Source organism: Periplaneta americana, chromosome 8, assembly GCF_040183065.1.
Source record: "Periplaneta americana isolate PAMFEO1 chromosome 8, P.americana_PAMFEO1_priV1, whole genome shotgun sequence".
Lineage (NCBI taxonomy): Eukaryota > Metazoa > Arthropoda > Insecta > Blattodea > Blattidae > Periplaneta > Periplaneta americana.
The window spans coordinates 139,165,929-139,299,862 of NC_091124.1; the positions used below are offsets into that span (position 1 = coordinate 139,165,929).

At 36.5% G+C, this 133,934-nt stretch overlaps 1 protein-coding gene, 1 long non-coding RNA gene and 1 other non-coding gene across 3 annotated transcripts; all 3 read right to left on the reverse strand.

The window, feature by feature from the left end:
• Window positions 1-2,029: 2,029 nt before the first annotated feature.
• On the reverse strand, window positions 2,030-10,168 carry LOC138705092 (uncharacterized). The gene is made up of 3 exons (XR_011333611.1): window positions 9,691-10,168; window positions 5,922-6,047; window positions 2,030-4,778 (listed from the first exon to the last, which is right to left on the reverse strand). It is a non-coding gene; the product is annotated as an uncharacterized lncRNA (long non-coding RNA).
• A 15,958-nt stretch (window positions 10,169-26,126) lies between these two features.
• RpL13A (ribosomal protein L13A) lies at window positions 26,127-79,998 on the reverse strand. Its single transcript, XM_069833711.1, has 6 exons — window positions 79,841-79,998; window positions 72,499-72,629; window positions 71,809-71,918; window positions 49,334-49,479; window positions 30,446-30,568; window positions 26,127-26,269 (listed from the first exon to the last, which is right to left on the reverse strand). The coding sequence occupies exons 1-6, from the start codon at window positions 79,946-79,948 to the stop codon at window positions 26,186-26,188; spliced, it is 702 nt and encodes a 233-aa protein (XP_069689812.1). The 5' UTR covers window positions 79,949-79,998; the 3' UTR covers window positions 26,127-26,185.
• On the reverse strand, window positions 49,214-49,291 carry LOC138705296 (small nucleolar RNA SNORD34). Its single transcript, XR_011333687.1, has one exon. It is a non-coding gene; the product is annotated as a small nucleolar RNA SNORD34 (small nucleolar RNA).
• Window positions 79,999-133,934: the final 53,936 nt, after the last annotated feature.

The window sequence follows — 133,934 nt, forward strand, 5'->3', positions numbered from 1 at the left end:
ATCTTCCTTACTTGTAGGTAGAAATTTACCACAGTCCCTCCTATGAAATTAGTGTAGGTACGTACGGTTGTGTGTTACTTCATCTGGTAGGTTAGATAAATAGAATTCAATACGACCCAGTATAGTAGGGAACAAATAAATAATACAATTAAATTGTTATTCAATGTAATGTTTGCATAAGTTCCGCCTAGTTCCATTTATTTGTTGCATAATGTGGCAGGAATAATTATAAAACTGTGTTGTTTTTATGTGAAGAGAATTCACCATGTTAACATAACCTATTTGCGCCAACATTTTAAGTTGAGAACGAAAGCTATTGTGAGTTTAATAAAGAAAAATATATTTAGGATAAACTTCAGAACACGGTTATCTTCCTTACTTATAAGTAGAAAATTCACCACAGTCCCTCCTATGAAATGTACATACGGTTATATTACTTAACTGGGGTTAAACGAGCGCTGAGGTATAATTCCGGTAACTTCTGAACTGAAAACAGTTGAATTTATTTTTTGTGGAGATGCATTTCATCCTCTAAGCAAAGCATAATAAAAGCCTGAACTAACCGAACTAATTAATATATGCAAGGTGTATGAATACGAAGGGAACTACCTCAACGCTAGTTTAGCCCTGGTAATATATTAAACTAATCAGACTGGAGTAACGTATGAAATGAATAAATACAATTGAAGTGTAGACAAATTGCATTTACAAGCTATACGTAGCGTTATGCTTAATTATTATGCATAATTGCGAATACAGAAATAAGGCAAGTACTGATAGAGTAAACATAACCTATAATGTCAGTAAACATAACCTATAATGTCAACACATCAAAATATGCGTGCGATGCAACTGAAAATTGTTGAATCGTACTTAAATGAATGTGCAAGAATTTCGTAATGAAGCCAGCGTGCTTTATTTCAATTAATTACAATACTAGATACTGTAAAAGTAATGAAGACTATAAGGTATAATTTTTCATAATATACTATATGTATCTCGCTTTTAGTTCAAATTGTGTATATTATCAAACGTATTATTTATAATGTAGATTATTCACATATAAGAAGGGCGCAATAATTTAAATTTAACAAAACAAATATGGTAAACTAACAAAAATGGATTAGACAAGAGTAACATCAGTAACGCTGCACTTAGGCCTAATCATAATTTACTTTACATCCGAGTCAATGTTTCACTTTCATGTGTATATTATTACAAATATTTACTGTTTATAACACCAAAAATTCACTTAACCACATAAGGGCGCAACATTTAATCGAAATAAAGGCAGGTATTACACATAGGAACTTTGCCTGCAACAAAGTAATTTTCACACCAAAAATAATATTATACCTTACATTGCAAGTGAATTGTCTCTCACAGTCACTGTTTTAAATTTTACTGACGCGATTACACTGCATTTCAGAGAAATATATGTTATTTTTCATGTACTACAACTAATTGATATGGTTGAAAGACCGCCCTTCGCGATCAGCTGTTAAGCAAGTCACGTAGTCTGCCTTACGGCCTGTATTAGATCACGACGGCAGTGGTCTCAGCTATTGTGAAATGTACCTGCTAAAACGGTTTAAGTGCATGTTACTATTAGAGCACTAGCTTTATCCATAGACAAATGAATAGAAAGACCCCCAACTCAATGCATTACCTTCGACACGCTATTGACGCGACATCAAAACACTTGGCGGCAAAACATCGGAACTACATCTCGTTACAAATAGCGGCAGAATGCGGAACTACATCCCATGTTACACGGCCCGATCGGTATTACAGGTATCCGTTATGCCAACATTACAGCCCGATCGGTACTGCAGATACCTATTATACCAACACATACTAGTATTTTTCATATCGCCAAAGGAGTGTGTAATGGTTTATCAGTTTAAATAACATGTTTAACCACAATATTTATATCACATTTTTGTTTTAACATGTGAATATAAATATAATGATTGAACATGAAACTGAAAACCATTAACACACTCCCTCTATTAACACCGTCATTTAACCCTTTTATTAAATTAATTTATCAAATTTGACTAATAAAAGTTTTTGCATCTTCTAGATAAAATATGTAATTGAGATACAGGATGCGAATAGGATAGGATACTTCTCTCCAAAACACCTTAAGCACTAGTTTTAAATAATGTTATGTATTATGTATTGGAAGATAAAAACAAAGATTGACTTTGGAATATTGACTTCAAAGTTATTATTGGTCAGTTATATAATTATAATTCGCTCTTAATTTTTTTATGTCAAACATTAGCCTGAAAATAGTCATAAGATGTTTTGCTGTGACATAGTACAACGCACGTTCATAAACATTTATAAAACACCACTTTATTTGTTTTACACCGTCAGAGCTGAACATCTATTTTTAAAAGTAATTGCCATTAGTTTAATATATGGATATTAAAAATCTAAGTAATCAATAATCACCACTGATAAAGAATACAAAGAAAACTATTTATCTACAACAGACATAAAATTAACTTAGACTTTCAATAAAAACACCATTAAGAAATACAAATAAAAAATTATTTTTCATTCTCTGATGTATAGTTGATTCAAAACAATGAACATATTAGAAAAAGTGCAATACAATTTATTAGAGATAAATCTATACTTCGCAACATTTCCTAATTTTGAGCTTTGATACTGAGTGTGTTTGATTTGGTTGTGGCCCCATTGTTCAAAATATGTTGATGTTGTATTCTAATGCTAGGGGTTTGAAAATAAAGTCATTTGACCTCTTGCACTCCAATATTTTTCGAAGATATTATCATGGCCAGCCAGCCACTGAAGCACAGATTTTGAGGTGTTCCAAAGCCATTTCTTGGTTTGAGTTGCACAGTGGGTAGTTAGGGGACTAATATATTCCAATTCTATGCAGGTGTTTGGCCAGACAGTCATGGCCTGTTGCCAATCTAAATGCAGCTACAGACGATTTTCGTGGTAAATCGGGAATTAACTGTGGATTATGATGCAGAGAGTTCATTTTTTCCCTTGAGATTGTGTTATCACATTTTGTTTGTTGAAGTCTAAGTATGTAGATTTAATAAATCTTTTCACAGAATAATACGTAGATTTAGTAACAGATCTGTAAGTAGCAGTGCTGCCCTTCTTTGCTAAAGCATCCGCATTCTCGTTTCCGAGGATTCCATAATGGGATGGTATCCATTGAAATACAATTCTTTTATTGAGTGATATTAATTGAGAGAGCATTTTAGTTATTTCTGTTTTTGAGATGAAGGTGTGTGTTTAGAGACTATTGATAGAATAGCTGCTTTGGAGTCTGACAATATAACTGCATTCTTAAATTTATTGATGTGGCATAGAAGATTCCTGAGACTTTCACTTATTGCAATGATTTCTCCATCAAAACTTGTTGTTCCATATCCAAGAGATCTATAAAGTGAGAAGAGACAAAATATTGTACCATATTTACTCTTTTCTTAGCTGATGTTATACGACAAGCATTCCATTATAAGAAATTTAGTTGCTTCTGTACCATTAAAGTAGTCCCGCCCGGAAATCCGATTGGGGGACTATTTTACTGCATAGAATTGGAATATATCAATCTCCTAACTGTCCATTGTGCTACTCAAACAAAGAAATGGATTTGGAACACCTCAAAATCTGTGCTTCAGTGGCTGACCATGACAATAATTTTGAAAAATACTGGAGTGCAAGAGGTCAAATGACTTTATTGTCAAATGCCTGGCATTAGAAAACATCAACATATTTACTCTCTAAAAATTCTAAATAATGCACCCAAATCTCACCAGTTGCAGAAGCTGCAGATTCGTATCGCTGCCACTGGACTCCATCCTATGCCCTATAGCTGACACAACTGAAATGCTCATTGTACTAGTAATTATTATTTGTATTTATATTACTATGTAATGTTAACTTAGGGTCTTAAAGATCGTTAGATTTATCATTGCCCTATATATTACAAAAATTACATAGCTCATAATGTAGATGAATGAATTCCCCTTATTTTCCTTCAATTAACTGAAGAAATCAACACATTAAACGAAATGAGCTAAAAATAATAATAATAATAATAATAATAATAATAATAATGAATAAAGTCCATTACCATACACTTGTCAACAAAATTAAACACATTTTTGTTAAAAGATCAAGACAATGAATGAATCACTCACTGAAAGAGAATACAAAGAAAACAATTTATCTACAACAGACATACTGTAATAATTAATCTTAGGCGTTCAACAAAAGCACCATTAAGAAATACATACAAAGAAAAAAGTGGTACTTTTAAGGTTCTCATGCATACCTAATTGAAAAAGTACAATGTAATTTATTAGAGATAAGTCGATATTTCACATTTCCTTATTTTGAGCTTCGATACTGGCAGTGCTTGGACTGGTTATGCCCCCATTGCTGGAGTATTGTGCCACATTTATTCTCTAAAATTATGTAAATAGTGCACCCAAAACTCTCCAGTTGAGAAAGCTGCAGGTTCAAATTGATGCCACAGTGAAGTGCAATGAATGAAGCAATTATGTTAGCTGGTGAAAAAGGTTAATGTAAGTAGGCTGGTGATGAAGTGGATCGTAGTTCCTGAGTGGGACACCAAGCATCTCTTGATGGAATGGCCCCTCTTAGTAAGTTGTACCTGAAGTCACCGTTATACTGATTACTGCGAAAATGGCTTGCACATATATATATATGCCCTTCTGTAAGGATGAGGATTTTCTGCCACAGCTGCCCACATTTGGTACCTGTTACAATCAAAATTCTATTATTATCTTCGAAAAAAACACAAACCAGGGTTGGTAATAATTTAAATTAATGATTTAATCATGATGTAAATAAAATAATTTTCATTTTATTTACATCAGATAATTGTTACTACTTAAATCACAGATTAAAATTATATGCACCTAACATGGTTAAGATGAGAAATTAACTTCCTGAAGAAAAAAATATAAACGTTTTTACATATGACTGTTCTGCTGCTTCTTAAAACTATTAGCAATATATATGAGTAGCAAACTTACAAAACTTGACATGTCCATTTTTAGAAAATACACTTCAGATGCCAAAAACTTGCATCTCTGCAATGAATAAAATATTTTCTATGGTGAAATATATTTTTCTTCCTATAAATTCATATAACATTTCACCACAGAAAAATCTTTGTTTATTACAGACATATAATTCAAGCATTTTCTGAAGAAATGGATAGGTTTTGAAACTTTGCTTCTCATATGTCTTTTCCTAAATCCTAATTAAGGAGCAACAGAACACATGGTACAGGTAGTCAAGTAGAGCCTACTTTCGGAATCACCATCTAATTAAAGCATAGTATGATGCTGAGGATTGAAATGAATTACTGTAGCCCATAACAATATCAAAGTAAAAGTTGCACAATGCCAAATGGACTACGTATTTATTTTGAAAACACACAATGCTAAGCTCTTCTGATAAATTTATTTGTAAATATTAATCTCTCTAAATAGTTGAATTCTTTTCTAATGAATAACAAACTGAGCATAATATCTTGCCTAAGTCCAAGCTAATTATTATTATTATTATCATTAAGTGCAGGTTATTAGTGCTGTAACTCTTCATGTATTAATAATGAGGCCTATGTGTAAACATAGTAAATTATTTTTGAAGCGATGTTGTTAAGTACTTAAAACAACACATTAAAAAATACACAATTATGTAGGAACTAATGCACAAATTATGTTTAAATGAATTACAAAAGAAGGCAAAAACTCATTTTAATAAACAAATCTGATTTCGACAAAAAATTCTCACTTAAATTTTAAAATCACTACAGTTTACCAACCCTGACTATTTATTGAAAATATATAAGGATATCTTTGCATTGAGCTTATGCCAACGGCATCGCTTACCTTTTAAGCTGTGCTGCATTACTTGGCACAGGAAACAGGAATAACCAGGTCTTCTCATTACTATCCGATTTCTGTCAGTACACTGCAGCACATTCACAGTGTAAAACTCTGCCATTTGTCTATCAACTGAAACAAACCAGCAGTAGGCTAGTATCATATAATGCATTAATAACACTACATTTCATAGAACAATTGAAGGATTGCAGTATAATCGACGTTTGGGAAATATTCCTGGAAGAATTCTATCCACGACTCTATAAAATAATAAATATCTCCGGCAATTTAACTCTTTATATTTTATCAAAATTATTCGAGTAAAGGTACTCCTGGTAACTGTAAAGTCAAATTTTCTAAAATATGTCTTTTCGGGAACGACACTTCTTTACTATTGCGTTACCAAGCTAGGGTACGCCATCCTTTGGTAACGCAACTGTAAATCAATAAACCGGGAACAACATATTTAGTCATATCAGATTCTGTCCCACGAATTTTAAGATGTCTGACCAACTTAACTTAGCTATATACAAAAATAAGATGTTTGTTCATACCCAAAGTGTATTTTAACTCTGTTAGCTTACCTTTAAAGCTCTTGGCGTAATTGCAGTTAGGCCTAATACACTCTTGTAATTCAACACAGAAGCCAGTTCATCATGTGGTAGTGGTAGAAGGAAGGTAATCGCGTTCTGAAGTTTATCCCTTAACCTTTCATCACTCGCATGCCCAATTATTACACAATCACTCGCACATTGGATTTATCCAACCTACATTTAATTATTCAAGACATCAGTTTTTTTATCTAAATATGCGAATTCTTTGCTATATTATATATTAATATGTATATATTACATATTAATAAATACAGACTGTATATATATATATATATATATATATATAATATTTGAGCCCTGGTTTTTTCGAGACAAGAATAATGATGATGATAATAATAATAATAATTATTATTATTATTATTATTATACAATTTATATATATATATAGCTACAAGCAGTCACAAATGTAACAGCTGACATAGTTAAAAGTTTTGTGTGCCCTAATCTCAACACAAATCGATGTGACTTTCATATGCTTATTTTGTAATCATTCAACACTCCCTTGTGTACCTTGATCTTCCTCCAGATCTGATTCAGATTCATGTTCACTGTGTTCACAACCTGGAATTTCAACACTCCCCTGTATATCTTCATCTCCCTCGAGTTCCAAATTAGATTCATGTTCACTGTGTTCACAACCTGGAATTTCAACACTCCTCTGTGCATCTTCAAATTCCTCCAGTTATGATTCACATTCATGTTCACTGTATTAACAATCTGGAATTTCAACACTCCCCTTTGTACCTCCATCTCCCTCCAATTCTGATTGAGATTCATGTTCACTGTGTTCACAACCTGGAATTTCTACACTTCTCTGTGCACCTTCATCTTCCCCCCTGATTCAGATTCATTTTCACTGTGTTCACAACCTGGAATTTCAACAATGCTCTGTGCACCTCCAACTTCCTCCAGTTGTGATTTAGATTCATGTTCACTGTGTTCACAACCTGGAATTTCAACAATGCTCTGTGCACCTTCAACTTCCTCCAGTTCTGACTCAGATTCATGTTCACTGTGTTCACAACCTGGAATTTCAACAATGCTCTGTGCACCTTCAACTTCCTCCAGTTGTGATTTTGATTCATGTTCACTGTGTTCACAACCTGGAATTTCAACAATGCTCTGTGCACCTTCAACTTCCTCCAGTTCTGACTCAGATTCATGTTCACTGTGTTCACAACCTGGAATTTCAACAATGCTCTGTGCACCTTCAACTTCCTCCAGTTGTGATTTTGATTCATGTTCACTGTGTTCACAACCTGGAATTTCAACAATGCTCTGTGCACCTTCAACTTCCTCCAGTTGTGATTTAGATTCATGTTCACTGTGTTCACAACCTGGAATTTCAACAATGCTCTGTGCACCTTCAACTTCCTCCAGTTATGATTCAGATTCATGTTCACTGTGTTCACAACCTGGAATTTCAACAATGCTCTGTGCACCTTCAACTTCCTCCAGTTATGATTTAGATTCATGTTCACTGTGTTCACAACCTGGAATTTCAACAGTGCTCTGTGCATCTTCAACTTCCTCCAGTTGTGATTTAGATTCATGTTCACTGTGTTCACAACCTGGAATTTCAACAATGCTCTGTGCACCTTCAACTTCCTCCAGTTATGATTCAGATTCATGTTCACTGTGTTCACAACCTGGAATTTCAACAATGCTCTGTGCACCTTCAACTTCCTCCAGTTGTGATTTAGATTCATGTTCACTGTGTTCACAACCTGGAATTTCAACAGTGCTCTGTGCATCTTCAACTTCCTCCAGTTGTGATTTAGATTCATGTTCACTGTGTTCACAACCTGGAATTTCAACAATCCTCTGTGCACCTTCAACTTCCTCCAGTTATGATTCAGATTCATGTTCTCTGCGTTCACAACCTGGAATTTCAACACTCCACTGTGTACGTTCATCTCCCTCCAGTTCTGACCAGATTCATGTTCACTGTGTTCAAAACCTGGAATTTCAACACTCCTTTGTGCATCTTCATCTTCCCCCAGTTCTGATTCAGATTCATATTCACTGTGTTCACAACCTGAAATTTCAACACTACTCTGTATACTTCATCTACCTCCAGTTCTGATTCAGATTCATGCTCACTGTGTTCACATTCTTCGTCACTAAATTCGCTATCACGTTCATTGTTCTTAGTAGCTGCATTCTTTTTGTGCTCTTCTTCTTCTGCTTCGTCCATTTTTTGCAGAATTCCAGGGATGTCTTCAACTTTGACATAGCTAGAATATGTAAACGAGACTATTCTTATACATACATACACACATGCATTCATACATACATGCATGCATACATACATACAAACATACATACACACATACACAAATACACGCATAATGACATACATACATGCATACATATATACATACACACATTCAGACATTCATACATACACGCATACATGCTGGCATACATACACGCATACATGCTGGCATACATACATACATACATACATACATACATACATACATACATACATACATACATACATACATACATGCGTACAATATCTCTTTTTGGCAATGAAATTGCTAAGAAAAATAGAAATAGCAAGAGCACAAATTTGCTTACACGGCCGCTAGCGCGTTGGATATAGTCAAACGGTGCACACTCCAGTACCTTTCAAACCGTTGCTTACGAGATTATAATCTCGTAAGCAACGTTTCAAACAGTACTGACTGTTTTAAGCAATTAATATATATGAAATGTTTCGTAAACATATCGAGAAATGTCAATAATGGAATAGAATTGGGGTGTTAGTCAAAATATGACCTATGAGAGGAATAATAATCAAAGATAAAAATGTGTTGGATAAAGTCCAACAGTGCGAGTGACGAAAGGTTAAAACAATTACAGATCTCAGTTTAATAAACGTTTAAGATATGATGGAAGAATTCAGTTTAAATTAAAAAAACATGATGATGCAGTTAAGCTGCATCTACACGGTTCAATTTTTCATGCTCGTACGCACGCAGTCAGGGAAGAATATTGAAGGAATCAAGTTTAAAGCGCTTGTTGAATTAAGATACATTAAGATTTTTTATCTACAAGGTACGCCATATTGCTTGAATGTGTGAAGTTGAAAGAAAAGTTGAACCGTGTAGGTGACGTGAAGTCTTGTAATCTCAAACGTATTTCTTTCTTACCTTTAACGTTGCGAATTATTTCTTGTTGCAGGAAAGCACCAGTAACTTCTAAATTAACTTGATCTGTTCAAATTTCTTCCTTTAGCAGCCATGTTCGTCCATTCCATAATTTATACAAGATTTAAACAGTATAGGAATGCCAACACCCAACAATCGATCAACTGAACAAATGGGGTTAATAGGTCATACACAGTAGACTAATATGGCTACTTTGTCCTCGAATGAAAATGCAAATTGGCTATATAGTAATAGTAATAATAATCGGAATGTTATAAAACTGACACATTCTGTAAATAATGGATATTAATAATATATGTTTAAAACTGTCATATTGGCAAAACTTATAACCAAAGAACTTTCGAAACCAAAGAGTTTTGTACTGCTAATTTTACAAACTCTGTGATCGAAATCAGCCAGCGCTGTCCTGACCACATGCGGCAAACTAAGGAACATCTATGAGCATCCAACCACATCCAACATCTATCATTTGAGTTAAACCCCCCTGGCTTTGTCTATGGTGTGGTAGCTCCTTTACTTGTCTGTGTCTTGCGCATGCGCAGCAGTGTTGCCAACTGGACGGGAATTCCGTCAAAACTGACGGAATTTCAAAGTAGCGGACGGGAAAAAAATGGCTTTGACGGGTGACGGATTTCCTGGCGGAAATTACGATTTACGTCGGCGGTTTTTTACTTTTTTTAGCTGCTGTCATTTTCAATTTTTTAATTTTTGGGGAATCTTACTTTTTCTTTGAATAGCCCTGTCCGTACCGTACTATTATATTTTATGTAATTTCTAAGATATTTTCTTTTGTGTTGTTTTGTAATCAAATTTTGTATCTCATGTATATTATTGAAACCTGGTTGAGTGGAAGAGAAGGCCTCATGGCCTTAACTCTGCCAGGCAAAATAAACCTACTACTACTACTACTACTACTACTACCATGTTAAGGAATCTTCCGTTTCAAATTTCCTCGTAATCAAGTCAGAGGTTGACGGTTACGCCGAGTATGAACGCTAATGCAACTTTCCTCCGACTTGAAGACACGATTACTACCGTGTATTGGAATGTGAGGTGGAAGGTCGGCATAACAAAAGTGTATCCCAAATAAGACCTCGCTCCCAACAGAAGCTGTCTTTATCAGGCCTGCAGCAAGTGGACACATAGCTTGGCATTGGTTTAAAAAATTAAACAAACATATTCTATTAAAACGAATCGGTGACTCACGTGTCGAGAATCTTGAGATGGAGCTGATTGCATCACAAAGTGTAATTAATTATTCTGTGTTCGTACTGTGTAGTGTGCCCCGTAAGTGTACGTTTGTTTCTATATCGCGTTACCTATATTGCATTTTTTTTAAGTGAAACGATTATTAGTGTCTGTACTGCTTTGTGAATGTTTTATTGACAGATTTAACATGTCAGAAAAGAAAGATAAGAGCTATACTAGAAGATTTAGAAAAGAGTGGTTAAGTGATGAAAGAGTGAAGGATTGGCTGTTGGAGGTGCCTGGAGACCCTAGTATTGCGCGGTGCAAGTCTTGTCAGTGCAGTCTGAATGTGTGATTGTCAGATTTACTCGATCATGGAAGAACTAAGAAACATTTAAAAACATCAGAACCATTTTCAACTTCGCGCCAGTCAAAATTGCAATTTATACCAGTCAAATATACGTACGAATGTGCAGCTGCTGAGGCTGCTCTTTCACTTTTTGTGATTAACCATTGCTCAATAAGGTCTGTTGATCATCTTTCTGAGCTTACCAAGAGATTTTTTAAAGGTGCTGACCATGCTTCTCTTTTACGACTTCACCGCACAAAGTGTAGTGGTTTGATTAGGAATATTCTTTTCCAACATTTTAAATGAGAACTACAGAGCGATATTGATAGTGGCCACTTTAGTCTTCTTATTGACGTATCGACAGATATTTCGGTCATAAAACTACTGGCTGTGTGCATTGTATATTATTCGAAATAACAACATAAAATTGTATCCACTTTTCTTGGAATTGTTGAACTAGAACAGAAAAATGCAGATTGTATTGTGAGTGCAATAAAGTCATTACTTTCAGACTGCGGGTTAGACATTAAACAAATGAGAGGCGTGGGGACCGACAATGCGTCAGTAATGGTAGGCATTAACAATGGGATCTATCAGAAACTGAAGCAGGAAGTCAGTAATCTTGCATAATTGATTCCATGTGTTTGTCACTCAGTTCAGTTAGCTGTGTCTTCTGCTGCAGAAATGTTGCCAAAAAGTGTTGAATTTTTAATATCTGAAACTTATTCTTGGTTTTCAAAGTCATCTTCTCGACAGATTACATGTAGGTTTTTATTCCAAACAATAAATAATAGAGTCCACACCTGTGGAGTAACGGTCAGCGCTTCTGGCTGCGAAACCAGGTGGCCCGGGTTCGATTCCCGGTCGGGGCAAGTTACCTGGTTGAGGTTTTTTCCGGGGTTTTCCCTCAACCCAATATGAGCAAATGCTGGGTAACTTTCGGTGCTGGACCCCATGACTCATTTCACCGGCATTATCACCTCCATTTCATTCAGACGCTAAATAACCTAGATGTTGATAAAGCGTCGTAAAATAACCCAATAAAATAATAAAAAAATAAATAATAGAGCCGATCCCCTTAAAATTGTATAGCAGTCAAATACAAGGTGGCTATCGATTGAAGTTGCTGCCAATCGCATACTAAATCAGTGGTTTAAATTACAGACACATTTTGAGACATCTAGACTTCAAAATAAGTGCTACGCAGCTGAACTCTTATATGGTATGTACTGTGACGTCATCAAAAACTCTATCTTGTATTTCTTAAATCGTATCTAGAAGAATGTCAGAAAGTCAATAAGTCATTCCAGTCAAGTACAGCAGATCCTTCGAAGCTTCTTAAAGATTTAATTCTACTCATTGTAGGTATTACTAGACGAATTGTTGTGCCTGGTTATAGGGGAGATCTGCTAACCGTGGAAGTTAGAAAATACAAGTCCCCTAATATTTATCTTGGCCATGAAGTAGACATTTTATTAACTGATTTGAAAAAGGACAATAAAATCAGCCCTGTTAATGAAAAAGTGTTTCGCAATATTTGCGAAAATTTTCTGTTTTGCTTAGCAGACTGCCGAGGAATGTACAGGTTTTGCAAAAAGTGTCTTTAATTGCACCAGAACAGTGTTTGAGAGTAGTTAAAGAGAGTATAATCCCATTAGCCAAAGAATTAGGGTTAACTGGAAATGTAATAACAAAAATTGATTTTCAATGGTCTAAATTAACCACTGTTCAATGGCAAAATGTTACCAACACAATTGAATTTTGGCATGATATCGCGTCATATAAGGATGCAAGTTCTCAAAATGCATTTCAAGAACTCTCAGACTTTGCCATGATGATTTTGGTTTTACTGTGGTCGAATGCTGACGTGGAGAGAGCATTTAGTATGCTCAACAATGTGAAAACATCCCTTAGAAATAGACTTAAAACCAATATGGTGAATTCGATCCTAACTGTGCGTGCTGGACTTAAGCGTGTAAAATATGCTGTCATGACTGTACCCTACCAGACGATGTTCTCAACCAAACTGGCACAATGGCAGCGTAGACCAACCCAGCACATCAACTGCAGTACTAGAGGCAGATGATGTGGATGAATTATTACTTTAATCAAGATTGGTAAGTTGTGTTAAAATTTGATTTTTTATTTATATATAAGTAGGTATATTGAGTGGGTCCTTTTTTTAATTTTGACGGATTCTGACGGATTTCCAGGTGTTTTACTGACGGGAATATAATTTATGTGTTGGCAACACTGATGCGCAGTGTCCCATCATTGGACTTTGAAAAATTTCTTGCGGGACACTAAGTGCAGTTTCTCCGAAAAATGTTTAAAAAACAGATTAGTAAATTACTTAGATAAAAATGAAATTTTGTCCAAACATCAGTATGGTTTCAGAAATAAATTATTTACAGATGATGCAATTATTGAAGTCACTGGTAAATTTATGCAGGAGTTAGATAACGGTTCTAAATGTTTAGGGATTTTCTTAGATTCAAGGAAAGCTTTTGACACGATTAACCATGTTTACTTCTGGACAAATTATTTGATATAGGAGTCAGGAGGTATTGCGCATAAGTTATTTCAATCATACTTAAACAAAAGAAATCAGGTAACCAAAATTGATAATATCAGTGAAAATGTAAATATTGATGTAGGTGTCCCGCAGGGGACAATTTTAGGTTATATTCTATTTTTAATATATATTAATGATTTATTAAACACTGATTTGAAAGTACATAATGGCTCTTGTTAATCTTACACTAATGATACGGTGGTGATTTTCAGTGGTTTAACTTCCGAGGACACTTATAAATATGCCAATGTAGGTATAAATTTGATCAAAAATTGGCTTGATACAAATTTGCTATCTCTAAATATAACTAAAACTACTTTGGTGCCATTTCTTTAACAGTCTTTGGATTGAACAAATTGAAATCACTTTCTCATTTAGAATTAATAATCCACAACTCATTTTGTAAACTCCCTACAACCTGTAAATGCCCTTGCCTGAATGAATCTGTCGATGTGAAATACCTGGGAATTATTGATGATCAGCACTTGAAATGGGATAGACAAATCACCTTTCTATGTAACAGGATCCGTGAAACAATTTACAAATTTGTAAACCTTCGCCATTACTTGCCTATTCATGTATTACATTTGGTTTATTTGGCTATAGTTGAATCTGTTATCCAATATGGTCTAACTGGATAGGGAGGCATTACAAAAACTGCTCTTCTTCCTCTAATTATGTTGCAAAAACGTATAATCAAAATTTGTTTGAAAAGGGACTGGAATATCCAACAAATTTGATCCATTTCGAATTGAATGTTTTTAGAATTGACCAAATTTATAAATAATGAAATTCTATCATGAAAATAGAATGAAATTTGTAGCTCAGCCACATGATCATAATACAAGACGAAATGAAATTCTTAATTTAGTTGAACCTAAATGCTGCTGCTTTACTACACAGTACAAATTATGGTCCACGTCTATATAATTTGATAATAAAATTTCACCCAGAATTGACTACTTTAAGCACTGAAATTTTCAGATCCAGAATTAAAAAATTTATATGACAGACTTCCCTGTATTATATGTACCATGTATTGTAAAACAATTTTATTTCTATCCTAAGTTAATTTTTTCTATCGTATCTTGATTACTATATCAACATGACCTGTACTAATTACAATACTAATAATAAGTTAATATTAATCCACCAATCTCAACATCATCTCTTTTCTCACTCAGTTATTACTAGTATTAGTATTATTATTATTATTATTATTATTATTATTATTATTACTATTAACTTTATCATCATTTTATGTGACCTTTTTTTCTTAAGTATTTTGTCTACAAAATATGTATGTTTCTATCTACTCTTCTTAAGAATGTGATCTTAGTGCAAGAATTTTAAATTTTATTTTAGAAACAGTAGAGATTTCTATTTTTGTGAATTACCAGTATGTATAATCTGTTTAATCAGAATCTTACAGAAAAAATAGGTATGTTTAGTGAAAAATGTAAAATTGTATGTCATTTTCAAGTCTTTCTATCAAAACGGAACTATCCCCGAACACGAGCTTTGTTCTTTCAGGGTACTTTAATGTAACGTTTTTATGTATATGTTATTATTAAATAAATCTAAATCTAAACTTGTCATTAAATATATAAAATAATACAATAAAAAAATCAACCCTGCTGGGAAGCGAGCTTACCTCTGGTTTCGAAATCAGAAACTTTACCCTTCGATCGCTGTTAAAAAAAGAGAATGTTACAAAAGAACCTGTCAATTATTTTCATAAATATTTTATTAACAATAAGTTTGGTTATATTTGTATTATGTCTGACAGGCTGTTATATGAACAAGACTACACTACACCACCTCATAGCACTTGCTGCATTGTAGACAGATCACAATCAAAGAATCAACAGGAACAAATATCACAGCATTGCTTTCGAACACAATGAGTTTACTCGTGTGAACCTGACTTAAAAACTTTACATTTAAACTACCAAGTGTCGGCCCATTCTTTTTTAATCCAATGGTACAGTACTCACAGAAGAAAATCTTGATGACATTGGACAACACTGAAAAATTTCCCTAAGAAATCTCAGCCATCTTAATCAGCAAATGGAGATTTATTATGATTTTGTACAAAGGGCTACGAAGTTACTCAAGTTAAACCTTATGAATGTACTGTGATGCAAGATTTTAAACCAGGTGATCCTGCATTTTGGATTAGATTTTATACATGGACTTTGACTAAAGTGCATGACAGAGAAATTTTCTGAGATGCCAGAAATATGTGCTTTCATAGGCAGGTAATTCAAGCATCTCTTTGCACGTGAAATGGGTGAGTACATAACTTTAATGTGCATTAGAATTTATTAGGCAGTCACTCTAGCATAACAATTAACTGCTGAACCATGGACTCCTGTATTGCCAGGCCAGCAGTAAGTGATAGCTTATCGGCCGGCACAATTCCTGCCATAGCTCTGATCAGATGATAATTGGATGACCCAGTAGGTACAACAGGAGTTGTTTAGTCAACTGTCTGAAGACACGTCTAAACCTCACAAGTGGTACTAACATAGCACCATTTATTAGGCAACTAGGCTAGGAGATAATGGGGTAGGGTGGCCATTCTTTTCCCCCTCCATTGCATACATCGTCAACTAGCTACATAATACACTAGTCAGACTTTAGATATATACAAACAATTGTTCTTCCTCTGACATATCGTCAAGTGAAATGTACTTCTTGATAATAGATGTACATATCAGATAGAACCTCAATCAGACGTAAACAGGAGTCTTCATCGCAAATTACGTGAAAGAACATTTTCTGAAGATCCATGCGAAGCATTTATTGCAACAAATATTCCACTAACAAATAAAAGTACAAAGGGAGGAAAATTCCTACAGAATCAACACTGAGGAAGAATTATGTACAACATTCACATGACAAATATATAAGTGAAGTGTAAAATAAATGAAGAGATAAGAAAATTTGGGTGTCAATTAATAAAGTAGTTGTAGGTGCATTAAATGGAGAAGTGTCAATAGACTATCTTCTAACCACTGAAGTATTAGACAAGGTTAAGTATTCTACCATAGAACTTTTTAATAGTGCTGAGATTACTTGTAATGTATCAAAATGTCTATGTCACAAAAGTTGCAACCTACTATATGAAGAAACTAGCGAAGTTTCTTCAACAGCATTATTTGAGTATGATACATGTAACATGTCTTGCACACACTTGTGACAGATTTGCAAAAGAGGCGAGAGCGCAATTTCCTGACAATCAATTTACTAATGTTAAAAAAGTGTTAAGGTACCTATTCCAACAACTACAATCATTATCTGATGGGAAACATGGTTGAACATTATTATTATGACAATATCCAATCAGAAATCAAATGGTTCCGCCCGCCATTTGATTCAAGTGATGATATAGGAATCAAAATATCCCAAGTATTTGATGATGCAGACATCCAATATATTTGTTCGAATTTTGGGGTTTAAAAGCTGCAGTTGAAGCATTAGAAACATCTACTTTAAAACTCGCTACTCAAATAATACTGATGAGAAAAATATTGTTTATAATATAAATCATGTTAAAGGGGAAATTACGAAACGTGTAAGTACAAACACGAAAAAGATGTCAGACACAAATGATGGATACAACTCTCTTAGCAAAATTTCTGATGTTTTGCCGATGTTACCCAGATATTGCAAATATTGGCTGTGATATTATTTCAATTATGCTTCTGTTGCATCATTACATGTGAAGCATACTTTTTCTATGTATAGACTAAAAATCGTTGTGAGATATAATTTTTCTTCTACAAATTTGAGAATGGCTACGCTTGTTTACTGTAACTCATGAATGCATAAATAAATACGTAAATTGACAATAATTATGAATTCACCACTAGTGTAGGAATGATTTCAATTTATCATCCATAGCGCTACAATTCATCTCTGAAGCTGGGCCTCTTCAAGAACTCTCCTCCACCTGTCCCAATCCAACACAATCATTCTCCAGTTCCTCATTCTTAATGATACAGCATCCCCATTCACTCCATCTATCCACCGCATTCTTAGCCTTACTCTCCCCCTCTGACCACCCATTTGTAGTGTTATTATTTTCCTTGGAATTTCTTCATCTTTCATTCTCATTAGATGTCCTGCCCACCTCAATCTGGATATCTTGATATATTTACTGATATCAGGATTCTTAAAGAGTGTATACAGCTCTTGGTTGTACCTCTTCCTCCATATGCCATTCTCAAATACTGGTCCATATATCCTATTTAGTATCTTCCTCTCAAAACAGAAGAGGTCATACTCATTTGTTTTGCTAATAGTCCATGTTTCAGATGCGTATGTGAGAATTGGCCTTATCAGAGTTTTACAGATCAGTACCTTTATAGATCTCAGTAGAACATGGCTTTTCATGTGCTGTAGCAATCCAAAGTAGCACTTGTTCACCACTGTTATACAATGTTTTATTTCCTGTGTGATATCATTATTCATGTGTACTATGGATTCCAGGTAAGTAAAGGACTCCACTTTTTCAAAGACATAACTCTCTATGTGTATTTCAGGTGTATTAGCATATCTTCTGTCTGAGGTCATATATTTTGTCTTTTTTCCATTAATAGTTAATCCATTCTTTTTGCACTAAGGGCTAGAGCAAGAAAGGCATCCACCATTGCAGTACATGATCTGCCAATAATATCCACATCATCAGCATATGTTAACAATTAGATAGACTTTGTAGCAATATTTTTTTCTCTTTGTATGCCTCAATCTCTTATGGCTTTCTCCAGTGTGATGTTAAAGAGGAGACAAGATAAGCCATTCCCCTGTCACAATGCAATATTACTTTTAAATTCGTGGCTAACGTTCTTCTGAATTTTTACACTGCATTGTACCTTTTCCATGCTCATTCTTACTAGTGTTGTGGGATTTAATTGATTAATCGATCAATTTCTGTTGTAAGATTATCAATCAAAAATATTTAATCGAATAATCGAGTTGATTGATCTATCAATTAAATTCAAATAGTTAATCGATTAAATATTTTGATCAATCGACAGCACTAATTCTCACTAACTGTATAAACTTTAATGGTATGCTGAGTTCCAGCATTGTCAAGCAAAGTTGTTCTCTGTTGATACTATTATAAGCAGCTTTAATAGATGATGAGTGTATGTTGAACTCATTGACTTTCTCAAGGACCTGTCTCAAGGTAAATATCTGGTCTATAGTTTACATTCTCTCTCTAAAACTTTTTTGATAGAGACCAATTTCTTTTTCTACATAAAGTAACAATTTATTGTATATTATTCTTGGAAGTATTTTATATGTGACATTTAGCAGCGTGATTCCACAATAATTTGTACATTATAGGGGGGGGGGGGGTCCTCCTTTTTTTTTTTTTTTAAATATAGGACAAATTAGCCCTTTTTTCCATTCTTCAGGGATCATTTCCTTTTTCCAAATCAAGTTAATTCATGTAGCTTCATCTGTAATTCATTCCCTCCATGTTTAAATAGTTCTGCTTGTAAGCTATCACAACCTGGTGACATATTTTTCAATTTCTCTATTGCTAAAGATATCGTCGCTTCAGTTCTTAATGGTTCTATCTCTACTACTTGGACAACTGAAAAAATGTGAATTGAAGTTTGATGAGTTAATTATGGAATACTGTAATAGATTTTAATGAACTAAGTATTATAACTAAGTTGTATTTTGTAAAACACTTATAATCAATCAATAAAAACGAATAAATCTTGCAACATAGTAATTCGGGAGCATAATTTGTGTTGGAGATAAAACCCAAAAGTGAAAAGAAATAGAAACTTGTAACATGCATAAAGAGTGTACCTCCAATTTCTTTTTTACAAAACATGATTCAAAACAGTTTTCTTATAATAATCAACATTATTGCAGGCATGTATTGTAACATTGATTTTAGATCTTTTTTTTCTTTTCTTCTGATACTTTTAGTCTCTTTCATTCGATCTGCCACAGAAATATGTTCCACAATCTTTTTTATGTCTTTTACTAATATACAGGGTGTTTAAAAAATACGGGGCATAATTTCAGGTATGTATTTCCCACATGTAGACAATCAAAATAGTTCATTACAACATGTGTCTGGAAATGCTTCATTTCCGAGTTATGGCCTTCACAACATTGAAATTCACCGGAATGTTTTTCTTTCCGCAGGTCGTTGTCATTACAGAAGATGTTCAAAATGTCCACCTCCTGCTTGAATACAGACCTCACATCGATGTCTCATTGACCTGCGAACACGATCCCAAACTCCAGGAGTATTGAGTATGTCCTCAGAACATGCCACAATTTGATTCCGAAGGGATTCCAAATCAGGCACCGGAGACGAATAAACCAATGATTTTAAATGGCCCCACAAGTAGAAATCGAGAGGGTTCAGATCAGGTGAGCGTGGAGGACAAGCAATTGGGCCACCTCTACCTATCCATTGATCAGGAAACCTTCGATCCAAGTACCGGCGAGCCGTACGACTGAAGTGTGCAGGAGCGCCATCATGCAAGAAGTGAATGTGTTGATGATTGATCAGTGGAGTGTCTTCTAAAACATGAGGTATGGTGTTTTCCAGGAAGTTTGTGTACGCCTGCCCCGTAAGTCTATTTACAAGTACATGGGGTCCAACTAATCGATCACCAATGATACCGGCCCACATGTTGAGGGAGAACCGCACCTGGTGATGAGATGGAACAGTTGCACGTGGGTTTTCATACGCCCATACATGCTGATTGTGGAAATTTGTTATGCCATCTCGTGTGAACTGTGCTTCATATGTAAATAATACTAAGGCAGGAAGGTTCGGATTTACACCACACTGCTGCAAGAACCACTGACAGAACCTAACTCGTGCAGGGTAATCTGCTGGTGACAGGGCCTGTACACGTTGCAAATGATAAGGATACAATTGATATTCTTTCAACAGTCTCTAGACAGTCGTATGAGGAACATTGACTTGCAACGCTACCCTTCGTGTGCTGATAGGAGTCATGTTCACAGCCTCCAGAATCTCCTCCTGTACTTCTGGAGTTGTAGATCTTGGTCGTCCCCTTCCCAAACCAGGAGAGTTAAATTTTCCATACTCGCACAGACGGTAATGGAGACGTACAAATGTCTTCCGATCTGGACATTGTCGCTGTGGGTACCTCTCCTGGTACATACGACGAGCCAGCGCAGCATTGCTGTCCGCCTTACCATACATGAAGTGTATCTTTGCCAGCTCTTGATTTGAATACATGTTGCACAGTCTAACGCTTACACAACACTGAATGTAACCTTCGCCTCGGAATGAACTGTCAGAGTGCCCTCTTAATGTCTTCTTTGACGGCAACGACCTGCGGAAAGAAAAACGTTCCGGTGAATTTCAATGTTGTGAACGCCATAACTCTGAAATAAAGCATTTCCGGACACATGTTGTAATGAACTATTTTGATTGTCTACATGTGGGAAATACATACCTGAAATTATGCCCCGTATTTTTTAAACACCCTGTATAAAGTATGGTAGCACTTCTCTCCCACAGGCTTCTTGTAATGCCCTAAAGCAGGTCTTGCCAAACTATGGCCTGCGAGCTACTTTTGTTCAGCCCACTTACTAACTTGAAAAAAAAATTAAAAGTAAATAATAAAAAAAAAGAAACAGTATGCCTATATTAGGTTAATTTATTCACGAATTTCGAGCAATGAAATCGAATCAGAAGCTCAAATTCTTAAAAAATTAAATTGCTCATGTACTCTGATAACAATGATGTTGCTACTATATAGCCTACTGGTTGCAAGTGGTCAGCTACCAAGCAACCGTGGGTTGGTCAACCGAAGCGCAAAGTGTAGCAACAGAGCAACCAGAGATTGCACCACAGTAAGCTGACAACAGCGACTTGTTTTGGCACACTCACACATTATAGAGCAGTAAAACTCTGAAGTGATAAATATTATCCAGTTAACAGTAGTATTAGCACGCTGAGTTAATCCACAAGCATTTACTAGTAGTTCTCACAGTGTAACTTACTTTAATTATGGCAGGAAAACGTGTTTAAAGAATATAACATTCTTCAAAATTTTCTCAATTTACGGGGAAGTTACAGAATGATAAATTTGAAGCAATGTAACATGAACTATCATCTGAACAGAATATTTTCAAGAAACAGAGATCAGACAATGAAGCAGCAACAGTGGCTAGTTTACATGTGTCACATGAACTGGCGAAAAGAGGAAAATCTTATAGTGATGGTGAACTTATTAAATCGTGTATGATAATGGAGGTAAAGAAGGTTTGTCATGAGAAAGTAGATTTATTATTTAAGAACATTAGTCCTTTAGTACATGTAGTTGCTTGTAGATTGGAAGATATTGCCAAAAACATAACTTGCCAGTTGAATGAAAAAAAAAAGCAGTTTGAATATGTTTCACTTGTACTTGATGAGCCCTTAGATGTTTCAGACACTTCACAGTTATAGGCCCACCAACTTATTACCGATTGGAGATGAGGTCGCTGCTATCGCTACAAACAGGAAACATGCACGAGCTCAGTAGTTCAGACTCCTGCTGTCGGTAATCAGAATTTGGCTAGCCTATACTTGTGTTTATTAGGAACATAAACAGTGGCTTTGAAGTCATAGCACAGGCATCTGTATGCAGCATGCATGGAACAACTACAGTTCTCCTCCTCCTTATAATCTAAGTTGCAGTCATTCATATGGTTGGTTATATCTGCAAAGAAAGTCAAATTCCAAATCCAGTCGCAGTTAGAAAGTATGGACAGGGGCAGTTTCTTTTCGTTCAAGAAAATTTCAATCTCTTTCCTGAGCTCGAAGAATTCCAGTATACCTTTCCGCAGCTGAGCCACCAAACTGAAGTATGGTAGGGAATATTGGGACACCCTGCTTCTATTACCAGTAGAAACTCACGGAATTGGCAGTGGGTAAGTCCATGGGATCGAATAAAGTTCACTGTCGACACTACTCGCTCTATGACAACATGTACCTCCAAATATGTATTTTCCACATAATGCATCCTCATGGATAATACAGTGCAATATCATAGGCTTTGGGCACCCAGCTATAAGGCACCCTTCAAATAAACTCTTCCAACGAAATCTTTTTTCGTGTTACACATGTTTCTACTCCCATCTGTTGTGATGCACTTAAGTTTCTCCCACTGAAAGCAGAGCTGTATCGAGAAAGTGTTTTTTCAACTTCACAGAAAATGTCTTCACCAATAGCCCAACTTGGCCTGCGATTCTTTCTCAGATGGTTAATGTGGCCCTCACTATGAAAAGTTTGGCAAGGCCTGCCCTAAAGCACTGAGTTGCATGTTTTTCTCTTGCAACTTGGATTTTTATGAAGCATCTTTGTTCGTACCTTTAGGGCTCTAGTGTTTACTACAAATCAGAAACAGTCACTGTATTTACAAAATGTGACTTCTTCGAGACTTTCAATATTGCAAATTTATGGAACAATCGCTACTCTATTATATAGTACAAGATTTCAATGATCACTGCTAGAAGCACTGTTTTACAGTATAGTTGCTATTACTTATCGAATGCCCTGGCCTGATATTCAGAACTAGTACTATTCAGCATTATTCTTTGGTAACACGGACTTATGGCATGCCATCAAGTCACAATCAGCACAGACCTCAAAGAGGGCTATAAATATCAAATCGAAACAGTACACGACTATACCAGGTATGTAAGTAATGCTCTTACATAAAAATTAAACCATACATGCATGCCGCTAAGATTAATTTATATTCATTAACATATTTCAGTTTCAGTTGTGAAGTGACAAGACATTTACAGGCAGAAAAAAAAAACATCTGCCTCTACTACACAAGGTAAGTACTTCACTGTGATTTATGAAGGTCAATCAGAAATCAACCTCTGGTAAGATGATAAAAGAAAACAAGAGATAAGGGGAAAATTTATGCCTACATATATTTTTTACATGAAATTACTTTCATGCCACCTAACAACCCATTTCCTCTAGTGTTGTTCCTGTAGCAAGTGGACATGACAGTGTCCATCAAAGGTCCTGCAGACTACGAAATTTGCGCTATTAGGTTCTTGCAAGCTAACAGACACAGAGCAGCTGAATTTCATCAGAAGGATGTAAGGCGAGAGAATAGTCTCTAAAAGTTTCGAAATGAATGTGGTCAAGAGAGGACATCTGGGATGACTGAGGGTCTCACTGAAAGTTGACAAAAGCGATTCAAGTACCGCCAGTTCACAATACATGAGCTTTCTTGTCAGTTACCTCAAATTTCTCAGACAGTTCTTCATGAAATTGTAAATGACAGTGTGCACCCTCACATGGACTATTTGATCAATTCTAATTAAAGTTTATAGATTACCCAACTTACAGTCCAATTCAAGCACAATTTTCATCTGTTTACTAACATGAATGTGTGGGTTGAGAACACAGTGATACGAACCTTGGAAGCCCAAAAAACTGATGACTAGTGATACAGATTGACCTAACTCCCAGGCATGCATGCTGCATACACTTCAAACATTAGTTTGTGGATTCAGAAACATTAAATTCACAAGTGCACCTAAAAATAAAAAGTGAAAGTTCAGAGTCCATGTCTATTTAAGAAACCTTCTAGGTCACTGTATAATTCAGGTTTTCTCTTTCTGGAAAATGAACTATGTACTGCATCCTCGAAATGGAAAGATACTGGTTACCACTGAACAGTATATTTTGAAGCCTTATTCCAAGCTGTTGTTTAGTTACCTGTCTGAAGACAGGTCTGAACCCCACAAGTGATACCAAGGCGGCACCACTTATGAGGCAACTAGGCCAGGAGATAATGGGATAGGGTGGCAAGTTCCTTTCCCCCCTCCATTGCGCACATCGCCCACTACAGTACAGCCAGTCGTTCTCCGGCCCTGACGTTTCTCGTGACCGAAGGGGACAGTGTTGCCGATATGTATAGACAGAATGAAAACTGTCACGCGCACGCTGGTCGATTTTGTGAAGTGGAATAAAAACTAATTCGAACGCATAGGTATGCCTATAAATCATTTTACATAAAACTTGGAACACATCCTTCGTTAATGTACACAGCGTAGATCACAAAACAAAAGCTAATACGAACGCGTATGTAAATCATTTTACACAAATGTAGATCGCATCTTTCGTTAATGTACACAGCTAAATAATTATAACAGAATAAAAACTAATGCGAACACGAATGTAAATTATACATAGGCCTACAATATATCACTACATGACTATGGGAATATCATTATCATTATAATGAAAGTGTATCAAATGAAAAAGACTCTATTTTCCTTAGAATCTGTTAATACTCAAGTGGAAAGACGCCACACATTTAACAGTTGCTTTTCCCACCTTCATGGTGTCACAAACTCTATCTACCACTTTCGTAACAGGGAGAAGAGGTTCTCCATTGTCTCGCTCCTTCTCAAAATATTCACGCAATTTGCATATATTATATAAATTCATGACTTTGGCTCTTAAAAGAGCCATTTTTTTCTTTTTAGATTCTGACGAACCACTGGCCATATTACTATATCAATAATAAAGTTTACATTCACCGTAAATCGCTCAAGCACAAAACAACACAACTACTTCACCTGTACTATAACACAAAGAACTAACGACTCGTCTGCCACGTGCTTCGCATAAAAAAGAAGTGGCAACATCGCGCTAAATACATCAGACGCTCATAGCTGGTTGGTTCTAGCAAACAACTTTAACCTCTAGTGCCCGCCTCTCTCCCAGCATTGCAAACTGCGATTGAATTAATCTTCGCATATCAGAACTCAAGTCTTGTAACAGCAAATTACAATAGAATTAAAAACATTACTTTAAACTGAACCAGAGTGTTTTAAGAGTGGAATTTCGAGGTTCTTTTCACAACTTCAAAGCGCCACAGGTTGGCAATGCAGGTCACTATCTTTCTCTCTCGTTCTCTCTTCTCTTTCCAAGAGAAATGTCAGAGTCAGAGACTGGCCGGCTGTAGTTTAGCTACATATTACACTCGTCAAACTTCAGATGCATACAAATAATCGTTCTTCCTCTGACACATCATCAAGTGAGGTGTACTGCCTGATAATAGATGTGCATATCAGCCAGAACCTCAATCAGAGACATGGTTAACTTTAATATCTCATACTAACACAGAGGAAAACATTCAAGAGAAACAAGTCAACTGTAATAAAATCAAGATATCAAAAACATCAACACAAGTAACTACAACATTTGGTGGACAGGTTAAGGATGTTTTGCAAAAGGACAGTAGATGCAACAAGAAAAGATTATCGTAATTTTCAAGTCTGTATTTTGGACATAATTAACACAAACCACACAAAATTTCACATTTTCAGTTGTATCCATAAGACTTGATGACTTTAGTGTATGGTTCAACTTGTTTTGAGACCTTCTCACCTGCCTCAACTGTAAGTTTCTGAAATAAAAGAGAAACCAAATATGAGAAAACATAGTATAGGTATACGACTTCTCAGTGAAATAAATAGCATTATTGCAATTTATTTTTTAATTGATCTAATACACTTAGTTTAACAAATCATAGAGGATATTCGTATATTTTTAAATGATTTGGATTTCAAGGAGAACGAAAAAGATTTAATATGTAGTTTATCATTTATTTAATGGTAAAATACTTTCTACAGTAATATCACAAGCACTAAAAGTTTTCCAATAACAATTTAATTCAGCTTAATGAATGTTTGTCATGATAATTATTTCGAAGCTGCTGGTCGAGAAATAATTCTCATGACAAGAAACATGAGTTTAAAAGCAAAATTAAATTACCAGTGAAAACTATTTTACATGTGTGAAATTCAGCTAGTTAATTTCTATGTAAACAACAGGATCCTACACTGCCCTTGCCTCTCTTCCTTATTCTCGGGTCCAATACTCAAATAATACTGGTTGAAAATATTTATAATATAAATCGTGTTAAAGAGGAAATTACGAAACGCATATGTATAAAGATGAATGTCAGACACGAATGATGAGTATAATATTCTAACAAAATTTCTGATTTTCGAAGTCATTTTTCTGTTCAGATAAGTATTGTTGAAATAAAATTTCTTATTACAATATCTCAGTCTTACTTATCAGTACCTAGATGAATGCATTTTATTGCACCTTAATGTATTGCATATTTTTTTGAAAAAAAGTTTTCACTATATTTAGCATCATCAGGCCCATATTGTATTTATGATTAAACACATTACTGGTAAATAAATATAAAAGATATTAAAAGTTAAAATAAATTATCGTATATTATTTGTTGAAAAACTTCTTAGGAAAATATTATGAAGAAGTGATCTTGTGCAAAGCAAAGTCAGCTACTGAGTATACAAAGCATGGTATAGCGGAAACTCACAGGCGGAACTAGTCAATAAATTGCAATTCAGTTATTGATTTTGTATAAAGTATTGTTTGGGTTGGGGACTATTTCATTAATTAGTGGGACGTTATTATAAAATTTTGCTACGAAAAATTCTTCTGCTGTACTTATATTTATATTATTATTAATAACTAAGTATTTGTAGACATTCTTGCAATGTCAGCAGTAACACAGCTATTGAAACCTCCTTTATCGGATATGATGAAGGGAAGGATGTATGTATGTATCCAACACCTACCCACTTCACTTTACATGATTCAGGTTCCACATATTGCAGATATATGGCAGGACTGTGACCCATTTTCTAGCTGCACACCGGCAGGCCACGCTATGCATGTTATCTATGGACAGTTGTGTCATGTACTATGGTGAGAGTATGTGTAAGTTTTCATGTAAGTGTAATGTATGGAATGAGTGACAATGATGATCAGGAAGGGAGAAGGGGAAACCTGGTCAGTTTACCTCAATACTTGTATATTTTTATGTATAAATAAAAAATAACTTTGCATGTGAATACTGATAATTTTCGACAGAGAAATGAAATTCTGTACACATCAAATTGCTGATTACTGTACATTTCGCAGGCAGTGTATTAATATGGCGAGTTTGAGAAAGAAACGGTAGATGAAACATTTTATCCATATAGCATTCTTTTGGAAGAAAGTTATTAATAGGTCAGCCAGAACTCTACTTTCTTCAAATCAACATTTCACAGAAAAAATTTCATTAAAGATAGTTCTATGTTACATATTAATATTACACATTTTATTTTTCGTCTAAACATTAGTGTGTCGAATGCTTGATTTATATCATGTATTCACCTAATTGTGAAGTGCAAGTAAAAGCTTTGAGTAGCAAGATGATCCGAATTTGACTTCACTAGCCAGAAATTTTACTAGTGAACTATTTAAAGGTCAGTTGTCAGTCACATAGCAAGTTCTGTAACTGCTAGTACACCAATCAATCTTTTTCTTACAGAACATTAAATAGCAATATGAATTAATACTATCATACAGAAACTGAGTGAAATGCAAGATTATAATTCCTTCTGATTTGTAATTTTCATATCTTTAATTTGGACAGAAAGCTCATGAAGAGAGTTTTTGTTAATACATAATGTGACCACACATCCCTTTTGAAAGGGACAGTCCATTTTTGAACCTTCCACCTGACAATTCTTTGTTGGGATGCCCATTAGTTCAGTTTTGTTGAAAAATGGAAAAAAGGACACATTTTCGTTTTTTAGATGTGGACAATATAAAAATTCTTAGCTCTAAATTGTAATACCTTACACAATTATTTTAACACAATGAGGAGCACTCGTTTGCAAGATAATCAACTATGACCACTGCTAAGATGAACATTATCTATGATCAAGACATTTTCTCCTTTCAAAAGTAATTGCCATTCAGAAATATGGTAAAAATTGTTGAATTTGGCTTATCTTGTCTGGAACCAATAGTCCTGTAGGAAGAGTTTTTTCCCCCAAGTGAACAAAAGGACATTGCAAAAAAACACAATTGAAGGTCGACACATTGAAGGCATTGTTAATTACCAAAGTTAATTTCTTCTTCAGCTTATTGAATGAGAATAAAAAGAATAACTCTTCTCAGGTTCTCAGCCAGGTGAGTTGGAGATTTGCTTCCAAGCTCCAAGCTTTCAACGGGAAAGCCTCAAGTCAGAGAATAATAAGCTTCTTATGAAAATTCGTGCATCAGATAACAAAAAAAAGATATAGCCAAGAGTGGTATTAGTAGGCTGATCTAATTACAGTAAAACCTTGCTAAAAAGTACCTACCCTCTATAAAAAGGAAACCTGCAGAAACAAAAAAAAAATTTGGAAACAATGATTTCCTATGTAAAATAATACTTTAAAACGGGAAAACTAACGCAAAAACGGAATCATTTTTGGGCACCATTTAGGTAAAAATCTGACTAAAACGGATAATTTTAAGCGTAACTGTTGCTAAATTTTTTCAAACCATTTTTAATTTTGCAATAATACTGTACAAAGCTTGACACAATTTTTTTGTGTGACTGTATATGCGATGATCTGGAAGACTTTCACTATTCTTTGTCAGGCATTGGGGGTGAAGCTTCTCTAACCATGTCATTATTCTGTGCTTATTGTTAAGGACCCAGGCAGGTTACTGACCTCCTGTACTGTTACTTCTTCCAACCCTCTTGAATTTTCGTTCATTTTGTGCTAACAAGCCAATACAGTGATAAAAGGACAGTGGGGGTAGAATAAAACTGTGAATAATTGTAGTGTAGTGTCAATTTAGTTTCACATTTCCATTTATTTATTCTGAGTTTTGTGTTAATATGCCAATAGTGTTAAATAACAGTGGGAATAAAGTAAAACTGTGCGATTTAATAAAGAAAGCCTAGATGACCAGTTCTTTCATGGAAGAGTGGCTTCATAATTTTAATGGGGCAATAAAACGTCAAGGTCGTAAGGCCACACTGTTTTTAGACAATACTACCTGCCATCCAAGGATTAATTTTGTCTAATGTGAAGTTAATCTATTTTCCATCAAACACAACTTCAGTTACATAACCGATGGATCAGGGCGCAATTTACACTCTGAATTGATGTAGGACGCGAAGGAAATCCTACAACATTCCCTTCAAAAAAGTCGCGGCAATACTTTTAAAAGAAATGTGGGGTCAAGAAAGTAGGGTGCAAAGAGAGGCTGCAATTACGTAAGTTAATAATTATGAAAATAAAATTCACTTTGCATGTACTGTACTGTAGTAACTTTTATTTCAAATTATTTCTTCATTGTGTTCTTCCTACAGTGAGCATATTGCAGTAGTCTATTTTTAGTTTTGTCAAAACTCAATTCTTTGTAAAATGAAAACCTGTGAAAAAGGAAAAAATAATTCTGGAACAATCGCATTTCGTTTTAGGGAGGTTTTACTGTATTTCGTGTTAAGAGCAATATAATTTCGTAACTTCTTCGGTTTTCTTTTTTTAAATTTTGTTATTTACAGATCTATAACAAGGCTTGAAACTTAATGCTTACATTATTTTAAAAATAACAATTAAAATTTCTATTTCCAGAACTGAACATTATATGATTAGGATAGAAAGTTTTTCACAAAACTGTATTATTGTAAGTGTCCCATTTCAAGCTTCAGAAATTCTGGTCACATTATAATACAAGAATAACTGAACTATCATAAAAGACTGCTCCATACCTTTAAGTGCTTATGTCTGCGGATCTGCATGATGGTCTTCACCTTTCTCTTCAGTTCCAATGTGCGGACAACATGCTTGTACTTCCATCCCACTTCATGAGACAGACGACCCAGGTGGCAGTACTGTAACAAAATATTCATATTAGAATTTTAAAAAATTACTAACTTTAAATGAACTAATAACACATTTAATTCTTACTTTATTATGATCATGGCATAATTTCATTATAGGACATGGCAATACAATTCTGAATAGTAGCCATTATGTAAGACTGCAAAAATTTGTGTTTCGGTTTCCAATTCAATTATAATCTGCTTCTCTGTCCTTGATTCCTGGCCACCACGCAATGTAAAACAAGTAGTGAGAAGGACGAAGATGCTTACTAACCTGTCTATTATTCATACATCAAACAATGTTTTATTAACACAGTCAGATTCTTTTTTGATAAACTAAAAGTATAGAAGAGGTGGATTCCAAGACCAACTACGTCAATTTTTGGCGATTTTTAGCTAAGCTACTCAGTGTGTTCTCCTATACATGTTACACAATTCTAATAACAGACTATAAGTCAAATCCAACTAAGGCATATGATTTTAAATGTCAAAATTGACGGTGTTTTCCAAATCCAACTAAGTCAACTGTTGTTTTATTCCAAACTCAACTAAGTTGGTGTGCATGCGCATTGGCTATTGACACAGCTGACTTAGCAGTGTTTGACACATTTTATTTCAGTCAGTTGCACATTGCAGTTTGCTACTAATATTCCTGATGTAACATTAAAAAATACCATTAGTTTTGAAAAAAGGAATGACGTTCTTAAGCCGATGAAATACATACCTGAGGAAAATAGAAAAGCCAAACAATTTTATGAACAAGCGCTGAAGGAATCTGAGGGGATGAGAACACTGTTCATATGTATGACGAAGAAAAGTCATAAAAATTTCATGTTGAAACTAATATGTACAGTTGTCAAAAGAAAAAATGGCCGCTCTCTGGAAGCAAAGTTCCCTTCGGGTATCTTCACTACAATTCGGAGACAGACAATGTTACATGTTGTTGGACCACATTGCCTGATATCTACAATTATAATTAAAGTATTCCGTGTGTTACTTGATAGCAAAATGATAGCGTTCCGGCCTTGTATTTGTGAGGTCCTGTGTTCGAATACAACCTTGTGCTTTTTATGTTCTTTTTGTTTTGTTTTTAAGAGAGAGAGACAAAATATACAGAATTGCTCCTTTCTATTTTATGATTATTTTAGTAATTAACATCACGTTCATGAATGTATTATGCCATGACTATCATTATTTATTATGTCATTATGGCTGCAAATGGAAAGAAAAAAAAGATTTTATTCTCAACAAAAATATCTTTCGTAGCATAAACAAAACAAACTTACTGGTGTCTGCCTTAGAACATTCAAACAATTAAGCATTCAAAAAACAGAAAAAGACACGATTCAATATATAGTCTATCTTCCCCACATCTCGATCACATCTTGCAATCGAGTGGGCATGGAATCAACTAGTATTTTCAAATAGCGACTGTTCTCAGCCACCACATTCCAAGCATCCTGGACAATCATACACAAGTGATCTGCCCATGGGCAGGTCTTTCACTGCAAACCCAGCATCCTCAAATCTTTCCCATTTTCTGCCTTCCTCTTAGTCTCCGCATATGATCCACATATCTTAATGTCGTCTATTATTTGATATCTTCTTCTGCCTCGAGCTTTCCTCCCATTCACCATTCCTTGCGGTGCATCCTTCAGTAGGCAGTTTCATCTCAACCAGTGATCCAACCAATTCCTTTTCCTCTTTCTAATCAATTTCAGCAGCATTCTTTCTTCATAGACTTTTTCCAACACAACTTCATTTCTTATTCTGTCTGTTCACTTCAAACACTCCATTCTTCTCCACATCCACATTTCAAATGCTTCTATTCGTTTCTGTTCATTTCGTTATAATGTCCATGTTTCTTCCCTATATAATGCCACGCTCCACACAAAGCACTTCACTAGTCTCTTCCTTAGTTTTTTTCCCAGGGGTCCGCAGAAGATGCTCCTTTTTCTATTAAAAGCTTCCTTTGCTCATGTTTGCAGTTTTTCTTGGGAAGGATAAATGCGGTAAATTCCCATTGCTTTCCGCACACCCCTGTCTCTTTCGCATCTTAATAGATCCCAGGGGGTCCAATCATGGAGGTGAAGAAAGTGGATTTGACTAATTGGGCCCTCCGGACTTCACTGAAATTCACAGCAGAGGTTAAATATTACTTCTATCAGGATTTTTGACCAAATCAGATAACAGGAAATCCCAATTAGTTTTTATCCCCACCCCCCGCTTCCTGGACGAGCTTCTACAAATCATCAGATAATCTTGGGAGGGGAATTGGGCCAATTTTCCCGCAAATGTTTCTATACTTGTGCCCTCGTAGTTCAGTTGGAAGAACAACGGAATTTAGATGTCAACATCTCAGGTTCAAGACCTCGTCACTCCTTTTCATTTTATTGTGTTTCAAGATAGTATAATGTAATAATATAAAAAGAAAAAACTAACACCAGTATTATGCAACTGTATTGTTAAATTTATACTATTTATGTCGCTAAAGAACGATAACAGAATATAAATGATAACTTGAATATTATTTATATCGCTAAAGAATGATAACAGAATATAAATAACTTTAATATTATTTATACTTACTTCCTGGTTTTTAAGGAACCCGGAGGTTCATTGGCGTCCTCACATAAGCCCAACATTGGTCCCTATCCTGAGCAAGATTAATCCAGTCTCTATCATCACATGCCACCTCCCTCAAATCCATTTTAATATCTTCCCATCTACGTCTCGGCCTTCCCAAAGGTCTTTATCCCTCCGGCCTCCCAACTAACACTCTATATGCATTTCTGGATTCGCCCATACGTGCTACATGCCCTTCCCATCTCAAATGTCTGGATTTAATGTTCCTAATTATGTCAGGCGAAGAATACAATGAGTGCAGTTCTGTGTTGTGTAACTTTCTCCATTCTCCTATAACTTCATCCCTCTTAGCCCCAAATATTTTCCTAAGCACCTTATTCTTAAACACCCTTAACCTATGTTCCTCTCTCAAAGTGAGAGTCCAAGTTTCACAACCATAAGGAACAACCGGTAATTCTAACTTTCAGATTTTTTGACAGCAGACTGGATGATAAAAGCTTCTCAACTGAATAATAACAAGCATTTGACATATTTATTCTGTGTTTAATTTCCTCCCGAGTATCATTTATATTTGTTACTGTTACTCCAAGGTATTTGAATTTTTCCATCTCTTCAAAAGATAAATTTCCAATTTTTTTATTTCCATTTCGTACAATATTTTCGTCACGAGACATAATCATATACTTTGTCTTTTCGGGATTTACTTCCAAACCTATCGCTTTACTTGCTGCAAGTAAAATTTCCGTGTTTTCCCTAATCGTTTGTGGATTTTCTCCTAACATATTCACGTCATCCACATAGACAAGCAGCTGATGTAACCCATTCAATTCCAAACCCCCTCCGTTATCCTGGACTTTCCTAATGGCATACTCTAGAGCAAAGTTAAAAAGTAAAGGTGATAGTGCATCTCCTTGCTTTAGCCCACAGTGAATTGGAAACACATCTGACAGAAACTGACCTATACGGACTCTGCTGTACGTTTCACTGAGACACATTTTAATTAATCGAACTAGTTTCTTAGGAATACCAAATTCAATAAGAATATTATTTATACATGATCACTAAAGAACGATAACAGAATATAAATAATAAATATCGGTTTGTTTAATTAATACAAAATATTATATAATATCTTATATTAATTATTTAACCTATTTTACGTAGAAAAATGGTTATTAATATCATAATAATTACTTATATAAAATACAGAGTATTTATATCATGAAAGAACAATAACAGAATATCAATAATTTGAATATCATTTATATTGCTAAAGAACAATAACAGAATACAAATGATAACTTGAATATTATTTATATCACAAAAGAACAGAATATAAATAACGTGAATATTACTTATATCATTAAAGAACGATAAAAGAATACAAATGATAATTTTAAATTATTTATATCACTAAAGAACGATAACGGAATACAAATGATGACTTGGATATTATTTATATCCCTAAAGAACGATAACAGAATACAAAAAATTATAACTTGAATATTATTTATATCGCTAAATGTACGATAACAAAAATATATAACTTGAATATTATTTATATCCCTCGCGGAACCTGTAACCGCTAGAGGGCGCATCCCCAAGTGGCGGATCGGGGAATGCCTCTCAGAAATGAGTGGTAGGAGAGAAATGAAGTATCTCCCGCAGACCAACAGGTAACTATCTATGCTAGCCTGTCATGGCATAGAGATGCGTCCCACAGGAGGCAGAGGTGGGAACAGTCGGTGGACTCAAGTAAGCCCTCCCGGCTAGGTCCAAAGGACCCGCTGACCAAAGACAGGTGTGGTCCTCCTTTCATATAGGGGATTGAGAAAGGACAGTACAACCGCCAACTCTTAAAAACATGGTGTTCTTCAAGAAAATGGTTCAAATCAGCTCATTAAAATGTTGCATCCCAAAGTAAAATATTCCGGAGTAATAGTCCCCCGGTCAGATATCCGGGTGGGGACTGCCTTGGGAGGGAAGAACGATGAAAACGTGAAGATACTACAATGGAATTCTAGAGGTTTTAGTCAGGATAAGAAAACAGAACTTGCCAAAGCATTGTTCACCAAACAAGTATATGTTTTTGGTATAATGGAGGTCAATATATGTAACAACCAGAAGAAATATTTCAGCATAAAAGGATATACAACGTACCTCTTACCAAAAGGAAGACAAATAGCTAGTGGTATGCTCATTGGTGTTAGAAATAACCTCACATCAAATTTCAAAATTGTGAAAGAAATGAATGAAACAGATAAGATAGAAATAGCATATCTGGATTTATGGAGATCCAAAGAACACTTTTCAATATATTTTGTTTACAGTCCTCCAAATAACAGACCTGATTTGAATATATTTTATATACCACATAAAACTATAATAATGGGATATTTTAATGCCCATTCCAAATTATGGGGATATAGAGACCAAAATACAGCTGGCAAAGCAATGGAAGATTGGTTAAATACAAATGAATTGGAACTTGTATTCAATAGGGATCAAGAGGCTACTTACATGCATCATACAGGCTCCACATCCAACCCTGATTTACTACTAGTGGCATCAAATATAGCTGAAAGAACACACCGTGAAATATATGAAAGTCTCGGATCTGACCATAGAGTCATAATTGCCAGTATTAAAGTCAAGGCAAAACCACCCAAAGTCCACTGCAAGAAATCCTGGAATTTTAAAAAAGCTGACTGGAAGGGATACAAAAGTGAATTGGAAAACAGATTATCAAACGAGATCAAAATCAAATCTAGCTCACCAGACACCATTAATAACGATATATGCAAAATTTTGATTACAACAGCAAAGAAATATGTCCCACGAGGGAAAGTTAGAATGTACAAACCATTTTGGTCAAAAGAGTTACAAAAACTAAAAGTTGAACGAGAACAGGCTAGGCAGGCAGCAGAAACAACAAGGATAAGGAAAGCTTTCTTGATTGGAAAAATAAAGCTGCAAGATTTAGGAAAGGTATATTAAATGCCAAAAGAAATGCATTTGATAAGTTTGTAGAAAACTTAGATTAAAAACAAGATAGTAACAAAGTTTATAATTATATATCTACTGTACAGAAAGAATCTACACATAAACAACCAATAAGATTTGGACACAAAAATATAACAGATGATTATAAAATTGCATCAGCTTTTAATACATATTATTCTGCTCCTAAACTCTCAAGACAACAGAGAAAGCTACAGAAGTCGATGAAATTAGAAATTAAGAAGAAAATGCAGGTTCAGCATCAAAATGTTACCACTACTGATGAAATTTTCTACCACAACTTTAACCTATTAGAGCTAGAAACTGCTATTAACAAACTTAGTAACAAAAAAGCCCCAGGCCCAGACAATATCCACCCAGAATTCATCAAACACTTAGGCACTAAAGCAAGAAATGCATTACTTGACTTCTATAACTATGTTTGGAACACCTCCGTACCTGTAAATTGGAAAAAAAGCAATATTATTCCAATATTGAAACCAGGAAAGACAGCAGACAAAATTGAAAGCTATAGACCTATATCACTAACAAGCCACTTAGCTAAAATCATGGAAAGGATGATATCAGAGCGATTAAACTGGTTTTTAGAAACAAACAATCTTCTATCAACACAGCAAGCCAGATTTAGGAGAGACCACTCAACAAGAGAACAAATAATCTTACTAAGTCAAGCTATTAAGGATGGATTTAATAAAAAGAAAGATACATTAGCTGTATTCGTCGATTTGAAATCAGCATATGATAATGTGTGGAGATACAATCCGATTACAAAGCTCCAGAAATTAGGCATAAAATCCAATATGTTAAGATGGATATCTGAGTTCATCACCCAAAGATTTTGTTCTACAACTTATGGATCAGCAAGTTCTAAATATAAACAAACTCACTTGGGCTTACCTCAAGGTGCAGTATTAAGCACAACACTATTCAACATATATATTAACGACCTACCACAAGAGCTGGAAAAACATGACACTAAAACAGCACTCTTTGCTGATGATTTGGTTATTTGGACGTCACATAAAACCAACGCAGTAGAGAAACTTCAAAATTCCATCCAGTCATCGTTAGTGGCACTTGAAATTTGGTGTTCAAATAATATGTCAGTGAACATAGAAAAAAAACTTTCAACTCTTCTCATTAAGAAAGAAACCAGTGAAAATAAATCTAAACTATAGAGATGATAAGTTACAAAGAACTGAAAATGCAAAATACCTGGGTATACATTTCGACAATAAGCTCACATGGAGAAATCACATTGAACAGATCAGCACAAAGGCAACAAATCGTTTTAAATTACTAAAAAGACTGGCAGGAACGAAATGGGGTAGCTCAAGGAGTACACTCAATACAACCTACAACACATACATAATGCCTATCTTAACGTACTGTGGTGAAGCACTAATAACCTCATCAACCACAAATAAACAGATATTAGAACGCACTCAAAACCAAGCTTTACGTCTCATCACTGGTGCAATCAAAACTACTCCAATTGAAGCCATGCAAATAATCACATCTAATAAACCTGTTGTAACAGACCTTGAACACAAGCCCTTTTAACCTATGAAAAATTAAGAAGGCTTCCAAATTGGGATAAATGGAGTAAATACAAAGATTCTAAATTTACATTGAGGACCCAAAATGGATACATACAAGAGGTAGAAAAGCTTAAGCAAATTCTAGAAATACCAAGTGAAAAGGAAAACTTGATGAATCGATATAATCCACTTAATAACTTCAAAGTAGATTGCTGCCTTGATCTTGATGAAGTCTTCAACAAAAAAGATATAAATCCAGAAATAGCAAAAGCCATTGCCGTACAAACAATTAATAGAAAATATCCACAAAAGGACTGGTTGTACATTTACACTGATGGATCTCTCTCATGGATCAAAATGAAGGAGCTGGAGCAGGAGCTACTTGCCAATACTTTTCTCTTTATAAAAATGTTGGCAAGTACACAACAAATTTTGATGGCGAAGTTGAAGCCATTTATACATCACTTCAAAATGTATTTGTTTGGCTAAACCAGTGCAAAAACATAGTCATCCTGTCTGACTCCAAAGCTGCAATCCAGTCCATCAGCTCAACTACATCCCCTAAAATGGAAAAAGTAAAAGAAATTCATTGCATGGTGAAACAAATTCAAATGCTAAATAAAAAGTGGTCTTCCAATGAATCCTGGCCCATTGCGGACTGAACGGTAACGAGAAAGCAGATATGTTAGCAAAGAAAGGAACTTATATAAACTTAAAAACAAATTTCAAGTTCCCATATGAATCAATAAAGCGAGTCATAAAAAGAATAAGTTACAGCCTAGATCATATATACTAACAGATAGCTCTCTTATATAGGCTTTAGGGTTTGCAGTTGAGGCCGGCTTGATGTAGTTCAGTAATCGTCAACAGATGGCACAATGACCAACACCATCACGAGACACAAACTCTGAACCGGTCTGGTCGGTCTAAATCGATTATTTCTTGCTTACGAGATAATCTCGTAAGCAACGGTATGTACTGTCGACAACTGATGACCATGGATAAATATTATTGGCTTATATGACCTTGGCAAGTTCGGAACGAGGGAGCTATTTATAGTTATCACGTGGGCGAAGCGGAGAGATAAGATAAAGTACGCCTTTGTATTGAATAGAATACAATACAGAGTCTCACGCAAAGCCAATCTAACTAGAATATGTAGACCATGTTATAAAGTTATCGGTCGGCTAAATTATGATTCGTTATCTCTTCTGTTTTTATATATTTGTCGTGAATATTATTTATATTATCAACTGAGTGTATAGCATAATTTATCCGTTAATTGATATTTCACTAATGATAAATCCAAAGAACAGTGGGAAATAAGGGACTAAACAACCTATTTAGTTATGATAGTAGTATATTGGAAAATTTGTACATATAGCCTGATTACAATATATAAGTAATCCTATCCTAACCTAACCAATGGTAGTCTTGTTTATTAGATACGTGTTCGTATAATTATACAAAAACAAGAATAATCTAGTTTGCAGCCTGTGATATTGTCTCGTTTACAGTATTATATAATATACATATTACGATATTTACTAGGTACTTTAACAATATATAGTTAATAATATTATAAAATATACAGGCCTAATTCATTACCAAGAAATAGCCCTTCCCTCACATGTTCAATCCTGTTGACCTCAAAAGGCCTTCAAACCTTAAAAACTATTAGAAACTGGATTAAAATAGTCCTGTTGATGTAGGCCTACAACATTACATTTTTTTGTCACTACTCCTGATCCCATTCTACAGTTTCAGGTTTTGTAATTTGTAACAATACTAACAATGCTGATGGGTCATTCCATAGTCACACACGTAACATTTTCGAAGTAACTATGATCTTCACAGGATATTTAATCAAATACTTAGGAGTTTATGAAAGACACATCACTGTTTTTTAACGTAAGCATTCCAAAATATAAACAGAAAATCATAATGAAAAGGAATAATTAATAATGTAAAAAATATTAAATATTATATGGTGTGACACATGAACATTTTCTTGCCACTTAATTTATTACCAAAATGGAAAATGTTCATATTATTATGCCAAATGTCATAAATGCATTTAGTTGTTTTCGAAATAATTAAGACATTTGTGTAGTACATGTAACTGCTAAATCGCATACTTTAATAAAAATAACAGTGCCATTAACAAATAAAATATTGCAAATTATATTGTGACACACGAACATTTCTGTCAAGTTGATTACTAATCTTTTCAAATGCATATAGAGATTTACCGTATACACTGTGCCTACAGTTCTTATTATGCAAAGCAACACTTGATTACACTAAAGTACACTTTCAGATTTAAAATATCCACGGTTGTTTACAACTATATGTGGTGATATCTCCTGTGTAATGTCACGTAACAAATACATCAATATAGGCTAACCACTTTCTCTGCCATTTGTAGTACTTCCCTTTTTTTAACAACACAGACACTTTAAATTCTTCGCCACCACAAGCTTTTGTAACTTCCTCTGCCTATCTGACGTCTTTTTTTAAATTGATTATTTAACGATGTTGTATCAACTACTAGGTTATTTAGCCTTGATGGGATTGATGATAGTGAAATGATATTTGGCGAGATGAGGTTGAGAATTCGCCATAGATTACATGACATTCGCCTTACAATTGGGGAAAACCTCGGAAAAAACCTCAACCAAGTAACTTGCCCCAATCAGGATTTGAACACGGGCCCACTCATTTCACGGTCAGATGTGCCTACCATTACTCCACAGCAGTGGACCGAACATGGGTTATGTACATTAATTCTTTTGACTTTCAGTTAGCTTTCTTAAGAATACACATAAAGAAATGTAGTGTTTTCCAGGCTATCCTTGTAATATTAATGACTTATTTCAACCAGTTTGTTACTAAAATATATACAGTACCTAAGTGTTTACTTGTGACACTGGTGATCCATTTAATTGGTATATGAGACGAATTTAATTTTGTGTTTTACAGAAGGATACATATTGATTTACTTTTGCTCACATTGATTTTAATTTTATTTGTTGTAGTCCAGTTTTCAATAACGTCAAGCTAGTTTTGCAAGGCGGTGATATAAGATTTATCACTAATTTTTTCTATATATTATACAGTCATCCACGAATAACCTTGCCTGAGAAGTGACATTTCTATTCAAATCCTACAATAATTTTCAGTAAATATTTTGCACCGAGAAGCTATTATACATTTCATTTTACTTCTGAGACCAGTGAAATATATGCCAATTTTATTAGAAAGGTGCATGTATAATTATCCAATAGCATGATGTTATCTGCAACAAAAACTTAAGGGCATGAAAGAAAAGAAGACAACATTAATGCTGTGGTTCTTAGAGTTCCATTAGAGTTACATGTTCATTGTCCACTGAAAGTTGTATTTCTCTATTGAAATGTAAAAGAGAAACTCTCATAAATTATGTCAGAAACAAAGAAAGGCACCACCCAAATATGTGGGATAATTAATTTAATAATGTTATTACCGGGACTTGAAAAAAACAATCATATGTAATGGGTGGGGAAAAAATACTTTTTAATCGCGCTTCTATAGTTCGACAATGCTGACTATTCAGAGTTTTGCCTGACAGGTGAGCTACCATAAATTCCTTGAAGTCCTAGTTATTACTGAAGCCAAATGTGTGTCTATTGTCAAGAGTCCATTTTATTTATACTTGTTAAGACATCATTCATAGACTAGTTACCGCTTTCAGTTTTGATACTACATACATTGAAATTAATCTATTATTATTCGTCCTATTTATACATTTATATTGAATGATTCGGTCTACCTTCATAACACATCTCATCAACAATACTCGATAAGAGTTGAATTAGCTTCCATGCTGCGTTGTATTTATTTTGTCATGTTCCTATAGCAGGAATATTAAATAGGAATTCCTTAAAACAGATTTATATTCACTCCTATGCCTTTATATAGAATACTAGTACATGTACTGTATTTCTTAAGATTTGGTTACTTTATAAACAGTATGTTAATACAAGAACTCTTTTTTTCATATTTAATAATTCTGGCATGTGTCAATAAATATGCTTGAGACCTCTGTCTCTCTGAATTACTCTTTACTAACTGGAAACATATTCCAAATTTATATTTTAAAAAAGTATTAAAATATCCTCACAATTTAGAGCATAACAATTCCCGAAATAATCATCCTACATTAAATTATTAAGATAAAAATGATTCAATCTATCGCTTGTAACAATACCTTTATGGTCCTAATAGATTAAGAAATAATTTACATCCAACAGATTTATTTTAAAATGGCCTGCAGTTATTATTTTGAATTTTATTATCTTAATAAATTGAGTTAAGGTACAATAAAATTTCATCAAGTTTCAAACAAAGTAATTCCATCTTTCCAACAGGGGGACAATAAATACTTAAAGTAATGCTAAACTCGAAAAACTTATTGATGCAACTTAATTTCATATTCTATACCACTAACACCAAAAAAAGTGTCCTATTGTTCATACTGATTCAAGATGAATAGTTTCTTAGTGTTTGTCCATTCCACTTTTTTATTGTCATTCCAAATTCTATTTCTCTCATTTTTAGTAGGTACTTCACATGTAGTATATGTTTTATTTTAATACATATAATGACCATGAAGATATTTGGATATGTCTTACAAAATTCTTGCTGAAGACCATTGTGGTAATATTCTGCCGCATCTGTAGTTTGTACATTTCGAAATTTTCGTGCTTCAGCCCAGAATTCAAGTGGGGGGAGGGGAGGTTGATGTGCCAATGTAGTTTTCCAGAATATAATAATATTCAAAACATTCTCTAATAGGAGGGGCCTCTGATATTAGCTCTGCAAAAAATCTGATACCAGTACTTCTGTTGCTGGTAAATAAGAAAGAACGAAATATAAAAATTTTTAACCACTTTCGAATTTCAGGTACTTTGTGTCTCAGCTGCTGGTTTGATATACTGTTTGTTTCCTTTAATTTTCCAGAGCAAAAACTGTCCTAAGCGAAATTTACACTCTGTAATTTTAACACTGGGAACATTTATTTTGGCAGCATTGTGTGATGCTATTTCATAATATAACAAGAGCTTTGAAATGATTAACTGCTAACTACTTACCTGGGTGAAGCAGTTCCTGTGATTTCTGAAGTGAAAACCGTTCAATTTACAAGGAATTTTTTTGTGGAGATGCAGTTGATTGTATATGCAAGGTGTAAAAGTGCCTAAACTAACTGACCCCATTGCTGTCATGGAGGCCACACGAGGCCATATATCGTATGGAACCTACAATTTTTTTTAATTAATCGTATGGGGAAATGAAAATTTTGTCTGTAAGGAGCCATACGGCATATGGGTGCCTAAGTTTTGTACGTGGAGATCTATACAGATCTTAGATCATCTCTTCCTGTTCCTACTGTACTACCGGTACCCTATTTTGTTTGATGTTCATAAACAAAAATTATCCACCTCTTCAGCACTGGAATCCAGAATTATATAAAATAATGGTTGAAAGACGAGAAGTGCTGCAAATATACACTCCAAGATTCATCGAGACAAGTGTGCATCTATGGTGGTGCTACATGGTGTATTCTTTAAATCAAACTTGTACAATTAAATTGTAAAGCAAAACAATTTCTTTACTTCTTCTTTAATATTAAGAAAAATAATTAAATGACAATTGGAGAAACAGAGAGAGGAGAGTAAAATATATTTCAAGGGAGAAAACAAGAGGTGGGGTATATGGCCAAGAAAAAAATTACCATGACAGCAATGACCAAACCTAACCTGTTACAGACTCATGTATGCAAGGTGAATAAGCTGAGTATGAAGGAAACTACCTCAGTGCTAGTTTAACTCTTATAGATGAACTATATTAAGAACTTCAAGTGTCAATATTGTCTCAAAGGTTTCTGTGTAACAAACTTCATTTAGAAATGTCCATCTGCGATTATGTTAACTGTAGAAGAAGGAAGAAATATTGTCGTCATATGAAGTTACTCAAATTTCCAATTAAGGACAAGGAAAGGCTACAAAAATTATTTTTGATTTCACCCTTATAAATTGAACGATTTTCACTTCAGAAATCACCGTAACTACCTCAGCACTAGTTTCAGCAATTTAAGGACCAGTATAAAGTAAATTTGATTAAAGTGAGAAAGGGATTGAGGTTGTCTACTAATTCGTTACAAACAACTATTATAGGCTATTTCATTTGACTAACGATTATTTGTAGAGAGCAAAATACCTACAGTAGGGTAAAGAATCTAAATCAGTACGTTTATGAGAACGGATATAAAAGTGTCAGGAAAATAACAGAATTACCGTATATTGCAATTAACTCTGCATTGGCAGAGAAACCGCACAGGGTATCGTAAATCTGCTTAAAATTAGAAAATTGTGTAAAAAAAATGCATTCAGAGCGAATTTTCCAGCCTGATAATATCTCGCCCACGTTATGGACATAATTCAATACCGTAAGACTGATATAAAACGAATACTAGAACAATTTGTTAACCAAAGACGATGTTCAGTAGTTATTTAACAACATACAAAGCAAATAAAAACACAAACGCATATTCCAGCAATAGTTCAGATGAAAAGAAAATGATTAGTACGACCGCTTATTCGTAAAAAGAACACTGCCAGCTGTGTAGCCTACATGAAGCAATATATCAGGTCTACGTTATGAACACGTTGAATTTAATGTGGACGAGAAACGTACACTTATTATTTTTCTGCTTTCATATCACATCATATAATACACCTGTAAAATGAAAACATGTAGGCCTTGAAAAGAGGAAACATGTTTGGGTGGAGGGAATTGTAATTCTTCCCCTTTCGGATAAATTTCAGAAGAGGGATACCTGCTCTTCCTTCATATTCAAAAACTGTAATCTTGTTCACACAAAATAAATTAGTGCCTTTTCGTGAGCATCATGATGTGCATTCAACAAACGCAGACAAATCTGCTCTTTTTAGTATTTTGTGATAATTGTTGCTAGGGAGGTATTGTATACTGAAAATTAAAAACAATTAGATTTCGTACATCAAATGATGACAGATTATATATTGAACGCAAACAACATTATATCAGCCATGTACCAAAATGCCATCTATGTGTGTTGATGAATTTGGGTAAAACAAGCTTCTGTGTGCTACAATTTAGCGACATATCAAAGTCTTATTGTAACATAACCTCACATTACAATGAGAAAGAAATTTGGAGGTGGCATGACGTAAAAAAGTCATCCCACAGTCGTATTACTCTATGTACTTTTCAGGTACTCTGCCATCTAGTGTTTGTTATCGCAAGCTCATTTCTCGACACTAGCGACGCATAGCGTCCGTTATTTTCCAGTTGCGTCCAAATTTAACATAAGCTTGGCTGATCTGTTTTATATATGATCTAGGGTTACAGCGAACAGGCAAAACATCAAAATTCAAAATGGAAAGAATCATTCAAAGATCCAAAACTAATTCCTGATCTACCTCGAAAATCTGCCATGGCCATGTTTAGATTGATTACTGGTCATGATTGCCTCAGTAAACACCTCCATCGTATTGGAGTACTGAATTCACCTAAATGCTTACTGTGCACCAGAGAAGAGGACATGGAGATGGAGCACCTGGCTAATTGTGAAACTCTTAGGACATTTGTGGACCTTCCATTAAAATATTGGGAAGCAAGAAGGATGACTTCATTGTTAAATCCAGAGCATTAGATACACACACATTATTTATATCGATAAAGAACAATAACAGAATATAAATGGTAACTAGAATTTTATTTATAATGCTAAAGAACGATAACAAAATATAAATTATAATTTGAATATTATTTATATTGCTAAAGAACGATCCAAAAATAAAATGAAAACTTGAACAAGGCTCGAACTAACTAACAACCTTTGAATCAATAAGCGAGCACTCTACCGCTGGTCTATGAGATGCAGACATGGAATAATTCCATAGTTCTGGAACTGCTTCTACAAGCACAATCGTGTAACATCGCCGTGACCCGATGTGGACTTAGAAAATATTCGCTGTTCATGAGTCCGGCCACTTTTTTTTTTTTGACAACTGTACATATTAAGTTCAATTAGTGTAGTAATAAATAAGATTTCAATTTCAGTGAAAATAGAACATTGCAATATTCAATTCAACCATTTTCAATTTTTGTAAATGTAAAGTGAAAAATCTATGTTACAACTAACAGCATGCAATAAGTTAAAGTACTTGTCATATACCTTACAGTGTAATATTTTTTTTCAGATAACACAGCATTTGCAATTGCATTCTTTATTTCTGTAAATGGAAAATGTAATATTCCATGTTAAAACTAACACGTAAAACATTAGAGTATTTAGTAATATGTGCAACATTTTCTTGAGTTAACACAGCATACTTTAATTAACCAGTAAAGGGAAATATTCTGAATTTTTTTCCAAATCAAACTAAGTCATGACTTAGTGCAATTTTGAAAAAACACGTGTCTATAAATTGTAAGATATAAACGTAAATGCCACAAATATTTCGTAATGTCATATCTATGTTATGACAGATGTGGTACAACATAAATTACTCAGATAATAAGCTCCAAAATAATTATTTCAATTTTATTGGTCTCCTGAAAAAAGTAGTTTTTTGGCTTAGGTTTTGCAATCCACCTTTTCAATTATGACTTCCATCTTTCTATCAAGTTACTCTTGAAATTTATATTAATTGCTAACTAATATATCCAGAACAGCAGCATCTCATTTCCAGTAATATTTCTTAGATTCACAATGTGACTGTCACATTTTTAGACACATGCGAAATTATTTTGTGACTTTTGCTGAGGATGGTTGAACTTGCTTTCCTTTTCGGCATGATGTGTATTTTCGTGTACGAACTGGAACTGACGACAATATGATTTCTGAGTCCCAAGGAGGGTCACCTCAGTGATACAACGAAATGTAATATATTTAATTATTATTATTATTATTAAAAATAATAACAAATGAAGTGTATTAGTAACACGCAAATCACATTCTCTTAAAAGCAGACAGGCCAGGAGCACTGGAGGGCATGTTTTATAAATAGGATACATTTTCCAAATGTTTACAATTTCACACATCCTTTCTCTATGAAATTAGATAAATTCCTCGAAAAGACATTAAAACTCTATTATCTCTCTTATTACTGAGAAATATATGTAAGATCTGTTACCAAAATTCACAACACAGCAAGCTCCAAACAACCTTACATGATTCGAAGGATGAGTAGCCAAAATGGTAAAATAAACTAAAATAAAATACATTTTTAGGTATCTGATTGGAACTCAATAATCTGACACAAACTGCGGTACAAATTTCACAAGAAGATCCCTCTGAGGGGGAGTATGGTCCTTACAGGGTAAGAGGAGAGGATAAGTAACTCAGCGTCTTTGAAGGAGTAAGTGGATGGGGTGGTGTCATTGGCTGGGACAAACAAGGCTCAGTCATTGGCCAGCCAGTTCTGTGTCTTTTCCTGAAATACAAACGGTAAATCAAGAAAGAATTTGAAGACTCTTGACCAATTTATTGGATACTTCCAACCAAAGTATAAAATAACAAGAATTCACTTATGTTTTCTGCTTTAAATATTAAAGACATAGTGATAATTCTAATCCATGGACTTGCAAGAAAAAGGGAGTGGATAGAAATGCATCAAACTTGTTCAATATATAAAACACTGCTGCAGCTTAGAAACAGGTCTAGAGGTACATGGATTTCATATCAAATCACCTTAAAACATATTATAAAGGTTAAAACTGATTACAATTCATAACAAAATTTTGTCAGATCAATTTCACTAAGAATGTGACTTACAAGTTAGAACTAGTTGAAATACACAAAATTCTCACGCTAACTAAACATCACTAAATAAACTAAATGTAAGCAATCTGTTGTAATTTTATAATTCGTTATAAAAGACAACAGATTCGAAAGAAATCTGGTTCTCTCTGGTCTCAAGTTTCAGGCTTAACATAGCCTAGTCAATTTTTACTTAACATATGAGGGTAATCCAGGAAGTAATGATCGTTTGCGCATTCCCACTGTGCAGATAAATATCGAGCTTCTATCCAATCTCAAATGGTTTCCTCGACAACTTTTCTCAGTGCTGTGTGAGTGCCAGTCGGAACAAGTTGTTATTGTGCATTCTGTGAATGTTCAAACCGAACTGTGTAATACAAACTCCCGCCGATTGTGAGGTGAGACGTATTATTCGATTTTGAATGCTCGGAACTTGAAACCTGCTGAAATTTACTGCCAACTAAAGTAATGAACCAAAGAAATTTGAGAAAGTGGTGTGAAATGTTCAACACTGGACGAACAAATGCGCATGACGAAACTCGATCCGGACGTCCGTCACTCATCACAGAAGATTTGCAGAATCAAGTGAGCAACAAAATTGTGCAAGACAGATGCGTAACCCTAGACAAGTAATACATTTCTTTCCCAAACATTTCTCGTTCTTTGCTTGGTGAAATTGTGTCCGAATATCTTGGCTATAGCAAAATTTGTGAACAATGGGTTCCCCAGCAACTGAGTGACAAACACAAAACACAGAGAATGGCTGCAGCTGACATTTTTCATGCGGTATCAAGCAGATGGAAATGCCTTTATTGATCAAACTGTTACTGGTGATGAGACATGGGTGTATCACTTCACCCCAGAACCAAGCACCAATCACTTGTGTGGCATCATCCCTCATCACTCAAAAATCACTTCAAACTCTGTTAACACGAAAAGTCATAGTGACGGTTCTTTGGGACTGTAAGGGTGTTCTCTTGGTGGACTTCTTGGCAAAAGATGCTACGATCAATGCAACTCGATATTGTGACACCCTAAGAAAACTATGGAGAACAATCCAAAATCGTAGGTGTGGAATGCGGTATTGTGCTTCTTCACAATGCCTGCCCTCACACTGCTGCTGCAACCAGAGGTTTACTGGAACAATTTCAATGGGAACTTTTTAATCACCCACCCTATAGTCCAGACCTCGCTCCTAGTGATTTTCACCTTTTCACAAAGCTCGAAGAGTTCCTGGGCAGGAAATGTTTTGGAAGTGATGACGAATTGAAGAATGCAGTGAACAACTGGCTTAAAGGACTGGCGGCAGATGACTACAACACGGGAATTCTAAAGCTCGTTAACAGATACGACAAATGCTTAATAATGGAGGTGATTATGTGGAGAAATAAAGTAAGCTTCAAACTGTGACATGTTTTTGGTTAATAAAATATATTTTTTTAATTTAATAAAGCCAAACGGTCGTTACTTCCTGGATTACCTTTGTATAACACTGCTGTATTTCAATACATGTTTATGGGGTACATCATTAATTTAACATATTTTGACTATTTCCCGAGTTCTCTCACTAACTCGAATATGTCAGTCGGGAAAATAGACTGATGACAAAAAACATATTACGTATTGGTACAAATCCTCCTTTACACCTATGGGACTTATAGGCATCTCAGAACTGAATATTTAGTATCATGGATATCAAATAATGTAGGTAAGATTATGTTGTAATCACTGATGCCTCTATTACATAAAAGTCTTAACTGATGGGACATGGTTACTGACCTTCCTGCCGGGCTTAAGGCACATCACTCTCATTGCATTTGGTACCACCATCCTCTTCCTTCTGTCATATGGAGGAGGACAGCCCTCATATGCCTTAAGACGCTTCAATGCAGCCTTTCCTCTTTCTGTCTTGTGGGGAAGCATACCTTGAACACACAAAAAATCAAGTATAAAATTTCCAGGAAATATTAATCTTACACAAACACAAATAAATTACAGAAACGCATCTCATATTATATTTATTTTTCATATATTTTCAAATAATGTAGGTAAGTACAATGTAATCATTGATGCTAAGAAGATTCCTACATATTATTATAAGTAGAAGGATTTAATCCAATCAAATCCTGAAACTACAAAAAAACAAAAACAAAAACAAAAAAAAAAAACAAAAAAAAAAAAAACAAAAAAAATACAGAAATGGAGTGATAAAACATTCCCCTCGATCGTTATCAATACCTGATATTTTTATACAAATGCCAAAGAACTACAGACAAGTCCCTATAGAAATTAACAACAGATGCTCAAGCCAATACAACGCACAATCTAATGTACTTAATCTGACATATTAGCACAATCAAATGAATATAACAAAATCACGAAATTATGCTGGCCTGTATTAACAGGATTTCCGCCCTTGCACAACCTCATCAATATTAAGTTTGTTAATTTGGTAATTATGGAATTTGACTACTGCACGGTTTTTTAAACAAGGGCTCTTGATTATAGGGTAGTTTTATAAGATGAAAACAGTGTTTTCGTTTTTATCTTTTTGGAAATGACAAACTTTTGTTTTTGTAGTTTACTACGATTATACGGTTGAATTTGCGGGCATTGTTACAATTGGTGGCTCAGTTTCAGTGGGGGGTTGTAATTAGTTGCTGGGTGGGGGAGTTCGATTGCAGTATTCAGAAATCTCTCTTTTGTCTTTATGACTTTGAAGAAGGTGGATGGAGAAAGGGCTCACAACCTCTCATGCAGTGCCAGTGTAATTGTTACCTGGATTTATTTTCGCTTGCACATTCCAGATGAAATCAAGAAGTTCCCTTCGTGCTCCAGTGACATCTTGCATATACGGAGGTTAGTTTAGGTTTTTATTAACCAAGTCCGCACATTCCGCATACCTATGCGCAATAACCATCTCACAGCCAAGATGATCGTGTTGTGAGGCACACATGTGAATTGAGGGAAGAACTTCGTGAGTTCTTAATTAATCATGGTGTGTTAACTGACAGTTGTGCACGTGACATTTTTTAAAACAGATTCACCACTTCACGTCTAATTGATAATTTGTAGAGCTTATTATATTCCCCAGTAATTGAAGACCTCCCTTGAAAAAGGGTGTAACATCAAATTAATGAAATATGTGACTTCAGTGAAAAAAGTAATTTTGAAGCATTCATTACACTTACTGGCTTTTAAGGAACCCGGAGGTTCATTGCCACCCTCACATAAGCCCACCATTGGTCCCTATCCTGAGCAAGATTAATCCATTATCACCATATCCCACCTCCCTCAAATCCATTTTAATATTACTTTCCCATCTACATCTCAGCCTCCCTAAAGGTCTTTTTCCCTCCGGCCTCCCAACTAACACTCTATATGCATTTCTGGATTTGCCCATATATGCTACATGCCCTGCCCATCTCAAACGTTTTGAAGCATTCATTTATAACAATAAATGAATGTATCCAATAACTGAATAAACATTATTCTTGATTAATCAAATGGTTCTGCTAGTAAGTATAGACCTAATGAAACATGCCCCTGAAATTTTATTTTCTCCTGAAACTAGTATTATAGATTTGTTGGTTATACCCTTATTCAAGGGAGGTCTTCAATTATGGATTTTGGACTATTTTATTTAACTTTCATTTTCGCCGTATTTTACTGCCGTAAAAACGACAAAATACTTTCAATGGGAACCTTTCGCGTGTAATAGCAGAATTCACCACCAAAAATGAATTACGCCAAAGGAAAGAAAAAATTCATTGCAAGAAAGCAGATCTTGAACAGGAGTATATAGACCTAAAGTTTTATATCATTACCGTACATTTAAATCATTACTAAGCTGATGATTGGATTTAATTTAAATTCAGTGAAAATAGTTCCTATTTAAAGTCTGATATGTAGGCCTAACACTTGGCAAAAAATTCTTGTTACAGGCTGAAAGATTACGTCACCTTCAACCAATGTGAATCATTCTCAGTGAAGATGGTAGGCCTACATTTGAAATGTATTTGCCTCTTTGTATCAGGATACTAATAGTGATACAGTAAAATCCCAAATAACCAGCAATATCAAAAGAACAGCACTTTTGGCTGGGCCAAAAAAAAAAAATTAAATCTTTCACATTGCCACAGTCTGGGCTGTCAGTTTTGTCACATTAGGAAGTTCCCATGACCTTTAATTTTCAGTGAATATTCGAACCTAAAATTAGTGTATTATTTTTGTGTTGTGTGATGTCTTTAATAAAGAAAATCCACACAGTTTTTATGTTTATTTAGTAAATGTTCGGACCATCAGTGTTGCCACATTAGGAAGTTCGCACGAATTCTCATTTTCAATAAATATATTAGAGCCTAAAATTAGTGTATTATTTGTGTTGTGTGATGTGTTTTAATAAAGCAAATCCACACAGTTTTATGTTTTATTTATGTTTGGGCCGTCAATGTTGCCACATTAGGAAGTTCGCGTGAACGTCAATTTTCAGTGAATATTTCAACCTAAAGTTAGTGTATTATTTGTGTTGTTAAGTGTTTTATAAGGAAAATCCACAGAGTTTTTATGTTTATTCAGTTATAAGCAAGTGATAGAGAAATAAGCTTCACATGGCTGCAGTTTTAACATTTGGCACCATGAAATACGAACTTTTTTTTTGTATATACTGATATTGATTCAATTACCTGGCAAAATCTCATATCCGAAATAGCCTGGTTCCTTTGGTGCTGGATAAGAGGTATTCTACTGTACTGTACTTCCTGTCATATCGGATGAATACATTAAGATTTATTTGCAGCTGTGTGAAAAACGAGATGTTGATATGGGGATGAAAATGTATAATGAAAAATATTTATTGTGTCCATATGACATCAGTGAATATGTTTTCTTTTATAAAAAGCAGAGTTGCATCCTCATATAAAAGTAATATAGTTTATAATGTTGATGTGAAAGTGAATTTAATTGACAAATGTAAATGTGAATGTGCAGCAGGAATGGGACCGAGTGCGCACTGCAAACTTGTCAAATCTTTTGCAAACCACGACAAACTATTCAGAACCGTTTTCGAAGACCACAGAGCGCAGCAAAAACTATGAATCTGTGGCTGTCAAAGAATTTCAAGAAAGATTTGGAATTGTAGCATTTCTCTGTGGGTTGATCATCTGTAGAGACGAGAATTCCATGCAAATGCATGTTTTATAGGATATAACTCAAACTTAATACTTATCCATTTACTTACTTTCCGGTTACAAATACCTGTACTTTTTCCGTGCATATTTGCATGTTTTGGCCTTTTTAGGGATAAAAACATGCATAATGCATATTTAAGCAATTTTTATCTTAATCATGCATATAATATACATTATATTGAGTTTAAATGCATGTTTTAATGGTTTTGAGTGGAACCTCAGTTTCTCGATTTTTATGTCTGTTATTTTAGCTTAAGGGGCATTCCATGTCAAATCAACACAAAAAAAGCGGACTTTTCAACCCGACCACCTCAGATTTTCATTAAATTTGGTAGGATGGTAAAGAACCTTAAGTTAAGTAATTATGTAAAATTTTAGCCCTCAGTAATGCACGATATCCCTACAGCAATTCTGTCAATACGAAAAAAAATGTAAAAATGTCGCATACTATGTCAACAAAAATAATTCATAACTTCTCTTCTAATTGAGGTAGAATCTTAAACTTGGGCTTATTTTAAAGCTAAGGGATCATATGTTTCAATAAAAATAGGTTTGCATCAAAGTAATGAATTCTTTATTGAATAGTCACGTGAAACACATTTTAACATTGAATATCTATAAATGCAGGACACAAATTATTTCGCGAAAAATGTATGTTATAGAGGTAAGAGTATTCTCCCCTTGGTGTAAGTTTCATTTTGGAAACGTTTCAGGAATATCAGTAAAAAAATATATCAATGTATTGGTTTGTAGCACTTAACCCCATCTTACACCAACACTGCATACGCACGAGTTCCTACTTGTCTGAATAAGCTGCGTCATCGATCTGTCAGGCCGTCATGAGTGGCAGTTTATACAATACAGTCTTCAATTTATACAAAACGTGCAATCTGTTTCAAGTGCAGTGTCATTAGTTTTCGTAGTATGTGGTAGTTTTGTGCGATGTAATGGAGTCGCGTTTTAAGTTATAGGCCTATGTTTGCTGCAATCCCTTCGAGAAATCAGGGCACTGTAATTAGAGGAAAAATTTAAGAAGTGTTATATCGTGGATGCTTAATGTATTTCCTGATTCAAAACAGGAACAAAAGGTGTGCGCTATGTGTCGCAAAGAAATAAAAATATAATATGATGCTGTTACGCAGAATCCTCATAATGACTCTAGTAATGAAGAATACGTCGACTCTATAGCAAATGTAAGTTCATTAAATACAAGTCTTTTTGAACAAGGTGTGTTCCTTATTAAACAAGAAAGGCTACAACAAGAGAAATATAAGAGACAGAAATTTGAAAATATTGTAAAATACAAAATCTTCGATATAAAGATGCCGAGGAACCAGGACCTTTCTGATTCTGAAATTTTGTCTCAGTTGCAGGAAAATTTTCAAAATTCAGGTAAAATTGAGAAAATCACCATTTTAACACTACTACCTAAAAGCTGCAGCGTAAATAATATAAAAAAGAGTTTCTTTCAGCTTTCGAATACATAATTCGGAAAGCCAAAGTCCTGGCAAAGGGAAAGGGAATTTTGTGTTCACCAAATCCGAAACCTGGAAAACCCTTGCTCGCGGCTGTTGCCGATAAAGTTAAAGAATTCTGTTGTTCTGAAGAGATAAGCAGAATGATGCCTGGTAAGAAATATTTGTTGTGATTAAAGAATCAGGGAGTAAATCACATGTGCAGAAATTAATTATATGCAGTGTTTAAAAATTCTAACCCTGACAAAGAAATTGTATTCTAGCTGGAGTTAGTGGACTATACTGTCTGTGTTTGTGTCCTATCAGAATGTAAAACTTATGCCGGAAGCAATTTATTAAAGTTTCAGGTCTACGTGGATTTCAAGAAAATTTTTCTTTATACTTTCCAACTTAACATTTCTTGGCTACTATGGTGTGCAATCCTTCTCATATAAATTGCTTGTTCAGGAAATGTACAGAATGTCCTAAACCATTCAAAATAAGAGAGGGTTTAGAGAGATGTTTCGTATAAAACTGCAGTGAATCAGTGACCTACAAGCAGTGGATGACGACTGACCGATCAACGCTTGAGACTATAATGAAACCCACAGACAAATTTTTCGACTGTCTCTTGGAGAAACTTGGTGATTTACTGACCCACTCATTTATATCATCTGAACAAAGTAAGTTTCTACGTGATATGAAATCATTTCTACAGCCATGCCTGCTTGTTGTGTTATGCGACTTCGCTGAAAACTATTATTTCGTAATCCAAGATGAAATTCAGTCATATCACAGGACTAATGTGCAGACAACCATTCATACTTTCGTAATATATCATAACGAATCGTCATCCGATACAGTCTCTATTAAAAATCTGATAATAATTTCACACTGCCCGAAATATGACACTACAGCTGTACATCTGTTTCAAAAATATCTAATGGAGTCATTAAAACAAACATCTGTAATTCACCACAAAAATTATGTATTTCTCCGATGGATTCTCTGCTCAGTATAAAAATAGAAAAAAATTTCCTGAACCTCACATTACATGAAGAAGATTTTGGATTTCCAACAGAATTGCATTATTTTTGCATATCGCATGGCAAAAAAGCATGCGACGTTGTAGGTGGGACACTTAAAAGGTTTGCGGCTTGTGCTAGTTTGCAGAGACCATCCGATAAATAACTACACCTGGGGAATTGTACGACTGGACAAGGCATTGTCTCCCAAACATTAATACCGTTTATGTGACTAAAAAAGGCTATACTGAAGAGGAAAAAAATGCTTGTTCTTCGATTTGCAAAATCCACCGCAGTGCCTGGAACACAAGTTTCATATAGTCCTGCTGTTTAGGATGGGTATTATACTTGCTAAGCAGTTTTAAAATGCAGTTGAAACAACGCAGCATCCTGTCTGGAAAGATCATCAGTCTATTTCATCTCAGCAATGAAAGATAAGCATTTCTTACAGAACTTCAGGTTTAATAAAATCCATGTGACAATTTATTTCAGGTAATAATTAAAAAAATTCGAATTATGTACTACATGTTAAATTACATAGCGACATTCAAGAACAGGATCAAATATAAATACAACGAATGTGTGGGACATAATTATCGCGACTTATACGGTTAGCTTACGCTTGCTGTGACATAATAATTTTTATCTTTACAACCTATAAAGATTCCAAGTTGAAACTTATCAGTTCATTATATCACTAATTGAGGCGTACTATATATTTTTTTCATTAAAATAGAACCCCCGCATTTTTAAATATGAATATATAAAAATTGTTTCACCATGTTTTTTTAGTATAATTGAATACATGCAGAAAACAATATAAGTAATAAAAACTATCACATATTAAGAATGTATCACCCAATTTTTGTAAATTTATCTGGAGACGTTGTTGAGATATATAATTTTAATTGAAGCGGCGTGCTTACAAAAATGTGAGTTTTCTTCATGTTTGAAATGCCACTGACAGAAAACGAAAAGCACAGGACATATGAAACTCGGCAGTTTTAGTTAGCACGGCAGGTCAAACAAACCCTCAAATTTTTAAAGAAATTTGAGTTGGTCGGGTTGAGTGCCTTGTTGATTTGATATGGAATGACCCTTAAGGAATCAGAACTGAAGAAGGAAAAGAAAAAAAAAAAAACTAAATAACAGAAAAAGGTTCATTCAAGTTTGCACCCATAACTTCTTGTGAAGTAGAGAAGTCATTCTCTACCTACAAAAACACAATGACTGACTAACGTAAGAACCACATAGGAGCCAATTTTGAAATGTTGTTAGTTGTTAACTGTGCAAAAAAAAAAAATAAATAAATAAAATAAAATAAAATAAAATGAAATAAATTTGTAAATTTGGAACAAAAATGAAAGTCCATATTTAAATGTATTTTTCGCTTGTTTGTGCATGTTTCATAGTTTGATAGTGCATGAATGTAGGCATATTTTGGGAGTTTATAGGTTTATAGTGCATGAAATTTTCGTCTCTGATAGTGCATCTCCTTGCTTTAGCTCGCAGTGAATTGGAAAACCATTTGACAGAAACTGGCTTATACAGACTCTGCTATACGTTTCACTGAGACACATTTTAAGTAACTGAACTAGTTTCTTGGGAATATCAAATTCAAACATCATTTTCTACATAGTCGTTTATGAGTTCTTAATGCAATTACATTTCTAAACGTTCTACCACATTTTCTTGGACGACCAGCCACACTCATAATAATGAACTAATAAAGAAGAACTAAATTCACAATGTAACAACACTATTATTTTTTAAGTAATGCCAGATAAAAAACACACGTACTATATTGAAGCACGAAAAAAATTCGTGACAGTTGAAAGGTGATCAAACCATTATTACGGTATCGAGGTCTCGAAACGCATGATATTGTGATGTCAACATCTCGCATGTATAGAAGGCTTCGATGACTACATTTGTGAACGTTTTAAGGAAACACAATGTTTGAAGTTTCATTATTTGAAACGTAGCCTTTCCTATACACAAAGCCCCACATTACTGACACTTCATGACCTTGAAAAAACCTCAAATAGCTGTATTAATAACTCAAATGAAGATAAAGTACATTACGTGAACCACGGCCCTCTGCACAACACTACGAATCGAACTGCAAGATATCCTACGGTATACGCTTTGTGACAGATGCACATATATTTTTTTAATTTAAAGCTTTTTATGAACTTCGCTACAAACCATTTAGATTTTCCCGCAATATTAATATTATTAGCTTTCGATTGAGACATTACACAACCTCATAGGATGTATAGTTTTCATGAAATTTTCTGCCACAGTTCAAATATACAGATATTATATAAAACTTCCCTCTTAACCAAGTCGTATGCCTTTTTGAAATCTATGAATAACTGATGTACTGTACTCTTATACTCCCATTTTTTTTCTCTCTAATATCTCTCGAATACAAAAAATCTTATCAATAGTCGATCTATTACACCTAAAACCACACTGATAATCCCAATAATTTCATCTACATATGGTGTTTATCTTCTCAAAAGAATATTAGACAAAATTTTGTACACCAACAAAAGTGATATTCCTCAAAAGTTACTACAATTATGGCCGGTTTCACCAAGCTTCTTTAAATCAGCACAAACGACTTGTCAACAAATGGATCGTTTAATTTTAACGGGATCTTTAAAAGTTGACAGTTTCACCAAGCCTCGTATCTTTAAAATTAACAGGCGTTTACTAACGAGGGGATTTTGTACATGTATCTTGCATGTTTTGTTTTTCATACGACCATGGCTTCGAAATCGCGAATTTCATTGGTTACATAATATCATGGCTGACTTTGTTTGGCATGAAGAAGCAATCATAAACAAACGGGTAAGAGGCAGTAATTTTAAGAACATCTTCCTAAATACAGTATGTTGTCATACCGCAATTAAAAACAAAAATACAGATGCTTCCAAATGTAAATAGTAGGAATGTAGAGCAGTTAAATTGTAACTTCTAAAGGAAATCTGAGAAAATTTAGCGGACTATAAGGTCGACAGCTTCAAACTGATGGCACAATTAATTATATACAAAGCATTCTAAGCAGTTATATTAGGCCTAAATTTAGGACGGGAAATCGCTCTTCCATAAATTGCATACTACTTTTCCACTGTATTTCATGCAAATTTATTAGTACCCTGTAGCAATTTTGCCATGCTTGTGTGGCAGGATTCAGGAGAGGTGTCTTTAAATTGGATTTTAAGGGGTATCCATTGTGTCCTAAAAGAAAATCTCTTTGCACCCTTTTCATTTAAAAGGCATCCTCCTTTGGAATGTTATGCTATCCGTGTAGACCGTTACATTATCTTAAACCGAGAAGAATCTGCTGGAGAGGCGTTAAGTGGGTGATTCCTATCTGTCGTATTCTAACCTATTACAATTTCAATAAACTAGCGCTGAGGTAGTTCTGCTGGTTTCAGAAGTGAAAATCGTTGAATTTATAAGTGATTTATTTTTGTGGTAATGCAGTTGATCGTATATGCAAGGCATAACAAAAACCTAAACTAATCAAACGTAACCTGTCACAGATTCGTATGTGCAAGGTGTATAAGCAAAGTACGAAGGAAACTACCTCAGCACTAGTTTAGCCACAATTTTTCTATGAGGAGCTTTACATAGGCCTATGCAATTGTTTGAATATTGAATGAAAAACAGGATCTTCTATTGCAGAATCTTTTGGCTATATTACTGCCAGAATATACGATTGGAACATGTACACAATCTATGTTGTCTGTGACAACAGAAAATTTAGCTATAAGCTTATTAGGCCTATAGAAATAATGACTATTGTAATGTTGATGTACGTCTGATATTACATTCACATATCTAGACAATACAGCTTTTGATACCCCGTTCATACCATCAATTATTATTTCAAAACCTCCCGCAACGTTATCATAAAGCGAGAAGAATCTGTTGAAGAGGCGTTAAGTGGGTGATTTCTATCTGTCGTATTCTAACCTATACAGTATACCGGTATTCAGTTTCTTCTAGAATCATTCTTACTACTTATTTCCTTAATGTGTAGCTTTCATGGAATTCTTTATCACTTAAATCTTCAAAATTATTATTCCGAGTGTTATTACAACATATAAGTTCGTCGTTATGTTTAAGTTCTAAATGAAGAACTTCATCACCGAATAATTACGTCCGCCATGTTGTTGACTTCTTAACGCATCGTCACTGTTTTAACGCGACGAATAGGTCCTAATAAATTAACGATGAATTTAAAGATGCGTTAGCAATAATGATACTTGGTGAAACACAAAAACTGACTAACGTGTCATTAAATTATTTAACGAGACGTTATAATGATAACGAAGGTTGGTGAAACCGCCCATTAGTCTTGTCCCCTTTTTTAAAGATAGGTACAATTACGGTCTCCTTCCATTGTTCTGGTATAATTTCATTTTCCCAAACAGTAAGCTTACAAATTTTGCTAGATAATGCACTTCCACCCTCTTGTATTAATTCTTCTGGAATTTGATTGATACCTGGAGACTTGTAATTTTTCAGCTTTTCTATCACAATTTCGACTTCAGGAAGTGTGGGTTTGAGTATAAATTACTCAGCAGTTTGTATATGAATTTCATCCCGATCATTTCTATTTGGCCTATGTACATTTAGTAGTTGCTCAAAATAATTTTTTCATCTGTTCAGGATTGAATGAGAATCTGCAAGAAAGTCACCATTCTCATCCTTGACCACATTTACCCTTGCCTGATATCCATTCTTAAATTTCTTATTTCTTTATGCCCTTATATAAATATCTAATGTTTTTATTCTTACTAGTTGTTTCCACCTAATTGAGTTTTTCCTTCAAGTAATCTCTCTTTTTATTCCTAAATGTACGACTTGCTTCCCATCTTTCATTGAAATAAATATCTTTATTTGCCTCAACTGGATCCTGTAAGAATTCCAATTTTGCCTGTTTCCTTCTTTCTACTACTACTGTGCAACAATCTTCATCAAACCACGGTTTCTTTTTCTCAGTTTCATAATAACCTATGCTCTGCTCGGCTGCAATTTTGATATTATCTCTGATATTTTTCCACACGCTATTAACATCTAATTCTTCAACTTCGTCGGAACTTCCTAAGTGGCAAACCTATTTGAAATTTCGATCTAATAATGTTGCTTAGTTTCCTCGTCCTTTAATTTCAAAACATTGAATCTCCTAATATTAACTTGTTAATCTACTCGCTTGACTACTGACAGTCTTTCTCTCAATTTTCCAATTACCAAATAATGATCAGAATTAGTCTGCCTCCCTGAAGGTTCGAATGTCTACCATACTAGTATGTCTTCGTTTATCTATCAAGATGTTATCTATTTGGTTGTGTGTCAATCCATCTTAAGAAGTTCAAGTATATTTATGTATATCCTTATGGGGAAATGTTGTACTTTTGACAATTAAATTTTTTTATGTGGCAAAGTTGACTACCTAACGTCATTATCATTACTAGTCACGTGTAGGCTCTCTTTTCCAGTAGTCTGTTTAAAAATATCCTCCTGTCCTACTTTAGCATTGAAATCCCACAATAAAATTTTCATGTGATACCTAGATAACTGATCAAAAGTGTTCCAATTCCTCATAGAAGTTATCCTCTATATGGTCGCCTTTCTCTTCTGTAGGGACATTAGCATTTATAACTATAATATCGCACCATCTACTCTTAAGTACTAAATACGATAATCTGTCACTGATAAATTCGACCTTTTTTTACTGCTGATTTTACTGTTTTATGAACAAAGAATCCTGTTTCTAATTGGTGATTGTTTCCTTTCCCATAACACAAGTAATCTCCTATTTGTGATGTCATTCCCATCTAAACTAACCTCCTGTACTCCAACAAAGTCTAGTCTATATTGTTAATTGCTTTGTACAGATTTTGTTTTTCAATTTTTAACTAAAATTACATTATTCATATGCACTTATCACAAAAATCGTTACAAATTATACGACTTTAGGAATTTGATTCTATTATTATAAAAAAAAATTATAAAAGAAAATGTTGTTCTAAACCCTATTCCTAACGAATCTCTACTTGATTACTTTAAAAATATATGGTTTCACAAAAACATCTCTCTTACATTAAAGACTTCCAACAACAACACAACAGATATTATTACTTATGATGAACTCAATGAAGTATATAAACGTTTAAAAAACAGGAAAGCCCCAGGCGAAGATAATTTAAATTTCGAGCTTTTTAAATACGCTGGAGAAGAATTTACCTATAGATTTTTATATTTTCTTAAACAATATATGGGCAGGATCACAACCCCCAGAAAGTTGGAAAAAAGCCATTGTAGTACCCATTTATAAGAAAGGAAACAAAAAATTATGTGAAAATTACAGGGGTATAAGTCTTCTCAATTCTGGATATAAGATCTATACAGCCATAATCAAAAATAAACTATCACATCTTTACGAAGACAAAATCATTGAAGAACAGAATGGATTCCGAAAAGGAAGATCATGTTGTGACAGCTATTTCACCAGGAAGATTTTAATTGAAAAGCACAGAGAATTTAATATTCCAACCCACTTAGCTTTTATTGATTTCATAAAAGCTTTTGATAGAGTTGATAGAAATAAACTATGATAATGTGCCAAATCAAATCATTCTCTCCATTTATAATTTATATCAACAAAATGAAATTGCCATAAGAACTGAATGCGGAACTACTAGCTGGACTTCCATCAACCAAGGTGTTAGACAAGGATGCGGTCTTTTCCCTCTGTTGTTTATTATATATATGAACCATATTTTATACATTTGGAGACAAAGTCATCATGCTGGAATTCAAATTAATCGAAACACAGTTCTCGATACACTAATGTTTGCTGACGATCAGGTTATTATCGCTCAAACAGAGGAAGCTTTACAAAGAGCCATTTATAATTTGCAAATAATCGCCTCAGATTTCAATATGGAAATCTCAAAAGAGAAAACGAAAGTCATGGCATTTTCGGGAGAGAACCCAATTCCAAGTAAGATCATGATAAATAATACTTTAATTGAACGTGTTAATTCATTTAACTATTTAGGTTATAACCTCTCTTACATCACTGATGAAGATATGTCAAACAAAATATCTAAATTTATAAAAATCACTGGCGTAATTAACACCGTCTTCAAATCATTCCATGTTCAGAAACATACAAGGCTAAAGGTATATAAAACACTAGCTCGACCGGTCCTCACTTACGGTAGCGAGGCATGGATAATCAGAAAAGCTGATGAGCAAAGGCTGACGACAGCTGAAATGAGGTTCATGCGACGAACAGCGGGATGCTCTTTGCTGGAACACCGTGGACATATTGCAGGAACTAAAAATGGATCCTATAGCTAATTTTGTTCAACAATATAGACTTCAGTGGAAAAAAACATGTCGAAAGGATGGATCGCACTAGATGGCCTAAACAGATTCTTACTTATGTACCAAGAGGAAAGAGGAAATTAGGAAGACCACACAAGCGCTGGCATGAGACCATAACAGATCCTGTAGGGTCTAATACGTGAAGGATATGATTATTATTATTATTAATTATTAATCTAATGCTCTAGACTATTGGAACTCAGCCATTAGTATTTTAGTCTCCCAATATATTTGTCCATTCATCCCGTTCCAGAAATTGTGCAGTGCAGTACATTTTCGTCACTTATGGAAGAAATGCCATATTGAAGCCATAGTTGCGCTGGCCTATCATGACATACAAAATTGTCCCATCTGGCAGACATGGGAAATTGTCGGTGGAATATTCGCATTCTTCCCGACTAGGTCCAAGGGACCCAAAGACCAACGGTAGGTGTAGCCCTCCCCCCCCCCCCCATTCACATTGGAGGTTGCGAGTAGGTGATATAACCACCAAAGTATAAAAATTGGTGCCCACTACAAAACTGTTATAATACAGCTCAAAATGATGAAGCTTCTCAATGGGAAATTGTCCAGACGTAAAGTAGTTCTTCGAACAGATGTCCAGGAGTCAACTTACAATGGAATGCAGGAACTTGATTCTTTACAGTTTAATTCTGCATTCTAATGTACAGTCTTGAAGAATTTACAAGAGTGGCGTGATTTGTAACAATTGTTGTGATAAATGCGTAAAAAAAAAATTTGTACAGTACCGTAAAACGGGGTAACTTTGCACCTGCAGGGGTAACTTTGCACCATCTATGAAAAACTTTTTATATTTGTTCATCACCTCCACCAATAGATGGTATTTCTATACCTAAACAACAGAACATGTGCATAACTTCATTAAAATATAGATCAAATTAATTACCTTTCATCACAGATGGTGTGCACAATCTCAAGATAAGTTATACGTGTATCTGTTCCTTATTCATCCATTTAAACTTTATAGTTTCGCTTGTGCAGCTGTTTTGTCGGCAAATGGTGTTACAGAATAATTTTCTAATCAAGGTGAATTTGAGGCTAAATCGGGGTTACTTTGCACCATAACACAAACGAAGATTTTTTAAATTTCAATTGTATTATTTTCATTTGAGGACCTTCTATGAAGTTTAAAAATGCTTACTGTAATTCACACTTTGTATTACAGCTAAATGACTTGAATTTCTTTTTCTTTTTCTTACATATTAAAGTCATACATGGTCTCTCACTGCCAAATTTGGTAACAATCTCCAAATATGCCAAAGGAAAGAGGTTGAGAAGGCTACTCGGCGTATCACTGAGGGACAAACTTCCAAATGAAGTGCTCCATAAGATGTCAGCAATTAGTTCGGCTTGGACAGGTACCAGGGAATAAAAACAAACAGTGCTGTCATCAAGGCAGTGACAAAATCATTCAAATCCTGCAAATGAACTGAAAGAGAGGATATTATGGAATACGAATGGGATGTAACTGGGAGAGTAAATCCACCCAACAAAGTATCAAGAAAGGGCTTGCTTATATCCCATTCCAGAACTCGACACAAAATAATACGTATAATTTTTTACAGTTACTCACGTGCTGTTACCTCGACTTATCATTCAAAAGAACTGAAAATATTTTTGAAACATTTTCGAAGAATGTGATCACTTATATTGAAATGTTGTGTAGTTTTTTCAAAAAGTTTTGTCCATGTTACTATTTATAGCAGTTTTTGAATCTGTGTTTCCATGTTTTTTGTTCCTCATACATTATATTTTCATCGTTTAACACATGTATGGTGCAATGTAACACCAGCAGTGGCAAACTTTGCACCACTCCACTTAAAATTCTGACGGTGCAAAGTAACCCCCAACAATGGGTAACTTTGCACCAATTTTTGGCAGATTATAAATTTCAAAAGACATTTATTTTCGAAGATATGACTGGCTACATACATTCCCGCATATCCCTAGAACGTATAAAATAAATGCCCATCTCAAAATTAGACATTTAAAGACCACATACAGACTGAAAAAATTTTAACTAGAAAATGGTGCAAAGTTACCCCATTTTACGGCAGTTAAAAATCGAAAGAAAAAAAACATTCTGCACGAAGTAACTAGAGAATTCTCGACACATTTTTAGCTTCAGAATACTAGCCAATTAAAGAAGTTATACTCCTGAATAGTTCATTCCTTATCTTTAATATTCTTTTACCCTTAAAACTAAAGAATAATGGTATTTTAGAAACAGCTTTAAATTACTGTAACTCTGAAAATATTGAGATTAGGACACATGTTTATATGACCTTTTTGGTCAGAATGTCTTCGAAAATAAGTTCCGTAAGTGGCAGTAAATCCTCGTGAATCATCCAGTATATCTAGCTAGTTCTTTTGCTACTAATGTTATCCCTCTTATTCTATATAGTCTTGTAACATTCCAAGTACCAATTCTCGTAACTTTATTTCTTTGCTGTGATCGTGCCAGAGAATCAGTCCCATTCCAAGGCTTATTTTGAGGTTTCACAACAAGCTGTTTTTTTATGGTGATGAGTTGTTATGCCGGAAACACATTATTGCCACGGCATGTGTTCTCCTGTGAGATCATATAAGTTGGAAGGCACGTGCTGTATTGCATTGTGTGCACATTATCGCCACACCATGTCACTTCACACTAAACTTACAATCTGTTCAGTCACTATTTTATTCAGTAGCATTCTGTAGCAGAGATGGAAGGTGAATGGGTTAGTAGTTCCAGTAGTTCTTCAGAGTTTGAAGTAGACATCGAAAATGCGGCTGCGGCTGTTATCATTCAGGAAAGAAGGTGTCGGAAGTGGGTGCATGATATAAACTTGAAACGGGAGGAATCTGGTGAATTTCATACTTTGTTTAAGCAACTAGAAGAAGACCCACAACGTTTTCATATGTACTTTAGAATGAATAAAGAAGAATTTGAATTTATTCACAATCAAATAAAAGAGAAAATACAGAAACAGGACACTCAATTTCGAATAGCAGTTAACACTCGATAATAATTAGCCGTATGTTTAAGGTAAGTACATGCTACAAATTTAAATACATAATACTCTTTATCTAATATTTCAATGAAGTTTCACATTACCGTAACTACTTAAAGTTGCTTCTTGAATAATGTCCACTGTTTTACAACTGAGACTTCCCCGAGCGAGAAACGTGGTCGAATATGCATTCGGAATTTTGACTGCTCGTTGGAGAATTTTTCGAAGATATATGGAGGTACAACCGAACATGGTGGATAGAATTGTACTTGCGTCATGCTGCCTGCATAATATGCTATGTAAAGACAATATGTTTGAGCCTGATGTGCAAGCACTTTCACTACCAACCTGTGCCCTAAGAAACCTAGACCACTTGAGAAGAAACAGTACACGCGAGTCTTTTCAAGTGCGAGAAAACTTCAAGGAATATTTTAATTCTCTAGGCTCAGTGCCTTGGCAATTAAATGTTGTTCGTCGAGGTAGATCGCAAAATTAAGATTAATGTCTACAGTAGCTGTTGTAGTCACAGTACAGCTGTTGTAGTCATTATTAATATGCACTTTTATGTGTATGGTCGCATCTACACTGATGTACCTCCTAAAATAATAATAATAATAATAATAATAATAAAATAGTAGTAATAATGAGGTTAAGTTGAATCGATGATTTACTTATGGGCTATTCCATATGAAATCGATCAGTAAAAAACCTCGCATTTTTTATACTCATTGTATCACTGTTCTCTACGTACAAAAAAAGTTTCATTGTATTTAGAAATTTTAAGGTCAATTTTCTCTATATTGCGGTCGATTTGAGATGGAATAGCTCTTGGAAATAAGTTAACATACAGTACTCACCGCTTATATTCATCTCTCTTCCTATTTCTCCCAAGCTTCTTTTCTCATGTTTAAGTCTCTGTAACTGGATGACTTAAAATTATACATAAATTCATATTGCCTTACTTTTTCAATGATATATTCCTCCATAATGAACCTGCACGTGCTCTCCACCGTCGAACAATATCCGGTGTGACAGAAAATCTAAACGTGATGGCACGAGTGCTACACAGGAGAGGACATGGCGTCCATGGCATGGGAATAGTGTGATTCTAAGCAACGTAAATAAATGGAGAAAACGAATACCACACATTGAATGCAGAACATGACAGCACAGGAAATCACATTTCGTGCCGTGCCATGGCAATAATGTGTTTCTACCTTTAGACCTTCGCCCAACCACCCTTATCAGCTCTTCACGATTGCTTATTCAATATATTTGCAATCACCCTCCATATCTCCACTATCCACAACCTGAGGACGTGTCATGCCATAGTGATAGGGACCCACAATACATAATGGAAAAAAAAACATACAAGAATTTTTTTATACATTTCTAACCCTGTGTAAAAGTTATCATTATTCACCAAATGCATGATATCTAAGGGGATGTGCCTGGTTGTTTGACATTTGCTGTTAACTAAATTTACTTGGAAATTGGTGGTCTGAGTTTCTCTATCGTGTTTTTCATTTTCTGTATTGCCATCAGTGGGCACTTCACTTTCCACCACAATTTCACAACAGTTCAACGTTTCAGGAAATTGTTCGCAGTTTTCATCTTGTTGATCTTCAGGTACTGTCTGGCTTTCCAACAGAAGTTGGCATTTATGTATGCAATTCTCTTTGTCCGCATCTGTCGATCTTTTGTTCCATGGCAAAACAGTTTTCTTTGCAGTGGTTTGTTACCCATATGAAAGAACAAAACTGAGGCAATATTGTCAATTTTGGCTCTAAAATGATTACCCAAATGAAAATTATATACGATATGCATGTTAAAACATTGCACATTTCATTTACAATGTGCTTACCTTGTAATGTAAAGAAAATATAGTCGTTGGGAGTGACATAATTCGAAAAAACAACACTCAACACTAGTTTTACTTAACGTCCATTTGTCTCTCTTTATACTTAACCACCTTTTTTCGTACAGGAAACACGTGTCCACCTCTGTTTGCAGACAGGGGAATGCAACAACACGTTTTCGGCATTGTGACTGAATTACTTTTCAGTACAAGCAGACAGTTGTGATATAATATAAACAAATATAATATAAACATATATATAATATAAACAAAGCAGATGCCATTCTGTCGGACATGGACCAAATTAGTCCCTGCTGCCATCTGTCAGGACACAATGATAAAAAGGTTCCCATTGTCGAAGATCATCTGTGATAACATAACCTAACCTAACATTCTGGAAGTTTAATAAATTGTGCAAAATTAGTCAAACTCCATAATTACCTTTAATTTAAATTGGGCTACTCTCTAGAATAACGCAGGAAAGAGGTTAGGTTAGGTATGTTTGGTGCATACATAAATGGGCGAAAATGAACCCCTTCAACATGCGGATTACCTCTCGAATTAGATAATATCTACAGTACAGCCACCATAACAGAATTTACGAAAAATATGAAAACTAACCAAAGGAGGATGAGATGGGACAAGGTGTCACTTTACACACCATAAAACTTACTGAAAACAGTGTAAATCTGTGCACTTTGTTTTGTTTGCAGTGTGTGATTCTCGTGAAAATCAGTGTTATGTAATATAGTAACTTAATATTGAGCCACTGATATATCTTAGGAGTAATGAGATGCACTATTGATCCCAGGCTGCACTACAGCAAATTACTGTATTTATTTAACCTGGAATAGAAGTCCACCAGGCCTCCTCCCTACTACTAGGGAATTACAACTACAATTGAAGGGCTCCCTGCAAAAAGGGGGTGGCTCCACATTTTGGTTAAATTAATGTGTTACTTGTTTCTTACGTCAAAAAACATGCCCGATCTTTTACTGCAAGAACGGTGTGATTCTGAGCATTTGGTAATAAGTTACAGTGGAAATGGAGCGGAGCTCCCCAATTGTTTCGTTGCAAAAAGAAAATAGCTCCAGGATGAACCATAAGTAGTGTCATTAATTTCAGAAGGTTATTTTTAACAAAAAAGCTTAACACAATTTTGCTCGTTTTTACTTCCTTTTCGAAAAAATTATTTTATATGGAACATTTCATAACATATTTTGAGAAAACTATTGAATTAATTCCCGATATGTTCAGTCAATTTAAGAGAACAGTGTACTGTGATGATAGATGATTGAAAGAATTTTAGTTTTGTCTTTTAAATGTGCAGAAATTTAATCTGAACAAATGTAACTTTTAATTCTGCAAAGTAATTTTAAAATCTGACACTCTGACAATCTTGTAAAGGTTACTGTCTGTAGGAGAGATGCAGCTCGCGTAATGCAAGAGATGGATGAGACGAGAAATGCAAACTTAACACACACAATTGCTGTTAAGGGAAATATAACATTTTTATATAATATATGTATATATATTTTATATATATTATATATCATCATTTTTATATAAACTTTCTGCCTCAGGACTTGGAGAGATTGTGGTGCACAACTTCTAATCACTAAACTGTGCATCAATATGCCAAGTCCTGGACATTTAATAAGGATTTGTGCACCATAATGGTGAGTGCTAACATTTCATTCAGTAAACTGAACAATCCATGTTTCTGAGAAATATATACCACTCGCCATATACCAGACGAGTCCATACTTCGTAAACAATATTTTAAATGTTGCGTTTTTGTCTAATTGTGTGAAATTTGTATTTTAAAGCATTTCACTTTTCAATTTACGTTCGACATTTGTTTTATGTGACCTATTACAATGTAGGCCATTTCAATCACCTGCGTTTTTGTTTTTTAAGTTAAATTTTACAGATCTCGCATATTACTTTCCCTTCATGTACACCAAGTATGTCACTTTATGTCACTTTCATACATATCAATTGTACTTTTCATTTCTGCGCGAATTGTTTGTTTTGTTTTCGACATTATTACTGTTTACTTATGCACATGCAATCACATATACTTAAACAAGGTGACAAAATTAGTACATACGCAGCAATGAAATATGGATTTCGATTGATGAAACCACTGATGTTGATGGTAGATACGTAAATAATGTTACTGTGGGTGTTCTGTCACCAGATAGTGCAGGACAAAAATTTCTGTTGACATCAGAAAATATGCAAAAGGTTGACCATGCAACAATTGACAGGTATTTTGAAACATCCATGTCCCTTTTTTGGCTCAATGGTATAGAATATGAAAACGTGTTGCGCTTTGTTACAGATCCAGTGCCTTATATCATCAAAGCAGCCAAAACACTAAAAATGTGCTATACAAACATGGACCACATAACTTGCCTAGCTCATGCACTGCATAAAGTGGCGAGCATTAATTTGCATAACATACCCGAGGTTGACAATTTCATAGTGAATGCAAAAAAAGAAATATTCTAAAAGCCCACTCCTGGACACTTTAAATAAAACTGAGGCTTCTTGTATAACGGTAGCTCAGTCCCTAATTTCGAAAACAGCCTAACTTATTTGAAAGTTTAAATTTTATAAAGGACAACTTTGGGGGTGAATCAATAGCTATTAAAGAGCTTAAAGAATCTAAATTAAAAATACCAAAAACCATAAATATTATTGCTGAGATATCTAATAAAATTAATCAAGGAAGTCCGGGACCAGTTATCAAACGAGTAAAACAGAAGTTACAGAGTGATTTGATAAAAACAGTTGTCTAAAAGTGATGCAGGACAAAGTAAATAAATTAAAAACCAAACAACAAAAATTAGAACAGTTGTATTATTTACATGCACCATTAACATCCTGTGATGTCGAACAAACGTTCTCACAGTACAGAAACTGTGTAAGTGATCCCTGTAGAAAGTTCACATTTCAAAATCTTTGTATTTTATTGTTAACACTGACAAAGAAAACGAAGAGGATGGAACCTTACATGCATAAGGACTAGATTGTATGATGTTCGCGTAGGCTTCCGCGGCTGGTGTACATGGTGTGTGGATAAGCTTCAGGGCTTCTACTGCGTTGTCTTGGTGTTATTGGCTGACGTTTCGACCACTGTGTTGTGGTCATCTTCAGAGCAATTGTTGAAGTCTATTCCAAGATCATTCTTAGGAACGAGAAGCCAAGTCTCCACATGTACGCGGTGCCCCCCTTCATCCGGACATCGGGCATGGTATCAAGGTCACTCTTTCGGACCTTATGAGGGCCAGTATTTAATACGAATAATCCCCTTCACACGGACTCCAACCGGATTGGACCACATAGGACCAAGCAGATGCCAGAAGGAGAACCTACGACCTATACTTAGGAACGAGAAACCAGGTCTCCACATGTACGCGGCGCCCCCCCCCCCTTCATCCGGACATCGGGCACAGTATAAAGGTCACTCTTGCGGACCTTATGAGGGCCAGTATTTAATATGAATACTCCCCTTCATACAGACCTCAACCGGATTGGATAACGTAGGACCAATCAGATGCCAGAAGGAGAACCCACGACCTATCACCGCAAGTACTCCCCCCATCGAGACTACTATATTATATATATATACGAGCTGGCAGACTATTTCCTTATCCAACAACTGCTCTGAAGATGACCACAACACAGAGGTCGAAACGTCAGCCAATAACACCAAGACAACGCGGTAGAAGCTTATCCACACACCATAGATTGTATGATCTTTGTTTATGTCTGAAGTGTGTTCCAGTACCATGTGTGAAAAGTGTAAAGTAAATTCTTGGTACATTTAAAGCTAAGGTAGCTTGGCTCCTACATCTGATGCTGATAAGGTTAAGTAGTGTTGAAAAAAAATTATATATGATTTACTTAATGACGCTTGTAACTGCCAAGGTTATAATCAGCATCGTGTGCTGGAATTTTGTCCTGCAGTTCTTTTTACATGCCAGTTAATCTAGTGACATGAACCTGTCGCATTTAAACACACTTAAATGCCGTGGACCTGGGCCGGATCGAACCTGCAACCTCAGGCACAGAAGGCCAGCGCTATACCAACTGTGCCACTCAGTTTGATGAGGACACACAAATGATAAACTGATAAGTGATTTGCACGAAAGTTGCAAGTGAATATCAGGACCATTATTTCTGTTCTCAGAAATATTATTTTTTTTTATTTAATAATACGAGTACTATGCAAAATCTACATATTCATACAAGATGGAAATAAGAATATAACGAGTTCATGTTCATACCTCTCACAGTTCTCCAGAGTATTTTGCTTGGCGCACGAAAGTGATATGGTCCTCTTGCAGGGTTAACATTGCACCTTTTGCGCAGGAATGAAAGATACTTCAGCTTTGCTCTGGAAGAGATTTACATTTGGTGAGATTCAAAACAAGACCTAATACAAACTCATATCACATTCAAACATATTTCTAATTTGCTCAGTTATATGTGTCATCAAACTACAAATGCATTCAGGCGCAAATTACCAATACATCATAGCAAATAAGTTAACACTGGCAAAGAGTACCATATTTACAGACTACTCGAAAATCCCAACTTTCAGGGATTTTAAGGTTATTAAAGTGATAAACAATGTAATACAATACAATGGTACAATTCTTAACGGTATAGTGGTTACAGTGTTCCCTTTGAACACATGATGAAACTTTCGGACAAAAGGAATCTAATTTACGTCTTACTCCAGAGAAAGACTGTCACACACAGTTTATAATATATCAAGCAACCTTACAACATTTGATAAATTAATGTATGCAAAAGGCGCTTCTGCTGGTTAATATCTTTAAAGGTGAGCTTTAGTATGAAAAATAAAACGAGAAAATTCCCCTTACATTACAGGAAGAGGTGGCTATGCTGAGAAATGTCAGTGTGTGGTGGAACATCAAATAACCAAGAGTTGCAAAGACCTATAATTATACCTGAAAAAGTTTCCAGAAATATTTATCTGCTCAGTCCTGACGACAATGACTCTGTTGCCTTGAAGGACAGTTTTGGCAATAATAGATGCCAAACGACCAAGAAGATGGCCCCTGCCATCTATTAGTATGGCCTGAAAATAAAATTTCACAAATTATGTCTTCATAATAATACACATATTTATGATCAATAAAAAATATGAAAATCAACATTATGTACTACCACATCATTGTGAATCAAAATTAATATTTATTTGTATTGTCATCAACATTTATACCAGTTATGGTATACTACAACAGAATTAAAATTAATAAAAACATCGTGTAGCTTCAGGGAGTTAGGCCAATGTTGACCTGTTCCAATCTCAAATCAGAAGTCTAGAGTCTCTTCAATGATCTTCCTTGGTTTCTTGTGTCTGATGGGGTATAATTTTTAAATAATTTAGGCAATCTATTGCGTGGCATTCTGTTCACATGTTATATCAATCGCGATTTATAATTTTGGATTTTGTCGAGAACTGGGCATACTCATTCTTCTAAAATGTCTGTATTTGTTTTAAAATCAACTCAGTTATAACCTAATGTTTTTCTCATATATCTCATTTCTGTTGCAGTTATTCTAGATTTATCTTTTGTCTTCATCGTCCAATTCTCACTACCATATAAAGTCGGAAGAGCTAACACTTGTATAATCTTATTCAGCTTTTAGTTGAAGTTTGTTTTGGTTTAAATATGAAGAGTCCACTGCAAGAATGATGGATGTCATTTGGAATACATTTTGCAGGAGAAGCAATTGAAAGTCTGAAATGCTTGCTTAATGCTCAAAGCTTAACTGTGATTTTCCGATCATTATTGGACTATCAGTGTTAATGCCATATAACTCTCTATGTACATTCTATATGTCTTAAGCTATGCATTGACAGTCTTGGTTCATTTTCGACAAGAAAGTGACATCCATCATTCTTGCAATGGACTCTTCATATATTATTTATTACGCTGGTAATCTTAACAAAGTTATTTAACTTGTGATTTATATCAAATTCATTTTCGTATGACATGTTACCTAAATATTTAAATTGATTCACTTGTTCAATGATTTGGCTGCTTATGACAATTGTACTTCTCTATTTGCTGATGATATAGTTTTTTGGACTTCCGGATCTTACAGACATAGAGACAAAATTCAAAATTCTGCTCTTAAAGCTCTAAATCAACTACATGAATGGAATACATCAAATTTGATGACACTCAATTTAAGCAAAAGTAACTACCAAATATTTTCACTTGGTAAAAAAGAAAGAGAATTCAATATCCAATTCAATGGCCAACACCTTCCTAGGACTTATGAATCCAAATATCTTGGAGTTATTTTCGATAGTAAGTTAACATGGAGCAACCATTTGAAATACATTTCTGAAAAAGTTTGTAAAAAATTCTCCCTTCTAAAAAGACTAGCAGGAAAGAAATGGAGATGCTCTAGGAATACTATGAACACTACATACAAAATGTTTATACAGCCAGTGCTGACATACTGCGGAGAAATTTTAATTACGTCACCTTTCATAAACGAAGTAGAATATGTTCAAAACCAAGCTCTCAGACTCATTACTGGTGGAATCAAAACAACTCCAATCGATTCTATGAGATTCCTCACTAATATTAACAGCATCAAAATGACAATAGAAGAAAAAGCACTGATTCAATATGAAAAACTTATCAGATTACCAGGGAACAATTGGCATTCATACAGTCTCTGTAGATTGAAAACTCAAAAAAGTTTCATATCCATTGTTCAAGAATTAAAACAGAAATTCCATATCCCGAATTTAAAAGAAAACTTACAAATTGAACCAAACCCTTTAACTCTTTTGAATATAGAATACAATCTACATTTAACAGAAGAAATAGTGAAATCAGAAGTAAATACTGAAATACTAAAACAATTGTCTTTAGAGACAATTAATATTAGGTACCCTCCACAAAACTGGCTTCATTTATACACTGACGAATCCTTGATCTCCAGAGAACAAGGTGCCGGTGCAGGTGTTACGTGCTGTCTCTTCTCACTTTATAGATCTCTTGGGTATGGAACAACAAGTTTTGATGGAGAAATCATTGCAATCAGTGAAAGTCTCAGGAATCTTCTATGCCACATCAATAAATTTAAGAATGCAGTTATATTGTCAGACTCCAAAGCAGCTATTCTATCAATAGTCTCTAAACACACACCTTCATCTCAAACAGCAGAAATAACTAAAATGCTCTCTCAATTAATATCACTCAATAAAGGAATTGTATTCCAATGGATACCATCCCATTGTGGAATCCTGGGAAACGAGAATGCGGATGCTTTAGCAAAGAAGGGCAGCACTGCTACTTACAGACCTGTTACTAAATCTACATATTACTCTGTGAAAAGATTTACTAAATCTACATACTTAGACTTCAACAAACAAAATTTGATAACACAATCTCAAGGGAAAAAATGGAACTGTCTGCATCATAATCCACAGTTAATTCCCGATTTACCACGAAAATTGTCTGTAGCTGCATTTAGATTGGCAACAGGTCATGATTGTTTGGCCAAACACGTGCATAGAATTGGAATATATCAGTCCCCTATCTGCCCATTGTGCGACTCAGACCAAGAGATGGATTCGGAACACCTCAAAATCTGTGCTTCAGTGGCTGGTCATGATAATATCTTTGAAAAGTATTGGAGTGCAAGAGGTCAAATGACTTTATTGTCAAACGCCTGGCATTAGAAAACAACAACAATTGTATTTCTTACTGGTATTTGGCCTTTAAATGTCATTGTTTCTGTTTCTTCTTTATAAATGGAGAACAACTGTTACAGAAAATGAAAACCAGAATAAAGTTGATTTCTATATATATATTTTGCAAAGAGGCTACATTTTATACACATGACGAAATCTATCCAGCAAACTCCAGCAATGGAGCCAAAAATGTTACATCAAATCAAAATGTCCCATATTTCGCACAAAAAAGTGAACTCCTAAAATGTACGAAAGAGTTCATATATATTAATTTCACCCCAAATCGAACGTGCGAACATTACAAGTTTTTCCAAAATAAGAAGCTGGTACCGGTACCAGTACTGAAGGCATTTTTTTAGATTACACATAACATGAAATCCACAGACTTAGCCTATGTAAAAGTTTAAAATATACAGTCTGATCTTTAAGTCACTTCATAGTACACCAGTTTTTTTTTTCTAAAGATGGGACAAGACATTAGCACTGCAATCGGAAAAACAACTGAATATCACATAGCGTGGTGAGTCCATTGCTATGGTAACAATGGTTGAGTTGCCAAATTTACAATTCCCACATGGTGGGTGCTCAATAGCTCTCTCAGTGCTATTTGTCGTGTACAGAATGTCAGCCATTAATACATTTTGTGCTTCATTCTCAGTCGACTCTTAAAATTTCACGTCAATTACCATTGTCAGCTGATTGCGTGGTCGTCCAAATTGGCAATGTAACGCTGTAGTTCCAAGTATGGTTGCTTGACTGTCATGTCTCATCTTTCGAAAAAGTAGGTATCGTGGTATAAGCAAGAACCCACTAGAAACTAGGAGTGTAGTGGTAACTCTGACTCTGTGTTAGCATTAGCATAAACAACCATTCAAGAATGATGACAAATTCCTTTTGGTGTTGGGGCAGTGACAGACTGGTTGAAGTGAAGTTAGAGAAATCAGTAAAAAAAAAAAAAAAAAAAAGAGAGAGAGAGAGAGAGAGAATACCAAATAATAATAATAATAATAATAATAATAATAATAATAATAATAATAATATGTGGTCTTCCCCCTTTAAGTAAGATGCTGAAAATGTCCCCATTCTGCTGAAGACTTAGATCCACAAGTTTTATTTTATTGTGGATCACTTTAATTAAAGATTATTTTGTTCCTGAATTTGTGTAACTTCTTATTGCCAATTTTAGGTCATCAATTCTTTAGGGTTGTCTTGATATAGGCCTACTGCAGACTTAGCAGCATCCCAAAAGAAATAGTCGAGTGAAGATTAGAGGATCTTGGAGGCCACAGTCCTTGCGAAATTGTTCTCTCTCTGAAAATATCAAATTCATAGCCCATTAAGAGCAAATGCTGGGTAACTTTCGGCATTGGACCACGGACTCATCTAACTAGCATTATCACCTTAATCTCACTTAGGCCCAATTGTATAAAACTCCCTGACTAAAGATCAACTTTGATCGAAGATCGAAAAGTAAACCGAGTTCAGACACTTCTTCTATTGTATAAAACTTTTCTGCGATCAAATTACCTTGGTTCAAATGCAATCTAAGTTCACGTGAAAAGGATTTGGCAACATCGCATAAACAGGTGAAATACGTGATGCGCGGACCATGTTATACAGGTTTGTTCAGTGTTGCCAATCTAGCGATTTTAACTCTTTTTCAACAACAATTTAACTTTTATATTGCTTAAATAGGGATTTAGTGACCTTTTTAGCACCCCATAGTGACAAAATTTAATCTTTCTTTGTTGATAATGAGAAATCTAGCGGATTTACAACTACTTTTTCGCGACTTTCCGTATTACACTCTGTTGGAGACACTGGTTTTTTTTGCAATGTAAATAATGGCGGACAATAAGAAGAAGGTTGACTGTTCACCAAATTGTTATCATGTTATGGTGTTTGATACTGCTAAACATAATAAAGCTTTATAAAACGACAATTTTCGTTTAGTAATACAGTTAATTGAACATTTATGAATGTAGCTATCATATCCATTAATAATTAATGGTTGTTATAAACATAATATAATTATAGGTTATGTTATTTGATACTGCTGAACACGATAGAGCCTTATAAAATATAAGAATGTTTGTGTATTAAGGCAAGAAATTGAAAGAAATATATATAAATGTATCTAACATATCTATTAATATTAATAATACTGGATATCTTATTTGCACAATCTGTCACTCGTATATTTCAAACAGAAAAGAAATAACTGAACTTGGATCATCTAACTTAATCGGAGAAATTTCTTCAGTCAAAGTAGACTTTAGTTTGAGACAAATTAATCTCAGATTAGACTTTATACAACACAAAATTCCAAGTTCAGCTGAAACAAGGATCAATTTAACCTCTGATCTAAGATTAAATGGTTTATACAATCGGGCCCTAGACGCTTGATAACCACAGCAGTTGATAAAGCGCCGTAAAATAACCAATTAAGAAAAATTGATTGACGCATGGCATGTATGAGCCATAGCATTATTCTGTTAAATAAAACCACTTTACAGCTATTTTTCATTAAACTTAACTGTCCGATAATGGAAATAGAATATCGAAACCGTAAACTTCAAAATGAATCTTAAAAATAAATAAATAAAAGGCCAATAAAATACTAAAATGAGCAGACTTGTCTGTTTGTCGAATGCACAGCTGCACATTGTCATGCTTATGATTTATTTTGTGTGCAAAAATGTTGAATTTTGAAAAAAGAGGGGAAGGAAGGCAACTGTGTTCTCAAATTTATCCTTTTAAGATAATTGTTGTCAGAGAGGTAATCGTATACTGAAATTTTTCCTGCAACCTTTATTACAATGGGGGAGGGTAAAGTTTTCTTGCCCCTGGTAAAACCTGAAAGAACAGATCATAGAAGCTTCGCTCACTATCCCCTCCACTAGGAAATAGGAGTTGACACTTAACAAGGAAAATGGGACAAGAAAACGATATTTAGGAAGCAAAAGTAGAATTCTATTCTGTCTCTCCCTCACTTGCAATCACTGTTCTTTCTTCTTCTTTTTTCTTATATCTTTGCTTATGGTGGGATGCGATCCATCTAAGTTGCCTACCGAACACACGCTGTGGGTAAGGAATAACGCTTTAGACAGCATGGCTACCACGAGACATGATCAAAATAGGGAAAATTAATCTACTTATGTTCAATAGGCAGATGTCTGTGAGCCAGGAAGCGAGAGAGTTGAGTCTCCAATAGTGTTACTTTCAGAGGCGTGTGTTGTATTATGCTGAATACGGTCATTTTAAATTTGTTATTGCTGTAATTGTTACACGTGAGGGCTGCACACCTAATTTTTGCGTGAGCTAGTTAACACATGTAATTTTTACCACGTGAGTGTAGACTGCACATTTAATTTTGGAATTGAGCTAGTTAATAGGCTTAATTTAGACTTGTGTGTTGTGTTACGCTAAATACGTGAGTATCGAATACACATTTCATTATGATTGGCTCGGAAGTGAGACGGGGTAGACAGAAAGAGCAACTGCTGTATGGCGAGTGTGCATCAAAAGTGGGAATTACTTCTCTTACTGGCGATCTGTTCTTTCAGATTTAGCGTGTGGAGGGATTAAAAGACCATAGTATATTGTGTAGGCTATAGCCTACTTTGATCAACACCTGTAAACAAAGGGGTAATATCAAAATAGAATATCAGGCTAACATCGCAAGAGAACTTGTCACCGAATGTTATGCATCAGACATTTTTCAAACTAGAAGTGAATAGGTCTGAATTGGTTATTATTTAGCCAGTCATGGCCCTACATAAATACCCTAAGAAGTGTTGTCAATTTTTTATTTGTTGAGTATATTTATGTTTAATACGTGGCGGAAAAACTGTTGAAATTATGTTAAAAGCGGAAAGCATGGGACCACCTCTTTCACAAGGTTAGTGGGTAAGTTGACACCCCATTCCCCAATCTAGCCAACATATATTCTCATAAACATACTACCGATATCCTATAGTCATAGTCATATAGATCCAATAATTATACTCAACAAATAAAAAAGTTAACGACAATAAACACTTTTTAGGGTTTTATGTAGGGCCATGACGGGCTAAATAATTGCCAGCAAGATAAATCTGGCTTGCAGGTTTAGCTTCCTGTAAAGTTGATTTGGCATTATTCAATTACTAATAAATTATGAATGCCAAATCATTAAATATACCAGTCTCTCCGACAAGCCGAAGATATTCGCAGGATTTCCAACATGCATTACACAGTATGTAGGCTATTCCAAATTTGAATAGAAAATTAATAAAGCTGCTATCAGTAAGAAAGAAAGATCATTTGCAAACACTTCTACCAAGTATATTTACAATTTTTCTATACTATTCGAAATTATACAGTACAAACACGTGCAAACATTACTACCACACCATACCAATCATACACGTGTTCCTCTCGCCGTCGTGAATTTTCTATTCACGAAACCCTACACCTATACTCACTAACCACAAAAAATTTGCAAAGTCTGATTAAATACTACATCAAATTTAATACAGATACAAAATCATGAACAATAATTTTCTAACTTAAAGCAAAACCATCACCTTATTACCGAACCCCGTCATGTTCACCACTTCACCGACCGGAAAAGGGGTCTCACGAATATGTTCATGGAAGACTAACAATCTTGTTCCGGTACACGCTGCCAACATTAAATTCTCAGTGATATATTGTCACTGAGCTTTGAACATAGACTTACTAAATAGCCGCTAGACCGCTCACTGGCGCTAGTGTTATGGTCCCAAATTGAACAGCCAACGGACGGCCATTTGTTTGGTTGAGCCACTGCCATCGTGATCTAAACCAGGCCGTAATGCAGGATGTGTGACGTCACTCGATGGGTCGGGCTTTTCTATTTAAGTATACGGAGCTGAGTGAAATATATTACTTTAATGCGTGTCGGTGCTCAATTTTATTTAGTGTAATGTGTGTATAAGATACGTTCACTTCTTACTGCATAATATGTTGCAGAAATAATTACAAAACTGTGTTATTTTAATGTGAACGGAGTTTTACATGTTAACATAACCTGTTTGCATCAACATTTTAAGTTTGGACTGGAAGCTATTTTGAGATTTAATAAAGAAGAATTATTTATATTGTGATTTTAATTTAGCACATCTATCTTCCTTACTTGTAGGTAGAAAATTTACCACAGTCCCTCCTATGAAATTAGTGTAGGTACGTACGGTTGTGTGTTACTTCATCTGGTAGGTTAGATAAATAGAATTCAATACGACCCAGTATAGTAGGGAACAAATAAATAATACAATTAAATTGTTATTCAATGTAATGTGTGCATAAGTTCCGCCTAGTTCCATTTATTTGTTGCATAATGTGGCAGGAATAATTATAAAACTGTGTTATTTTTATGTGAAGAGAATTCACCATGTTAACATAACCTATTTGCGCCAACATTTTAAGTTGAGAACGAAAGCTATTGTGAGATTTAATAAAGAAAAATATATTTAGGATAAACTTCAGAACACGGTTATCTTCCTTACTTATAAGTAGAAAATTCACCACAGTCCCACCTATGAAATGTACATACGGTTATATTACTTAACTGGGGTTAAACGAGCGCTGAGGTATAATTCCGGTAACTTCTGAACTGAAAACAGTTGAATTTATTTTTTTGCGGAGATGCATTTCATCCTCTAAGCAAGGCATAATAAAAGCCTGAACTAACCGAACTAATTAATATATGCAAGGTGTATGAATACGAAGGGAACTACCTCAGCGCTAGTTTAGCCCTGGTAACATATTAAACTAATCAGACTGGAGTACCGTATGAAACGAATAAATACAATTGAAGTGTAGACAAATTGCATTTACAAGCTATACGTAACGTTATGCTTAATTTTATGCATAATTGCGAATATAAAAATAAGGCAAGTACTGATAGAGTAAACATAACCTATAATGTCAACACATCAAAATATGCGTGCGATGCAACTGAAAATTGTTGAAACGTGCTTAAATGAATGTGCAAGAATTTCGTAATGAAGCGAGCGTGCTTTATTTCAATTAATTACAATACTAGATACTGTAAAAGTAATGAAAACTATAAGGTATAATTTTTCATAATATACTATATGTAGCCTATCTCGCTTTTAGTTCAAATTGTGTATATTATCAAACGTATTATTTATAATGTAGATTATTCACACATAAGAAGGGCGCAATAATTTAAATTTAATAAAACAAATACGGTAAACTAACAAAAATGGATTAGACAAGAGTAACATCAGTAACGCTGCACTTAGGCCTAATCATAATTTACTTTACATCCCAGTCAATGTTTCACTTTCACGTGTATATTATTACAAATATTTACTGTTTATAACCACAGTCTACTATATACAGTCGCGAAGCTCAATATGTAGTAGAAATGCAAACATGGGTAGTTGCCCACCACTAGGATCGCTACTATCGCCTCATCATCGCCGATCTCTCTCCCAGAAGACGACAAAATATGTTACACTTTTGTTGTCGTGTTCTTTTGGAAAAATTAACACCTTCCATTATTGAAATATTAAATGCATAAAGTTAATTTATTATTTTAATGAAGTATATTAAATTCCACAATAAACTCGAAGATACCTGCAAGAAATAAGTAATATAATTTTTGTTTGTGCAAAACGAACTGAAATTTACTATAATCGCTTCACTCATTCAAGATTATAGCGATAATTAACTATGAAACCAATAAATATTAATTTGCATTTCCCTTTACAACAATAATAATGGAAATATGAATTAATGGAGTAACTTACGCGTACCGGTACTTGTAGTGTAGGCTTACGTAGTTAACAAAGTGGGATGAGGTTAAGCAATAATAATCACACCAGAATTTTATTGTAACAGACTTTTTCTACGTCTCTAGTAAAGCAACAAATAAAAATAACAACAAAATTAACAGCTATAATTAAAAACATATCCTTTGAAAAAAATAGGCCTAAGCAATAATAATCCCACCAGAATTGAAAATAAAACGTGATCAATAAATTTCATTAAAACAAACTTAATTTTTCTACGTCTTTAGTAAAATACACATAAAAATAATTACAAAATTAATAGCTACAATTAAAAATATATCCTCTGAAAAAAAAAATAGACCTAACCTTTATTTCTCTGGAAATTTAGCAGCCTAAGTGACAGAACTTTAACCGGTATCTAATGTCCTTTCGGTTAGACTGAAACATTTCATTGTGAAATTTAAGGATATAATGTATTCTAACAGTCACAAAGAACTTTAAAATTAAGAGTTTTGTTCTGCACAGCATTCCTGTGGAAACCCAGGAACCTTTCTGAATCTTTCGGAAATCGGACAAAGGATAACTCTGGCCTCTTTCTCTTACTGTTGCTACAATTTATAGCATTACAAACGTCTCCTCCTTGTCCCATATTATTATTATTATTATTATTATTATTATTATTATTATTATTATTATTATTATTCCAATTATAGCCATTAACATTTTCATTACAACCAATAACGAACATTTCACAAGCATCAATGTGAAATATGCAACGAGCTAGCACTCGATAGAAATACGACACAGTCCAAAGTCGAACATGGACAGTCTATTGTTTCTAGTTGCTAATCGCTTGGAGCGCTTTATCACGAGATTTGCAAAAAAACACCTCAAGCTTCGCGACTGTATATAGTAGACTGTGTTATAACACCAAAAATTCACTTAACCACATAAGGACGCAATATTTAATCGAAATAAAGGCAGGTATTACACATAGGAACTTTGCCTGCAACAAAGTAATTTTCACACCAAAAATAATATTATACCTTACGTTGCAAGTGAATTGTGTCTCAAGTGTCTCACAGTCACTGTTTAAAATTTTACTGACGCGATTACACTGCATTTCAGAGAAATATATGTTATTTTTCATGTACTGCAACTAATTGATATGGTTGAAAGACCGCCCTTCGCGATTAGCTGTTAAGCGAGTCACGTGGTCTGCCTTACGGCCTGTATTAGATCACGACGGCAGTGGTTGAGCTCAACGAGTTAGAAAGCTTTCTAACTCGTTGGTTGAGCTGAATAAGTACAGGTTCGTGTGCTGTTTCTAATTGCAGCAATGCACGCGGATGTAAAGATAAAAAGAAAGGAATGTTACATTTCACTTATTAGTTAATCTTTAATTTCTACAATGATTTTTGCTCCGTATTATGTTACAGAAGACAAACTATTGTACTTATATACGATTGTTTGTGCTTCAGGTTTCGTCTGAGTAAAGATTCCCTTAACCAAAAATGGATAGGTGCAATCCGCAAAGAGAATTTCTACCTTACAATGAATCATTTAGTGTTTCAACTCATTTCGAATATACAGTAGTTGTTACCTTTCAATCTAAGTTAAATTACCGTATACATTGTTATTGTCCTTCATCCACTCCATATTCTTCCTTTTCTTCAAACAGCTATTGTCACTGATCTAGACGTAAAAATAGCACTACAAAGAATTAAAACTAAAGCTCAAGGCACAGATCGCATTAATATTTTGATGTTAAATTTGATTTTAGATATAATTCTCTCTACCTTGTCTCACATTTTCATTGCTTCCCTCATCACTTCTACCTACCCACAACAATGGAAATACGCCCTCGTTCATCCACTCCCTAAAACCGCCAAACCAATGACTGCAAATGACTACAGACCAATCAGCATTCTTCCCACACTGTCGAAGGCCCTAGAACGCATTGTTTACAAACAGCTGACTGTTTACCTTGGTACACACAATCTATTGGACGCCTGTCAATCAGGTTTTAGAAATAGCCATAGTACGACTACTGCTCTACTCAAGATCTCTGAAGACATTCGTGAAGCTATAGACAGACGTGAAATTACTGTTTTGACACTAATTGACTTCAGCCGAGCTTTTGACACTGTCGACATTGACATATTGATTTCAAAGCTGAGACAAATGCATCTTTCTGAGAGTGCAGTCACATGGATGGGCTCCTACCTTCGCGACCGCCAGCAATGTGTATATCATGATAATCGTTCTTCTTCTTGGCGACACGTGAGAGCAGGTGTCCCTCAGGGGTCTGTACTAGGTCTTTTGCTTTTCACTCTATATATTAATGACATTTCTTCAGTTCTGGAGCACTGCCGATATCATTTGTATGCGGACGACCTTCAAGTATATATACACTCTCGGCCTGATATTCTTAATGAACGTTTGTCGAGCCTCAATGACGATCTTTTGTCAATTAATAATTGGGCAGGAAAATTTGGGCTAAATATCAATCCAGATAAAACCCAAGCCATTCTCTTTGGGCAGCAAAGGCTTTTATCCTCTATTACTATGAACACCCTTCAGCCTGTCTCTCTCAACAACAAAATAATTCCTTTCAGTGCTACTGTAAAAAACCTCGGCATCTATTTCGACTCTAATATGAACTGGAATACGCAAATTAGATATATCTGTAGAAAAGTTTTCTCTATCATGCATTCTTTGAAACGCCCGAAAAATTTCCTTCCTACTAAACTAAAACAAATTCTAGTACAGACCCTTGTAATGCCTCACTTTGACTATTGTGATGTTTTATATAGTGACCTAAGTGATGAACTTTCTCAAAAACTTCAACGTGTACATGGGTCGTAAGAATAAAGGTGAGCATATCCTTTTACTCTACTATTTTGAAGGATATGCTTCAGATTTTAATAATAAAATGCAGAGCACAAGCTTTTGCTCCCGATGACGCAATAGGAAAAGAGCACTTGCTTCACAGGAAGAAGCATTTGCTTGGAGCGCAACCTCTTGCTTCAAATTAGAAAAAATGTATGAATAAAGTGAATCATATCCTTCGATTCAGAAGCATATCCTTCTAAAAAGTGAAGTCTGGTCAGGAGCAGACTCATCTCTGTGATGGTTGAATTACCAGTCGTATTACGACGGGAAAAGTACTACAAATTATGTTGGCGTGCTGTTAGGGAGTAGTATAAGAGTTTATCTACTGTACACTTAATGAGGAAAATGTCCAATGGATTAACCCATTTTCTGGAAGAAACACAGGGGAGAAGAGGAGGGGCATTCTCGGAAATAGTCGCCTCTTTAGCCCAAGTGCTAGCTGCTGTTTTCAATCCAGGATGCCCGGATTCGATCCCTATCCAGAGCTTGATGGAATTTGTGGTGGAAAATCAGATATTGCAAAGAATTTTCTCGGGATACTCCCGTTTCCCTCTATCATTTCATTTCATCTATTATCTGCAATAGTAAAAATAGGTTAGTGTAAAGTCTTGGGAGTTTCCGATGCTGATATAGGAAGGGCTTGGGGCTGGAGCCCCTGGGATTTATCAGGCTACTCGTCGTGAAACGAGACCTGGCTGTATCTGGAGCTGAGGCAGGTGGCCAATTTATCAGCGTAGAACTCACGGATGCCACCAAAGCCACCGCCGGACTTGGACAATTATCGAATATAGGCCTGTAGAGCTCACAATGGACCAAACCGTGCCTAAGTGTACGGACTCGTATCGGATCCAGCCCTCTTAAAGCCAGCCACACATCCTTGGAAATGAAGATGATGATTTTATTTTATTATTTATTTATTTTTTTTTTTTTTGCAGTTTATGGTCGATCCGAGATTCTAATCAGGTATTGCAGAAGAGATGGATATAGCCTACATGGCATCACTATGAGTAATACTGTTATTAGTGTAAAAGTGAAAGTAAAAAGTAAATCAATGGCGCTACAGCTCATGAAGGGCCAAGACCGACCAGCCGGCTGCTGGCCTCACGTCCACATGCCGAAGCAGAGGTGGACGATCATTCAACCAGAATGGAGATATCGTGTGGTTAGCTGGTTTGCGAAACCGGATTTTCCCTATCTGTCATAGCTCTCCAAGTGCATCACGATGCTGGGTGGGCACCAGTCCCATACACTGGCCGAAATTTCATGAGAAAATTTCTTTCCCCATGAGGACTCGAACCAGCGCGCATTCCGTAACGCGAGTCCTAGGCAGGATGCCTTAGACCACGACGACACGGCGCGGGACCTGTTATCAGTGATTCTAAAAAAAAATAACGGAAAAACCGAACATATGGCTCAAGCTGTCAACATCATTACAAGATACGTACAACTGTTGCAATAACTGAATGTTATAGAAGTTTAATTTTCCGAATGCTATTAGTGTATTAGACTGGACTCATGTGTATTCCTAAACCTACACAGCATGCTGGTATGATCATGAAATGATGAGCATGTTTCAGGCTACATGCAATGCAAAAGAGCGCTTTAAGAGTGTTACAGCTAGTTGGTCAGGATCCGTTTATGACTGTAGAATAAGGAAAAATTCACCAGTTCGTGAAGTGTTAAGTGGATTTAAAAATACTGTCCTATTGGGTGACGGCTTGGAAGCATGGCTCATGGTATCATATCAAAATCGGATTTTAAAATAAAGAGACAGTTATTTTATAACAGAACTTTCATTTGGCTAACAAGAAGTAGGTTTTCTATTCTATAATACGCCTGTACAATTGCTGCCTCAAACGCCCCAACAATCGTTGTTTGTTGCTTTGTGTTGCACAATGTAGGCTAGCGAAGTATCTACATGATCATGACTAGACTTACAGAAAATATATAGGATTTAAATGAAGATTAAAATAGTTCAGAGCCAGAGGAACCTGCCGCTGGAAGGACTTCAATTCTATTCAAGTCACTGCATTGATATAATTTTTCGACTCGTATTTCATTTATGCACACAGATTAATGCAGAAACTTTAATTAACTATCATTATTTCTCACACTCATAGTAGGCGCAATTATTTTTAATAATACTATTATGACCACTGCAAAGACGCATGTTAGGAGGAACTTATTAGTATGCCGAATTTTCTTCGAAATATTTTATCATTTTCTGAAATGCTGTCTCTTTTTTTTTTCCTTTACACTTCTGGAACTTGTGACTTTTTTTCTAATATTCCGGGATGTGTAGTTAAAAATATCATTGTACTTTCAAGGGGCGCACAGCTACCGTCGTCTGAATTAGAAGATCCAGTTTTAATCACGCGGAATCTTTACCTAGTTGTGATTGAAATGAGTGTGGTTTATTAGCAGCAGAAGAGAAGTTGCTGAGTCATTGGGAGGCCACCATTGCTGCTTATCGCGTTCCTTTATGAAACCGAACACCCGCACTCAGTTGTCAAAGAGCGCCGACAAATACACAGTATTGCAACATGAAACGTCACAAAAACGTTTATGAGCACATGCTTCTGTCTTAGAAGCAGAAGGTTGAAGGATAAGGTAGAGGTTATTCTTACAATTCGAAGCATATGCTTATACTTCAACCTCTTGCTTCGGAGCACATCCTTATACTTCAACCTCTTGCTTCGAAGGAAATCCTTCAGTTTTATTCATATGGCCCCAATGTCTGCGTCTGATTTATTTTCAATATCCGCCGACATGATCATATATCGGAATATTTTCTACGACTCTCCTGGCTCCGCTTGCAAGATCGACGATTAGTACATTCTCTTTGCCTGCTATATCGAATTATACATGATTCCACACCCAACTACCTTGCCTCTCGGTTTACTCTCCTAGCTTCACATCATAATCGTAATACACGTTCACAGCACAATCTATTGCTATCAATACCACGTCATCAGACATCTCTGTACTCAAGTTCTTTCTCAATAGTCATGGCCCGCTCATGGAATTCGCTGCCGCTGGAAATCAGGGGTAGTCTTAGTCCCCAGTTGTTTAAAATTAGGTTGTTTAGAAATATTTTAAATGCACAGAACTAGTTTTTAGGTATAATTTTTATTTATTATTATTATTATTATTATTATTATTATTATTATTGTTATTATTTTACAGTCATTACTTTATTTTTCCATTAACACTAATATCTAGGTAATTGTCATTGTCTCAATGTAACACGTGCTGTGCTGATCATACTAATTGTACTATTCCTTTAGTTGTGAGATTATATTCATATGTATTAATTCTTTTTTTTTTCTTTTAACTTAATATACTTGTATACTAGAATGTATTTTTCTGTTTGTGATTATGTATTCAGTCTCTTTTTTTATTACATATATATTTTTTATTATTGTTATTTCAAAGTTAATACTGATTGTGTATATGTATTCAATCTCTCTTTTCTACTTAATAATGTTTATTATTATTTTTAAATTCATATTTGTATACCGGTATGTATTTTTTCTGTATGTGATTTGATCCTGGTTGAGTGGAAGAAAAGGCCTGATGGCCTTAACTCTGCCAGGGAAGATAAAACTATTATTATTATTATTATTATTATTATTATTATTATTATTGTTTCAGTGCATTTGAAGATACGGAAACTGTATACACAAAGTTAATTTTTTTAATACGACTGATTGAAAGTAACTCTTGTCTTAGTTACGAATTAATGAAACAGATATATTTACAAGCATACATACCTAACGAATGGAGAAGCAGTACTGTCTTGCCTTTATACAAAAAGGGAGATAAACGGAACCCAAATAACTATAGAGGAATTAATTTATTAAATACATGTTACAAGATATATGCCGAAATTTTAAATGGAAGATTAAAACAAGAAAGTGAATTGTTCCTTTCAGAAAGTCAGAATGGGTTCAGAAAGGGCAGATCTTGCATGGCTGCTGCCTTCTCGATAAAATTGTTAATTGAAAAAAGACGAGAGTTTAATTTAGAAACGCATTTAGCCTTTATTGATTATATCAAAGCTTTTGATACGATCAAAAGACCTAAATTAATGGACATTTTGCAAAAAGCAAATATAACAAATATCCTGCTTCAAAACATTTGCAATACTTACACTAACAATAAAATAAATATAAAATTTAATAATTTTACTTCTAACTATAGATCCGTAAATCAAGGTGTACGACAAGGTTGCCCATTGTCACCAAGTCTCTTCAATATATGCATGGATGAAATAATACGCCTTTGGTGTGACGAGGAATTCAAATTTCAACTTTCATAAAATTAAACACAGTTCTTTTCGCGGACGACCAAGTATTAGTTGCAAACAACGAAGACAATTTACAGGTGGGTATATTTAAACTAAATAAAATCATAGAAGAACATGGCATGAAGATTTCACCAGACAGAACCAAAATAATGGCATTTGAAGGTACAAACCCAATCCGAAGCAAAATTTGTTGTTTATTTGTTTTTATTTTATTTTACGACGCTGTATCAACATCTAGGTTATTTAGCGTCTGAATGATATGAAGGTGATAATGCCAGTGAAATGAGTCCGGGGTCCAGCACCGAAAGTTACCCAGCATTTGCTCGTATTGTGTTGAGGGAAAACCCCGGAAAAAACCTCAACCAGGTAACTTGCCCCGACTGGGATTCGAACCCAGGCCACCTGGTTTCGCGGCCAGACGTGCTGACCGTTACTCCACAGGTGTGGACAAAATTTGTCGTTGAAAATGTTATTTTAGAACAGATAAATTCCTTCTCATACTTAGGATGTAATATATCATACGAAGGAGAGAATGATGTAAGCAGAAAAATTAACAAATTTTTACAAATATTAGGACTGCTAAACCATACCCTAAAACCAAGTTTAGTACAGAAACATTCCAGAATAAAGCTATATAAAACCCTTGCACTACGTGCTGACCGTTACTCCACAGGTGTGGACAAAATTTGTTGTTGAAAATGTGATTTTAGAACAGATAAATTCCTTCTCATACTTAGGATGTAATATATCATACGAAGGAGAGAATGATGTAAGCAGAAAAATTAACAAATTTTTACAAATATTAGGACTGCTAAACCATACCCTAAAACCAAGTTTAGTACAGAAACATTCCAGAATAAAGCTATATAAAACAATTGCACTACCAACTCTCCTCTATGGAAGCGAAATTTGGGTTCTGAAACAAAGAGATATCAGCTGAAACGAAATATCTGCGACGAACTGCAGGATACACACTTCTGGACCAAAAGAGGAAAGAGGATATTCTGCAGGAACTCAACATGCAACAATTAGACAAGACAATAAAACGCTTTTAAAAACAGCTTAAAAGATAACCTTCTTAGCATTTCACTCCAATCATACAAGCTTAAACTATCACTGTCTACATTGTTACTCCTTCCTTTAGACATGCATCCTGATAGTGCTGTATTTTCAAAATTGTCTCATATGGGTAATCTCTTTCTATTATCTAACATTATTTGAAATATATGAATTTAAATACTTTATAGTCACAATTATGCTATGGTATGAAAGAAAAACTTCACAACCTCGAGCGGGATTCGAACCTGCGACTTCCTGTACTCCGGTCAGGCGCTCTACCAACTGAGCTATCGAGTTCGTTTTACTCTAAAGGCTTGAAATCATCCTTTCATACTGGCGACTCTGTTATAGAGTACTGTCCATAGCGTCTGATCTAGTCAGCATTGCTTATGGGTGGGAAGAAACATTACAAATGTAATCTTCATCTTACGATGGCGTGTTGGATGACGTATGTGCGTCCGTTGATGTGACATATTAATGAATTTAAATACTTTATAGTCACAATCATGCCATGGTATGAAAGAAAAACTTCACAACCTCGAGCGGGATTCGAACCTGCGACTTCCTGTACTCCGGTCAGTCGCTCTACCAACTGAGCTATCGAGTTCGTTTCACGCTAAAAGCTTGAAATCATCCTTTCATACTGGCGATTTTGTTATAGAGTACTGTCCATAGCGTCTGATCTAGTCAGCATTGCTTATGGGTGGGAAGAAACATTACAAATTAATGTAATCTTCATCTTACGATGTTGGATGACGTATGTACGTCCGTTGATGTGACATATTAATTAATTTAAATACTTTATAGTCACAATCATGCCATGGTATGAAAGAAAAACTTCACAACCTCGAGCCTTTAGCGCGAAACGAACTCGATGGCTCAGCTGGTAGAGCGCCTGACCAGAGTACAGGAAGTCTCAGGTTCGAATCCTGCTCGAGGTTGTGAAGTTTTTCTTTCATACCATGGCATGATTGTGACTATAAAGTATTTAAATTCATTAATATGTCACATCAACGGACGTACATACGTCATCCAACACGTCATCGTAATATGAAGATTACATTTGTAATGTTTCTTCCCACCCATAAGCAATGCTGACTAGATCAGACGCTATGGACAGTACTCTATAACAGAGTCGCCAGTATGAAAGGATGATTTCAAGCCTTTAGCGTGAAACGAACTCGATAGCTCAGTTGGTAGAGCGCCTGACCGGAGTACAAGAAGTCGCAGGTTCGAATCCCGCTCGAGGTTGTGAAGTTTTTCTTTCATACCATGGCATGATTGTGACTATAAAGTATTTAAATTCATTAATATGTCACATCAACGGACGTACATACGTCATCCAACATTGTAAGATGAAGATTATATTTGAAATATATTAACATTTTATGTATTTTAGCTTAATTCTGTTACATAGTTTGCATTTCAGTGTTTAATTAATAGTTCAGTTTGTTTAGTATTTTGTTGTTTAATTCATAAATAACTCTTGTATACATGTAGCTCTTAACTAAATCAAATTCATTTTGAATCTTGCGTACACTACTTTTAACAATTGCATATAATTAACTGATTAACTAGTGGACTTACTAATGTTAATTATTTAAGATTTGTCTGGCTTACAGCTGTTTCAGTGCATACAGAACAAAATCAAACACCTACATTACATGAAAAACAAACATAACACAAACGCATACAAAACATATCTACATCTAGCACACATCACTCACCATACAGAACTTGAAGAAATCATTAGATTAGATTAGATTAGATTAGATTAGATTAGATTAGATCTTTATTAGCCGAATAGAATTACAAGCATTCATGGAGTCGTCAGTACACAAGAAAAATGACATAACATACAATATAATACAAAAATAGACTTAATTCGAAATAAATTTAACAGTTTAATATTAAGTGACATGCAAAAAAAAAAACACATTACACACACTAACGAAATAATATCAAATATCAGCCACAAAACAAAGAAACGACACAACACCAAGATAGGAAAACTAAAAACACAACAAACAGAAACACACAAATCAGAACACAAATTCCACCCAAAAATACACAACACAACAAACATAACCTTCAACCGCAACGAAACCATTCTACTGGAAAAAGGATTAAAACATAACATACCACACAACAACACAGGATCAAAACAAAAAACACAGACAATCATCAACACAGAAACAGCAATACAAAACACAAAAACAGAACACCAAGAATATATCAGACAAGACATCACAAGACACATAAATAAAATACACGAACCCAACACAAACAAAAGAGAACAGATAACAATAAAAACACTAAAAGCAAAACAACAACAACAACATAACCTCATTTTCACCAAAGCAGACAATGGCAATTGCACAGTGATACTACACAAACAAGACCTACAGAACAAAATAGAAACATACTTTAAACAAAACAAAATCACAGAACTCGAAAAAGATCCCACCACACAATACCACAACACAGTAAAAAAAACACAATCAACAAAAGCAAACACGTAACACCGCACAACATGAAACACCAACTCAAACCAGCAGCACCTAAACTCAATGCACTACCCAAAATACACAAAGAAAACAAACCTATCAGACCCTAATCAACTACAAACAGGCACCAGCACACAAACTAGCCACACACATGGACAAAATCATCAGAAACAACATACAATTCAGAGAACAGACAACAATAAAGAACACTATAGACCTCGTCAACAAAACGAAACAACAACACATACCACACAGTGCAACACTAGCATCTTTCGATATCACCAACTTATACACTAATATATCAATACAGGACACATTACAGATACTAAAACAAATGCTCATACTCATAGATAACAACACACCACAAGAATACATCGAAGAAATCATCGAAATCACAGACATCATAACAAAGCAAAACTACTTCACACACAACAACAAATACTACACCCAAACAGAAGGATTGCCAATGGGATCACCCATATCCAGCATACTAGCAGAGATATTTTTTACACAACATAGAACAAACATACATACTAAACAATGAACACAACAAGTATGCAGACAACATAATATACTGGCACTGATATGTAGACGATATACTCATACTATACACAGGAAACAAAAGACAAATACACAAACTACACCAATACATAAACAAATTACACCCAAAACTTCAATACACACTAGAACTTGAAAACAACAACTCCATAAATTTCCTAGACATCACCATAACAAAAATCGACAACAAACACACATTCAAAATATACAGAAAACCAACCACCACCACCACACACATACACAACACATCTAACCACCCCATACAACACAAACATGCTGCATTCAGGACAATGGTACACAGATTACTCAACATACGGTACCCATGAACCAACAACACTACAATGACGAAGTGAACACAATCAAATACATAGCACAAAAAACGGATACAATCCAAACATAAAGACAACATCATAAGAAAGACAAAACAAAAACTTAACAAACACAAAAATACGCAAAACACAACACAAACACAAGAAAACAAGAAATACATCACACTAACATATGAAAACAAAAGCACACACAAGATCGCATCTTCATTCAGAAAGCAGAAATACAATATAAAATACAGAACAGAAAACACACTACAAAGACATCTCAACACACAAAAAACACAAACAAATAAATACGACCACACAGGTGTATACAAACTCACATGTAATAGGTGCGATAAGTTCTACATAGGACAGACAGGCAGATCATTCCAAACACGTTACAAAGAACACATTAAAGCAATAACCAGAGGACACAATACATCTACATACGCCGATCACATAACCAATGCTAACCATACATACAATAACATAAATACGCACATGGAAATCCTATACATACAACCCAAGAACCAAAAACTCAACACACTAGAACAATACGAAATATACAAACACACTAAAACACACCCCGATCAAATTCTCAACACACAGATCAATTTCAGTACACACACACTATTTGACTCCATTCTTCAACACCTTTCAACAATCAAACACACCCACATAACAAGGTGGTAACAGGCAGAGAAGTTCGAGATGACGCCGTGATCTAGTAGGCTCTGAGGATGGTGCGTGAAGCACTGAAACAGCTGTAAGCCGGACAAATCTTACATAATTTAACGGCCTTAACTCTGCCAGCTAAAATAAATTATTATTATTATTATTATTATTATTATTATTAGAAGAAGAAGAAGAAGAAGAAGAAGAAGAAGAAGAAGAAGATTACAGAATACAGAAATAGATGACTTGAACACATTTCTTGTATGGAAGCTGGCCGGACACCCCAAAAAATGCTAAAATACCACCCTCAAGGATGACGACGACCTGGACGTCCACAGAAACGTCTATTGGATCCTGTATAGCTGGAACCGAAACAGGCCAACAATGGCCTAATTTCCTGCCTGGAATATGATGATTACTACTACTACTACTACTACTACTACTACTACTTCCAATAATAATAATAATAATAATAATAATAATAATAATAATAATAATAATAATAATGCTTTTTGATTTCATGCAGCAGTTTAACCTACAGATTAAATTAAAAAGTAGACATTCTTTTATTAACCACGGTTATGAATATTCACATTCAGAGTTCCTATGAAAATGATGCAAGCCGGATAGCCTGGTTGAATCCCGATTAAGCGGGTCGAGCTTGATAAAAAATCCCAGTTTGAGGGATAATAGCCTAGAACATAATTTAAACAAGTTAGTATGCATTTCCTATTATCCGATATTTTTATTTATATATTGACTCAAATGGTAACATTGTAAACATACAGGTAACCTGCGGAAATTTAGTAAGTCTGTGAGGTAACCCAGCTGATTGCCGTAAGGCAACTCTACTCGCAAGATTATAGTTCCCCTAGTTCTACCTCATTGTTGATTAATCGTTGCTCTCGCAATTAATAACTATTGTGTATTTTAGGTGCGTTGAGTGGCAAAAAAGATAGCGTTTTGATATCGTATTTTATAATAACAGACACATACAATTTCTGCGTTTTATAGTTTAGTGAGCTATGTTTAAACATGGATTCATCGAGAAAATAGGTAGGCCTATACCCTGGCTAGCTACGTACAGAAATGAAAGTAGACAGGCTTGGAATACCACTCCGGGGACCTTACAGTCACAGCATTATATTTCTGCGTTAGAAAAATTCAGATGGCGATGATCCCGAGGGGCTGCTAATTTGAATGAGTGATTTTTAAATTACATGCTTCCTATATAGGAGTGTAGGCTTTCACGGCCGGCGTCAATAGTAGAAAAGTTTTCCGGGCTATGAGGCCGTGGTCTGTTGGTTGTGAGACCAAACGTTTCGTTCACTGCTGCGGTGAACATCTTCATTGGTGTCTATTGCTGGTGCGGCTGGTTCTACTGCGTGTGCCGATTACAGTCTGCGAAAAAAAAAATCGAAAAATCGAAGGAGAATTGGGAGGAAAATTTTATATGGTAAGCAAAACGCGTCCTTGCAAGGGGTTGGGGGCTGTACAAAACTAAATATGTGAGCCCCAAGCCTGTTGGCCACTAGTCTCACTCCGGGTTACGCTGCTCTTCTGAAGGAGCTCTAGAAAATTTTGAAGGGGAAGCCGAAATTGGACGTAGCCTCTTAGGTACCACATACGCGAGGGGGCTGAGATTGATCAAGTGATAACGGAACGGGGCGAGGAGGAGTTGGCTGGTGTTTGCCGTTAGAATGGCAAGACGCCGTCATCTGTTGTTCGATGACAAAGCATGTGAAGGCCGTCGGAAGAAGCGCCGTGTAATCTAATCTGCAATTTGAGAGGTCCCCGTCCTTTCAATTTGCGACTTATTGAGTGCCTCGTATATTTAATAGACTACTTATATTATCTGAACTAGGGCATACATCGTTTATAATAAGGGTGGAATATATATGGGGAAGGGAATATAGGTCCGTGGCCCATTTCTTATAGGGCTCATCCCGACATTTGTCTTACGCCTGAGGAAAACCACGGAATACCTTAGGCAGGATGAGTTGTCTCATATAAGAGACTAGCCAATTTGGCTATTATGTAGGAGGTGATTGTTGTCCTGAGCCTTGTTGAATCGTCTCAATTTTGAGACAAGCCATTTGGCTATATGATGGCACAATTACGAAGAGGGGGGAGAGATGTAATTAGTTAATTAATTTAAAGTAATTAGGGAGATTAATGGGGATATGAGTGCAGGTCCGTGGCCCATTTCTTTTAGGGCTCATCCCGACATTTGTCTTAGCGCCTTAGGAAAACCACGGAAAAACCTTAGGCAGGATGAGTTGTCTCAATATCAGAGACTAGCCAGTTGGCTCTTAGGTTGAATGACTCTATGAATCGATGGATATATACTAGCCAATTGGCTCTATGATACTTCCATCGATCAACAAAAATAGATATTGTTAGGGAGGGATTTTGTTTAGCCCAGTTAAGACAAGGTCATTTTAAAGCGGTTGCACTATCCAAAGAGTCTCATGGAGTTGAGTCGTGGCTACCAAAACCTGGGAGTAACGCCAGCCTCCCTGTCCTCCTGTCTCAATGGTATAGCTAATGGACATGTCTGGTGTCTACGCCGTAACCTAGGATCATACTGGCCGAGGCCAGATATGAGCGGGTTGGGGTTAGCACGAGCTTCCGCATACAGGTTCCTAGCCAGTCGAGCAATGAACTCGTCTATGGTTGGCAACTCTAGTTCATCATGGAACTTTCTTCTCGAGGCGACTCGGGGGAGATGGGTAATGAGTCGAATCACCTGGTTTTGGACAACTTGGAGTTTACGGAGATGGGACACTGCCGCAAACCCCCATGCGGGTGCGGCATAGGTAATGACAGAGCGAATGAGGGCCTTATACATGGTAAGACCTACCCTCAGGTTGTCAGGAGTTAAGGCCGCCAGAATAGGATAGTGTCTAACTATCAGCTCGTTGGCCTTACGAAGAAGGGATTGGATGTGATCTCGGAAGTTGAGATGAGAGTCCATAATGATCCCTAAATATTTAATTTGGTTCATCCACGGCATTTCTCGTCCGAAAAGTGTGGGCGGTGGTGGTATGTCTTCGAGCCTCGCTCTTAGTGAAAAGAGTATGGCCTGACATTTGTCTACATTGACCTTGATTCTCCAGTCGTGGAACCACGGCTGGAGGTGATCTAAGATCGACTGTAATCTACGGGACGCTAATCTATAGGTTTTGCCCATCGCCAAGAGGGCAGTGTCGTCTGCATAGATATACAGATGACTACTTCTGCCGTGGATATAGCGAACCGGGAGGTCATTAATGAATATATTGAAAAGTATGGGCCCGATAATGGAACCCTGTGGGACTCCTGCGTGAATTTCACGGGGGGTGGAGAAACTAGTGCCTACACGGGTTTTGAATGTACGGCCTCGGAGGTAGTTAGAAATGAGGCGTATCATTCCATCTGGGACTCCCATGCCCAGTAACTTAACGAGGAGTCCCTCATGCCAAACCTTGTCGAATGCTCGCTCGATGTCCAGGTAAGCTGCAGCTACTACACGCTTCGTGCTCATAGCCCAGGTAATGTCCTCCGTCATGCGGAGTGCCTGGAGTGTAGTGGAACGACCAGGGTGGAAACCGAACTGCTCGTTCCTGATTTGGGGCAACACTTCTTCAGTGAGGCGTCTATGTATGACCCGCTCCGCCAGTTTGCTGAGACAACTGAGGAGACTAATAGGCCTATAGTTGCTTGGATTCGTCTTATCCTTTCCGGGCTTTGGAAAGGGAACTACGTGAGCCTCTTTCCAGGGAATGGGATAGTGACCGGAAGCCAAGATGTTATTAATTATCTCTGCTATGCGCTTCATAGCTGACTTTGGGAGATGCTGCAATATAATTCCTTGGATACCGTCGGCTCCTGCGGCCTTATGAGGGCCGAGGCGACGAATGAAATGGGCGACCTCGTGGGTGTTCGTAGGTCGTATCCCATTTTCCGGCTCCCTGCTAAGGAGGTCTCGAACCGATTCCTCAACAGCTCTGATATGGGGCAAGTTTAAATTTTGTTCCACGGGTTGAAAAGTGGTCTCTAGAACGTCTGAAAGTGCGGTAGCCTTCTCCTCAGGAGTAAAGGCCGTGACATCTGGTCCGACTACTAATGGGTGAATAGATTGAGACGGATTGGACAGAGCTCGTGATACACGCCAGACATCTGACATGTTTCTGCTGTCCATCGTCTCAATCTTGGATTTCCAAGCATCCACGACCGTTTCCTGGACCGCCTCACTGATCCGCCTGCGCAAGCGGTTCATTTCTATTCTGAGTTGATCTAACCTAGTACGCTTCCACAATGTTCTTGCGCTATTGCGGGCGATCTTCAGGTCTCTAATATAGGCTGGGAGCTGCATCCGTCCCGGTTGTGAAGACCGTTTCGGTATTGCAGCAACCATTGCCTTCTTTATGCACTCCGTCAGGTCGCTAACTGACCTATCTATCCCTGCCGGAGTGACTTCAGGGGGGAGTGGTGGAAGCGTAGCGGATACCTGGTTTTGGAAGAACACCCAGTCTCCCGCCTTGTAGTTGAATTTCTCAGCGGTTGGGGAGAGTTCAACTGGGTGCATGATCTCCATTATCACCGGTAGGTGGTCGGACGGAAGATCATCCAGGGTTGTTAGTCTCGCTCTAGTTGTGAGACCTTTCACCAGAGCGATGTCTAATATGTCAGGCAGTTGATTTGCAGCAGCCGGTACGTGTGTGGGTTCCCTAGGGGCCATCACGACGTATCCGTTTCCTGTAGAATTAAGAAAAAGCCTATCGCCCTGCCGATTGGGGCGTTGACAGTTCCAGCTAGCGTTCTTCGCATTGAGGTCGCCGGCGACTACGAATCTATCGGATAGACTTGTCACTATATCTAAACCGCGTTCATTTAGTATGCCCGGAGGACTGTAGGCAGCCATAAGCAGAAAGGGGAGTCTGCCTATGTAGGCTCTAATAGCCACTGCCTCTAATGCCGCTAGCTGGGGAAGGAGATACTCACAGTGCGCGATCGTAGAAAGAACGAACACCGCTACACCTCCGCCTCTTCTACCCGCTCAATCTTGTCTATAGACTTTCAACCCCGCGCATCTTAAATTTACTTGGGGTGTCAGGAACGTTTCTGTTATAAATGCTACGTCTATATTATTAGCGTCTAGGAAAGCCCTGAACTCATGTCTATCATGTCTAAGGCCCCTGGCGTTCCATATACACATCCTAGCAACTCCGACACTTCGTCTGGCCATTGAGAGAAACGAGGGAGGTTAGGAGCTTAAATATCTCCGGGAGGGCAGACATAGGATTCTCCATAAGGAGAACTATCACTCCCGTTAATCCTTCTAGTATTGGGGCGAGCGGGAGGTTAGGGTTTGCTAATTGCAACGCCTTGGCAAAGTGCTGAACTTGGTCCAAGGTCGCGCCTTGACCGGTCGGGCCTTTCGAGGTGCTTGCAATAGCTTCCTGCTGGGCCGTTGGGACAGGGGCGGAGATGGACTCTACCGTGGTAGCCTTGGTGGCTTTTCTGCTGCCCTGTTGCGCTTAGGGCGCTGAGAAAGGGGTCCTACATTATTGGCAGCAGTTTGGGGGGCTGTCGCTGCCACGGTGGACCACAGAGGCGCGGCAACGGGCACCTCCAAAAGCGAAGGGATGTCCGCCTGCTGCTGCTGCGTTTGCTGCTGCTGTTGGCGGACCGGCCCGAGTTCCGTGCGTCGCTCCGCACGGGGCCCCTGCACAGGGGCGCGAGCCTGTGGCTGCGGCTGCTGTTCTCGGAACAGCTGCTGCTGCCTCGCAGCTCGCTCCACACGCTGCTGCCGGAGCCACTCGTATTGGAGCGTCCGCTGTTCCTCGAGCTCTGCCCTCCTCCGTCGGGCAGCCCTGCTCGTTCCTTCCGTGGCATCTCTAACCTGTAGTGCCACGGGACACCCTCCATAATTGGCGGTGTGAGCGCCAGTACAGAGTGCGCATGTAGCGGGGACATCGTGCGGCTTGCGACAATCTTTAGTCTTATGGGGGCGTGCACAAGCTCGACACATAGGCTGCGCTTTGCAGCTAGCCTGCGTGTGGTAGTACCACTGGCAGTTGCTGCACTGAGGCGGGCGCTTGCTGGGGACGTAGTCCTCAACTGTTACCCTCATCAGGCAGCACTGACGCAAGGCTCTCATTCTATCCCGGGTTTCCGGGGAATGCTCCACATCGACAATGACCATTGGGAGTTTGGCCTTTGTCCTTGATGAGTGCATCCTCGTCACTCGCCGGACGATTATGCTTTGGAATTCCAGGTCGCCCTGGATGTCCTCCTCATCTGTGTGAATATCTATTCCTCTTAGAACGAATCGCAGAGGCTTGTCGTTCTTGGGGCGCAGCAAGTTGTACGCTACTCCCCGTTCGGTCAGGAACCTGCAAAGATTTGCGTAGTCCCTTTCGCAAACAGTTTTCACGGCCGTCCCGCCGCGCGCCCTGTACGAGCATAAGCCCAACGGTTCGTATTCGGCCTTGAACTCTAAGTTCAGTCGGCCCAGCGAGCCAGTGAAGGCTGGCGTAATAATAACGGGTGGGATATCACCACGTCGACAAATGTGAGGACAGTCTCAACATCATCTTCCTCGTCCTCACTCTCCGACACGTGAGTACGAGCTGGGGAAGGGGGGCGGGGAACTGCCTCATCTACCTCAGGGGCAGCAGCCGTCTCCTGTGGGGCCTCAGGTTCGGCGGGGGGTGCTGCCTCCTCGGTCACGACTTGAAGAGTCGCCGCCTCCAATTGCTCCAAGGTAGAGAGAGCCGATCTCTCTTCCTTGGTGAGCTCACTAGCGGAAGGAATGCCGCCCTGCTCAGTCTTAGCTGAGCCCTTCTTCTTCTTCTTCTTCTTCTTCTTTTTGGCCTTAATGACCTGAAGTGCGCCGGACCCAGATGGAATCGGCGGCACTTCATCAGCCAAGACCGTAACACCACGGCTATTCAGTCCGCTAGGACCGGGCAAGTCAATACGTGTCACCTCAGTGACCTTGGGAGCTACCTTGGGAGGGGTGGGCTTTCTCGGGAGTCCTGAAGGGACTGGGATGGTGGTAGGGGGACGAAGCTCAAGGATCTCCGCAACGGGGACCGGGACAGGCGGCGTCCGTACAGGACCAGCCGATCTCAGGTTCCGACGCCTGGGCGGAGGAGTAATCTGCGCGGGACGCGACACGCGCAAGTAGGAGGTGGTGGGCCCTGTCTGGCTAGTGCAAACTAGCAACCGCTTTACGCCACCTGCAGTAGGATGGCTCGTGGCCTTGTTGCTCTTAACTGGAGCCATTCGAATTACAGATTCGATCCTGTCAGGGGGGGAGACCTAAGCGGCACTCTGTCAACAGTGCAAGAACCTGCTAGGCCCCTTTCCCACTAAGGGTGGAAGCCCAGCAGTTACGCCCGACCGGTCGCCGAAGCCTAGCCCGGTTAGCCGATCGCAACAAGCGTTGCGGAGCCCGCCGGGGACCGTCGGTTTGGTTCGCTAATTTCGTTGGCCCTGATAAGTGCTACGGGACACCCTCCGTAATTGGCGGTGTGAGCGCCAGTACAGAGTGCGCATGTAGCGGGGACATCGTGCGGCTTGCGACAATCTTTAGTCTTATGGGGGCGTGCACAAGCTCGACACATAGGCTGCGCTTTGCAGCTAGCCTGCGTGTGGTAGTACCACTGGCAGTTGCTGCACTGAGGCGGGCGGTTGCTGGGGACGTAGTCCTCAACTGTTATCCTCATCAGGCAGCACTGACGCAAGGCTCTCATTCTATCTCGGGTTTCGGGGGAATTCTCCACATCGACAATGACCATTGGGAGTTTGGCCTTTGTCCTTGATGAGTGCATCCTCGTCACTCGCCGGACGATTATGCTTTGGAATTCCAGGTCGCCCTGGATGTCCTCCTCATCTGTGTGAATATCTATTCCTCTTAGAACGAATCGCAGAGGCTTGTCGTTCTTGGGGCGCAGCAAGTTGTACGCTACTCCCCGTTCGGTCAGGAACCTGCAAAGATTTGCGTAGTCCCTTTCGCAAACAGTTTTCACGGCCGTCCCGCCGCGCGCCCTGTACGAGCATAAGCCAAACGGTTCGTATTCGGCCTTGAACTCTAAGTTCAGTCGGCCCAGCGAGCCAGTGAAGGCTGGCGTAATAATAACGGGTGGGATATCACCACGTCGCCTAGTGAGGGCAGTCTCAACATCATCTTCCTCGTCCTCACTCTCCGACACGTGAGTACGAGCTGGGGAAGGGGGGCGGGGAACTGCCTCATCTACCTCAGGGTCAGCAGCCATCTCCTGTGGGGCCTCAGGTTCGGCGGGGGGTGCTGCCTCCTCGGTCACGACTTGAAGAGTCGCCGCCTCCAATTGCTCCAAGGTAGAGAGAGCCGATCTCTCTTCCTTGGTGAGCTCACTAGCGGAAGGAATGCCGCCCTGCTCAGTCTTAGCTGAGCCCTTCTTCTTCTTCTTCTTCTTCTTCTTTTTGGCCTTAATGACCTGAAGTGCGCCGGACCCAGATGGAATCGGCGGCACTTCATCAGCCAAGACCGTAACACCACGGCTATTCAGTCCGCTAGGAACGGGCAAGTCAATACGTGTCACCTCAGTGACCTTGGGAGCTACTTTGGGAGGGGTGGGCTTTCTCGGGAGTCCTGAAGGGACTGGGATGGTGGTAGGGGGACGAAGCTCAAGGATCTCCGCAACGGGGACCGGGACAGGCGGCGTCCGTACAGGACCAGCCGATCGCAGGTTCCGACGCCTGGGCGGAGGAGTAATCTGCGCGGGACGCGACACGCGCAAGTAGGAGGTGGTGGGCCCTGTCTGGCTAGTGAAAACTAGCAACTGCTTTACGCCACCTGCAGTAGGATGGCTCGTGGCCTTGTTGCTCTTAACTGGAGCCATTCGAATAACAGATTCGATACTGTCAGGGGGGAGACCTAAGCGGCACTCTGTCCGCAGTGCAAGAACGTGCTAGGCCTCTTTCCCACTAAGGGTGGAAGCCCAGCAGTTACGCCCGACCGGTCGCCGAAGCCTAGCCCGGTTAGCCGATCTCAACAAGCGTTGCGGAGCCCGCCGGGGATCGTCGGTTTGGTTCGCTAATTTCGTTGGCCCTGATAAGGGCCGGACGAATATTTGCCTAGCCCTCAGAAGGGCCGGGCAATAGTAGGGGTCTCCTCGAGAGAGGACCCAATCCCCGACCGGAATCCGCCTGGCCGTCCTCGGCCCCTAGGCAGGCTTCCTGCTAGGGAGAGACTCTGTGCCTTCGTGCCGGAGTGACTGCCCAAAGGCAGGGCCTTCGGGCTAATTTGCTTTCCGCCCTCCACTCTTCTACCATTGCCCGGCCCCTCTGAGGGCTACGCCTGGCCTAGGGAAGTTAGTGCGCACAGCCCTCCGTAGGCTGCGCGGCACGCTAGCTGGAACTGTCAACGCCCCAGTCGGCAGGGCGATAGGCTTTTTCTTAATTCTACAGGAAACGGATACGTCGTGATGGCCCCTAGGGAACCCACACACGTACCGGCTGCTGCAAATCAACTGCCTGACATATTAGACATCGCTCTGGTGAAAGGTCTCACAACTAGAGCGAGACTAACAACCCTGGATGATCTTCCGTCCGACCACCTACCGGTGATAATGGAGATCATGCACCCAGTTGAACTCTCCCCAACCGCTGAGAAATTCAACTACAAGGCGGCAGACTGGGTGTTCTTCCAAGACCAGGTAGCCGCTACGCTTCCACCACTCCCCACTGAAGTCACTCCGGCAGGGATAGATAGGTCAGTTAGCGACCTGACGGAGTGCATAAAGAAGGCAATGGTTGCTGCAATACCGAAACGGTCTTCACAACCGGGACGGATGCAGCTCCCAGCCTATATTAGAGACCTAAAGATCGCCCGCAATAGAGCAAGAACATTGTGGAAGCGTACTTGGTTAGATCAACATAGAATAGAAATGAACCGCTCGCGCAGGCGGATCAGTGAGGCGGTCCAGGAAACGGTCGTGGATGCTTGGAAATCCAAGGTTGGAACGATGGACAGCAGAAACATGTCAGATATCTGGCGTGTATCTCGAGCTCTGTCCAATCCGTCTCAATCTATTCACCCATTAGTAGTCGGTCCAGATGTCACGGCCTTTACTCCTGAGGAGAAGGCTACCGCACTGGCAGACGTTCTAGAGACCACTTTTCAACCCGTGGAACAAAATTTAAACTTGCCCCATATCAGAGCTGTTGAGGAATCGGTTCGAGACCTCCTTAGCAGGGAGCCGGAAATTGGGATACGACCTACGAACACCCACGAGGTCGCCCATTTCATTCGTCGCCTCGGCCCTCATAAGGCCGCAGGAGCCGACGGTATCCAAGGAATTATATTGCAGCATCTCCCAAAGTCAGCTATGAAGCGCATAGCAGAGATAATTAATAACATCTTGGCTTCCGGTCACTATCCCATTCCCTGGAAAGAAGCTAACGTAGTTCTCTTTCCAAAGCCCGGAAAGGATAAGACGAATCCAAGCAACTATAGGCCTATTAGTCTCCTCAGTTGTCTCAGCAAACTGGCGGAGCGGGTCATACATAGACGCCTCACTGAAGTATTATTGCCCCAAATCAGGAACGAGCAATTCGGTTTTCACCCTGGTCGTTCCACTACACTCCAGGCACTCCGCATGACGGAGGACATTACCTAGACTATGAGCACGAAGCGTGTAGTAGCTGCAGCTTACCTGGACATCGAGCGAGCATTCGACAAGGTTTGGCATGAGGGACTCCTCGTTAAGTTACTGGGCATGGGAGTCCCAGATGGAATGATACGCCTCATTTCTAACTACCTCCGAGGCCGTACATTCAAAACCCGTGTAGGCACTAGTTTCTCCACCCCCCGTGAAATTCACGCAGGAGTCCCACAGGGTTCCATTATCGGGCCCATACTTTTCAATATATTCATTAATGACCTCCCGGTTCGCTATATCCACGGCAGAAGTAGTCATCTGTATATCTATGCAGACGACACTGCCCTCTTGGCGATGGGCAAAACCTATAGATTAGCGTCCCGTAGATTACAGTCGATCTTAGATCACCTCCAGCCGTGGTTCCACGACTGGAGAATCAAGGTCAATGTAGACAAATGTCAGGCCATACTCTTTTCACTAAGAGCGAGGCTCGAAGACATACCACCACCGCCCACACTTTTCGGACGAGAAATGCCGTGGATGAACCAAATTAAATATTTAGGGATCATTATGGACTCTCATCTCAACTTCCGAGATCACATCCAATCCCTTCTTCGTAAGGCCAACGGGCTGATAGTTAGACACTATCCCATTCTGGCGGCCTTAACTCCTGACAACCTGAGGGTAGGTCTTACCATGTATAAGGCCCTCATTCGCTCTGTCATTACCTATGCCGCACCCGCATGGGGGTTTGCGGCAGTGTCCCATCTCCGTAAACTCCAAGTTGTCCAAAACCAGGTGATTCGACTCATTACCCATCTCCCCCGAGTCGCCTCGAGAAGAAAGTTCCATGATGAACTAGAGTTGCCAACCATAGACGAGTTCATTGCTCGACTGGCTAGGAACCTGTATGCGGAAGCTCGTGCTAACCCCAACCCGCTCATATCTGGCCTCGGCCAGTATGATCCTAGGTTACGGCGTAGACACCAGACATGTCCATTAGCTATACCATTGAGACAGGAGGACAGGGAGGCTGGCGTTACTCCCAGGTTTTGGTAGCCACGACTCAACTCAATGAGACTCCTTGGATAGTGCAACCGCTGTAAAATGACCTTGTCTTAACTGGGCTAAACAAAATCCCTCCATAACATTATCTACTTTTGTTGATCGATGGAAATCTAATAGAGCCAATTGGCTGGTATATATCCATCGATTCATAGAGTCATTCAACCTAAGAGCCAACTGGCTAGTCTCTGATATTGAGACAACTCATCATGCCTAAGGTTTTTCCGTGGTTTTCCTAAGGCGCTAAGACAAATGTCGGGATGAGCCCTAAAAGAAATGGGCCACGGACCTGCACTCATATCCCCATGAATCTCCCTAATTAACAATTACATCTCCCCCCCCTCTTCGCAATTGAGTCATCATATAGCCAAATGGCTGGTCTCGAAATTGAGACAAATCAACAAGGCTCATGACCTCCTACATAATAGCCAAATTGGCTAGTCTCTTATATGAGACAACTCATCCTGCCTAAGGTATTCCGTGGTTTTCCTCAGGCGTAAGACAAATGTCGGGATGAGCCCTATAAGAATTGGGCCACGGACCTATATGCCCTTCCCCATATATATTCCACCTTTATTATAAATTATGTATGCCCTAGTTCAGATAATATTAATAGTCTATTAAACATACGAGGTCACTCAATAAGTCGCAAATTGAAAGGACAGGGACCTCTCAAATTGCAGCTTAGATTTCACGGCGCTTCTTCCGACGGCCTTCACCTGCTTTGTCATCGAACAACAGATGACGGCGTCTTGCCATCCTAACGGCAAACACCAGCCAACTCCTCCTCGCCCCGTTCCGTGATCAATTGATCAATCTCAGCCCCCCTCGCATATGTGGTACCTAAGAGGTTACGTCCAATTTCGGCTTCCCCTTCAAAATTTTCTAGAGCTCCTTCAGGGGAGCAGCGTAACCCGGAGTGAGACTAGTGGCCAACAGGCTTGGAGCTCACATATTTAGTTTTGTACAGCCCCCAATCCCTTGCAAGGACGCGTTTTGCGTACCTTTTAAATTTTCCTCCCAATACTCCTTCGATTTTTCGATTTTTCGAGCGCAGACTGTAATCGGCACACGCAGTAGAACCAGCCGCACCAGCAATAGACACCACTGAAGATGTTCACCGCAGCAGTGAACGAAACGTTTGGTCTCACAACCAACAGACCACGGCCTCATAGCCCTGAAAACTTTTCTACTACATGCTTCTTATCAATACTAATTGCATGCGTATAAAATTGAATATCTACATTGTGCCGAAACGAAAGCTTCATTGACTAGCTTCTGCGGAAGTTAAACTTGTGCGCTATACCACTTATTTTATTTTTATTATTATTATTGTTATTATAAAATTGAAGCAGTGTCTCCGAAATAAGAAATACACATCAAAATCTAGAGATTTTTGTTAGAAAATTGCGGGTTTTCCAAAGCCGTCTAGCGGGATTATATGAACAACTGTTGGCAACACTGCTGATAACAGTTGCGCAGCGTGTACTGCTCCATATTATATTGTTCATGATTTTTGTAGTAATGAAAAGAATCATTACATACATACGTACATAATTAAAGGATGAATAATGGCATGTTTACGTGTACCTTGTGAAGACGTATAATTTGACAGATGGTCAATTGTATGGCAATCGTATTTCCGAGATTATTAAATTTCAATAATATTAACACAGTAACCAAAGTATAACAATCATAAAAATGTCTACTAAGGTGCCACATGCAACAATGACGCTGAAGCAGGTATTGTAAATTTATAAAAGAAAAATCTGGTATGCTGTTACATGTAGTCACTGTATTCTTATGCGTCACAGGAGAAATGTTTTTTTTCCACTAGCCTATTTTTTTTATTTTACTTGGTTATTTAACGACGCTGTATCAACTACGAGGTTATTTAGTGTCGATGATGTTTGGCGAGATGAGGCTGAGGATTCGCCATAGATTACCTGATATTTGTTTGGGGAAACCTCGGAAAAAAATCCAACCAGGTAATCAGCCCAAGCGGGAATTGAACCCGCGCCTGAACGTAACTCCGGATCGGCAGGCAAGCACTTTAGCCGACTGAGCTACTCCGGTGGCTCACTACTTATATGTAAAGAGAGCTTTGTTTAGTCGAAAGCAACCAAAATGACTTTAATGCAAGAGTAAATAAAATTTGTTTTATTCACTCCTAGAAATGCATTTAAAATGTAAAACAATTATTACACTAAACACACAATAAAACCAACAATATGAACATAATAGTGCTGAAATTAAAATAACATTTACTATTTATTTATTTAGTTTTCATAAGTTTACCCAACAACGATAAGGGTAAACTACTTACAAATAACAAAAAGGTAGCAATTAAAAATATGAACTTATAATAATTAAACAAAATTGCATACAGATTGAGCTTTTTGTACTAACTTATGGCAGATATAAATGTAGGTACTTTTAGAACTAAAAATATCACAATTATTAAAATATAATCTTATTACTATAATTAGGAACTTCAAATTCGACTAGATTAATTGATTACAGTTAATTCATATACAATTGAATGAAGGAATATAATGTCGTAAATAACCCTACGTAATTTTGAAGTATTATAATTATTGTAAACTTTCATAAGCATAGCATATGGAACATAGTTTTCATTTAGTGGATATTTGTCATTTTGTCTATTATAATAAAGTAATCTAAGAAATTTTTGTTGTTGTATATTTTCAATTAATGTATAGTATAGGCCTACTTAATAGTAGTGGGAGACCAAACAATTGATGCATATTCTAATTTAGATCTAACGAAGCTTGAATATAAACATGTTAATACCTTGACATTTTTAAAACCTATCGTATTTCTAATAATAAAATATAAACTATAACAAAGAGCCCAAAGTAAAAGTACAGTACAATTAGTAAACACTCCACTGAAATTAAGATTGCCACCATCATAATATGGTAGCTACTGTTACATTACTAGTAGATACTGTCTCACTCAGAAAGGTTCCTGGGTTTCCACAGGAATGCTGTGCAGAAACAAAACTCTTAATTTTGAAGTTCTTTGTGACTGTTAGAATACATTATATCCTTAAATTTCACAATGAAATGTTTCAGTCTAACCGAAAGGACATTAGATACCGATTAAAGTTCTGTCACAGTTAAATTTATTTAGGTCTATTCTGTAGCCAACGCAACTGACATTGTCTTTATTACTATATTCTTTAAACCATAGTCAACTGTACATAATGTTTTTACTATAGTTGAACTAACCATGGCTGATAGTTGGCTTTGAATCAAACAATAACAAATTAACCTAATATTTAAAAATTATTTTCACAGAAATATTACTTTCATATTAGTAATTAGTGGAAAAAAATATTGTATGCAACACGAGACTTAATAGATTTTATTCACTCGTGGAAATTATCTCCTGAAGCAAACTTTCCACTCATGAATAAAATCTTACTTGTCTCTTGTCACATAAATTTTGCGAAGGGAAACAATATGCAAAAATAGATGGCATATCTGCACCTAATCATACCGATACTTAATGGCATTTTCGCATAGTTGATGTAAAAAGTAGGCTATATAATTATACACAATTATATAACTTGAATATCGGTAGGGCTACCAAATCAGTTTTTCAAATTATATAAAAAGAAAGCTGTCACTCCCTAATACAATTTCAATAAATGGGGGCATTATTAATTAACACAAAATAAGTATATTTGTATTGCTAAGATTTCTTAATTTTTTCCTCATGCATTAGGGATCCCAGATTTTAAATTCTAAAGAGTGGAACACTTTAAATTATTTTATGCTCGACCATGCCGAAATGTATAATTATACAACTGGTAGCAGCCCTTTAATGAACCTCATTAAAGTACACCTATTCATTAAAGTTCAGGTGTGCCACCAATCAGAAAATACCATTGTAGCAATATGAAAGCGCAAGTATCAATTATTCTTGGGTATGCAATCGAAAGACAACTGTTTTCGCAGAAGTTCTGTGACAATTTTAGTAGATGCTGGCGGCGACATCACAACATTGAAACATCACGGAGGCTGGAAATCCAATACTGTCGCAGAAGGTTATGTTGAAGAATCGATCCAAAATAAAATTGAAATCTCAAATACATTATTAAACTCAGTCGAAAAAAAACAACACACAAATTAACATCAATTCACCGTCATCTTCCAGCCTTTCACAAAGCACATTCCCGCAAATTCATTTCACCAATTGCACAATAAATCACCTATATTTGAAATAAAGTCAGTTCTGTTACTATAATAATTAGCGTTAATTGTAAATAATATTCAAATAAATTCAATTTGTCATCTCGTTTTTCAATGTCTAATTCAATTTCAAGGTTATATCAAGATTAATGTTTATTTTACTCTCTAGATTATATCAAGGTCAATGTCGACATTTGTTTCTCGGAAAAAATCAATACTTTCGCGTCTGTGCACATCTCACAATTTACGAGGTATTGCACAAGGTCAGTTCCGCTCCTCAGTCAGATAAGAATAACATGAATACTTATGAATAATTTCAAGTTAGAAATATGGTCGAGCATAAAAAGTAGTATGAAACTTGATTATAATGGTAATTAAGACGCTCGTATGAAAATTATGAAACTCACTTGCGCTCGTTTCATAAACATACTCGCGTCTTAATTACTACCATTATAGGCTCGTTGCATAATGTACTATTTTTAAACTAAGATAATTAGGCCTACTCACTCTTTAAATGACATTTCCAGCTGCTAGCAGACAAGGATGCCACCTCTTCTGGGTCCTACGAACTTTATTTTGCGGATCCTTATATTCAGTCAAAATGTTACGATTTTTCGAAAGGAAGGAAAAAAAAATCCTCACACTTAGTCACTGAATTGATGTTTTACTGTAATTACAGCTTTCAGTGTCTTCATATCCATGTGATTTCGTTCTTTTGTCCAAACTACATTCACAAGGGAGAATATGCGCTCTTCAGCAGCGTTGGTTCCTGGAATAGAAAACGAGAATTCCAACAATTTGTTACTATTTTCAAGTGATACGTTTTCTTGTTTGAAATTCTGAACACTTCTTGCCAGCGCTCGATAGGAGATTATATTTTGTTTCCTAGAAATATTTCAAAAATTTTATACAAACACCTATTTTCATTGTTGTGGTACATTTTCATATATTGCAGGGAATGCTTACTTTCTGCTCATGGACTCACATCGTTAAACGGACGCGACATAATGCAACAGTAATAAAAAAACTACAAAAATGACCTGGGTTTCAAGTCAGTTCATGAAATCATAAAACAAAACAAGATATAGAAAAGCAACATCAAAAAATGGTCCAAATATAGGTCCTGCTAGACATCTAGGCGAGCATGGGACAAAGATTTCAAAATCAGTACTGTTCTGCCAAAATCGGAACATCTGGGATCCCTGCCCTAAATATAACTCTTGTAATTCTTGCTAGCATTGCCCTTTGCTTCAGTGATTGCTTGTAATCTTCTATGCATTGGACAAACTAAATGGTTCGTAACACAGTGACACTGCACAGTGGGCCAGTTGTTAAATCTGACGGGGGGGGGGGGGGGGGAATGTTATTTTTTAGAGTTGTGAAATCAATTTGTAACGTCTCACTTAAGTTCTAGTATAACCAAGGATAGTTTATTGAGGTCTAAAAATAAACTTCCTCCCTAAACGATAACGAGGGAAAGCCCCAAACACACGAGTCAACAGTCTTTGCTCGCACACTGTGTTGAATAGTCATGTTGCTGTTATAAGAATCAGTCGCAAACATAGAGAATAAGTGATATATCCTTGAGGATACAACTGGAACTTAAGCTCATGGGTATGACATTATTGTTTAATAAATTTAAAAATGTATTTACACATAATTATTATAATAAAACATAATGTTTCAGAGTGTGTATGCTCTATCTAAAAATTTTAGTTTCAAATTTTCATTTAGACTTTAAAAAAATTATAAGTCTGTCTAAGTTTTGATTTTGCTATGATAACATAGCTGCATGTGTATATTTTAATATCCCGTTTTAACATCTGTGGCATGTTTGCGCCTTTTGAGTAAAACTGCGTTTTTTTGTAGCTCAGAGCCAGCGGCCGGGGCATTTCGTCGTGACTCGCCAAGAGCTATATGAAGTACTTCGTGCTAAATTTTCAAATAAAGCCCTGTATGAGTATGTCCTCAGGATATATGATTTAGAATATTGTACTAGTGATGTATTGCGCAGCAGTGAATTGACTAAGTGCATTTAAGTGTGAATTCGATAAGCGCTGGAAACAGTGCAGTCGAAAGGAGGACAGATTTAAAAAAAAATTGCAGTTTTTTGTTGGAAAAAGAAGTTACATTTCCCAAGAAGCTCTACGATCCTTATGAAGTGTCTCTTGCAGTTCAACAGCCTCAAATTTCTATTTCTAGGGTAGGAAGACCTCGGAAAACTTTCGAAGAAAGTGGAATGAAAACCAAACAGAAATGAATACAGCCATTACCATTTCATCATTCAGCAGTTGAAGCATGCAGTCGTGTCGGAATAACTCCGTAAGGTGTTGACGCTGACACGGCAAGGCAAGGTTGTTACCCGTAGCGTGCGGTTTTCTTAAGTGCGATTGTGAGTTATCCTTTGCGAGAAGAATATTAGCCGGTGTATTGTAGTTTATAAATAGAGATTGTACAAGGCGTTGATAGTGTGATTATATTCAGTTGTGTAATTTATAGAGCAAGTGTAGCGCATTGTACGTGTCAAAATGAGTGTTGACCTGGGAACATATAGAGCAAGAATCAGCAGATTTAATGCAAGAAGATTGAAAACAGGAACAAATCATGTGGCAACAAGTTATCCTCAGTTGTTATGGACAATAGGAACTGTATTAGCGGTGTTGCTCATAATTGGTGGAGTAGAAATGAATCCAGGTCCCAGAACAGGAGAAGAGTCATCAAGTACGATGGCTACAAAGGAAGACATTCAGCTAATGATGAGCAGTTTTAGCAAGGAGATAAATGAGAAGTTAAACAAGATTCAGCTAACGTTAGAAGGGCACATGGAAAATATAGACAAACTAAATACAGCCATTACCAGAGGAACGTTTGCATGAGGAACTTACGTTAGCTGCAGAGGTTTCTTTGAGGGCTTCTGGAAAAAGAGATGCGGCAGGAATCATTAAGGAAATTACGCAGACTACGCCCAGTAGGGCCAAAAAAATATAAAAGGGCCTTTAAATCGCCTGCAGTACCATACCATACCATATTCTAAAGAAGAGGCTTTAGCTTTTATTGTAGATAATAATTTAACAAAAAAAACAATATACTAATATAAGGAGAGGAGGTAAAGGAAACAGCTGCTATGACCAAGAGAGAAGTCAAATTGATGGAAGAGCAAATACAAGCTTTAAGGCCTACCAAAGTTGTAGTGTGTGGCAAAGAACTTCATGTATTTTCAGAACTAGTATTCACAATGGTTGACGGTAAAATGTGCAATTCTGTGACAGAAACTTCAGCGAAGAAGTGCTACATCTGTGACGCTACCCCCAAAACAATTAACATTCGTTGTAGGACAGAAACAGAGGACTGTGCAGCCGCTATGGATTTGGACTTTCTCCCTTGCATGCCTGGATCAGGTTTTTTGAATGCCTTTTACACATCGCTTATCGACTTGACATACAAAAGTGGCAGGTGAGAAAAGAAAACGAGAAGAAAAAGAAGAAGTATCTTTAAGAAAACAGGAGATAATACAATGCTTTCGTACTGAAATGGGACTGATTGTTGACCAACCAAAGCCTGGAGGTGTTGGAAACTCTAATGACGGCAATACTGCTCGGCGATTCTTCAGTGAGCCAATTAAATCTGCATCAATTACAGGAATCGACGAACAATTAATCAGACACTTCTCTGTTATTCCGCGCACAATACCGAGTGGTTTATCAGTTGATGTAGAGAAATTTGATGCATTTGCTTTTAAATCAAGAGATTTATATCTCAAACTTTACACGTGGTATTTCATGTTGGTCAGTGTGCACAAAGCGCTTACACATGGGGACTGAATAATTAGATCTGCAATATTACCAATTGGAATGCTCTCTAAAGAAGCTCAAGAAATTAGAAACAAACAAATTAGAAGATATAGAGAAGGAAATGCACGAAAAACATCGCGAAAAGACATTACAGATGTGTTGAACTTTCTTTTATTAAGTTCTGATCCTGATGTCTCAAATGCTTCTCCTTTCCCACAGAAAAGACAAGAATCTTTACCCTTAGCAGTTCGACAATTATTAACCCATTTTAGCCTAGTGTTACCATATGGTAACGCAGTGCACAAAGGAATATAACTTGCTTCATACACATCCTTAATTAATAAAACTGGAATTTTTGTTTGTGAATCCAAGCTACATGATTGGTTCTTTCTTATTACATTATGAAATTACCAATTTTTTATACCAGTTGGGCAAGAGCAGCTGCGCGATTTAGATGTTGCTTTCTCAGCAGCAATTTTGGAGAGCAATAAGAAGTAAGATAATTTATTTGTTACTTTGATTAATTTGATTGTAATGTTTGTTGTGGTATTTTACTTATTGTTGATTGTGTATTCATGTACATCAAGCACAAGTTTACAATCCGTAACATTGTTGCGGATATAATACATTGTTTCTTACGTTACCATATGGTAACGCTAGGCTAATATGTTGTCACTCATTCTTTGTGCTCTCTTGCTACTAACAGTAAGATGGAAGAGTTGCAAGACAGTACAAGTAACAAAATGAATGTTACAAACAGGTGCGTGAAAGTTCATGAGATACTTTGGGAATTGGAAAACGAAAAATTAGAGCATTCTACATACAGCCACCAAAGCCCAATTTTGCATCTGACGAGAACTCTGCAGATGTAGAGGGTGGCATGTTCGACAACCTAAGTGGAAGGAAACCGGGTACTGAAGCTGGGGTTATTTTTGTTAATAGCGACAGAATAGGTGCACCAGATGATATTCCTTTTATAGAAGAAGAGGAAGTTGAAGAGTCATCTGTGATAGAAAGAGAATGATACCATCAACATTGCAATTGTGGAAATGGTGCCATCAGGGAAATATAAATGGATAAAACAGTATGTTATAACAGTTCAATCGATTTCTCCAGAGAGTGACTTTTAAAGACAAAGATGTGACAAATTTTGTTTTCATTATAAAAATTCGCTTTATCTATGTAAAAACTGTTTTAGCCCATGTTCATATGGTTGTTAGATGTAGCTATACAAAATGCTTGGCAGCCAAGTAGAAGATCTGGCTCACCACTGAATGAATTAGAATTCAAATGGGAGATTTGAAGAAGTCGGGGAGCATCCCAAAAGGCAAGGGGTGACCGTCTACTTCCAAATACAACCATATTGGAACTACGAGACGTGTCCAAAAAGTAAGTTTCCCTGGGGCCGTTTGCAGAAATTAAATACAATTTTATGGAAAGATTTATTCGAACAGATACAGGAATTGTTGAGCTATTTTTCAACATATTTCCACCTGAATTGAGACTTTTTGTTACCATGGTATCAACAGAGAGGTGCAAACGGCTGTCACACACTGGTTCCAATTCCAGGCGGGAGACTTCTACGTGGGACAAAAGTTGTTCCCACCGTGTGACAAATCTCTCAGTTCCAGTGGGAAATATGTTGAAAAATAGTTCAACAATTGCTGTATCTGTTCCAATAAATCTTTTCATGAAATTATGTTTCTTTCTGTAAATGGCTCCGGGTAAATTTACTTTCTGGACGTCACTCGCAGAACATCTGATTATATAAGATACGATGGAATGGAACATTAGTGATTCCGATACCCGGAAACAAAAGACAGCAATGTGCTAGTGAGAATGCTCTTCCGACATACAGCTTCCTCAAAATTTGATGTAGCTCATGTTTTTTTGTCATATCATAAGAAATGTTTTACCTTACTACCGAAATATGTGAAAATCTTACAAAAAATTTATGCAAAACGTTATGTTACGAAAATGTGTTTTGTTCATACGAGTATTTTGTGACAATAATTCTATTATGTATATTTGTTCAGGTATTGCGAAAGTAATTTTCTTATTTTTGTATTATTTGTATGGAGTGTGATATTGTGTGGGGCAGAAATGTGGACATTACGACGAAGTGAAGAGAAATGAATAGATGCATTTGAAATGTGAATAAGGAGAAGAATGCAACGTGTTAAGTGGACAGACAATAAGAATTGAAGCCGTGTTGGAAAGAGTGGGTGAAGAAAGAATGATGCTGAAACTGATTAGGAAGAGGAAAAGGAATTGGTTGGGTCACTGGCTGAGAAGATACTGCCTATTGAAGGATGCACTGGAAGGAATGTTGAACGGGAGTGAATGGTAAAGAGTTCAGAGCAGAAGAAGATATCAGATGATAGACTACATGAAGATATATGGATCATACGAGAAGACAAACAGGAAGGCAGAAGATAGGAAACATTGGAGAATGCTGGGTTTGCAGTGAAAGATCTGACCTTGGGCAGAACACTGAATGAGTGATGAATATATTATTTGTGTGCTAAAGTTCAGTTAAGTTCAATAAATTGCTTGAAAGAGTCATTATAAGGCAACAACTCATTCTTTAAGATTTGACAACATAATGACCTAGCATTACCATAATATGGTAACACTCTGTAATTCCACATATTCGCTTCAACAATTGAAAACAAAAGCATTGTTGTGTTCAATTACATCCATTTAATTAGTCTATAACGAAATAAACGAAAAACTTGACGAAAAATAATTCAGGCTTTTAAGGGTTAAGCGAACCAAAAATTCTGGAAAGGTTGCAAAGGACGAGCAAATGCCGTGACAAAGCAGAAAATGATAGCAACACAGACAGCAGCGACGATGATGAAGAAGATCGTGGTGATAATGGTGGTGGTGATAATGATTATGATTATGACTATGACTGTTAGAACTGATTAACACAAACTTTGGACATGCCAGTTTTATTTTTAAGACATTGTGGTAGATAAATTAATTTTATAACTAGGCTATTCTTTAAGAAATCATAATTGAAGAAAGAAGTTACGTGCCAGTATTAATTTTACTTGTATCTAGCCATAAATATGCATATATTAATTTGTAATAACATATTAGTTAATATAATGCCTATCAGATGCATTTGTGACTTCATTATAATTTTTTCCCGTCAGATTGTACTCTGGCTTGTATTTTTTTGCCATTTCTTTAGAAGAGCACATTTCAGACTTATGGGAAATGACTTTACTGCCTCTGTGGCGTATGTATAAATTTTCTTGTTTCTTCTCCTCGGGATCACAAGTAGTGCAGGTTTTCCTCTCTCTCCTGGGTTTCTGAACTAGATTAAATCCTCATTTATATGAATACAGTGTATGCACGCATGCAGGTCGTAAAGTTCATCAGTACCAACTTTTGTGGAATTGTAAAATAAAATAATGAGCTATTTTTAATTTTCCATCTTCACTGCTTTCATGATGGTATATAAATGATACCAGTCGGTATGTAAACTTTAAACTTGCATCAACCTCGAAAACCAAACTAACACAGCATTTAGTCAATACAGGCAGTGGCACCAATACTGTACATTTCACAAACTGACATTTCACAAACTGATAGAAGGTACCTGAAATCTGTGCTTTAAGGTGGACATTCTTTCACTCCTGCCTTAGTCTGGATTATCAAACTGCATAGATTAAAGCTTCGTTTTTTGTCATGACACACCTAAAAAATGTCCTTCCCTGTAACATCTTTGGCAAAAAGAGATTGGTAGCCTTCACTGCTGAACTCGTATATTGGAATGTGTAGGATAATACTATAAATGCTCTTAGCATTATAGCATCCATATCCCCCATGTAAGTACTGTCTGTCCGAATGGTTATGTCGTATCCCAGTTTTCCTCACTTGTTTCTGCTGGCCCCTCTGTAAAGACTTTGGTCAGTCTGAAAATATTTGCTGTTCGGAATTGGATGTCTACATATTATTACACAACTGTTTAAAATAATTTAAAGAAAAGGACCCCATTAAGTACGGTAGGCCTAAGTAACTGTCATGTGATTTCCCCCCCATTTCATTGAACCTGCAGCATAACCACTAGAACGAACAGTAGCATGTTTGTACTTTTGCCCTTGACGAATTTCACATTTGTTCACTTCGCAATATGTATCAACACTAAGTTCATAAGCCCAAGTTCCCAAAACTCCTAAAGGCCTAACACTTAGGATCACAATTGCGAACTTGTTGAAGTTCAGACAGTTTGAGTAGACCTACATTGTTGTGTTATGTTCTGGAATGGCTAACACAAGAGAATGGACTCCCATTTAGGTTTCCCTAACCCCTTTTCCATCTACAATAATTCTCGGTACCATTTCTTCCTTTTTCTTTCTTCAAAGCACTGTCTAATAGCAAACAAGGTCATCATCCAAACTATCACTGACTAATTGTTGAACCAATCATCCATTATATTCCTGTAGTTCTTTGTTATATCTGGAATATGTACTAGAAACTTTATAATACAATTTATTGTAACCATTTTATCGATTATTGCGCACTTAATGGCAGCTAACAGAGCTACAGACCAACTTGCTCTTTGTATTGTATATCACATAGACTGTATATTTTCTCTACTAATTTATTTTTATAAAAGTCTGCCATTCTCACCTTAAGCAGGAAACAGGTGGATCTTATATGCAAATACAAAATTAATTTTAACCAAAGCAAGAAAAAATGTTGAAACAGGAGTTACGATAGAGCTTGAAAGTCTTGCATAACTACGATCATCAGTTCAAATCTAGCTGAGACAGTGGATGTTAGATGTTAAGTCGGTAGTCTACACTATGGTTTGTGTGCTTTGTCCTACATCACAGTATGTCCAATCAGGTTGAAAAAAGCCAGTACATGGAAATAAATTATTTAAGTAGGCTAAGATTTACGGAAATTCTAGAAAGATGGCATACTGTGCAATTGAAGATCAATTTAATAATATTACAATAGTTTATTATGTTTTTTTCTCATTCATAGTTTATGCTTCGTCAGCAAGTGCTAAAATTATATCGCAATATTTTAAGAGCAATAAGAGAAGTCCCTGATGAAGAAAGCAAAAAGGAACTGATACAGTGGGCACGTACAGACTTTAAAAACAATAAAAATCAAACAGATGAGGTAATGTATTAATATTCTTTAATAATCCATATCCCTATTTTAATCAAAGATGTGTGTGTATTTTCAACTACTATTTTCTTTCTTGTTTATAGTATGCAATTAAGATGCTGATATTTCATGGAGAAAGTCAACTGAAACATTTACGACAAAATATTGCATTCAGTAGATAATGTAATGTATTTTTTAACATTGTTTGTAAATAATATTAAATACTGCATATTTGTAAAACTATAAGGTAATCGTAATAAAGTGATTTTATTGTTATGACGGATAATTGAGGTGTTTAGCATCCAAAAGGGCTAACCCATTTTGTTTTGAGAAAATGTTCGAAATTTTCCTTATACTGTAATGTAATCTTCCTTTTGCACATTATTACTTACGAGAGGCCTGTTTCATAAAACTAGCAGTTTACTTATAAGTAGTGTAGACTATAAATATACAAAAGACATAATGAATTTACTTTAAGTAAAACATTCATATACAGTGGAATCTCGATTTAAGATTTACCCGCATTTTGCATTCTTATTTTGCAGTCTCAGCAGAAGTCCCATATATGCAATCCTTTTTTTTTTACCCCAATTTAATGTTTTACCCGCATTAATTTAAGAAACAAATTTTTTGTCCTAACAAAGCAAACTAGCTTCGATTGTGCGTTTTTCCAGCCAATGAAGTTGTGGAGGACATATTAACGAAGTGATTCCAACAGATGCAGTTGAAAAACATTTCAATTGATGGTCCTACTTTAAGAATAAAAGCAACCGAAATCGCATTAAGACTAAAAGTGGACAATTTTGAGGCTTCTAATGGACGGCTCCATCATTTTAAGCAGCAACATGACTTCATATACAAAAATGTGTATAGTGAAAATCAAGTGTTCCAGATGAGTCGGTGGATCATTGGAAAGATGAGGTGTTTGCACAGCAACAAAACACGACCTTCTCGAAAATGGTCGAATTTTTTTTCATGAATTCCCGATATCAAATAAGGAGACCTATATTGTTTTATTTTTCACAATTACTAATTATTTGTATAGTTATGGCTATTTGAAATTACAGAAATTATGCGTGCACTGTTACATAAGCTCACTTGGAACTCTGTGTCTACATATAGTTGAGATTTGGGGTTTGGCGCATTTGAAAGACTAAATACAACACTTTTTATTACTTTAGGCCTATCACAAATAAATTTCAAATTTGGCCTAATTTTTTACACATTTCTTTTACAAAGCAAAATTACTACATTAAATAGCCAAGTTAAAAATCTGAAAAAAAATATTGACTTTTTCCTGATGTATTATCCGTAAACTACTGCAGTTAAAAATGTGGGATCTGCATATATACACATGTGCAACAATTTATTTTCCGGAGGCATGCACGTGTTCGTGATCCCCAGCTAATGAACCGCTTGTGGCAGCAGGCCTACATTTGTACCAGAAGGCTGCGTGCAGAAAGTTTTACGAAATCCCCCGTTGCATATAATAATAACTCATGTCGGCACACTACATAACAAATGCATTCATTAATCAAATGATTAATGCCTTAAGGAACAGTAAATATCTTATCTAAAGTGATTTTATTATAGTCAGCTCAGCTAAGAGGGGGAGCCCTTCACAGTGTTGTATGTTTATACTGTACTATACAGCCAAGTGTTTAACGATAGCAAGGCTGTGTAAGACAGTAAACTTTATGACAGTAAACAGATGGCTGAGACAAAATATAGAAGAGAAAAATAATCAGATTTTGAATTTGTGTCGAATATTAATGCTTGTGACGTGTCTTCTACAACATGAGTGACCGTAAATATCGCGTAATATATAACAAGTGTTTAAATCCATTTGACCTTCCTAATCAAGCTTTTAAAAAGAAAAGTACACTAAGACGCAGAAGTCGCGATTTATTGATAAAGCTCAATTTAGCAGAGTCTTTGAATGTGCGAATATGTGATTCGTGCCGTAAAAAAGTCTATCAACTTCCGGATAGGTCAGGTGAAATTATATGTAAAGCCAGTAGTTTTTGTGATATTAATAAACATGAATCAAATGAACGTAGTGTGGACAAAGAAAGTGATAATCCCAGTTCTTCTTGTAGCAGTTCTATGGATATAGTGCTAGAAATCAGTAATATTGAGGAGCTAAACAAGAGTTTGGTGTCAATAGGAGAATCCCCTATCAAGAAAAGAAAACTACTACAAAAACAATACCCCTGTGAAACGTTTCAAAAAGTAAAAGGCTCCCTAGGAAGTAAAGTTTTTCATGTAGAAGATGCATCGATGCCCATTGAAAAGTCAGACAATAATGATATTATTAACAAATTGATTGAATCCTTTCACACAACAGATGACAAGATGGTAAAAATTCAAATTTTAATAATGTTTTAAAGTTGATCCTACAATAAAATTAAACAAAACTTTGAAGCGACTGATCACATAAGGGTGGCAAAGAAACTGGCTGAAGAAAGTGGAATTTTGTCCACTCCTGACAACAAATTCGGTAAAGTTTTGGAACTGTCTACAGTGACTAAGGTGCTGGAGTTCTACAGATCAGACGACGTGAGTAGGGTAATGGCTGGAAAAAATAATTTTGTTAGTGTGAAAGAGGACGGTCAAAAAGTTCATAAGCAGAAAAGATTAATTTTATGTAATTTTAAGGAAACATACAAGTGTTTCAAGGACAAATATCCACTGGTAAAAATAAGTTTTTCTGAAGTTGCAGAACTGAGACCAAAAAAATGTATTTTGCCAGGGGCTAATGGAACACACAGTGTATGTGTTTGTACACATCACGAAAATGTAAAATTACTTACAGATGGTGCAAAAATTCCACTACTAACGTCAAATTCTAGTGTAGTTGTCAATAACTATAAAGATGCGCTATCACACATTGTTTGTAATCCTCCATACATTTATTGTTACCTTAAACAATGTTCAAGTTTTCCAGGACTTGACAATATAATCAAACATATCCAAGAACAGTTTGACGCCGAGGCTATTGAGCAGATAACATACAAACAATGAGTTACAGTTGATTGCATTAATTTAGAAATGCTTGTCTTCAACTGATGACTTTTTAGACAAATTGTCAAACAAAATTCTCTCCTTATTGCCACACGTTTTCATAGCACAGCAGCAAAGTCAATTTTTGATTGAATTCAAAGAAAATATACAACCTGAAAATTACATAGTTATTGCAGACTTTTCTGAAAATTATTCTTTTGTAATACAAGATTCAGAACAAGATGTGCATTGGAACAACTGCCAAGCCACAATACAGCCTTTCGTAGTATATTTCAAAGAAGGTACAGGAATTCGTCACAAAAGTATTGTCATCTCAGAAAACATGAAACATGACACTGATTCCTTTCACTTTTTTCAATCTGAAGCAATCAATTTCTTAAAGCAAGAATTCAACGATACGAAAAAAATTACGTACTTTTCCAATGAATCAAGTTCACAATACAAAAACAAAGAGAATTTTTAAATATCTGCTTACATGAAAACGATTATGGAATTAGTGCTGAATGGCACTTCTTTGCAACGTCGCATGGTAAAGGTCCATGTGATGGCATTGGAGGAACTGTTAAAAGACTTGCAGCGAGAGCCAGTCTACAACCTGGTCAAGATCCTATAACAACACCAAAAACACTGTTTGATTGGGCACAAAAAAACATTTCTAACGTGTCATTTATATTTTGTCCCCTGAATAAGCACAAAAACCACACTGAAAATTTGCAGGCCATATATCACAATCTAAAACCAATAACTGGTACATTAAAATTACATTCTTTCATTCCGTTGTCAAAAACTGAAGCTGTAGTAAAACAATTTTCTTTCGAGAAAGAAGGTAGGCGAGTGAAAATTTAAAGTGTAGTGTGAATGAAAACAAATGTTTAAAAAGCAAAATGTACATAATCATAATAAGTGAAACCAGTTAGTGTAAGTTAGTAGTGTTTCCTTGAGTGACTCGATCCGTACTGGGTGTAATGTTGCAACGTTCACTTGATCATTCAGTGCCGATAAATCTCCCAGCGCGCAGTCAACGCTTCCCGTCCACTGCTGCTGCACCAGTCTGCTACACATTGTTTCGTAATTAAATTTCCATTGAACTATTAGAGATCCCAGTGTGATTTTTTCTGAATTATTAAGAATACTTCAGTGCACCTAGTAGGCATTTTTTTTTTAGATTTTCTTCCTCCTCTTCTTCTTCTTCTTCTTCTTCTTCTTCTTCCAGGGATTAAACCTTATTGGTTCATTCCAGCTCCAATTATTAAAGCTGTTGTATCCATCTCTTTTGTGGACGTCATTGGTCTCTTTTTCCTTCTCTCGGTCGATAGTTTAAACTTCTCCAAACCGTTCTATTAGTATTCATTCTACAGACATGTTCATACTATTGTCTCCTACATTCTTTCATTTTATCATAAGGCTAAATATGTTCAATTCTTTGCGAATATCTTAGATTTTTAATACGGCTATTTCACATTGATATCTAACTTTTAAAAATTGGATCATAAAAAAATATTGTAATAATTATAATAAAATCAGTTAGTAAATATTTAACAAAAGACAGTATTTTAAGCTTTTAAATGCATTTTTCAAAAAATATTTAACATCAATGTGCTCAGAAATATGACGCTTTAAATGTTGCATTGTGCGGCATTTTTAACGAAATTTAACATGCCATATTTTAAAAACATGTGGACTTAGGTGGAAATAAAAATACACTTGTTAGTTTATTAGACCCATAGAGTTGGTAAAAAAATATAAACCCAATCAGAAATATGAAGGTCAAAATTTGTATAATTTTGTGCGATTTGACATGGAATGACTCATGTCTTGTTGAAGGCTATGATGCCAAAGATATCTTTAATGTCGATGAGATGGGGCTCTTCTATTCCCTGATGCCAAATAAGAGCCTCTACATGAAAGGAGAGACCTGTGCCATGGTGGGAAGAAAAGTAAGGAGAGGCTCACTTTTCTTCTCTGTACAAATGCAGATGGCTCTGAGAAGTTGAAACCCTGGGTAATTGACAAATTTGAAAAACCAAGGTGTTTTAAAAATATCCGCACACTGCCATGCAGTTACAAGAACAACAGGACTGCCTAGATGACATTGGACATTTTCAGCAGCTACCTGAGCCTGAGGCAGCTGGACTTGAAAATGAATACTGCTAACAGGAAGATAATTCTTTTTGTGAATAAGTGTCCAGGATATCATCCTGATATGGCATTCCTGAAGAATGTGAAGGTTGCTTTCTTCCCACCTGCACTATCAGTCTCCAACCCCTGAATTTGAGTGTAATTCATGCTCTCAAGGGGAAGTATAGACGTTCTGGTGCAGAAACAGATTGCTGCTCTGGAGAGACAAACTGGAGACTTTGTTTTCAAAATCTCCATCGTCACTGCCATGCATTTGGTCTGCAGTGCATGGGAGGGAGTGTCAGCAGCCACTATCACCAACTGATGCAGAAAGCAAGCTTTATGAAGGCTGCCGGTGGTGACATCATGGAGGATGAGGAAGACTGCATCGATGAAGAAGAGTGGAAGAAAATTATCCAAGAACCACAGATAACATTCAGGGACTTTGTGGAATGTTATTCTGCCCTTTGCACCTCATCAGCGATGTCTATTGAGGACGCTGTGATACTGCCACTGCTGATGAGAATGAAGAAGACAACAGTGAAATATAAACACCTACATTTGGTGAGGTAGTATGTAAGTTGGGGTAAGTAATAATCCATGGCACTACAGCCCACGAAGGGCCACGACCGACCAACCGGCTGCTGGCCTCACGGCCACATGCCGAAGCAGAGGTGAACGATCATCCAACCAGAATGGAGGTATCGTGTGGTTAGCACGATGAGCCCCCCAGCCGTTATAGCTGGTTTGTGTAACCACATTTCGCTACCTATTGTAGCTCCCCAAGTGCATCACGATGCTGGGTGGGCACTGGTCCCATACACTGGCCGAAATTTCATGAGAAAATTTCTTCCCCCATGAGGATTCGAACCAGCGTGCATTTCGTAACGCAAGTCCTAGGCAGGATGTCTTAGACCACTACGCTATGGCGCGACACAAGTTGAGGTAAGTGCAACCCCTAAATATGAAAGCTCAACTTTGGTGCATAATAACATCTGAGTCCTTTGTAATTTTAAAGTAAGATTTTATTGGAATATTAAGTGGTTATTTCTGTGTATTTTCATCTTGTCAGTTGCGTAAATTGTCAAAGCATGTTTTATGAAACAAATAAATACTATTATAATGTTGATGGTATGCAGTAAGAGCATCTTCAGGCTGTAACTTCCGTAGTATGGATAGAACATAATCAAGGGGCAAGTGCGTATTCTCTGTTCTTTGAGCTACAAATGCACATTTCAAATTTTATTTTATTTTTTTTTTCTGATAAGTTATCCATTTCGGCAATAAACGGTGTTCAGGGAGTAAGATTACTGTGGTATGGAAAAAACCATTAACAAACAGTGACCTTATGTTTATTAATACATTATACAATGTTGGGTAACTTAAAACTTACAGTTTTTAATTAGAGTTAGAAAAGAAAATTTCTGCAGCGTTAGAACTCAAACCTCCATACAAATAACTTAAACACAGTAATAGTAATACACTCTAAAATTATCAACCATAAGTTTCCTGTTGAATTCTAAATAAGAAAATGAACGTTGAAAATAACACGTTAAATACAAATCAATTTACTCTTGTTAGGTTTGTAAAAATATGTACTGTTTTAGGCTATGGGCTAGGAACATCAGTTCAAATATTGTCTTCCCTGAATGTTTTATTGAGTGAAAGAAACAGGACTTAGCAGTTTACCCTGCAGTCTATGGATAGCTCTTCTGCAATATCACTTATGTCTTCATTATCAAGATACCTGAACACTGTGGTATGCAAACTTTCAGAAACTTTTCTCACAAACTTCACTGTAGGGTTTTCTATGTCACTAAGTTATATGATTTGACCCACGAAGTATTTTGAAGTTTTCTTTGTACAAAGGTTTACTAATATTCAATCTCCTAACCTTCGTTCTGATGCATTTCTTTCCCATTTAGTTACATCCTCTAAATCATGAATCTCTACCTCTAGAACTTGAGATAGATATTCCTCATCACGTGAACTTAGGGGAGGAGAATAGGTATCACTCTCAGACATATTATAAACAACTTTCTTTGTAGGTTTCCTTTTCCGTTTTGTTTCTGTCTTTCTTTTTCCTGTTTTTATTCTTCACACCAAATCACTCGTTCAATCAAAGTGCTTCACGGTATTTTAAAATGTTTGCTTGCTGATTTAATGCCACATCTACCACATGTAACCTCCTTAACAGCTAAGTCCAAGTCGTCCTTTGAATATCCTAACCCCCTGCTTGTCTTTCTAACATAAACATGCACCATTATGTTGCAAACAAACGAATAAAATCTTTATATCTGAAAGAGAGGAATAGAGCTCATATTGTAGAAATAATTACAAGCTTGAAGTATTTAAGGAAATGATGGGGTAAGTGCACATCTTAAAACGCACTTACCCCATCTGACTACTATACTGGGTAAGTATCATGTATCATTATTAATTATGTGATATTTCAAAATCTAAAAATATTTATGTCAATATCACATATTTAAATGTAAACTCACCAAACACGAATAATTTCCATCTAAAGATATTCACGATATAACATGGATTACTGGACTGCTATCAACCTCGGCTGTTAGTTCCCGGAAGTAATGTCAATAACTGATTTTCAGAGGATTTCACTTTGCCATATCGTATTACATGAATAAAAGTTGCACTTGTCCCAAAAATGCACTTACCCCAACTCACCTTAACAGAACTGGAGGCTTACAAAGATACACGTGTAGCTTCAATATTGATGAATCCAGTTTGCTCTGTCTAAATTAGGTGGAAAGGAAGTTACTCTTCCTCCATCAAAGATGTCCAGCAAAGCAGACGTCTATTCTAGATTTCTTCAAGAAGTGACAGATAAACTTGATGCAACCAACCAGTGAATTTAATGTTGTGAAACTCTTTAAAGTATTTTTGTTCCTTTAGTTGAGGTTAGACCATAAAAATTGGTTTTTAAATATGTTGTATTTCTTTTACAATTTTGGCAAAACCCCTATTTTGGGTCTTTCTCGATTCTGGGTATAATTTGTCCAGTCCTCTGAAAAACCCAGAATCGAGGTTCCACTATATATAATTATACAGTACTTTTCTTCTGGCAGAACACGCCGCAACAATCTGGCACCTTTTTAGCTTTTTGTTGTATTTTTCATCATGAAACCGAGAAATGTTTTGATAATTAATTTTTCTTTGAACTCCGCTTAGGCCTTGAAAGTCTTAAAGTTGGGTGAAAAGAAAGTTAAAAACGATAAAATTCCTGTGCACTGGGTAGTAATCATCTCTCAGCTGTTATAATGTCTTTGACCCCGTTGAATAAGCTGATAACTTGTAAAATTCAGTTTTTATGAATTATCAGCTTATTCACCAGGGTCAAAGATATATTCTACACAGACTTCCACCACATTTTTTGTCCAGAAGAAAAGCACTGTATATATCTGTATTTGCATGGGTAATGTTCCTAACATAAAAAGTACAGGTATACAAAAGAAAAAGTTATAATTTTCATGATAACTATGACTTAATATTCTTATCAAATAAATGTGTATGTGTAATCATTCCAAATTTACTTTTACATATACAATTATTAAAGTAAATTCTGAATCTTGAACACTATATAAGAAAGTTAACAGAGGTAACTTAAAGTTATAAGTTTAGAAATATATCAATAATGTTCATACAAAATCAATACATACATATACAGTGGAACCTCCATTTTGGGTTTCTCGATTTAAGATTTACCCGCATTTTGCATTCCTATTTTGCAGTCGCGGCAGAAGTCCTATATATACAATGCTATTTTTACCCCGATTTAATGTTTCTCAATTTAGTGTTTTACCTGCATTTAAAAAACAAATTTTTTGTCCCAACAAAGCAAACTAGCTTCGATTGTGCGTTTTTTCAGCCCTAAATGCTTACATCCTTGTCCAAGATTGTTTCAGTAACACTTCCTATTCTCTCCTTATCTACCAATACATATCCAGGTGACATACCTGATGCAACACGCAGCCAGAAACCATGTATTAATCATGTGCTGTGGTGCATGAGAATCAATTTACAATAAAGCATCGCATTAAGACTGAAAGTGGACAATTTTAGGGCTTCTAATGGATGGCTCCATCGCTTAAAGCAGCAACATGACATGACATACAAAAATGTGTGTGATGAAAGTGCAACTGTTCCAGATGAGTCGGTGGATCACATCTCATTGAAGGCTATGATGCCAAAGATAATATCTTTAATACCGATGAGACGGGGCTCTTCTACTCCCTGATGGGAGCCTTCACATAAAAGGAGAGATCTGCTATGGTGGGAAGAAAAGTAAGGAGAGGCTCAGTGTTCTTCTCTGTATAAAAGCAGATGATTCCGAGAAGTTAAAATCCTTGGTAACTGGCAAATATGAAAAACCAAAGTGTTTTAAAAATGTCCGCACACTGCCATGCAGTTACAAGAACAATAGAACTGCCTGGATGACAATGGACATTTTTAGCAGCTATCTGAGAAAATGGGGGCTGCTAACAGGAAGATCATTCTTTTAGTGGGTAAGTGTCTGGGACATCCTCCTGATACGTCATTCCTGAAGAATGTGAAGGTTGCTTTCTTCCCACCTAACTGCATAGCTGTCTCCAACTCCTGGATTTGGGTGTAATTCATGCCCTCAAGGGGAAGTATAGACAGTCACTGGTGCAGAAACAGATTGTGGAGAGAGAAACTGGAGATTCTGTTTTCAAAATCTCCATCCTCACTGCCATTCATATGGACTGCAATGCATGAGAGGAATTATCAGCAGCCACCATCACCAACTGCTTCAGAAAAACAGGCTTTATGAAGGCTGTCAGTGGTGACATCATGGAGGATGAAGAAGACTGCATCGATGAAGAAGAATGGAGGAAAATTGCCCAAGAACCACAGATAACATTCAAGGGTTTTCTGGAATGTGATTCTTCTCTCTGCACTTCATCAGCAGTGTCTATTGAGGACCTCTGTGATGTTGCCACTGCTGATGATGAGGATGAAGGAGACAACAGTTAAGTGTCAACACCTACATTTGGTGACGCGGTAGCAGGACTGGAAGCTGTATGAAGATACATGTGTAGCTTCAATATTGATGAATCCAGTATGCTCCTCCTAAACTAGGTGAAAAGGGAGTTACTCTTCATCCGTCAAAGATATCCAGCAAAACAGACATCCATTCTTGATTTCTTCAAGAAGTGGCAAATAAACTTGATGCAACCAACCAGTGAACTTAATGTTGTGAAGCTCCTTAAAGTACTTTTGTTCTTTTAGTTGAGATTAGACCATAAAAATTAGTTTTCAAATATGTTGATATATTTCTTTTTCAATTTTGGCACAAACCCTATTGTGGGTTTTTCTCGATTCTGGGTATAATTTATCTGGTCCCCTGAAAAACCCATAATCGAGGTTCCACTGTACATACATACATACATACTGCAGGCCAGGTCTTTCACTGCAAAACACAGCATTCTCCAATCTTTCCTATTTTCTGCCTTCCTCTTTGTCTCCGCATATGTATGATCCATATATCTTAATGTCATCTATCATCTGATATCATTTTCTGTCCCAAACTGTTCTCCCATTCCTTCCAGTGCATCCTTCAGTAGGCAGTTTCTTCTCAGCCAGTGGCTCAGCCAATTCCTTTTTCTCTTTCTGATCAGTTTCAGCATCATTCTTTCTTTACCCACTCTTTCAACACAGCTTCATTTATTCTGTCATCGGCCTGGGTGGCTCAGTTGGTATAGCGCTGGCCTTCTGTGCCCAAGGTTGCGGGTTCGATCCCGGCCCAGGTTGATGACATTTAAGTGTGCTTAAATGCGATAGGCACATGTTAGTAGATTTACTGGTATGTAAAAGAACTCCTGCAGGACAAAATTCCGGCACACCAACAACGCTGATATACATTCATTAATTTATTATATTCCATAGATCTTACATGAGCAATGAAGCTTTAAGATGTGGAACAAGTCAAAATTTTACAATATTACAATTACAATTTTTACAGTTTTACAATTTAGTAATTTTCTACAATGATGAGGTGAGGTCCGAGGATTCGCCAAAAGATTACCTGGCATTTGCCTTTTGGTTGGAGAAAACCTCGGAAAAACCCAACGAGATAATCAAAGGGGTGAAATGAAGTGATGCCGAGGACTCGCCATAGACCATCCGGCTTCAGTCCCACGGCTGGGGAGCATCATTAAATAAAACATAACATTAACATCTTATTCTATCTGTCCATTTCACATGCTCCATTCTTCTCCATATCCATATTTCAAATGCTTCTAGTTGCTTCTCTTATTTCGTCATAATGTCCATGTTTTTCTGCCTCATACAATGCCACACTCCACACAAAGCACTTTACTAGTCTCTTCCTTAGTTCTTGTTCCAGATGTCCGCAGAAGATGTTCCTTTTTCTATTAAAAGCTTCCTTTGCCATTACTATCCTTCTTTTGACTTCCTGGCAGCAGCTCGTGTTACTGTTTGTAGTTAGGGTTACTAACCCTCCCGTATTTCCTGGGATCTCCCATATTTGGCCCTAATTTTTAACAGTCTCCCGGCTCCTGTATTTTTCTTCTTTTCAAGCATTTTTCTCCCTTACTTTTGCATAACGTAAAAATCATTATTCTAAACATTTGATTTTGCTGTGAATGATGATTGTTTATATGATGAATTTTGTTGTTCAAGAGGTGCATTGAAATGTGCAGTCTTTGTAGAAGGAAATGGTTGCCAGAAATGAGTTTTAGTGCTCATTTAAAATCAAACCATATTTATATTATAAATTTTCAAAGACTGGCTAGTTTTGTTCTAAGTATACTAAGTAATAATGCTCATACAAAGAGGATGTTTTATCTCATGAACAATAATTGGACAGATGTTCAAAAGAGGAGCATGACACATCTAATCAAATCAGAGCTGCAAACTGCAATCAATTTCAACTATTATGTGAGACAAATTCAGTCTCAAAATACTCTTAATTTAAGCCTAACTGTCGAAGTGTAGAATAAAGTTGCTATTTTGATAACTGAATGAAATAATTTGTCAATTTTCTATGTGAAATTTTGTCGATTCTTTAATCTCCCGTATTTTCTTCAAAAAAAGTCGACAACACTACTTATACTGGGTGTTCATTTCAAAGTGTGTAATGACGTCACTGTTGTTGGGTCACCGATTTGAAGTGAGTTTCAGCTTATATGTCAGAGAAGTTGCCTATTATTTAAGGCGTTCTTCAATCTGAACTTGAGAACGTGTACGGTATAACTTGAACGTCGTAGCAACAGATGGCGGTCTGTACGGTCTGTGTGCTACCATAACCTCTTTCGAACTGTGTTTTGCGCCGGCAAATCGTACGCAGGGTATTTGTTATCATTGGTTGCGTACAGTAACATTCCACAGCACAAATCAAATGCTCTGTGTCCATGTTGACCGTCGAAGTTAATGTCAACAAATAAGTAAGTAATCGTCTTAACCCTCTCCCCATATCCCGACAGTACGTATTTCCAAACAGTTCACATTCCTGCCACTACCGGCATTACCGTACGTATCGGTACGTACTCTTCAGAATGAACACCGTACTTGCTAGGCAACTTCTCTGCCTCACAGGTAATACACCTCTGCGGAAGTGTAGGAAGATTGAATTCTCTAGGCTCATCGGCTAGCCACATGACAGCATACAGTGAGCCATGACACATTTTGAACTGAACACTCAGTAGTACACCCCAAGTATAATAAAGTAAATGACTTAATCCAAAAAATTGCAAATATCTAACTTACTACCTATTCACAAAAATGTATAGACACAATTACTCAATCCTATTAACTATACAATATCATACACGTAAAAAGAATCCTGAACAAGCTCTTCGTTAACACAATACAATATCAAACTTGGTTCGTCACTATGAAAATGTATTAACTTTATCTTACAATACAATATGATACAATATAATGCAATATATGTATTTCCTTAGACATTTAAATTATGAATAAGTGTATTATAATGTTTTTTGCTCTAGTTTTTAAATAATTTTGCATTATTATATTGACATTTGGCACTATATTAACTGCAATATTATATTCTGGCATCTATTACCAGTATGTATTTTCTTCCTTTCATTTGTATTGTTTGCTTTGTTTTTTCTTATTATGTATTTTGTATATGTATCAATGTAAGCCACCTATAATTGGAAGCTTCCTTCTGTTGGTGGTGCATTTAAATAATAATAAAAAAAAATATACAAAGGAACCTGAACAGTCTATGTGCAGCAGGTGAACAAACTATTATCCTTCGAACATCTAAGAAGAATGGAATACACCATCAAGCTTCTTTCCAATGTGTAATTGAAAATATGTTTCAAAACGACGAGATTCATCATCAAGCTGCCAATGTGTAATTTCTTCTCAACAGCTGAGAGACGAATTTGTTCCTACATAGAGTTGCATCATGTTCTGCGGTTTCTGAATTTCAGTGAATGTGGAGTTATTATTACAATACTCGTAAATAAATTTTTATATCGTAGGTTTCACTATTTTCTCATTGTAAGTGTATTTTTTAATTTGTCAATCATGCTATTGTATGGGAATAAATTATTATGGTAATGATCTCTTTGTAACAACTGCTGATTATTTTAGGAATGTAATTTATTATGAGTTCATGTTTAATATTGCTGTATTTTCCATTGATAAACAATTAAATAACTTCAGTGAAGTCTGCAACAAGAACGGAAATAATCTATTTTCTCTTAGACATACCTCACAATCTAGATTGCAGTCAAATAGCGAATAAGAACGTATGAATTATAATGTAAAGGTACATATTGGGTTATTATATCCTAGGAATAATGCATAATTCAAATTAAAAATAACAATAAAAGTGGTTGTAAACTAAGGACACAAGCCCATCACTGTGGAGTGATGATTAGCTTGCCTGACTGTGAAACGAGCGGGCCCAGGTTCAAATCCTGGTTGGGACAAATTACTTTGTAACTTTCGGCGTTGGACCTCGGACTCATTTGGCCTTTATTAGCTTAAATTCATGTATCATAATAGTTTTAGGTCAACCAGGAGATCATGGCAGACATGGTTCCGGGATTTGCGTACTCATACATAAATATCCAGTTTTAATGTAATACCAGTATCTTACACCAATTATAGTAAACCATAGAAGAGAACAAATTGACCATAAGAACAGTGAGAGGTCTGTTTGTTATGGGTTAGTGTAGGTATAGGTCTCGGAAGCACGGAATACCGACGGAAAGAATGCGAATCAAATACTGTGATAAGGAAGAGCGGGCGACAGGAAAGATCACGAGATAACTTGAATGATATTCAAGAGTACAGTCGGAAGAGAAATGACATCGATAGAATCAGTCTTGCTTTGTGATAGTTACATTACGACTTTAGTTTGTTCCATTGCATGTGAATGTGTATCTTGTATTGCACGGTATTATTTCATCCGTAAACATATGTTGCGCGTTTAATTAGCTTCGAATTTTTATCTTGCTACGTTCTTTATTTCCACAGCAATGGCCTCATTTGTTCATCTTCTTGGAAGAGACAGACAGTACTTCCATTGGCTC

Bases quoted from the DNA above. Each gene is read 5' to 3' on its own strand.
- RpL13A (XM_069833711.1), bottom strand. From the start codon at position 79,948: ATGTTGGCAGCGTGTACCGGAACAAGATTGTTAGTCTTCCATGAACAT. The intron at 30,569-49,333 runs GTCAGTAACCAT...ATTTTGTTACAG, and splicing joins GCCTTAAGCCCGGCAGGAAG to TACTGCCACCTGGGTCGTCT. The intron at 26,270-30,445 runs GTATGGAGCAGT...CTTTTATTTCAG, and splicing joins GCAGACATAAGCACTTAAAG to AAACTTACAGTTGAGGCAGG.